We start from the raw sequence: 144179 nt of genomic DNA, 5'->3' as shown, positions 1-144179 counted from the left end.
CAAGACAACGCAGAGCACAGGACCAACAGCACCAGCCACCACCACCTCAACGTGGCCCCCACAGGCAATGCAGAAGGCAGGAAAGGGTCTTCAGGAACAGGACAACCCTCCATGGCTTCCGGGAACAGGACATCATCCAGAGGCATAGACTCAACTGGGAAGCCATACAGCAGCTGCAGTGCAAAATTGAGCTACAAATAACATCTAGCCTGCAGACACCACACAATATACCACCGGTGACCAAGCTGCTAGCTATCCTACATATGTTGGCAAGTGGCTCCTTCCAAACGATGGGTGCCGTGGTCGCTGTGGTATTACAGCCCTCATTCTCCGCCTTCCAGCCCAAGGTCTTAGAGGCCATCATCTCCCTCACACCCCAATACATCAGCTTCCCCAACTGCCAGCGGAAGCAGCAGGAGATAAAGCAGGGGTTTTATCAAATCCATGGCTTCCAGCATCTGCTTGGTGCAATTGACTGCACCCATGTTCGGATAGTGCCCCTGCAGCAACAGAGCATCTATTCCCGAACTAAAAGTATACACACTCCATCAATGTACAGGCCATAGTTGACCACCAGGGATTGTTCACCAACATCTTGACCAAGTATCCTGAGAGTGTACATGATTTCTTCATATTCCGCCACAACACGATCAATCAGCACTTCCAGGATGGGCAATATGGCAATGGCCTTCTTGTCGTTAAGTCCATAAACCTAGCAATTTACACACAACACAGCAACCCTCTGGGACACACAAAACATACACCACTATATTGACACGAGAGCAGATGACACAGGTAGTTATGTTGTACACCCTGACACAATGGGATGCACACATATGGACAAATGACTGCTGCCACAAACATTAGGTGCCACTCTTGAGCTACAAGGGACCAATGTCAAAGCACAAAGTGACAATGATATGGCCTGCACTGGAAGTACAACTTGGAAAATGAACCATTTACAATTACATTAGGCCACATAGTCAATTTAATACCCTCCCAAGCAGAATGTAGTGTGGAAGGGGTGTGCAATGTGTGTTGCTGCAGGTCTAACACCATAAGACCCATATCATGATGATGCTGACTCACATGTAGGTGACACGGAAATACTGAGGCAGTCCCAACATCATACATCACTCCTGGGTTGACATTGCCAGGTAGCAATAAGGAAGTGGACTGTGCTATGAACACATATTGATGTGCCACTGATGCAAACTGCACAATGCTGCACACACTGAAAGAGCCAATTGTGTACCAAAATAACATATGTACAGGGAGATGGCCCTTCCTGCACAAATACATCTACCTCCACAAGGCAGGTAGCCAGGTTACCTGGAGCAAGTTTGGTAGTGTAGGTGCAAGGTTGCACATGATCCACTGGCTTAGGGAACAACAAAGGTTTGCCTAGAACCAAGTCACACATGGGACAATTGTGCATTGTCAATATTAAACACCTTAGTGATGCCAACTTATGGAGATGTGTTGTGCATTGTCACCAAGCCAAATCAAAGGGCCTCACTGTTGCATTTGATCTGCAATGACATACGTCTAATTGGATGGGATGTCAAGACTATGTAGTGCAACGATGTTACCACCACATCAGAATCTATTGTGTATGTGGAAGTATAATGTCCCCTCCAGTGAAAGCACACTAAAACATGTAGGACACTACACAACACATGGTACATACATACTGATCAGCAGTTTGGAAACTAAGGCGGTTATTCCGACCCTGGCGGTCGGTGTTAAAGCGGCGGCCAACCAGCCAACAGGCAGGCGGTAATAAAAATGGGATTCTGACCCTGGCGGGAACCGCCAGCAAAGGCCGCCACTTTAACACTCCGACCGCCACGGCGGGAAAAACAAACAGCGTGGCGGTCACCGCCAACAGACAGGCGGGAGACAATGTACCGCCCACCCTATCACGACCCACCAATCAGCCACCTTTTCCGGGGCGGGCCCCCCACCGATAAAAACACGGCGGAAACAGACTACGAACGGGAAAACGCTCACCTATACACACTCCACGAGGAATCTGGACAGCATGGAACCCGAGTTAAACATCCTACCAGCCATTGTCTTCCTGCTCCTCTACCAGGAGCACGAACGCCGGCGCAGAAGACAACGGTGAGTACTGCACCTACGACACAGGGGAGGGGGGAGGAGAAAAGGTTACGGGCACACACACACGCGACACACCCACCCCCACCCTCACCCCCCAATCCCTACACACCAAAGCAGAGCAACAAGTCAGAGTGACACCCCCAAACCCCCCAAAATAATGCAAAGACAAAATAAAATGTTCATTAAAATTGAAGTATATTAAAGCATATTTGAACTTAAGTGAAATATGAAATTTATCAAATAAATATATTACAACATGAACAATATATACATAGTCCAAAAGTCCGGCACATATTGGCTACATTCCATTGTTCGTGGGCCAATGTGCATAAACACATGGGCAAAGCCCACACACGAGACCCGATTCCATTGGAGAGAACACTGCTGGGGCATCAGATAATAAAAACACAGGCACCTCAGGGGGAAGGGAAGGGGGGGCACCTCAGCCACATGAGTCCACGACGCCAGATCCACGAGGGGCCTCCATGCCCACTGTACCATCCTGGGGAGTGCAAAGCCACAGTCTCTCAAGTCTCTACAGTGGGTGGATTGACCATTGTACCATCCTGGGGAGTGCAAAGCCACAGTTTTCCAAGTCTCTACATTGGGTGGATTGCCCACTGTACCATCCGGGGGAGTGCAAAGCCACAGTCCATCAGGTGGATTACAGACTCCACTGGTTATGGAGGAGGCATGTTGGCCAGAGTGCTTCGTGAAGCCCTGCCCGACACAGATCCGGCCCTGCCAATGGGCCAGCGGTGCGTGAGATGAAGGGCCCAGCGGAGCGGTGCAGAGACGGCGGTGGCCAGCGGAGCGGTGCTTGAGATGAAGGGCCCAGCGGAGCGGTGCAGAGACTGCGGTGCCCTGCGGAGTGGTGCTTGAGATGAAGGGCCCAGCGGAGCGGTGCGTGAGATGAAGGGCCAAGCGGAGCGGTGCTTGAGATGAAGGGCCAAGCGGAGCGGTGCAGAGACGGCGGTGCCCAGCGGAGCGGTGCTTGAGATGAAGGGCCCAGCGGAGCGGTGCAGAGACGGCGGTGCCCAGCGGAGCGGTGCTTGAGATGATGGGCCCAGCGGAGCGGTGCTTGAGTTGAAGGGCCCAGCGGAGCGGTGCTTGTCACGGCGGGGCCCAGTTCAGCGGTGCTCCTCACGGCGGGGCCCAGCGGAGAGGTTCTTGTCACGGCGGGGCCCTGTTCAGCGGTGCTCCTCACGGCGGGGCCCTGTTCAGCGGTGCTTGTCTCGGCGGGGCCCTGTTCAGCGGTGCCTCTCACCGCGGGGCCCTGTTCAGCAGTGCTTGTCACGGCGGGGCCCTGTTCAGCGGTGCTCCTCATGGCGGGGCCCTGTTCAGTGGTTCTTGTCACGGCGGGGCCCTGTTCAGCGGTGCCTCTCACCGCGGGACCCTGTTCAGCGGTGCTTGTCACGGCGGGGCCCTGTTCAGCGGTGCTCCTCACGGCGGGGCCCTGTTCAGCGGTGCTTGTCTCGGCGGGGCCCTGTTCAGCGGTGCCTCTCATGGCGGGGCCCTGTTCAGCGGTGCTCCTCACGGCGGGGCCCTGTTCAGCGGTGCTTGTCTTGTGTTCCTAGGGAACCAGATCTGGCCAATAATTCCCGCTCAGTCGCCATCCGACCTTTCGCTTGCGGGGCCCTCCTGTGCTGGAGTCCTGGGCCCGTGGGTGTCCTCCGTCACACCCCAAATGGGGCTGGTGGGGCCCTCCTGGGCAGCTCGCCTGCTGCCGGACTTGTCCGCCCTGCTGCCCTTGCCCTCCTTGGCAGAAACTCTGGGGCCCTTGCCTCCCTTTGTGGATGGGCCAGGTGACGGTGCAAGGGTGGTGTCCTTGGGGGCAGCCGTCTCAGGCCTGTTGCGCCGGCCCTTCCCTTTTTTGTTTTTTTTTCCCAGGGGGTGGGCTGGCTGTCCCCTTGCTGCTGGCCGATGTCCCTGCCCTAGGAGCTGGTGGACTCCAATAGCCCTGAACGATGGTCCTAGTAGGTGCAGGGCTTGTGGTGGCTGAGGTGCTGATTGGAGTCTTATGAGATGGAGGGGGTGGGTCAGTTGTTGGAAAGAGGTCAAGGTTGGAAAGGAAAATCAATTTAGAAAGACAGGGACGGGTAGTTGTAGTGGGTATGGGAGTGGAGGAAGAGGATGTGGTTGTAGGAGAGTGAAGTCTGGTGTCTTTGGGTGCAGGTGCTTGTGCTGGAGGCTGTCGTGAGGTAGATGGCTGTTGGGTGGGTGGCTGCCTGCGTTTGTGTGGTTTGGAAGATGGGGTGACAGACACACTGGGAGAGGACACAGGGGACGTGTAAATGGCGGTTGGGGTGGTGACTGCACGTGTGCGGACTGTTCTAGTGGGTGTGGTGGTGATGGACGTACTGGCTAATGGTGGTGTGCATGCAGGTGTGAGTGGAGACGTCACAGGGAGGGAGGAGGGAGACGAGGAGGAGGTGGACACAGAGGAGGCAATGGCTGTTGGCATGTCTGCATGTGGATGGTGCTTGGGTGAATGCTTGTTTGATCTGTGGTGCTTATGTCTGGATGAGCTGCCCTTGGGTGTTGAGGTGTGTGCAGGCTGGTCTGTAGGTGTGTCTGGGATAGGCAGAGGAACAAGGGAGTGGGACTGGGTTGAGGAAGTTGGAGGGGGGAGGCTAGACACAGGGACAATTGCTGCCGTCAGTGCTGAGGCCAGAGCGTTGAACGATCGCTGATGGGCAGCCTGACCCGAATGAATGCCCTCCAGGTATGCATTGCTCCGATGCACCTCCCTTTCTACCCCCTGGATGGCATTAAAAAGGGTAGACTGCCCAACAATGAGCGTCTGGAGGAGGTCAATGATCTCCGCACTGAGGGCAGCAGGGGTAACTGGGGCAGGACCTGAGGTGCCAGGGGCGAAGGAGATGCCCAGCTTCCTGGCCGAGCGGGCACGGGGCGAAAGCTGAGGGGCTGCTGGGAGGGCGGAGCTGGTGCGCTGGGTGGCGGCTGTACCTGTTGTTGCGGTGGGCACGGATGTTGCCGCCACCACAAGGGAGCTCCCTTCCGAGGACGTGTCGGTGTCGCTGACGTCTCCACGGGTCCCCGTTGTGGAGCTCCACTCGCCCTCCGTCTCACTGGTGTACTCGGAGTCGGTTGTATGGCCCTCCGGGGCCAGGTGAGATGCAGCTCCCTCGTGCGCCGATGCCACTTCTCCTCCGCCTGATGATGCTAATGCACGCATGAACAGGAAAACCAAAAAAAAGGGGGGGAGAAGAAAGAAAGACATGTTGAGTGCATGCATTGGCGGCACTGTTGGCGGAGAGGACAGACACAGAAGCCCCCTGCACTACACCGCGCACTCGGGGTACACTACTCAATTATTGTGACTTGGCCTACAAGTCTATGGACAACAAATGCACACATAGGTGAGGCCGGACCATGGATAGCTGTACTTAGAACCCTACAGAGGTGGGGGGCGGGGGCACAGGGCCATGCCAAACGGAGGGACCTAGCCTACAGAAACCGCCCTGGCCTAGAGATAGCCACAGCCCTCCTACCCCACCCAGACACCTCCACTGGGCGCTAATATAGCAGAATGTGCTGATACTCACCCCCTTGTGTCTGCTGTGATGTCCTCACGCGCCCATCCAAATCGGGGTAGGCCACCGCCAGGATCCGGGACATCAGGGGGGTCAATTGCCGTGTGGCACCCCTCCTAGGTTGGGAGGCCATCCCCAGCAGAGCCTCAGCGGTCTTTCTGCTCCCGCAGCGGATGTCCTCCCACCTCTTGCGGCAGTGGGTGCCCCGTCTGTTGTGGACCCCCAGAGCCCGGACGTCCTTGGCGATGGCACGCCAAATGTCGATCTTCTGATGGGCGCTGACCTATGTGACATGTACAGGGTGGAAAAAGAAATATCATCACTTTTCTGCTTGGTCGATGTGAGTGGCCCCCCCTCCCCAACCTTGCCATGTGGCACATGCTCTCATCTGTCGTGCATTGCACTCCTCATTCGCTCCCCTCCCCACCATCTTACATCCACCCCACTCAACACAGGCATAGCCCATACTACGTGCTCCCTGTGTACTCACCTGTTGGTCTGGAGGACCGTAGAGTAGCGCATACTGGGGGAGGACCCCATCAACAAGTTTCTCCGATTCATCAGAAGTGAAGGCAGGGGCCCTTTCCCCAGTCGCAGCAGCCATTGTATCTTCCAGACCGAGGTCACAGCAGCACTTGCAGTATAGGTCCTCTCCTGTGGATGATCAGGTCTTGAGTGATTAAGCAGTTCGAAAATGGCGGTCACGCCCGCGGCGGTGCGTACCGCGGCGGTGCGTACCGCGACCGCCGGCGCACATCGTCATTGGCTCCTGAGACCCATAGGGTTCAATGTTAACCAATGCTGCTTTGCGCCGCGGTCTTCGACCGCCTACCCCCACGGTGTGCCACGCCAGCGCATTGACCTCACATCCCATTGTCACACTTCACAGGTCAGGCAGCCGCCATTTCAAGGGCCCACATGGCTTAATTTCTACTGCGTCACACAGGCCTAGGCCTTGCATTGCCACTCATACAAGCCATTCAATGCATAGCGAATCGTGTACTGTGCAAGCTGTGGTTACGTACCTGTGGGTTGCTTGACTCTGTGCTCCATGTTGTCCTTCCTAGGCACCGTCCGCTGGGACTTGCGAGGAGATGGAGGAATCCTCCTGTGTACAGACCGCTGGTGGACCTGTCGACAATGGAAGAAAGACATGTCATTCTGACATACAGGCTTGACCGAGCCACTATCCAGGAACTGTGTGCCCAGCTGGAGCCTGACCTGATGTCCCCCATTCGCCAACCCACAGGGATTCCCCCTCTGGTGCAGGTTCTGTCAGTACTCCATTTTTTGGCAAGTGGATCATTCCAAACAACAGTGGCCATATCATCTGGGATGTCTCAGCCTATGTTTTCTAAGGTTTTGTCCAGAGTGTTGTCTGCCCTGATGAAATACATGCGGAGCTACATTGTTTTCTCTGAGGTGGGCGATTTGGCTACAGTGAAGGGTGATTTCTATGCCCTTGGCCATATCCCCAACATCATTGGTGCCATTGATGGGACCCATGTGGCTTTGGTTCCCCCCAGTGGAAGTGAGCAGGTGTACAGGAACAGAAAAAGTTATCATTCGATGAATGTCCAGGTGGTCTGTTTGGCTGACCAGTACATCTCCCATGTAAATGCCAAGTTCCCTGGGTCAGTGCATGATGCGTACATCATGCGAAATAGCAGCATCCCTTATGTGATGGAACAGCTACAGAGACACCATGTGTGGCTAATAGGTGACTCTGGTTACCCCAACCTGTTGTGGCTACTTACCCCAGTGAGGAATCCCAGGACAAGGGCAGAGGAACGCTACAATGAGGCCCATGGGCGAACTAGAAGGATTATAGAAAGAACCTTCGGCCTCCTGAAGGCCAGGTTTAGGTGCCTGCATATGACAGGTGGATCCCTAATGTACTCATCAAAGAAGGTGTGCCATATCATCGTGGCCTGCTGTATGCTTCACAACCTGGCTTTGCAACTCCAGGTGCCTTTCCTGCAGGAGGATGGTCCAGATGGTGGTGTTGTAGCAGCTGTGGAGCCTGTGGAGAGTGAAGAGGAGGAAGACGACGGGTACGACACAGACAACAGGGACTCAGTGATAGAACAGTATTTTCAGTAGCACACAGGTACGAATCAACCACGCCATTTTACATTTACTTAAAGTCTCCTGCCTCTCTACTGTCTGAGTTCCCCCCCAGTTCCTGTTAACTGAGTTGTGACTTTCCCTTAAGTTTTCAGAGCTGTGGGCCCCACTGCGTGACCTCTGCTTTGTTTGCCCATGGACTACAGCTGTGTGACAGTGGTATTTTGTCATCACAATGTAACTGAACATTTTTGCACCATTATGTCTAATACATTTGTTCAAAATACAAGCAGACTCCAGATTTTTTAAGTGCAATAAGTGATTTAATTAAAGTGCTACATTTAGGAACATGATTGTAAAACGGTGATGGGTGATGGTGGAGTAATGTCCATGGCAGAGTCCAGTTCTCAGTCTCACAGGTGCATTGTCCATATGCCTGTGGAAGGATGGAGCAGGGGCAGTTCAAGGTTGGACAGGGTGACAATGTGGGACAGTGGGATGACATCAGGGGGTATCGTTTGCTGGCGGGGGTCTTGGCATCCTACTCTGTCTTCTTGTGAGATCTCAGGTTCCGCTTGCGGGGTGGTTCTTCTTCTGCAGGAGGTGGGGTTCTGGTGGCCTGTCGTTGTGTGGGGGCCTCCTGTCCACTAGCGCCGGCAGAGGTGGAAGGCTGTTCCTGGTCCAGGCTAGTGACAGGGGCCCTTTGTGGTGCCACATGGTCCCGCAATGTGGTGACTATCTGGTTAAGGGCCACGACGATGGTCCCCATTGCGGAACTAATGTTCCTCAGTTCCTCTCTGAACCCCATGAACTGTTCGTCCTGCAGTACCTGGATCTCCTGGAACCTGGCCAGTACCGTAGCCATCATCTCCTGGGAGTGGTGGTATGCTCCCGTGATGGAGGAGAGGGCCTCTTGGAGAGTCGGTTCCCTGGGCCTGTCCCCCCCCTGTCGCACAGCAGCCCTCCCAGTTCCCCTGTTTCCCTGGGCCTCTGTCCCCTGGACGGTGTGCCCACTACCACTGCCCCCAGGTCCCTGTTGTTGTTGGGCTGGTGGGTCAACCTGGGTGCCCTGTAGTGGTGGACACACCGCTGATTGACGTGTCCTGGAGACAGAGGCATGGGCCCGCTGGGTGGGAGCTGTGCTGGTGTTCCTAGAGGGGGTTAGGTCAGGTGTAGCCTGTGGCTGTCTGTGGGGAACCGACTGTCCCGAGGTCCCCGATGTTCCGGGCTGGTCATCTGGGTCCAGGGAGACAGAGCTGCTGTCGTCACTGGGGGCCTCTTCTGGGGGTGGGATGGACATCTCTGGACCCTCCGTGGCGGTCTGGTGGCGTTCGGGTCCTGCAGGGGTATAAGAGTATGGTTATTGCTTCTGTGTGTGGCATTTCGTGTAATGGGTGTGTGGCCATGTACCCCAGTGCTGGCATTCCCTTGTGGGGGCTTTTGTGACGGTGGCTTGTGGGGGTGATGGGTGTGTGCAGTGGGCATGCTTTGGGGATGGGTGTCCATGCTTTGGGGACGCATGCAGGGCTAGGTATTGGGATGGGTGGGATATGATGGTGAGGCATTTGCAAGGAGTTGGTGTGATGGGGGTGGGGGTGAGGGTGGGGGTATGATTTGGCATGCAGGTGGGGTGGGGGGAATGAAGTAGTGGAGATTTGCCTTACCAGAGTCCATTCCTCCGCCTACTCCTGCGAGGCCCTCAGGATGCAGGATGTGCAAGACTTCCTCCTCCCATGCTGTGAATTCTGGGGGAGTAGGTGGGGGTCCGCCGCCAGTCCGCTGTACCGCGATGTTGTGCCTTGATACCATGGAACGCACCTTCCCCCGTAGGTCGTTCCACCGCTTCCTGATGTCGTCCCGATTGTGTGGATGCTGTCCCATAGCATTGACCCTGTCCACTATTCTGCTCCATAGCTCCATCTTCCTGGCAATGGTGGTGTGCTGCACCTGTGCCCCGAAGAGCTGGGGCTCTACACAAACTATTTCCTCCACCATGACCCTGAGTTCTGCGTCAGAGAACCTGGGGTGTCTTTGGGGTGCCATAGGATGGTGTGGATGAGGTGAGGGGTGGTGTATGTGTTGTAGAGTGTGGTGAGTGTGGTGGTGTATGGTGTTTTGTGCGTGGAAATTGTGTGGGTGATGTTGTGATTTGCCTCTGTGTGATGGTCTACTCTATGCTGTGCTGTCTCTCTCTGTCCTTCTGTCGCAATTGTGGTCGTAAGGGTTTGTGGGTGATGTGGGTGTGTGTTTTATATTTAATTGGGTGTGTGGGAGTGGTGTGTGTATGTGTCTCAGGTGTGTATAATTTGATTTGTCCAATGTGGTAGTGTTTTGTAAAGGAGTGTGTATTTTGAGCGAGGCGGTGTGTACCGCCAATGGAATACCGCCGTTGAAAGACCGCTGCGGGGATTTGTGGGTCGGAATGGTATGGGCGTATTTCTGTTGGCGTGACGGTGGAGGTTTGGTCATCGCCAGTTTCCCGCTGACCTTTGGTGTGGCGGACTTTTGTTGGTGTCGGGTTTTTGGCGGTTTGCCAGTTGCGGGTCAGAATGACCGTGGCGGTTTACCGCGACCGCGGCGGTGTTATGGCGGTCTTCTGACCGGCGGTAAGCGCCTTTTACCGCCGAGGTCGGAATGACCCCCTAAATCTTATGACACAAGCACAAGTTGTCAAGTCAAATAACCCACTGCAGATAAAACCTCACAGAATCCCAGGATCTCACACAATACCACAAACACATATGAGTCACAGACGACACAAGATATCAACTGCAGTGCTACATGACATTCCTGTTGCAAGCAACAACAAAATACTCACTCCCATTATCTTTTGCAGCAGAACAGGGTTACGGGATCCAGCCATGGATCATGACCCCATTCCCCAACCCAAGCACAGCAGCAGAGAGTGCCTATAATGAGGCACACTGGAGGACATGTGCCATTGTAGAAAGGACCTTTGCATCCTGAAGTCCAGATTCAGGTGCCTGGACATCACAGGAGGCAACCTCCTATATGTCCTACACATTGTTTGCAAAATCATACTTACATGTGCTATCCTGCACAACATTTGTGTGAGGAGGAACATCCCCCTATATGAGCCAGAGCAAGAACTGCATGTGGAGGAGGCGGATGGTGCCAGGGAAAATGCGGGGGAACACCAAAACATAGCTGCAGGAATGCTCCACAGATAGCAAATTGCTCAAAACGTTTTCAACCAATAGTCACACTACACACCTTGCTAGGATATGTAATTAAACACCTTACTTGATCACACAATCCTGCCCTGGTTTCTTCTTTCTCTATCACATGTTCTTTAGGAATGTGAGTATTACCTCAGGGCGCATGTTACAAAGACAAATCTGACTACTTCTGATGCAACATCACATGTGATGCGTATGATTGTACAGCAAACACCATACACATATATAAAATACTAATCTTTTGAATTTCACGTATGAAGGACAAAATCAATGGTCCACAGCATAGGACACACATCTATGTTGCAACATGGTTTACTGTAGCACATGACACACAACTATGACATTTCCAATCATAAGCTAAATAAGCGCCCCATACATGAGGCAGTGGATGTGAAATATCAGTGGAAACAGGAATGTATGAACAGATCCCTGACATTAGTAAGTATGAGGGGGGCATCATTTATGAAAATAAATAGCATGAGTGTCCCAGGTATGACAGGCAGTGTTCACAACACATGCCCTGCACAGTCCATCCCTGGAGATAAGTCCTGCCACTACCATGTGCTAAGTCTCTGCCCCCCCATCTTGAGGGGGCGCTATAAATGGACTATCTGTACACTGGGAATCGTCATTAACACTCACCCTGAGTCCCTTTCTGACTCCTGTTTGTTTCTCTTTTCCATATGGCATGCTATAGAAGAACTACATTAGTTTGCATGGACTTCAGGTCCCATAATGCACTACCTGGTAGTCGGTAAGACCTGTAATCTTCTCTCCATTGCTTCCTATCGGGAAAGGGGAAAAGTCTGGTTCTCCCTTTATACTGGATTCTCTCCTCCAGGACTTGTGAGAGCCTGAAGCTGCACACATCTATGACCTCTCTTGTGCAGCCCAGCCATGTGACCTTGTCCTGGCATTGCTGCTGCCTGGATCTGCTTAGAAACTGCCATTCCCTGAAGCTCCTCATCGTCCTTTGTGTTGTAGACCCATTGTTGGATTGAGTTACAGTCCTGATTCAGCCTGAACCTGCTCTCTGTTTACCCAGTCAGAGTCTGCTCCCTGTTTCTCAGCCTTGTTCATGTTTGTTTCTGCCAGAGCCTGCTTTCTGTTTCCCAGACCTGTTCCAGCCTTTGTGTCAACCTGAGCCTGTTCCCTGTGCCTGGCTTTTCCTCCTAGTTGGTTCCCTCGCATTCTGTTTCCTCCTGGGTTATCGTGTCTGGTAAGTGTCCTATCAGTCCTCACCTGCATAGAAGTGTTTTCCTTTATATTTGGGCTGGCACCTGGTTTCCAAGAGGCAAATCCAGCCCCCATCCTTTGTATATTGTTGCATGTAGTCATTAGTGCCTAACAGTGACAGTGTGCTATGGCTGTATTCCAGGAATTGCCACTGTGTCTCCAGCCGGACCCATAAGGGCTAGTCTTGTGTATGTAAGTACAATCCTTGTTTGTGCCCTAAGGGTCCAGACACAGAGGGGGTCATTCTGACCTCGGCGGTAAAAGCCGCTTACCGTCGGTCAGAAGACTGCCACAATACCGCCGCGGCCGCGGTCAGCCGCCACGGTCATTCTGACCCACAACTGCCAAACCTCCAAAAATCCGACCTCCATTGCAGTCCGCCACATCAGCGGCCCGCGATAAACTGGAGATGACCAAACCTCCACCGCCACGCCAACAGAAATACGCCCATGCCATTACGATCCACAAATCCACGCGGCGGTCTTTCAAACGCGGTAGTCTATTGGCGGTACACACCGCCGCGGTCAAAATACCCACACCTTTACAAAACACTACCACATTGGACAATTTGAAATACACACACCTGATACACATACAAACAACACTCCCACACATCCAATACAATATAAAACACACACCCACATCACCCACAAACCCCCACTACCAAAAATCAGAGACGAAGGAGAGAGAGACACATCAGAGAATAGAGAGCCAGACACACAGAGGCACACTACAACATCACACACACCACATAGTAGCACAAAGCACCACACACCAACACACTCATCACCACATACACCACCCCACACCTCATCCACACCACCCCATGGCACCACAAAGACACCCACGCTTTACGGACCAAGAACTCAGGGTGATGGTGGAGGAAATCCTAAGAGTGGAACCCCAGCTCTTCGGCTCACAGGTGCAGCACACCACCATAGCAAGGAAGGCGGAGCTATGGCAGCGGATCGTGGACAGGGTCAACGCGGTGGGACAGCATCCCAGAAATAGGGACGACATCCGCAAACGATGGAACGACCTACGGGGGAAGGTGCGCTCGATGGTGTCGCGACACAACATCGCGGTGCAGAAGACTGGCGGAGGACCCCCACCCACCCCACCAGAATTCACAGCATGGGAGCAAGAAGTAATAAACATCCTGCATCCTGAGGGCCTCGCTGGAGTACACGGAGGAATGGACTCTGGTAAGTCCTATCTCATATACTTCATCCCCCCCACCCCACCAGCATGCCAACCCACACCCCGACCCTCACCCCCAACCCACCATCACACATCATCCCTGAGAATGTATCCCTAGCACAACCCACCCAACCCCTCACCAACCCTTGCATGCCACCACAAACATTGGACACCCATTACCTAAGCATGACCACTGCACATACCCATCCCCCCCACAAACCACCCTCACAACACCACCCACAAGGGAATGCCTGCACTGGGGGACAAGGGCACCCATAATTCACACGCTTTTTCACACACAGAAACAATAACCATACTCTCTCACCCCATGCAGGACCCGAACGCCATTACACCGGTCAGGAGGGTCCTCAAATGTCCATCCCACCCCCGGAACAGGCCCCCAGTGAGGACAGCAGCTCTGGCGACCTGGAACCTTATGACCAGCCCGGACCATCGGGGACCTCTGGGCAGTGGGTTCCCCAAACACAGACACAGGCCACAGCAGACCCAAACCCCCCTGGGAACAACAGCACAGCTCCCACCCAGCGGGCCCATGTCTCTGTCTCTAGGACAGGTCAAGCAGCGGTGTGTCTGCCACTACAGGGCACCCAGGCTAACCCAACACCCCAACAACAACAGGGACCTGGGGGCAGTGGTAGTGGGCACACCGTCCAGGGGACAGAGGCCCAGGCAAACAGGGCAACTCGGAGGGCTGCCGTGCGACAGGTGGGGGAGGAGAGGCCCAGGGAACCCACTCTCCAAGAGGCCCTCACTACCATCATGGGAGCATACCACCACTCCCAAGAGACGATGGCGACGGTACTGGCCAGGTTCACCGAGATACAGGCACAGCAGGAAGAACGCTACGTGGGGTTCAGCAACCAACTCACCACCATCGCTACCGCCATGGGGAGCATGGTCCAGGCCCTCAACAGGATAGAAGACACGTTGCGGGACCATGTGGTACCACACAGGGCCACTGTCACTACCCAGGAACAGCCTACCACCTCCGCCGGCGCTAGTGGACAGGAGGCCCACACACAACGACAGGCCACAAGAACCCCACCTCCTGCTGAAGAACAACCACCCCGCAAGAGGAGCCTAAGACCCCCAAAAAAACCAGAGTAGCATGCCAAGACCACAGCCAGCATGAGATACCCCCAGAAGTCATCCCACTGTCCCACATTGCCACCCTGTCCAAACTCAAACAGCCCCTGCTCCATCCTTCCACAGGCATATGGACAATAGACCTGTCAGACTGAGAACTGGACTCTGCCATGGACATCACTCCACCCCCACCCATCACCGTCATCATATAATGTACCATTATCTAAGCACACAAAATAAAACAATTATTGCACAGAAAAGCATTTGGAGTCATGCTGTATTCTCAAAAAATCGAACAACACATAACAGTTCACAATATGTGATGTCAGTTAGTGATGACAACATACCAATGTCAATACGCTGTAGTACATGGCCAAACCAAGCAGAAGTCGGGCTATGAGTCATTAAGCACTGAGAAGGGAAGGGAAAAAGAATATGTTATTTAAAAGAGCTGGGGGGAAATACATAAAGTTGAGATGCATGAGGCTGTAAGTAACTGGGAAATGGCGTGGCTGAACCTTACCTGTGTGCTACTGAAAATACTGTTGTATGACAGCTTCCCTGTTGTCTGTTTCCTCACCGTCGTCTTCCTCCTCTTCACTCTCCACAGGCTCCACGGCTTCTACGACACCACCATCTGGACCATCCTCCTGCAGGAAAGGCACCTGGCGTCGCAAAGCCAGGTTGTGAAGCATACAGCAGGCCACCATGATGTGGCACACCTTCTTTGGTGAGTACATTAGGGATCCACCTGTCATATGCAGGCACCTAAACCTGGCCTTCAGGAGGCCGAAGGTCCTTTCAATGACCCTCCTAGTACGCCCATGGGCCTCATTGTACCGTTCCTCTGCCCTGGTCCTGGGATTCCTCACTGGGGTCAATAGCCACGGCAGGTTGGGGTAACCAGAGTCACCGATTAGCCACACACGCTGTCTCTGTAGCTGTTCCATCACATAGGGGACGCTGCTATTACGCATAACATACGCGTCATGCACTGACCCAGGGAACTTGGCATTTACATGGGAGATGGACTGGTCTGCCAAACAGACAACCTGCACATTGATAGAATGGTAATTCTTCCTATTTCTGTACACCTGTTCATCGTCATTTGGGGGCACTAATGCCACATGGGTCCCATCAATGGCACCAATGATGTTGGGGATATGTCCAAGGGCATAGAAATCACCCTTCACTGTGGCCAAATCACCCTCTTCTGGGAATATGATGTAGCTCCTCATGAGTTTCATCAGGGCAGACAACACTCTGGACAGAATCTTTGAAAACATAGGCTGAGACATTCCAGATGACATGGCCACTGTTGTCTGGAATGAGCCACTTGCAAAGAAATGGAGGACTGATAGAACCTGCACTAGAGGGGGAATTCCTGTGGGTTGGCGGATGGGTGACATCAGGTCTGGCTCCAGCTGGGCACACAGTTCATGTATAGTGGCTCGGTCAAGTCGGTATCGGAGTATTATATGGCGTTCTTCCATTGTCGACAGGTCAACCAGCGGCCGGTACACGGGAGGATTCCTCCTTCTCCTTGCAAGTCCCTGCGGACGGTGCCTAGGAAGGACAACATGGAGCACTGAGTCAATCAACTCACAGGTACGTACAACACAGCTTGCACAGTACACGAATATGTTTTGACTGCTATGTTTGTATGTGTGCAAATGCAAGGCCTAGGCCTGTGTGACACAGTAGAATTTAAGCCATGTGGGCCCTTGAAATGGCGGCTGCCTGACCTCTAAACTGGGACAATGTAATGTGAGGTCAATGCGCTGGCGTGGCACACCGTGGCGGTAGGCGGTCGAAGACCGCTGTACGAAGTCGCATTGGTTAACATTGAACCCTATGGGATTCAGGAGCCAATGACGATGTGCGCCGGCGGTCGCGGTACGCACCGCCGCGGTACGCACCGCCGCGGGCGTGACCGCCATTTTCTATCTGCTTAATCACTTGAGACCTGATCATCCACAGGAGAGGACCTATACTGCAAGTGCTGCTGTGAACTCGGTCTGGAAGTGACAATGGCTGCTGCGACTGGGGAAAGGGCCCCTGCCTTCACGTCTGAAGAGTTGGAGAAACTCGTGGACGGGGTCCTCCCCCAGTATGCGCTACTCTACGGTCCTCCAGACCAACAGGTGAGTACACTGAGTGCACATTGAATGGGTAATGCCTGTGTGGAGTGGGGTGGCTGTCAGTTGGTGGGGTGGGGAGAAAATGAGGAATGCAACGCACGACTGATGAGAGTATGGGCCACATGGCAAGGGTGGGGAGGGGGGGCATGTACTCCAAACATGCAGAAATGTGACGTTTTCTCTTTCCCACCCTGTACATGTCAAACAGGTGAGCGCCCATCAGAAAATCGATATTTGGCGTGCCATCGCCAAGGAAGTCCGGGCCCTGGGGGTCTACACCAGACGGGGCACCCACTGTCGGAAGAGGTGGGAGGACATCCGCCGCGGAACCCGAAAGACCGCCGAGTCACTGCTGGGGATGGCCTCCCGACCTAGGAGGGGTGCCAGTCGTACCCTGACCCCCCTGATGTCCCGGATCCTGGCGGTGGCCTACCCTGATTTGGATGGGCGCTTGAGGAGATCACAGCAGACACAAGGGGGTGAGTATCAGCACATTCTCCTATCTATACGCGCAGTGGAGGCGTCTGGGTGGGGGAGGAGGGCTGTGGGTGACAGTAGGCCAGGGCGCTTTCTGTAGTGTAGTCCCCTCCCTTAGACATGGCCCTGTGCCCCCGCCCACCACCTCTGTAGGGTGCCAAGTGCAGCTATCCATGGTCCAACATCACCCATGAGCGCGTCTGTTGTCCCTCGACCTGTTGGCCTAGTCAGAAGTACAGAGTAGAGTACCCCAAGTTCCCGGCTTAGTGCATGAGGCACCTGTGTCTGTCCTCTCCGCCAAGGCTATTGACAAGGCATGCACTCAACTTTGTTTTCTTTCTCCCCCCACCCTTATTCTTTGTTTCTTGTGCATTAGCATCATCAGGCGGAGGAGAATTGGCGTCGGAGCACGAGGGAGCTGCAGGTCACCAGGCCCCGGTGGGCACTGACACAGACACCGAGGGCACCAGTGATGCGGAGGGCGAGGGGAGCACCACAACGGGGGCCGGTGGAGACACCAGCGACACGGACACGTCCTCGTTTGGGAGCTCCCTAGCGGGGGCGGCAACATCTGTGCCCCCAGCAACAACAGGTACAGCCGCCACCCAGCGCACCAGCACCGCCCTCTCAGCAGCCCCTCAGTCTTCGCTCCGTGCCCGTTCGCCCAGGAAGGCGCGCGTCTCCTTCGCCCCAGGCACCTCAGCCCCTGCCTCTGTTACCCCTGCTGCCCTCAGTGCGGAGCTCATTGACCTCGTGAGGACGCTCATTGTTGGGCAGACTACCCTTTTGAATGCCATCCAGGGGGTGCAAAGGGAGGTGCAACAGAGCAATGCCTACCTGGAGGGCATTCATTCGGGTCAGGCTGCCCATCAACGAGCTTTCACTTCTCTGGCCTCAGCACTGACGGCAGCCATTGTCCCTGTCTCCAGTCTCCCTCTTCTAGCTGCCTCCAGCCTTTCTCTGTCTCCTGTTCCTCAGCCTATCCCATCCACACCATCTGACCAGCCTGCACACACCTCAACACCCAAGGCCAGCTCATCCAAACATTAGCACCACAGAACACACAAGCATTCACCCAAGCAACACCCAGTTGCAGACATACCAACAGTCACTACCACCTCTGTGTCCCCCTCCTCCTCGTCTCCCTCCTCCCTCCCTGTGACGTCTACACTCACACCTGCATGCACACCAACATCAGCCAGTTCTTCCATCACCAGCACACCCTCCACTACAGTCCTCACACGTGCAGTCACCACCCCCACTGCCATGTACACGTCCCCTGTGTGCTCTCCCACTGTGTCTGTCACCCCCTCTTCCAAGACACATAAACGCAGGCAGACACCCAAACAACAGCCAACCACCTCACGACAGCCTACGTCTCAGTCACCTGCACCCAAGGAGAGCACACCTGACTCTCCTACAACCACATCCTCTTCCTCCACTTCTATCTCCACTATTCCTACCCTTTACCCTGGTCCAAAGAAATATTACCTCTCAAATGTTGACCTCTTTCCCTCCCCTGACCCACCCCCTCCATCTGGGAAAAGTCCCAAAAGCACCTCAGCCACCACCAGCCCAGCTTCCAAGGTACAAGTGGTGCATGGAATATGGAGTCCACCCTTTGGCGGCAGTGACACTTCACTGAGCAGCAAGGGGACTGGCAGCCCCCCCCCAGGCAAGAGGACCCGGAAAGTGAAGGGCCGCCGTGAGCGGACTGAGACGGCTGCCCCCAAGGAGGTGACTCAGGCCACTTCACCTGCCACAACAGCCAGGGGAGGCAAGGGCCCGAGAGCCCCATCTAAGGAGCGGAAGGTTAGCAGGGCGGAGAGGCCAGCCAGCAGGAGCGCGGAGCAGGAGGGCCCCACACGCCCCATCCCGGCTGCAAGGGACGACACCAAAGGGCCCAGGACTCCGTCTCCGAAGGGGCCTGACACTACACGTTCGGAGGGCGAGTGAGAAGGTTGTCCAGGCCAGGTCTGACTCCCTACACTGACTGGAAGATCACCGCTGAAGAGGGCCCCGCCGTGAAGACAAGCACCGCTGAACAGGGCCCCGCCGTGCAGAAGAGCACCGCTGAAGAGGGCCCCGCCGTGAAGACAAGCACCGCTGAACAGGGCCCCGCCGTGCAGAAGAGCACCGCTGAAGAGGACCCGCCGTGAAGACAAGCACCGCTGAACAGGGCCCCGCCGTGCAGAAGAGCACCGCTGAAGAGGGCCCCGCCGTGAAGACAAGCACCGCTGAACAGGGCCCCGCCGTCTCAAGCACCGCTCCGCTGGGCCCTTCCTGTCGAGCACCGCTCCGCTGGGCCCTTCTTGTCAAGCACCGCTCCGCTGGGCCCCGCCGTCTCAAGCACCGCTCCGCTGGGCCCTTCCTGTCAAGCACCGCTCCGCTGGGCCCCGCCGTCTCAAGCACCGCTGGGCCCTTCCTGTCAAGCACCGCTCCGCTGGGCCCCGCCGTCTCAAGCACCGCTCCGCTGGGCCCCGGCGTCTCAAGCACCGCTCCACTGGGCCCTTCCTGTCAAGCACCGCTCCGCTGGGCCCCGCCGTCTCAAGCACCGCTCCGCTGGGCCCTTCCTGTCAGGCACTGTTCAGGGTTCACTGTGCCCACCATGCATCCTCCTTGTCCAGTGGGGACATTTATCCACCTGATGGACTGTGGCTTTGCACTCCCCAGGATGGCACAGTGGGCAAGCCGCCCACTGTAGGGACTTGAGAGACTGTGGCTTTGCACTCCCCAGGATGGCACAGTGGGCAATCCACCCACTGTAGGGACTTGAGAGACTGTGGCTTTGCACACCCCAGGATGGCACAGTGGGAAATCCACCCACTGTAGGGACTTGAGAGACTGTGGCTTTGCACTCCCCAGGATGGCACAGTGGGCAACCCACCCACTGTAGAGACTTGAGAGACTGTGGCTTTGCACTCCCCAGGGTGGCACAGTGGGCAAGCCACCCACTGTAGAGACTTGAGAGACTGTGGCTTTGCACTCCCCAGGATGGCACAGTGGGCAACCCACCCACTGTAGAGACTTGAGAGACTGTGGCTTTGCACTCCCCAGGATGGCACAGTGGGCATGGTGGGCCCATCGTGGATCTGGCGTCGTGGACTCATGTGGCTGTGGTGGCCCCCCCCTTCCCTTCCCGCTGAGGTGCCTGTAGTTTTGTCACCAGATGCCCCTGCAGTGTTCTCTCCAAAGGACTCAGGTCTCCTGTGTGGGCTTTGCCCTTGTTTCGCTACACTTTGGCCCACGGACATGATGGATTCGTAAGATGTGCAGGACTACTTGCTTCAGTTATCCACTGCTGTGTAAATAATTTGTTTATCAGAAGAAAGTTTTGATGGTTGATAATACTTTTCTGAGACTATTTTGTTCATAAATATTTATTCTCAATTTGGTTATGTGATTGTATTTTTTACGGGTGTTTGGGTGGTGTCACTGTGACTTGTTGCTCTGCATTGGTGTGTACATCTTGGGGGGGGTGGGGGTCGCATATGTGTGTGCCCGTAACCTTTCCTCCTCCCCCCCTCCCGTGTGTCGTAGGTGCAGTACTCACCGTTGACGTCTGCGGCGGAGTTCGTACTCGTGGTAGATGAGCAGGTAGACGAGAGCAGGTATGATGTTCAATTCGGGTTCCATGCTGTCCTCCGTCCTCGTGGTGTGCGTAGAGGTGAGCGTTTTCCTGTTCGTAGTCTGTTTCCGCCGTGTTTTTATCGGCGGTGCTCCCGCCCCGGAAAAGGTGGCGGATTGGTGAGTTGTGATAGGGTGGGCGGTACATTGTCTGCTGCCTGCCTGTTGGCGGTGACCGCCGCGCTGTTTGTTTGTCCCGCCGTGGCGGTCGGAGTGTTAAGTTGGCGGTCTCTGTTGGCGGTTCCCGCCAGGGTCAGAATTCCATTTTTCGGACCGCCAGCCTGTTGGCGGGTTGGCCGCCGCTTTATCACCGACCGCCAGGGTCAGAATCACCCCCAGAATCACTTCTGCTGCCTCCTTTATATGCGGCTTGCGTGTTGACTATCTGTAAGATCAATCTGCACAGAGGCACTGACGTTCCTTGCTGCTGTGGAAAGTTTTGAGCCCTACGCTGTGTACAATCTCAGTGATAAGCCCTGTGTGTTTGTCCATTACTGACCTGTTCCATATTTGTTCACACTAAGGTTGCTCTGCCTTCACAGTACTGTTTTCTGTACCTTACTATAACTGGCCATTCCCCTTGTATGCCTTTAGCTGCTCTTCTGCTTTGGTTCACTACTTCCTTGCAAGATACTCTGTGAACTCAAGGGGCAGCCCTAACAGACTCCTGACTAGACCCAAATGAAACCGTAACACCATGGAGCCCAATCCTGACAGAGGGTACACATGCCCATACACTTGAACTGGACACTTCTGTGGAATGCACATCTGAAAATATGTAAACGCATGCAGCCAGGGCAGCAGATCCACCACAGCAACATAAGTAGCATAGGTGATTCTTCTGAGTCAAACATGTTATGGGTGGAATGAAGGCACAGTATATTAAATACTGTACGTACCAAACATCTACACATGACCAACATAAGGGCCAAGATAAGGGTAGTTCACACATATCCGACATAGCACTCATCAGCCATCCTCAATCATCCCTGAGTTTTGTTGTCATGTGAAATGTAATGTCCCCAAAGCCAAATAACTACACACATCAAATGGGTCAACACATATTACAAACACATATCATCACTGTTGTAGATCATCATTCATACATGAGCATTACGTCCAATGCATGCCGTTCCTTCAGAAACACACATATTGTTGTTACAGATCATTCACACACAAAACCCACAGTTGTATGCTCTACTACATGTGACCAACCACCATATCACACACTTTAGGCCATACCCTCATATCTTCATCTTGATACAGGGTGCATGCATGTTAAATATTTGAAAATCATGCAATCACAGTTTGAGCAAGATTTTTGACACAAATGCATTGAAAAATCATGCAAACGCTAACTAGCCGTACATGGGGCCTTAGCGTTAATTCTTCCTGCGCACCACATGCATGCAGATATCCATTGAAATTGAAGTTTTCAGGTAATGTGTGGTATTTTGCCACACACGTAGGCTATGCGTTGAAAATATTCACGCAAGCATCGTATGCGTCAAAAAAATACACACGACGGAAAACGGGCCGCAAAGGGGACAGTAAGTAATGTCATTGGAAATCCTGTTTACAGGCATGTTACAGTGGGTGTACTTTCACTTTCACTTTATAGTCTGTGCTTTTTCTTGACTGTGTGGCTGTGTCTCGGCGTTGCTGCTGTCTGGATTGCGTTTCTTTTATCTTGTGTCTCTCTTGTGTCTTTTGTGTATTCTGTTTGTTTATTGTACCTTTATATGTGCTTTTGTGTAGTTTAGTGTCTTTTGGATTGTATTCATACTGTCATGTGTCTGTTTGTGGGTTAGATTAGTTGGGTTAGTTGGGGTTCTCAGGTTTGGGCTGTAAGTTTCCTTTTTTTACATTTGTTTTCCTTCCTTTTTACACTTTTTTTGTTTGGCTTTGTTGTGTAAGGACATGTCTGGAAGGGTGAGGCTGACCTGCATGGTTGAGGAGTAGCTTGGAGGCTTAGTATGGCTGGTGTGCCACTTTCTGCTAATGATGCTGGAAATGGGTGGGCATGTAATACAGGGATATCCCCCAGAGGCAAGGCGGCTGTGGTGGGGCAAGGTGCTCTACCACCTCAAATTAGTATTCCACACAAGCAGGAATGAGCACCAGCTGAAGCGTCAATGTGATGACCAGGTGGCCAGAAAGCAGGATCTGCTGGACCACCTGGGTGTGGTAATCAGTGGCCCTGCTGGTGAGTATCACATTGACAAATGTGTACAACAGAATGCTCCTAAGTGACAGTAGCAGATGTCTTGATGTGCTGCATGCTATGTTTCTGGCCATGTTGAATGCAAGCAGAACAAACTGCCCCAGTACTGAGATGTAGTCCACATGTCTATACATGTTAACAATGCAGTCCTGAGGTTTTTTGAGTCATGTACGACAATCACTTAGGGCCACATGTACCAAGCTATTTTTAATTGTCACAAACTGCCTAGTTTTCAGATTTTGTGTGTTTACGTCAAGAAAAAATGTTTATTCCAATGCATATCCACAATTTTGCCATTCTGCGGTCACATTGTCGAATCACAAAACAGGGTTTGCAATTGGCATTTAGGAAGGGGCATTCCATTTCTATTAGCGAGTCGCAGTCTGCTGATTGATTGTTTGGTGACCCTGAATGTTGGCACTAAACAATTGCAGTTACCACCACTTTCAAGTTGGATCCCTTCCCCTTTGTGAATGCTTGCCCAAAAATTGTGTCAGAGCAGGCAGTGCTCCCAGGGACCAGTGGCTGCTTAAAAAAATATTAAAGTCATAATATTGGTTTTTGAAATGCTTTCTTTTTACCCTTGATGAAATAAGGCTGCATTTAAAAAAAGAAATTGCATCTCTATTTGAAAGCAGTCACAGACATGGTGGTCTGCTGAGCCCAGCAGGCCAGCATCCCTGTGAATACCGCCATTCCCAAGGGGTTTGCAAAATGAGACCTACCTCATTAAAATTCATGAGGTAGGTCATTTGCTACCCCATTGGTGGTTTGCAAACAGTGTCATTGACAGTGTTGTACCTGACATCACCCTTCTCGCAAATTGTGAGTTGCTAAGTCTCGCAATGTGTCACTCATAAAACCTGATCTTCGTACATTTGACCCTTACTCGCACATTTCAGGTGCAATGACAACACCTGTTCCTATGCATTCTGTCAATGATGATCAGGTAAGACACTGTCAGCATAACACATTTCACTGTCTCAGGACAGCAAAGTGGGCAATCCATGTTTAGACCTACATTGTCATCATTACACACACGTGATCCCTATCATTATGTTGGCAAAGGGGGCATACATGGCTTAGGGGACACTGCCAATGAGGCATTAGTTGCCCACATACAACTGTGCCACATCTGTTATGGACCACTGAATGCATGATAATTGCAGACTGAAAATTTAGCCACATGTCCATCACACAGTAACTCAGTGTCCCTTGATGCACAAGCCACAATACCTGAGTCATTAGTAATGCAGTGCACCAGGGAAGTGCCATTGAAATTATCACCCAAATACAAATCATGACATGGGGTACCATCTGAAATGGATCAGCCACAAATGGTTGTAGTCATCTTTAGCACCACATGATTGTTAGGCCCAGTGCATGTGTGCAGATGTGTGTCTATCACTCACTGGAGTGCCAGTGTCAATGTGAGTTTGCAGTGGTATGTCTGTTGGAGTGTCTACATGCAGGATCACCAGCTCACTTATATAAAACGTTACACACTGTGACATGTTGTCCACATGTTTGTACAGTGATCTGCCATTAAGCATATATTTCCTTTCCATGTCTTACAGGTGGACCTGCCCCTGATATAGCATCGCGAAAGTGGCTCGATTTCAGGACCCGGACGTATCCAGTGAGTTTGATAATGTCTGTCCTGTGTAGTGATTGCAGCTGTTGTGTGAGTGACTCTTGTGTGTTGCACTCATTGCAAGATATGATGAGCCGGCACGTGATCTGATATATTACTTGACTGGATGTTGACATAGTGTTCCGTGCAAGGGTTAGATATTCACAGGCAGAGAGTCATATCTTGCGCAATAGACAGCAGCGTGTGAACAAGGTGATTAGTAGCCACATGTAGGCCCACATGTGACTTGGAAGTGCTCCCGTGTCAGTATATTGTCACTGGGTCATACCCTCATTCTCGCAAGACAGTGATGCAACAAAATTGTGCATCCTTGTTATGTAATGTACATGTAGGACTGTATAGGTAATTGTCCCCCAGCATCTAGCCCCATAAGTTGTACTTCATTTACGTGACACTGATGTGGTATGCAGTAGGTGTGCATGCAGGTCAAGGCCAGACGTGTGCTGGCATCAATGTGGGTGTTTTGGCAATTGTGTTGTCAGATCAGGTGTTGATCATTGTCCACAACTGGACACATGGCTATAGATGTGAATGACCTTATTCCTAGGTGTCAGCCCTCCTCACATGTGTTCCACTCACTAAACCCATGTACAAGCCTTCGTGGTTGTCCTTGACAGTTGTGATGATGTATTGCATGCCCATCCCCCCTGAGGCCCAGGGGTAGGGGAACAACATATATGTAGGTAGATATGATGCTCACAGTATAGATGACAATCATTTCATTCAAGCATGCATGTGTCCCAAACAACACTGACCCCTTATGATTTGCAACTGCATACCATCCTGCCAATTACATCTACAAATCACTGTTCTTGGGTGCCTTGAAGTTGACTCAGATGATAAAGATTAGAAGTTCTGGCACATGTGAAGTAATTGGTGCCTTTGCATTGTGACACATTGCACTACATCAGTGCACAGATTACTTTATTTGGTCCAACTCTTGTGCTTTGCTTTGGTGTAAAAGACATGATGGGTAGGTAGCGTTGCCATTAAATTCGTCAGGGACATTGTATCATCTGGACTGTGATTTGGACTGCATGTGCAAATTGAGGCAGAGTGTTAGATTATCATCTGTACATGAATCGCACAGTGATGACACTGATGGTTGCCTGTCTCATTTTTACAGCTACCAACATTGATCTTGCAGAGAGGAGGGCTTTCCAGAAGCAGGCAGTGAGATACAGACACATCTTGGATGTCGAGTCTGGGTACCGAAGGATGGCAAGACGCTATCAGAGAGAGAGAGCCACAGGAGAATGGCGGGCTTTCAGCTAAGGGGGACCGTCATTGGCCACAAAGGTTGTAGCCACCACCACAACTATACCCAGTACCACAGAGGCCACTGTTACTTCAGCCCCACCTGCTGCACCGTTAACTTCGGCACCACCAACCACCACACCGGCTGCCCCTTCAACGTCTACAACACAGACTACCACACCTGCTCCACCTTCAACGTCTGCAACACAGACCACCACACCTGCTACAATGGACATGGCCGCAATTGCTGAGCTCCGGAAGGACACGAGGAAAGTGATTAAAAAGCTTCACACAATACAGAGGCATGTGGACAAAAATACCCAGAGGCTCAAGGCAAATAAAAAGACACTGTGAACACTTGCCTCTCCTCACCCCTAGTTCAGTCCCCTCCCCTCCTCATTCTTCATCCTGTTTTGTAGTGGGTTTAAGGGGTTTAGTGATAAGTTAGAGTAGGGTAGTAGTTTCGATAGGATAAGTAGGGTGGGGGGGTTTAATATTATTACATGTTAGTTGTGGTTAATGTTGGGGATTTTGTGTATTTAAAAAAACAATACACACACACATATATATCTATATATATATATATATATATATATATATATATATATATATATATATATATATATATATATATATATATATATATATTTGTTTAGTATTAGGTAGTATATGTTTAGGTTAGTATATGTTGTCCTACATGTGTCTCGTCAGATAAGGGGGGTGGGGGCATATGTTAAGAGTGTGTTGTTAAATGTGATAAGTACGCTTAACAGAGAGTAGTTAGGGCAAGTTGTGGATAATGTATAGTTAGGATTGATTAGGTAAGTATAGTTGTGTTACATAGTTTTAAGTTCTGTTTTGTACATAGTTAATAAGGATTTAGGTACTCCCTTACTTCATGTGTCATATGCTTGGGGCTCAGGGTCTTTGCATGAGTGTACAGTGCCAATTGTCTGTTGGCCTGTGTATTCCGTACTGCATCCACATCCCTCTCTTGACATGTTAATTCCCACTTCCAACTGAGCTGTCACATTGGCAGCTACAACAAATATGAATCTCAATGCATCTGCCATCCATTGTACCCACCACTCAACATGACTATGGTTCCCATGTATTGGCAGGTAGGTGTGCTTTTTAAGCTGTAATAGTTTTACATACTGTGTCGTGATGTTGGGCACTGTGGGACGTCTGCCTGCAGCTTGAAGTTCATGTCAACACTGCTAAACTGAGTAGTGCCAATTTCAGATGAGGTAAAGCATACAAATTTCACACATATGTGTTTTACTTGTACTCGTAGCTGACATTATTGGCCAAACACTCATTCACAGCCATTCTTGCTGTATGTTGCGGGTGAGGCATGTATGTTTTAAAGCAAATGTCACGTACACAATAACTTGTTTGTAGGGGATCTGACCAGCATTGACTTTCATCTTGTAGATACCTTGGCCCTGATTTATACTTATTTAGCGCTTCATTTGCATAATTTGTTGATGCAAAAGCAGCGCAAACGTACAAAATACAATGATATTTTGTACGTTAATCGCCGCTTTTGCGTAAAAAATGACGCAAATAAAGCACAAAAATAAATAAAAATCAGGGCCATTGTGCGTAGATATCTGCCCACATTATTTCTGCTGTCTGGTATTGACACTCTGTAACCATAGACATCTTACGTGCATCACATATCTCCAGCAAAGTAGATGTGTCACATTACACAGAGACAAAGTAGGTGTGTAGGCGCTGTTTATTTAAAAGTGCTGTAGTGCAATATTTACATAGTCTAGGTCTGTGACCCCATTAGTGTAAAGCATTATATTGTGACGCAACACAATTGCAAGGTTGAGGGACATGTCATTGGACATGCTGAGACGAAGTGTTGTTCAGTGCAGAGGAACATGAATTGCCAATGGAGTAGTGAGAGACAATTGCAGTCCATTGTGGAAAGGTTAACAGTGTGTCGGTGAAGAGTGCAGGTCACCAACTGTAGCAACACTGGCATGTTATCAAGCACAGGACGAAGGGAAATCAGGTCCTATGTGCCATGGGCTGGTGTTACTGGGTACTCTTACGGGTGAAGATGATCTGTTCCACATCTTCATCCTCTGATGTGTGTGTCCTCTCTTCTGCCCTTGATGGTGGTGCTGGTGGGTTTGAGGTGGCAACACACACTTCAGTGGCTGGAGACGTGGAAACCAAATTCCCGGCAGGTGCCATCTGTGGAACTACATATGGCATAACTGCAGCAAGGAGGAGCTGCTGATTTTTGAGTATGGCAGCAACATCCCTGTAGTAGGCAGCCATGTCTGCCCTGAGGGAGGCCAGTTCCCGGTGCATGGAGTCCAGCTTGTTGTCATGCAGGTAGCAGCAAGATTGGGAGGGCAGGTGTTCTGGCAACTCTCTCACAGCAGTGGTTAGGTACCTCACACACTGTTGTAATCTTTGCAGTAGGGATTGTGTGACTTGTGTGGCTGCTGACTGTTCTGCGGACGTCATCATGCACATGCGCATCCCCTCAAGGCTGGCTACCATAGATTGAATCCCCACCCACACCTCCTTGGCTAGCTCCCACTGTGCTCCCACTACTGTATTCTCAAAGGTATTCCTTGTGTCAACAGAGTCCTCAGCTGTGTTTGAGCTGGCAGGTTGTACTATTGGGGTGGTGGGTGGGTCCTCTTGGATGGCTGCTACATGTATGCTTCTCCTTTTGAGTGGAGGTGGTGTCTGGAGGGCTCCCAGGACATCTTGGAGGGTTTCCTGGCTGATGGTTGTCAGCTGGTCATCCAGGTCATGAGGGTTGTCCAGGACAGACAGATCCACAGAAGAGCCACTGTCCTCTGCAATGAGATATTGTACAATTAGTGTGTCTGTGTTGTGCCAATTGTAATGTGACATCACTGACTTCCTATTGGTGGTAAATTGTCATGTTGGTTCCCATGCATTGTTCCTGTCATTAATGTTTGCAGTCTCTCAGCCCGAATCCCCACTTGCATGTCACATGTAGTGTGGGCAGTTTGGGCAATTGTCTGCGTCACATCTTCTAGGTGTAGGTTCTGTGCAAAATGTGGCTTGCTACCTTCTTGTCCACGTCAACCCTCCCTCTGCTTCCATTTGCATGGTGAGGCCTTGCAATTATTGTTGATGCCACAGCAGCACACATAACAACATGGCCCTGTCTCAGTCTATCATTTTTCACATACACCTATGTGGTGCTGAGAACCAGCACCACACCATGTATGGCATTTCCATGAGACAATATAGGTGTTACCATTAGCAGTTTCTCATGTTGATGTTTGCGTATGTGTGCTACATTGAATTGCACTGATGGGCTTGGCAGAGTTCCATTTCCTTTTTTGACTGTATGGGTGTGTTTGCCTTCCTACACACATATGTCCTCCCCCTCAATGCAGTTGTCTTAGCACTATGACACCTGAGATGTTGCGTGGTGGCATTGCAGCTATTGTGACACAGGCACAGGGGTAAACCCAAGGAATGGGCAGCATGGGTATGAATTTACTACTGTGTACATCATTATGTATGTGACAGTGCCTGATGGTTATTGAGTCTATGGACATGAGCAGTTGACAGGAGTTGCACTTGGATAGGGATTGATGGAGATTGATCACATAGTCATACTGAATATTCATTTTTAGTGTGTTTGTGCCATGGGCACCTAACTGCCATTTCCTATTTGACCAGCGCACACAGCACAGATAGTGGTGGCAACTGTTGTCATTGGTAAATGCTGCTTCAGCCAATGGCTGGGCATTGTCCTCTAGTTTACATTCTGACAATACCAGCTGGTCCTGTGACACCAGACCAGTTTTACATTCTACCCTACACTCCTGCTCTGCTTCAGCATTTCCAGTATTCTTGGCATGGCGGTGTACCCCCATGCAAAGGTTGTTGGTGTTGTGTTGTGCTGTGCCCCAGGATGCCCCTGCACAACCCATGCAACTGGCATGGGCAGTGCAGGGAGTTCCGTGCCCCTTTGCCCTTTCCACTGATTTTCAGGGCTGACATGCATTGTATAGTAGATATGTGCCTCCCCCTTCTTGCACTTGACATTTAGGCATTTTGGTCCCCCATGCAGCTTACCCTGCATATGTGTTGTTTCCTGGTAGTCTGCGTTGTCCTGCGATACCAGTGACGATTTCCTCCAAGATGACTGCTGTAACAATCTCCTCCATCTTGTCCAAGTCCTCTTGCTGTGCTGGACTCCCACCTCCGGTCTGCAGTGCTGCCTTCCTGTTCCTTTACATTTTTTCCTTTGTCCTGCACTTGCAGTCATGCCAGTGTTTCTTGCACTCAGTGACAGTTCTCCTGACCTCTGCCACACTGTTAATCTTGTCTACAATCTGTTGCCAAATTGCCTCTCTCCTCCCAATTGGCAATTTAGAGGTGATGAAGAGTTGATGCTGGTGCCCCATCACCTCTCTCACCAGAATTTCATGCTCTTCTGCGCTAAAGCGACATTTCATTTTTTTCTTGACTCTCCCATGGGTCTTGTCTGTGTCCTCCTGGCTGGTTCCTGGTTGTCTGGGGTCTCCCTGGGATCTTTCCTGGCTTCTGGGAGCCAGTTTGGGGCTCCTTAGCACTGTTTGCTCTGATGATATTGCGTGGAAAAATGGAGCATATCTGTTTTGCGACGTTTTTCCATTTCGCAAACCGAATTAGAGTAATTTTTCCTGCGTTAACGTTGTTTTGCCTTAAGACAAGGCACAATGGTTAGTGTCAGGAAAAATCACTCTAACCTATTCCTAGCGCCACCCAGCGTCAAAGTATAAATTTGCTGCATAGGTGGCATTAAGAAATGACACTAGTCAATGCTAAAATTCTTGATGCAAAACTGCATTAGTGTATTTTTGCATCAAAATGTGTAAATCTGGCCTTTAGTGTCACTGCCACCTGAGAGCTTTAAGATGGCCCCAAAGAAAGTTGCTTCCAAGAAAGTGGTCAGTGAGAAGAAACAGCTTTCCACCAGTGGCGTGCCGACTGTAACCATTTTAGGCAGAATTGTGCCTGCCACACCGGCCTCCAGTGAGGAACCTGGGAACACCACTCCTGCATCTATACCACCACCCCAACCTAAGCCCAAGACCATTCTGTCAGTGAGGAAACCATTGAAATCATGGTGACACTGACAAGCAGTGGTGTTGAATTTGATTTGTCCCTTTCGCAAAGTAGTACCTAATCATTTCAGGAAACAGAGCACAGTGGGCAGCAGCTGTAGTCAGCAATGCTAGATCTTCCCGAAATTGGAGCTGAAATATAGATCGAGCTTCATGCCAAGCAAGAACCTCCATTTTTAGAATCAATGGCTCCCTGATCTCCAGCAAGAAAAAGGAAGGGTACTACTCCCCCATCTTCTCCAAGCACTGTAGTACTCCCCCATCTTCTCCAAGCACATTTTCTGATGAAGATGATAGGGACTTGGAGTGGACACCAGAAGAGTATGGGAGACGCCAGGAGAGGCAAGGGAAAAGAAAGGTTTTTGAAAGCCTTACAATAATGGAAGGGGACGATAGTGCGAAGAATGATGGCGATGAGACACTCATTATGGAACCTGCAGACAAGTACAACATTGCTATCTAAACTGATCCGATGGGATGCAGGCACCACTGCCAGCTCCCATATTTATAAGCCACCAGCAGAGACCTGTACTGACCCGTACCTCAGTAGATGTATTCATTGCAGAGAGGCAAACAACACAACCACCCACCTCCATTTTTTCTTAAGGCGTTGGCAGTTGCCCAGTAAGAAAGTACTTCTCCCCAGTTTGGGACATTTTTATGATTAGCAAACAGGAGGAGAACATTGCGATATGCTCCATTTGCCACGTGAATGTTTGTCGTGGTAAGCCTGGTTTACATTACTGTACTGGAGGCCAGACCACCATGTGAAAAAATATCACGCACCTAAAATAATTGCTGAGCACGGTTGTGGTTGTGAAGGTGAGGAGAGCTGGAAAACATCAGCTACAATGGGTCAAATCACAGTAGAAGGTGAGGAAGAAGAGAGTGACCTTATCATCCAAAACAGCCCTGCTCCTAGCAGTGTGCCAGCATCACTTGCCTTAGCTAACTCACAATGGCACAGGATGACTCAGAGTCAGAGGGAGACACCACAGCAGATGATGGCTGCACCATGACACACATTGAGTCTACCACGCAGTAGGCAGTGTACCAGGCAGTAGCCATGTTCACCATGGAGAAATAACATGCAGCTGCATTTTGGATGAATTTATTAGCAAGGTGTCACAATGGGTGCTACCCAGAGGTCTCCTAACTGCATCACATGGTTGTGCAAGACTCTCTCAAAAAAGAAAACATAGGCCCTCATTGCAACCCTGGTGGTCGGTGTTAAAGGGGCGGTAATACCGCCAACAGGCCGGCGGGGAAAAAAATTGAATGACGACCATGGCAGAAACCGGCAACATAGACAGCCACTTTAACACGCAGACCGCCAAGGCGGTAGAAACAAACACCGCAGCGGTAACCGCCAACAGACAGACGGAAGACAAAGTACCACCCACTGTATTTCAACACGCCTATCCGCCACCTTTTCCGGGGCAGAACCAATGCTAACAAAAGCACGGCAGAAACAGTACACAGAAGGGAAAACAGTCACCTCTCGACACCCAACAAGGAACCAGGACGCCATGGAGCCCGAACTACAGGTGTTACCAATGCTGCTCCTCCTCCTGCTCTATCAGGAGCAGGACAGACGCTGTCGACGACCACGGTGAGTACTGCACCTACAACACAGGGGAGGGTGGGAGGGAAAAGAGAGTGACACACACACGCAACACGCAATACCCCCACCCCCACCCTCACCCTCACCCACAACACCATACACACAAATACATGCAGCAACATTACATATACACCCCATCACCCCCTGGAAGAACGCAAGGACAAAAGGAAATTATTGTAACCAGTGTAATCATAAAAAATCTGATAGTCAAAAATCAAAATTCAGTATATACAAATATGTACACCAACTACACAAGTCCGGATAGTGTACCAATCATTGTCCGTAGACCACTGGTCCCAAAATGTCTGGGCGAAGCCCACACTAGATACCTGACTGGAAACGGAGGGAACACTGCTGGGGCATCAGACCGAAAATATACAGGCACCTCAGGGGGAAGGGGAGAGGGGGCACCGCAGCCAGATGAACGCACAATGCCACTGCTGCACGATTGGGCTCCATGCCCATTGCTGTATCCTGGGGAGTGCAAAGCCACAGTCTCTCCAGTGGGTGGTTTGCCCACTGTTTTATCCTGGGGAGTGCAAAGCCACAGTCTCTCAAGTCTCTCCAGTTGGTGGTTTGCCCACTGCTTTATCCTGGGGAGTGCAAAGCCACAGTCTCTCAAGTGGATGTCATTCTCCACTGGTTCTGGAGGGGGCCTGGTGCCCCGAGTGCTTCATCCTGCCAAGGACTGGGGAAGCGGATGCTTTTCTCCACTGGTTCTGGAGGGGACCTGGTGCCCAGAGTGCTTCATCCTGCCAAGGATAGTGTGAGTGGATGCCTTCTTCCACTGGTTCAGGAGGGGGCCTGGTGCACAGAGTGCTTCATCCTGCCAAGGATAGGGTGAGTGGATGCCTTCTTCTACTGGTTCTGGGGGGGGGCTGCTGCCCAGAGTGCTTCATCCTGCCAAGGATAGGGTGAGTGGATGCCTTCTTCCACTGGTTCTGGAGTGGGCCTGGTGCCCAGAGTGCTTCATCCTGCCAAGGATAGGGTGAGTGGATGCCTTCTTCCACTGGTTCTGGAGGGGGCATGGCGCCCAGAGTGCTCCACGTGCAGTGTAGCTGCTACAATTCCCTCACCTGGGTGTGTGTGCCATGAGATTGCCGAGGTACGGGTAGCCTGATACGCCATGGAGGCAGCGACATACCCCACACTGCTGCGGCTTCGCCTTCCACCTGCAGGTGCAAACAGTGATGGAAGTCATGCCTCATGGAAGCTGCCCAGGGTCCAGGAACTCTCCTCCAGCCTCGGACGACTTACCACTGGGGATGGTAGCCATGTCAGCGGAGGTGCCACTGTCCGAGCACGTCGCGGTGCTGCCGGCGGTGCTTGCGGCGGTGTCTGTGGCGGCAGTGCTGGCGGTGGTGCATGGGTCAGCACCTGCTGAGGGACACAGCAGTATGTCTCCTGCAGCCTCGGATGGCTGCCCACTGGGGAAGAGGCTGGGGACTGTCGCTGAGGCTGTAGACGTGCCGGTGGCTGTGCAGGTAGCTGTGCAGGTGGCGGTACAGGTGGCGGTGTAGATGGCGGTGCAGGTGGCGGTTGTGGTGGCGGGGCAGCTAGCGGTGTTCGCCGTCGTACAGGTTGGTGTTGTCGTGGACAGAAGGTGTGACACTGGTCCCTCGGTCAGTGCCACGGTGCCCTCTGTTGACCTGCTCTTCTGCTTTTGTCCCTTCCCCACCTTTGATGGTGCCGCAATTGTCTTGCCACTATCCCCTCTTGGTTTTGCTGAGCCCTTGGTGGCTGGTAGTTTCAACTTCTCCCTCCGGGATGTGGGCATCATCATCATCATCAGCTTTATTCGATCAATTGACCATGAAAGCAACAAAGAACAATAAATAGTAAATAAAACAAATAATCACATTTAAATACAGCATCTATAATTAGTATGAAAACATTGAAACATGTAATAAAATCAAATTTACACATAAAAATCTAAAAGATCTTATCTAAGTCGGTTGTATGGGACCTTGTATTACTTTTAAGAAACGGCGACGTATGTGCCATGCAGCCACTAACAACTTGCTTACTGCAAGAATTACATCAATTGAATTATGACTTTTTAGATCTCTCAAAACTAATCACCTTACAGTCTACCGTTCTTCAAATCTGTATCCCATACTGTTCACTGTCCAAACGTCTGCGCATGATATTATATAGTCAGACTTGTTCGGGATGCCCCTTTGTAGTTTTAATATATCAGGCGTATCCTGTGTTGTGCTTCAAGGACAGCGTGTACGCTGTATTTCGTCTAAACGTTTGGAGAGATCAGAAAGCTCTGAGAAAGTCAAGGGGTATTTCCCAGACGAAACATGTGTTGACTGGACTGGAACATAAGGAATTATGATGAAGGAGCTGTATGTAGAATAAAGAAGACTTTGAGTCAGAAAATGGAGTTTATGCGAATTATAGACTTTAAATATTCAATATTGGATTCAGTAAATATTTGATTTAGACGTGTGCTATTGATAGATTATACACACAAGGTAAAGCCTTCAGGCCAATAACAACCATAGAGAACAACCCACCCATGCACAATATGTCACACACAGAAACAATAACACTGCATTTACATCCCCACAGGTATCCCAGCCAATGTCACTAGAGAAGAGAAGAGAAGAGAAGAGGTACCAGCAACATCCAGTCCTCCCACAGAAGAGGCCCACGGTGATGACAGAGACTCTGCTCGCCTAGATCTGGATGTCCAACCTGGCCCATCAGGGACCTCCGGACAATGGGTTACCAAGGCACAGTCACACACCACCACAGAGCCTCCCCCCTCAGGAAACACCACCACAGCACCCACCCAGTGTGCCCATACCTCTGTCTCCAGGACACTTCAATCAGCAGTGTGTCTGTAGGAAAGTACCATCTTGCCTGGCATGTTACCCCTATATTTCACTGTATATATGATGTTTTAGTCTATGTGTCACTGGGACCCTGCCAGGCAGGGCCCCAGTGCTCATAAGTATGTGCCCTTTATGTGTTCCCTGTGTGATGCCTAACTGTCTCACTGAGGCTCTGCTAACCAGAACCTCAGTTGTTATGCTCTCTCTGCTTTCCAAATTTGTCACTAAGAGGCTAGTGACTAAATTTACCAATTCACATTGGCATACTGGTACACCCATATAATTCCCTAGTATATGGTACTGAGGTACCCAGGAAATTGGGGTTCCAGGAGATCCCTATGGGCTGCAGTATTTCTTTTGCCACCCATAGGGAGCCCTGACAATTCTTACACAGGCCTGCCAGTGCAGCCTGAGTGAAATAACACCCACGTTATTTCACAGCCATTTACCACTGCACTTAAGTAACTTATAAGTCACCTATATGTCTAACCTTCACCTGGTGAAGCTTGGGTGCAAAGTTACTTAGTGTGTGGGCACCGTGGCACATCGTTCAGGGCAAATTCCGCGGACTTTGTGAGTGCGGGGACACCATTACACGCGTGCACTGTACATAGGTCACTTCCTATGTACAGCGTCACAATGATAACTCCGAACATGGCCATGTAACATGTCTAAGATCATGGAATTGTCATGCTAATGCCATTCTGGCATTGGGGGGACAATTCCATGATCCCCCGCGTCTCTAGCACAGAACCCGGGTACTGCCAAACTGCCTTTCCGGGGTCTTCACTGCAGCTGCTGCTGCTGCCAACCCCTCGAACAGGTTTCTGCCCTCCTGGGGTCCAGGCAGCCCTGGCCCAGGAAGGCAGAACAAAGGACTTCCTCTGAGAGAGGGTGTAACACCCTCTCCCTTTGGAAATAGGTGTGAAGGCTGGGGAGGAGTAGCCTCCCCCAGCCTCTGGAAATGCTTTGATGGGCACAGATGTTGCCCATCTCTGCATAAGCCAGTCTACACCGGTTCAGGGATCCCCCAGCCCTGCTCTGGCGCGAAACTGGACAAAGGAAAGGGGAGTGAACACTCACCTGACCTGCACCTTCCAGGGCAGGTGCCCAGAGCTCCTCCAGTGTGTCCCAGACCTCTGCCATCTTGGAAACAGAGGTGTTTGTGGCACACTGGACTGCTCTGAGTGGCCAGTGCCAGCAGGTGACGTCAGAGGCTCCTTCTGATAGGCTCTTACCTCTCTTGGTAGCTGTTAGAAATTGGGTTTTTGGTTGGCAGTCAGGTTACCCCCTGTCCAAGCAAAAGCCTTCACTCTAGTCAGTGGTAAGTCACACACAATCCAAGATTATCCTGTGCCCACCCTCTGGTAGCTTGGCACGAGCAGTCAGGCTTAACTTAGAAGGAAATGTGTAAAGTATTTGTGCAATAAATCATACAATACCACCATATAGCACCACAAAAATACACCACGACAGTGTTTAGAAAAATATAGAATATTTATCAGGATAATTGTAGGTCAAAAGAATAAAGTTGCAATGGGAAATTGTAGAGATATCACTGAAAAGTGATATAAAGTGTCTTAAGTCTTTAGAATATAAACAAAGGCGGTGATTCTAAGCGGCATTCTGGCTTTCCCGCTGTGCTGGCGGGCGACCGCCAAAAGGCCGCCCGCCAGCACAGCGGGAAAGACCCAGCAACGATGAAGCCGGCTCCGAATGGAGCCGGCGGAGTTGCTGGAGTGCGACTGGTGCAGTAGTACCCATCGCGAATTTCAGTGTCTGCTAGGCAGACACTGAAATTCCTTTTGGGGCCCTCTTACGGGGGCCCCTGCAGTGCCCATGCCATTGGCATGGGCACTGCAGGGGCCCCCAGGGGCCCCGCGGCATCCCCTACCGCCATCCTGTTCCTGGCGGGAGACCCGCCAGGAACAGGATGGCGGTAGGGGGTGTCAGAATCCCAATGGCGGCGGAGCGCGTCAAAATTTTCGGCGCACGGAGAGTCCAAGTGAAAAAGAGAAGTCTTTTTGGTCCTGAGACTTCAGGGAACAGGAGGCAAGCTCTATCCAAGCCCTTGGAGAGCACTTTCACAGCCAGACAAGAGTTCAGCAAGGCAGCAGGCCAACAGCAAGGCAGCAGTCCTTTGTAGAAAGCAGACAGGTGAGTCCTTTGAGCAGCCAGGCAGTTCTTCTTGGCAGGATGTAGTTTCTGGTTCAGGTTTCTTTTCCAGCAAGTGTCTCATGAGGTAGGGCAGAGGCCCTGTTTTATACCCAAATGTGCCTTTGAAGTGGGGGAGACTTCAAACAGTGGCTAAGAAGTGCACCAGGTCCCCTTTCAGTTCAATCCTGTCTGCCAGGGTCCCAGTAGGGGGTGTGGCAGTCCTTTGTGTGAGAGCAGGCCCTCCACCCTCCCAGCCCAGGAAGACCCATTCAAAATGCAGATGTATGCAAGTGAGGCTGAGGACCCTGTGTTTGGGGTGTGTCTGAGTGGATGTACAAGGAGCTGTCAACTAAGCCCAGCCAGACGTGGATTGTAAGGCACAGAAAGATTTAAGTGCAAAGAAATGCTCACTTTCTAAAAGTGGCATTTCTAGAATAGTAATGTTAAATCCAACTTCACCAGTCAGCAGGATTTTATATTACCATTCTGGCCATACTAAATATGACCTTCCTACTCCTTTCAGATCAGCAGCTACCACTTCAATACTGTATGAGGGCAGCCCCAATGTTAACCTATGAAGGGAGCAGGCCTCACAGTACTGCAAAAACAAATTTAGGAGTTTTACACTACCAGGACAGGTAAACTACACAGGTACATGTCCTGCCTTTCACCCACACAGCACCCTGCTCTAGGGGTTACCTTTGGCACACATTAGAGGTGACTTATATGTGGAGAAAGGGGAGGTTTAGGCTTGGCAAGTACTTTTACATGCCAAGTCGAGGTGACAGTGAAACTGTACACACAGGCCTTGCAATGGCAGGCCTAAGACAAGGAAAAGGGGCTACTTAAGTGGGTGGCACAACCAGTGCTGCAGGCCCACTAGTAGCATTTAACCTACCAGCCCTATGCACAGGGAGTGCACCTTACTAGGGACTTATAAGTAAATTAATAGTCCAATCAGGTATGATTCCAAGTTACCATGTTTTAAGGGAGAGAGCATATGCACTTTAGCACTGGTTAGCAGTGGTAAAGTGCGCAGAGTCTAAAAGCCAGCAAAAACAGTGTCCAAAAAGTGGAGGAAGGCAGGCAAAAAGTTAGGGGTGACTACCCTAAGGCTGTCAGGTCTAACAGTAGCCAATCCTCCTTCCTAGGTAGCCAAACCTCCTTTTCTGGCTATTTAGGGTCTCTGCTTTGGGAATCTCACCAGATAACGAATGCAAGAGCTCACCAGAGTTCCTCTTCATCTCACTCTTCACCTTCTGCCAAAGGATCGACCGCTGACTGCTCAGGACGCCTGCAAAACCGCAACAAAGTAGCAAGACAACTACTAGCAACCTTGTATCGCTTCATCCTGCCGGCTTTCTCGACTGTTTCCAGGTGGTGCATACTCTGGGGGTAGCCTGCCTCCTCTCTGCACCAGGAGCTCTGAAGAAATCTCCCTTGGGTCGACGGAATCTTCCCCCTGCAACCGCAGGCAACAAAAGACTGCATCACCGGTCCTCTGGGTCCCCTCTCAGCATGACGAGCGTGGTCCCTGGAACTCAGCAACTCTATCCAAGTGACTCCCACAGTCCAGTGACTCTTCAGTCCAGGTTTGGTGGAGGTAAGTCCTTGCCTCCCTACGCTAGACTGCATTGCTGGGTACCGCGTGATTTGCAGCTGCTCTGGCTCCTGTGCACTCTTCCAGGATTCCCTTCGTGCACAGCCAAGCCTGGGTCCCCGACACTCTAACCTGCAGTGCACAACCTTCTGAGTTGTCCTCCGGTGTCGTGGGACTCCCTTTTCTGACTTCGGGTGGACTCCGGTTCACTTTTCTTCTAAGTGCCTGTTCAGGTACTTCTGTGGGTGCTGCCTGCTTCTGTGAGGGCTCCCTGACTTGCTGGGTGCCCCCTTCTGTCTCCTCATCCAAGCAGCGACATCCTGGTCCCTCCTGGGTCACAGCAGCATCCAAAAACCCTAACGGCGACCCTTGCAGCTAGCAAGGCTTTTTTGCAGTCTTTCTGTGTGGGAACACCTCTGCAAGCTTCTTCACAACGTGGGACATCCATCCTCCAAAGGGGAAGTTCCTAGTCCTCTTTGTTCTTGCAGAACACTAAGCTTCTTCCAACAGGTGGCAGCTTCCTTGCACCCTCAGCTGGCATTTCTTGGGCTCCTGCCCACTCTCGACACTGTCACGGCTCTTGGACTTGGTCCCCTTGTCTTACAGGTACTCAGGTCTGGAAATCCACTGTTGTTGCATTGCTGGTATTTGTTCTCCTTGCAGACTCCCCCTATCACGACTTCTGTGCTCTCTGGGGGTAGTAGGTGCACTTTACACCTACCTTTCAGGGTCTTGGGGTGGGCTATTTTTCTAACCCTCACTGTTTTCTTACAGTCCCAGCGACCCTCTACAAGCTCACATAGGTTTGGGGTCCATTCGTGGTTCACATTCCACTTTTGGAGTATATGGTTTGTGTTGCCCCAGTACCTATGTGCTCCTATTGCAATCTACTGTAACTTTACATTACTTGCATTACTTCCTTTTGCTAGTATCTGCATAATTTTGGTTTGTGTACATATATCTTGTGTATATTTCTCATCCTCATACTAAGGGTACTCACTGAGATACTTTTGGCATATTGTTTAAAAATAAAGCACCTTTATTTTTAGTATATCTGTGTATTGTGTTTTCTTATGATATTGTGCATATGACACCAGTGGTATAGTAGGAGCTTTACACGTTTCCTAGTTTAACCTAAGCTGCTTTGCCATAGCTACCTTCTATCAGCCTAAGCTGCTAGAAACACCTCTTCTACACTAATAAGGGATAACTGGACCTGGCACAGGGTGTAAGTACCTCTGGTACCCACTAAAAGACAGGCCAGCCTCCTACAGTCTCCACCACTACAGGGACCCCAGGGCACACCACATACCCAAGACAATCATGGACCTGTGGTCAGTGGGCACACAGTTCAGGGGACAGAGGCACAGGACAACAGGGAAGCTGGGAGGACTGCTTTGCGACAGGGGGAGGACAGGCCCAGGGAACCGACTCTCCAGGAGGCACTCACTGAGATCCTGGGAGCATACCAACATTCCCAGGATACACTGGGCTAGATCCTGGACAACATGCAGGAGAACAGGTGGCTGCAGGAGGGAGAGTACCAGGGGATCAGGGAGGACTTGAAGTCCATTACCACCACCCTGGTCTCCATTGCAGGGGTGCTGGCAGACATGGCCAACATTATGAGGGAGGCAGTGTCACACCAGCGGGCCCCTGCCACTACCAGACTACTAAACAGCCCTCCGCCTCCACTGCCACTAGTAGACAGGAGGCCCCGCCACAGGACCAACAGGGCACCAGCACCCCTCCCCCTGAAGAAGGAGAACCACCCCCAAACATTCCCTGCGTTCCAGGGAGAAGCCAGAGGCTATTGCCAAGACCCCCGCCAGGAAATGAGAGTCTGCTGATTGTCACCCTTGTGTCCCACTATGTCACCCGGTCCACCTTGAATTGCCATTGCTCTCCTTCCTATGCCCCCTTGGACAATGCACCTGTGCTACAAATAGACTGGAACTGTACCCAGGACATTCCTCCATCATCACCCCAACCTCTTGCACTTCTCCCATTTCTTCATAGCACTGCAATGAACACACTTTGAAAAAACTACAAGTATGGACTAAGTCAAATGATTTAAGTATGTATTCGTTTAACAAGGTTCAAACATTGCAATTCAAGTAAGTACAGTAATGTTTACATTGAAAAGACCTGTAATTAGCTGCAGTGAACACACCAGGAGCGATAGTGGGTCACCAACATCTGCAAAAAGAGTTGCCAAAGGGTACAGTGAGTGGCCATAGAAGTGGGAAATCACAGCCTGCCAATGACAATGTGAAACAAAAAATTGACAATGAAATGTGAAGTTACACTGTCTTACTTGTGTGTCATTGGAAGTAGTGTCTAATCACTGCAGTTCTGTTGTCCTCATCCTCATCCTCTGCCTCCTCATCTTCACTGTGCACAGGGTCCACTGCTGTCACACGCCCATCTCCAGCCTCATCCTCTTGCAGAAAAGGCACATGGCGTCTCAAGGCAAGATTATGCAACATGCAGCATGCCACAATTATCTGGCAGATCTTCTTGGGTGAGTAGCACAGGGATCCACCAGTCAGATGGAGGCACCGAAACCTGGCCTTCAGGAGGCCAAATGCACGTTCAATGATCCTTCTTGTTCTCCCATGTGCCTCATTGTAACGTTCCTCAGCCTTGTCCTGGGATTCCTCACAGGGGTCAGTAGCCATGATAGGTTGGGGTAACCTGAGTCACCTGCAAATATCGATGGACAACTGTTAGTCACACACTATCCCTTATGGCCCATACCATATCCATACACCAACATCTACTGAGTGGTAACCAGGGCTCACCTATTAGCTACACCCTGTGCCTCTGTAGTTGGGCCAACACATTTGGGATGCTTCTATTCCTCAGGATAAAGGCATCATGCACCGACCCAGGATACTTAGCATTGACATGGGAGATGTACTGGTCCGCCAAGCACACCATCTGCACATTCATCGAGTGAAAACCTTTTCGATTTCTGAAGACCTGTTCATTTTTCTGGGAGGTAGACAAATGCAATATGTGTTCCATCAATCGCCCCAATTATGTTGGGGATATGTCCCATTGCATAGAAGGCAGCCTTCACCATGGGAAAATCCTCCACCTGGAGGAAAACAATGTAGTTTCACATGTGTTTAATCAGAGCAGCCAACACTCTTGTCAGCACTATTGAGAACATTGGCTGTGACATTCCTGCTGCCAAGCCCACTGTCACTTGGAAAGAACCAGTTGCCAAGAAATGGAGTACAGATAGGACTTGCACAAGAGGGGGAATCCCAGTGGGGTGACAGATAGCAGATATCATGTCAGACTCGAGTTGGGCACACAGCTCCGTGATTGTGGCCCTGTCAAGTCTGTAGGTGAGGATAATGCACCTGTCCTCCATTGTTGCCAAGTACACCAAGGGTCTGTACACGGGGGATGTCTCATCTTCTATTCATCCTCAGCGGTTGCAATCTATGGGGCAAAAGAGTGAGGAGCTGGTCATAAACTGTACATTGTAGCCACTATAGCTCAATGCATGATGTGAATTTAAAATGTCTTAGTGGCGTATGTCCTGTATGTACAATTGTGTCTGTGACGCAGTTATGATCCATGCACTGCGCCCCCGAAATGGCGTCTGCCTGTCCTGTATGGAGGGACAGTTGGAAGTGAGGTAATTCCGCTGACGTTGAGTGCCGTTGCGAGAGGTGGTCGGGATCCACCGTGCAACGCCTCATTGGACAATATTGGTCACTATGGGGTACAGTGGCCAATGGTGATATACGCCGGTGGTGACGGTATGCACCGCCGCGGACGTCACTGCCATTCTCTATCTGTTCACTCACTTGCTACCTGACCTTCAACAGAAGAGGACCTACACTGCATGTGCTGTTGTAACCTGTGTCTGGAACCTACCATGGCCCCTGTGAATGGGGAAAGGGCCCCTATCTTCACCTCGGTGGAGTTGGAGAGACTAGTGGATGGGGTCCTACCCCAGTACAGACTGCTGTATGGGCCTCCAGACCAACATATGAGTACATTGTGAGCACAATGCATGGGGTATGAATGCATGGAGTGCTGTGTGTAAAGGCCTGTGAGGGGGTGGGTGGTTGGTGGATGGGCCATGGGCAACATGCAGCATGTATGCTGGGCCATGTCTGTGCAGAAGGGGATGGGAATGGCTAAGGTGGGCCATGAGTGTAACAGCCAGGTTTGTCTAACAAATACCCTTCCCTGTGTATATTTCCTCTGCAGGTCAGTGCCCATCAAAAGAAGGGTATATGGTGTGCCATCGCCGAGGACATGCGGACCCTGGGGGTCTACAGGAGGCGGAGCACCCACTGTCAGAAACAGGGGGAGGACCTGAGATGCTGGGCACGGAAGACGGCAGAGGTCCAGCTGGGGATGGCCTCCCAACGAGGAAGGGGTGCCTGTCGAACCCTGACCCCCCTGATGACCCGCATACTGTGGGTGGCCTATCGGGAGCTGGATGGGCATTTGAGTGCATCACAGCAGCCACAAGGGGTTGAGTACAGTGCCCATCATTACAACTTACGCATGTTAGGGTGGCATCCGGGTGGGAGATGTGTGTCTGTAGGTGCCCCTAGGCCAGGCCTGACACTGCAGAATAGGTCCCATGTTGTGCAGGGATCTGATGTGAAATTCCTCCAACCTAGCTAGTAGGCATCCACTACTGGGTGGGGCTGTGTGGGTCCCAGGTATGCTGCAGTTGACGGTATGTGTCCCTCCCCATGCCCTGGTGTCTAGTATTGTTACTGGTAGTGCATTGCGTAGTGCGTAGGGCTGTTCCCTGTGTGTGAGGGTGCTGTGTAAGCCAACGGTGGTATTGGTGCAGCCATTGACCCAGTGTATCTTTTGTCTCTTCCCCCTCTTTTTGTTTTTTCATCCTGTCCTTATGTGCAGTAGCATCATCTGGCATAGGAGCAGAGGCACCAGCGACGGAGGGAGCTGCATACCACATGGCCCTGGAGGCCGAATCCATCGACCGTGAGGGTACCAGTGGGATGGAGGGTGAGGGGATCACCACAGCGGAGACAGAAGGGGACAGTTCTGACAGTGATACCTCTTCCTAAGGAAGCTCCCTGCTGGTGGCGGACAGCTCTGTGGCCATCCAAGTACTGGTACAGCAGCCACCTTCCGTAACCAGGACCACCCTACCAGCAGCCCCTCAGCGAGTTTCCTGTGCCCGCTCACCCAGGAGGGTGGGCATCTCCTTCACCCCAGGCACCTCAGGCCCTGCCTCAGTTAGCTCTGCTGCCCTGAGTGAGGAGGCAATTGACCTCCTGCGATCCATCTTTGTTGGGCAGTCAACCATAGTGAATGCCATCCAGGGCCTGGCATGGCATTTGCAACATACAAATGCATTCCTCGAGGGCATTCACTCTGGGGTGGCGGCCCAACATAGATGATTCCAGGCTCTAGCCTCCACCCTGATAGCAGCCATTGTCACTGTCTCTAGCCTCCCCCTCCAACTTCCTCTACCCAGTCCCATTCCCCTGAACCCCAACCTAGCCCAAGCACACAATCAGACCAGCATGCACCCAAGACAACAAACAGGAGTGGCTCAAGCAAACACAGGCACCACACATCATCCCACAAGCACTCACACAAACACCATCTAGAAGCAGACACACGAACATCCACTGCCTCCACTGTGTTCCTCTCCTCCTCATCGTCCACCTCCCTCCCAGTAGCGTCTCCACTCACACCTGCATGCACTACACCCTCATCCACTACCTCCATCACCATTACGCCTATCAGAACACACACGTCACTGGCAGTCACCACCCCAACAGCTGTGCACACTTTTCCTGTGTCCTCTCCCAATGTGTCTTTGCCCCCTTCTCCCAGAGTACATAAACGCAAGCACTCAGACACCCAACAGCCATCCACCTCACAACAGCATCCAGCCCATGCAACTGCACCCAAACACTGCAGACAGATACCTTCTACAACCACTCCCTCTTCCTCCCCTCCCAGACCTTCTCCCTCTTCCCGCCCCTATGTCCCTAAGAAGCTTTTTCTCTCCACCACTAAGCTCTTCCCTACCCCTCCACCCATCCTTCACATCTGGCCAGGTTGGCTAAAACCCAGGCAAGCACCAGTCTGTGCCCCCTCCTCCCAAAGTACACAAACGCAAGCACTCAGACACCCAACAGCCATCCACCTCACAACAGCATCCAGCCCATGCAACTGCACCCAAACACAGCAGACAGATACCTTCTACAACCACTCCATCTTCCTCCCCTTCCAGACCTTCTCCCTCTTCCCGCCCTTATGTCCCTAAGAAGCTTTTCCTCTCCACCACTGACCTCTTCCCTACCCCTCCCCCCTTCCTTCACGTCTGGCCAGTGTGGCCCAGACAAGCACCTCAGCCACCCAGTCCATGGGCCCAGTAGTGTCCACAGCAACTTTGGGAAAGGATCCCAGGCACCAGGCAGCCACACGGAAAGGGTGACTGCCCCAAGTGCTGCCAGGAAGGGCAAGAGCCCTCCCCAGCTGCTGCCATGAAGGTCAAGGTGCCACCCCCAGCTGCTGCCAGGAACGGCAAGGAGCAATCCCCAGCTGTTGCCAGGAAGGACAAGGAGCAGTCCACAGCTGCTGCCAGAAATTACAAGGGGCTGCACCAGCAGTCAGAAAGGACAAGGGGCCTGGTGCTGGGACTCAGTTGGAGCCCCCACCACCAACTATGGTGGTGCAGCCGTCCGAGGCTGCAGGGTATTGTCAGGAGCCTCCCCCACCACCACCACCAGCAACAGCAGCTTCACCAGTGGCAGCCGTCTGAGGCTGCAGCGGATAGGCTGGAGCCTCCCTCACCACCAGCAGCAGCATCAGCAGCACTACCACTGAGCAGGCGTCACCACCGGCGGACAGTCTGTAGTCCTGTGTCCAAGGGCTGTTGTGCGGCCTACCCCCTGCAAATCCTGTGGGTATGACACCCAGCTAAGCGACTGTGGCCTTGTACTCCCCAAGATCTGCATCACGGGGCTTGATGCCCCTCCAGAACCAGTGGGGAAAACAGCCACTCACCCCATCCTCCCCAGGATGAATCACAGGACACCATGCCCCCTCCAGAACCAGTGGGTATGGCACCCACTCACCCTATCCTCCCCAGGATGCAGATCACAGGGCATGATGCCCCCTCCAGAACCAGTGGTAAAGACACCCACTTGAGAGACTGTGGCCTTGCACTCCCCAGGACCAAGCAGTGGGCAAATCACCCAATTGAAAGACTGTGACCTTGCACTCCCCAGGACAAAGCAGTGGGCAAATCACCCACTTGAGAGACTGTGGCCTTGCAATCCCCAGGACCAAGCACAGTGCATGTTGCCCCCTCCAGAGCATGTGAGTAAGTCACTCACTTGAGAGACTGTGGTCTTGCACTCCCCAGGACAGCACACAGGGCATGTTGCCCCCTCCAGGACCAGTGGTGTTGTTCCATCTGACGGCTGAGGTGCCCCCCGTTCCCCATTTCCCCTGAGGTGCCTGCCTATTTTCAAACTGATGCCCCTGCAGTGGTCTCTCCACGTTGTTGCAGGAGTCAAGTAGGGCCTTGGACTTTGTAATGTGGCCCTGTGGCCCACAAACATTGAGGACTGGGCAGTGTCCCTTGATTTGTACAGATGTATATACTTTTAGATTGGATTTATGTATTTCTACTTCATTATATTATTACACTCACTTTCATCTATTCCTGTGGTCCTTGCATTCTTCCTGGGGGTACAGGGTAAATATGTTATGTTACTGCATCCGCTTGTGTGTATGGTGTTGGGTGTGGGGGTTTTGCGTGTGTGTGTCACTCTCTTTTTCCTCCCCCCTCCCCTGTGTGCTAGGTGGCTGTACTCACCATGGTCGTCTTCGCTGTCGTTGGTGTTCATGGTGGAGTAGGACGTAGAAAATCATGGGGAAGATCTGCAGTTCAGGCTCCATGGGGGTGTGGTTCTTCTTTGAGTCTCCAATGGTGAGTCATTTCTCTTTTGTGCAGTGTTTCTGCCAAGCTTTTGATGTTATTGGAACCGCCCCACAAAAGGTGGCAGATTGGCCTGTCATAATACAATGGGCAGAACATTGGCTTCCGTCTTGCTGTTGGTGGCTACCGCCGTGGTGCCTGTTGATTCCGCCCCGGCGGACGGTGTGGTAAAGTGGCTGTCTGTCCGAGCTCCTTCCGCCATAGTCATAATTTGGTGGTATTTACCACCAGCCTGTTGGCTGTATTACCGGCGCTTTATCACTGACTGCCAGGTTTGTAATGAGGGCCATAGTCAGCATCATACTGACCACCTGCAGACAAATCTGCAATAATTTCAGCCATTCTTTTAAATTCCAGAAGCAGCTGTGGATTATTCAGTGTGGTAACAGAATACTAGTTAAAGCCCTGATAGAGGGGTGCCATCAGATTGGAACATAACCTATGAACTGCTGCAATGTCTGTTTGAGTAGTACAGACAGATGAATGAATATGTCATTCTAAGAAGGGATGCAATTGGGAAAGCTATACCGATGGATGCAGATAGGTGGAGCCTAGTCAAGTGCGGGATGTTAGCAAGGAATATAGTACGATGGACAAAGCTGTCCTGTTGTTCTATCTGCTATAAGAACAGCTGAAGAAGGTGTCGGAAATGTAGGCACTCAGAGGTGTGAACGAAAACCCAGAAGTTTATGCCTTAGTTGAGAGCTCAATCTTTCCCTTGGCTTGTAATGGAAGGCTACAAAATGGCATTATCTCATCCAAAGAGTACATATGTGCCACTTTGCCTTTCCACATTACAAAAAAATCTTCCCACTTTTATACCTTTTTCTGAATTGGATGTTTCAAAATTCAAGATGTGGATGGTTCAGCAAGCCAGAGAACTGGAAGAACAATGCGTCCCGCTCTGCAGTTTTGGGGTGCTGCCTTCAAGTTCCAGAGAAGTCATTCTTGTCTCACAGCAGCCAAAACCGACAACAAGAACACTGGCAACAACAGCATCAGAAGAATTGGACCCAACCTGTCTATTGGATTGGTTTCAAGTGGCAGGTCCTAACTCCAGTGCAAAAGCAATCACAGGAGAGGTTGAGCGATTGGCAGTACAAATGACAGTTCAGAGGATGTTCCAGGATTATGTGGATGACCCAAAAGAGGTGTTTGTAGATCAAAACCCATTGGTGTATTGGTATGGGAAGATGTGCCAATGGCCAGAGCGGGGCAGGCTGACAATAAAGTACCTGTCTTATCCAGTTGCTGGTGTGTTTGCTGAATGTGTTTTCAGTGCATCTGACACAGTTGTAAGAGTGAGAAGGACCAGTCTTTCACCTCAAAATGTCAAGAAATTCACCATGATCAAATGAAGCAGTATTTTATATCAACTATTTACACCAGTCCTGAAACACCGCAGGAGGGCGAAGAGGATGGTTGGTTAGAATCAAGTATGGTTGTTGAACAACTTCTGGGTGCACCACCTGAGTTTGAGGACCAACTCTACTTCTCGGACTGAGTATGCAGTGCCTTAATAGAACTTTTACATTATTTCTCGCTGAACTTCTTTCTTTAATTGCAAAAAAAAAATTGCTAATGAAACATAATGTTTGTGTCGGATTTTTGCTGACACACCATTTTCTGTCACATACATGGCCGAATTGGAGTTGGCCCATGTGCAGAGAAGAAGCCCACACATTCCCTTTAGGACATTGGAGATGATGCCTGCTTTCCTCATATGCCATTGACTTTTTTTGCATTACCTAGCAGGGCTACCCCAGAATATCATTGTTTAAAAGACTTCCAGTGCCAACGCCAAATTCCAATGTGTTGCTACCAACAAAGAGGAGATAATATTTTGTTCAACCACCATGCTTGGATTGGAAGAGGTAACTACTAACTATGGCACCAATGAGTGTTTGACATATTGAGTGATTGTGTGTGATGGTTGATGATGTATGTGGTGGCTGACAGTGATAGAGGGAGTTTAACAAATTTGTAAACTTGTTTATGATGAGTTGTAATGTTTGTGGGCTACAGGCTGGCAATACAATCTGCTGTATTAACGACCGAGGCGGTAACGCCACGGTCGCACCGCCGGGACCGCCGGTTTCCCACCATGGTTGTCCCGGCAGTTTTAATCAGCACTGATTACGACTCCCCTTCCCGCCAGCCTGCCCATGGCACTTGGCATGGGCAGGGCAGGAACCCCCAGGCACAGCCCCACCCTGCTTTTCACTGTCTGCTCAGCAGACAGTGAAAAGCACGATGGGTGGAGCTGCACCCGTCTCACGGCCGCAACACCGCCGGCTTCATTAGGAGCCGGCTCCAATGTTACGGCCGACATCCCTGCTGGGCCGGAGGGCGGAAACTCTGAATAGGCAGCCGCAGTGCGGTCCAACCATGGCGGGCGGCCTCTGCTGCCCGCCAAGGTTGTACTGAGGGCCATAGCATCCTGACTGCTATAAGGGGTGGGGGAAAAGATGCACTGCACTACAGGCAAAGGATTGGGCTATATAGATTCTATTTGGCATGTTCATCACAGAGTATCTCTTACACCAAACTTCAAATCAAATTGGACACATACTAGTCCCACTTTCCTCACTGGCCTCACGCACACTACACATTTTTTCCAAAAAAATTATTCGCTGGCCAGTAAGGAAAGGAAACTTGACTTAATGTACTGCAGGGAAAGGCAGAGGGATTAGACTGGTAGGTAGAGCTTTTGCTACAGAATAGAGAGGTGTCACTGATCATTAATTCATCATGTGCCTAAGGTTTGGCTTACTCAGTCACTGTACAGACGAAAGTCTGAAGGGAAAAATCTGAACAAATGTAAAATAAATCTGTTATGGAAAGCCATGAGATATATTTTGGAAACACTTCACATGGCCATACAAATGTGGCAAATGCCAAGAATGGAATTTTTAATTTGATTGGTAGGCTGGGTCAGATGAACTTAAGACAGAATAAAGTAGTAAAGTACTAAGAGGTGACTGGGTGGGCAGAGGGAAGCACACCTTGAGTGTTCAGTTTGCAATGCATTGAAAAATGTATAAATGCCATATTACCTGAAGCAGACACTCATTGCTCTGCAAACACTGCAGTCACAAACTGAACCATACTCTATGTCTTTGGTCATGGGTGGTGAAATGCCATGGGCAGGGAGGGTGTTGATGAATGATGGTGGGTGGGATACATATGTGCCTTGCTTAATAAATACAGTGAGTCGAGGGAATAGAAGACAAAGTAAGATTCCCCCCACCTTGAACCGTAGCTTTGATAACCATAAAACAAAATAAGTGAAGTGGGTGAACAGAATGCCCCTCTCCAGAAAAGCTCCCCTGTTTATTCATCTATGCAATTTTTCAATCATCCTTTCATTTTTCTAACTTATAACTATATTCACACATAGTCACCATGACTTAAGCATTACTTTGACTCATCCAGTCTTTGACCAACATTTATAATCCATTATTCATCCATTCAGTATTCACAATCCACCCTTTCTTTCAATCATCCTTTCACCCATTCATTCATTTAAACAATACTGACCCACGCATCTTTCCATCCACACACACATCATTTCCTTACACTCAATTCATCCACCCTTTCTTTTAACTTTCGGTTCTTTCCTGTTTCCATCAAGCTATGATTTTTAGCGTCCATCATGTGTGCTTTCGCTGAGTTGCAGAGAGAAGAGGCCATAACCCAAACACAGCTGTAGCTGGTAACCTAGAGGGCTCATGATCACAATGACACCCTTGTAGCTGGTGATTATAAAAATAATTGTCAATAAACAAGGAGTGTGACTTACCACTGCCAATCCCTGCTACCGCTTCTCCTCTTGCTCCATCTTCTCCTGCAGCACCACTTTAGCCACTGCTGCAGGCGGTTAGTTTGGCTAGAAAAAAACATTATATAGTTTGAGGACGCCAGGTACACCTCTGCTTAATTTTTTAAGCAAACAAATGCAACTGCAACACATTACTACAGTTCGGTTAGCACTGCAGTATCTTCTATCAAAAATATCACTCTGGGCATTTTGCTGGTTCACAGTGTTAGAAAAGCCAGGTAGTCAAGTCAAATAAATGCTTTTGATAATGGAGGGGCAGAGCTATAGCCTATAATGATAATGACTCAAAATCATTGAAGCACAATGAAGGGGTGAAATAGAATGGTCAATGAAAGACAGAAAAAAAAAGATAATGCAGGAGTTGGAGAAGAAAGACAACAGTATCACAAAATGAGGCCAAAGTAAAAGTAGTATATTAGTGGACAGAGGTGTAGGAGGCTGGCCTGGCTTATAGTGGGTACCTGATGGTATTTACACCTTGTGCCAGGTCCAGTTATCCCTTATAAGTAAATTAGTAGTGTTCTAGCAGCTTATGCTGATAGAGGTGGCTATAGCAGAGTAGCTGAGGCTGAACTAGGAGACATGCAAATCTCCTACTATGCCACTTATATCATATAGCACTGTATCACAAGAAAACACAATACTCAAAGTTACTAAAAATAAAGGTACTTTATTTTAGTGACAAAATGCCAAAAGTATCTCTGAGGATATACTCCCTTAGGAGGTAAGTAAAATACACAAAATATACACACAAACCAAAATCAGGTAAGTAAAACACTTGGAAAAGTAGTGCAAACACTGTAGAACACAATATAATGTAATAGGAGACAATAGGCCCATGGGCAACACAAACCATATACTCCAGACGGATTCCTGGTCCTGAGGACCTGCAAAGGAAGGGGACCAAGTCCAAGAGTCATGCAAGTGTCCAGGTGGGGCAGGAGCCCACTAAACCCCAGATGAAGGTGCAAAAGGGCTGCCGCCGGGTGAAAGAAGCCAAAGATTCTGCAACAACGGAAGGTGCCAGGAACTTCTCCTCTGGTCAGAAGATGTCTCACAAAGGATTTCCTCTCCCTTTGGAAATAGGTGTTAAGGGCCTGAGAGGAGTAGCCTCTCCTGGCCTCTGGGAATGCTTTGAAGGGCACAGATGGTGCCCTCCTTGCATAAACCAGTCTGCACTGGTTCAGGGATCCCCCAACCCCTGCTCTGGCATGAAACTGGACAAAGGAAAGGGGAGGGACCACTCCCCTGTTCATCACCATCCCAGGGGTGATGCCCACAGCTCCTCCAGTGTGTCCCAGACCTCTTCCATCTTGAATGCAGAGGTGTGGGGGCACAATGGAGGACTCTGAGTGGCCAGTACCAGCAGGTGACGTCAGAGGTGATAGGTGCTTACCTGGCTAGGTGGCCAATCCTCCTCTGAGGGCTATTTCGGTTCTCTCCTGTGGGTTTCTCGTCAGATAACGAATGCAAGAGCTCATCAGAGTTCCTCTGCATCTTCCTCTTCGACTTCTGCCAAGGATCGACCGCTGACTGCTCCAGGACGCCTGCAAAACCACAACAAAGTAGCAAGAAGACTAAGAGCAAAATTGTAGTGCCTAATCTTGCTGGCTTTCTCGACTGTTTCCTGGTGGTGCATGCTCTGAGGTCTGTCTGCCTTCACCCTGCACTGGAAGCCAAGAAGAAATTTCCTGTGGGTCGACGGAAACTTATCCCTGCTAACGCAGGCACCAAACTTCTGCATCACCAGTCCTCTGGGTCCCGTCTCATCTTGATAAGCGTGGTCACTGGAACACAGGAGCTGGATCCAAGAAATCCCACCAGTCCAGTGGTCCATGTGTCCAAATTTGGTGGAGGTAAGTCCTTGCCTCCCCACGCCAGACAGTAAACCTGTGTACTGTTTGATCTGCAGCTTCTAGGGCTTCTGTGCACTTTTGCAAGGAATCCTTCGTGCACAGCCGAGGTTCCCAGCACTCTGTCCTGCATTGCTCAACTTGCTGAGTTGACCATCGGCTTTGTGGGACTTTCCTTTGTAATGTTGAGACAACCACCGTGCTCAGTTTTCTTGAACCCCTGTTCAAGTGCTTCTGCAGGTGCTGCCTGCTTCTGAGTGGGCTCTTTGTGCTGCTGAGCGCCCCCTCTGTCTCCTCCTCCAAGGGGCGACCTCCTGGTCCTTCCTGGGCCCAAGCAGCACCCATTTTCTTCAACCACAACCTTTGCAGCTAGCAAGGCTTGTTTGCAGACTTTCTGTGTGGAAACAACTCTGCATCCTCCAGCATGCCGTGCAACATCTTCTGTGCAAAGAAGAAGTTCCTGGCATCTTCCGTTGTTGCAGAATCTTCAGCTTCTTCCACCCAGAGGCAGCCGTTTTGCACCTTCATCCGAGGTTTAGTGGGCTCCTGTCCCCCCGGACACTTTTGTGACTCTTAGGCTTGGTCCTCTTCCTTTGTACGTCCTCAGGTCCAAGAATCCGTCTTCAGTGCTTTGCAGTCAGTTGTTGTCTTTGTAGAATCTCCTATCACAACTTTAGTCTGTTTCTGAGGAAGTAGGGTCAATTACTCCTACTTTTTAGGGTCTTGGGGTCCCATAGTGTTTTCTTACACTCCCAGTGACCCTCTACACACTACACTAGGCCTGGGGTTCCTAAGTGGTTCGCATTCCACTTTCTTAGTATATGGTTTGTGTTGCCCCTAGGCCTATTGCATCCTATTATATTCTACTGTGTGTGCACTACTTTTCTAACTGTTTAGTTACCTGATTTTGGTTTGTCTGTATATTTTGTGTATTTTACTTACCTCTTAAGGGAGTATATCCTCTGAGATATTTTTGGTACATTGTCACTAAAATAAATTCCTTTATTTTTAGTAACTCTGAGTATTGTGATTCTTATGATATAGTGCTATATGATATAAGTGGTATTGTAGGAGCTTTGCATGTCTCCTAGTTCAGCCTAAGCTGCTCTGCTATAGCTACCTCTATCATCCTAAGCTGCTAGAACATGTTTTGCAATTCCATCTGGGGTTTAGTGGGCTCCTGCCCCCCCCGGACTCTTTTGTGCCTCTTTGACTTGGTCCCCTTCCTTTGTAAGTCCTCAGGTCCAGGAATCCGTCTTCAGTGCTTTGCAGTCAGTTGTTGTCTTTGCAGAATCTCCTATCACGACTTTAGTCTGTTTCTGAAGAAGTAGGGTAAATTTACTCCTACTTTTCAGGGTCTTGCGTGGCGTATTTTGGACACCCTTAGTGTTTTCTTACACTCCCAGTGACCCTCTACACACTACACTAGGTCTGGGGCCCCTAAGTGGTTCGCATTCCACTTTGTTAGTATATGGTTTGTGTTGCCCCTAGGCCTATTGCATCCTATTGTATTCTACTGTTTGTGCACTACTTTTCTAACTCTTTACTTACCTGATTTTGGTTTGTTTGTATATTTTGTGTATTTTACTTACCTCTTAAGGGAGTATATCCTCTGAGATATTTTTGGCACATTGTCACTAAAATAAAGTACCTTTATTTTTAGTAACTCTGAGTATTGTGAAACTTATGATATAGTGCTATATGATATAAGTGGTGTAGTAGGAGCTTTGCATGTCTCCTAGTTCAGCCTAAGCTGCTCTGCTATAGCTACCTCTATCAGCCTAAGCTGCTAGAACACTACAAATCTACTAATAAGGGATAACTGGACCTGGCACAAAGTGTAAGTACCATCAGGTACCCACTATAAGCCAGGCCAGCCTCCTACACAATGTCCTTGCACACGATAGGCCAGGGCTGCAGCACTTGGTGGCACTGCCACCCATAAGGCAGGAGGCTGTTGCCGCTGGCTGCTTTGGAAGGGCCTGGTGCCTCCGCTCCCCTGCTCGCCACCCTGCTCTGTCATTTGCTGACCTGGGTGGGGTAAACAAAATGAAAAGAAACAGGGGAATAAGGAAGAAATGAAGAAAGGACGGAAGGAAGGAAATAAGGAAGTAAAGGGAAAAATCATTAACAAAAATGCAAAAAGTCACTTAAACATGAAAAATGTATTAAAAAATATATAATGCATTGACACAAAAACACACAGTAATACAATAAATAAACAAGAGGTGTAGAATAATTAAGGGGATGGATGATTGGGAGATTCAAACTATGCCCAGGACCATGAACAGAGTAAGAAAAACAAGATGGCTGTGCCCATGGGAACCGCCTGGTGCCTTTCGGTACAATTTTGAATGTGGGAACACAGTTCATGTTGCGTTTGACATAAAATGTAATGCAAACCAGCATGAGGGGGTACTATGCCCACCTGCGGATCTCCAAATAGTAAGATGGAGTTTTTGGGCTACTTTGCAGAGTTCCTCATAGCTCGACTTTGTGCACTCCACCCAGACCTATTAAAATCAAAGAATAAAGTAAAACATGCTATGAATACAGGGGCGACTCCTCCATAAGGGTGGAGGAGTGTTGTCCCCCGGCCAGCAGTTGCAGCTGCAAAGCCTTTCAATGAAAACAGTAATAAACTATGTTTATTATCGTTTTCTTTGAAAGGGGCGGCACCACGGGGTGACATGCACTCAGGAGGAGTGTACAGCACTACCCCTCACTGTGTATGTATGTTTAGCCAGCCGTCTCCGGCCAGCCAAACATGCATGCCCACAGGGCTCTCTCCAGCCCAGGAACACAGTTGCTGGGCTGGGAAGAGCCTGCATAAGCTCCGAGTCTGTATGCCCTTATCCTGCTCTGAACAGCCTCAGGATTGGCTGAAGGCCAGGCTGGAAGCCTGTGCCTGCACCAAGAAGACAGAGGAGCAGAGAGAAGTGGTGCGACAGAGAGAAGGTGAGTTAAAAAAAAAAAATAATAATAGGGTGTGAATTGGTGTGGTTATCACCGTCGGACTTGAGGCAATCATGTTTGGGTTTGGTGTGTGCACTACCAATATAAAAGAAGATTGCTGTGCACCTCACCAATGTAACACGCACTTAAATACAATCAACGATATGGAAGAATATACTGTGAATAGGTGAGCATATCACCATTGAAGTCAAGGTATTCACACACCAGATATCTACAAAACTGCCATAATCACTGATGTTGTGTATGCCATGAAAATACTATCCTCCACAAATGAAATAATTGTCAATACCACTACATTATGGGTGCTCTTCAAACCAATCCAATACTGGGTGAAAAATCACAGGAGATATGGAAAGCAGTACTCACTCCCAGACAACTTGAATAAATATTCAGGTGCGTTAGTCAACTCAAAGCGGCTGGAGAAAGATAACCAGAATGCAACACAAAATGGCAACCACATCTGACGCCAATGCATGCAATGTAAGCAGGCTAGAGTCACAGCCTACAAAGAGGAAACACTGGCTAGAAAAATACCTGAACTGTCTGTAGTCAGTCACGCACCAATAGCAAATGATTTAATATGTATTTGCCTCCTCCACTTTTGTAATTTGGTAGCTATAAAACCCCACTCACAAAACTCCAATGGTTGTGGACAGTGTAGGAGGCTGGACTGGCTTGTAGTGAGTACCAAGGGGTACTTGCACCTTGCACCAGGCCCAGTTATCCCTTATTAGTGTATAGGGTGTCTAGCAGCTTAGGCTGATAGATAATGGTAGCTTAGCAGAGCAGCTTAGGCTGAACTAGGAGACGTGTGAAGCTACTACAGTACCACCTAGTGTCATATGCACAATATCATAAGAAAACACAATACACAGTTATACTAAAAATAAAGGTACTTTATTTTTATGACAATATGCCAAAGTATCTTAGAGTGTACCCTCAGTGAGAGGATAGGAAATATACACAAGATATATATACACAATAACAAAAATATGCAGTATAGTCTTAGAAAACAGTGCAAACAATGTATAGTTACAATAGGATGCAATGGGGAAACATAGGGATAGGGGCAACACAAACCATATACTCCAAAAGTGGAATGCGAACCACGAATGGACCCCAAACCTATGTGACCTTGTAGAGGGTCGCTGGGACTATTAGAAAATAGTGAGAGTTAGAAAAATAACCCTCCCCAAGACCCTGAAAAGTGAGTGCAAAGTGCACTAAAGTTCCCCTAAGGACAAAGTAGTCATGTTAGAGGAATAATGCAGGAAAGACACAAACCAGCAATGCAACAACTGTGGATTTCCAATCTAGGGTACCTGTGGAACAAGGGGACCAAGTCCAAAAGTCACAAGCAAGTCGGAGATGGGCAGATGCCCAGGAAATGCCAGCTGCGGGTGCAAAGAAGCTTTGACTGGACAGAAGAAGCTGAGGTTTCTGCAGGAACAAAAAGGACTAGAGACTTCCCTTTTGGTGGACGGATCCCGCTCGCCGTGGAGAGTCGTGCAGAAGTGTTTTCCCGCCGAAAGAACGCCAACAAGACTTGCTAGCTGCAAATTGTGCGTTTAGCGTTTTTGGACGCTGCTGGGGCCCAGGAGGGATCAGGAGGTCGCAAATTGGACCTGAAGAGAGAGGGGACGTCAAGCAAGACAAAGAGCCCTCACTGAAGCAGGTAGCACCCGGAGAAGTGCCAGAAACAGGCACTACAAGGATGCGTGAAACGGTGCTCGCCGAAGTTGCACAAAGGAGTCCCACGTCGCCGGAGACCAACTTAGAAAGTCGTGCAATGCAGGTTAGAGGGCCATGGACCCAGGCTTGGCTGTGCAGAAAGGATTTCCGCCGGAAGTGCCCAGGGCCGGAGTAGCTGCAAAGTCGCGGTTCCCAGCAATGCAGCCCAGCGAGGTGAGGCAAGGACTTACCTCCACCAAACTTGGGCTGAAGAGTCACTGGACTGTGGGGGTCACTTGAACAGAGTCGCTGGATTCGAGGGACCTCGCTCGTCGTGCTGAGAGGAGACCCAAGGGACCGGTAATGCAGCTTTTTGGTGCCTGCGGTTGCAGGGGGAAGATTCCGTCGACCCACGGGAGATTTCTTCGGAGCTTCTGGTGCAGAGAGGAGGCAGACTACCCCCACAGCATGCACAAGCAGGAAAACAGTCGAGAAGGCGGCAGGATCAGCGTTACAGAGTTGCAGTAGTCGTCTTTGCTACTATGTTGCAGGTTTGCAGGCTTCCAGCGCGGTCAGCGGTCGATTCCTTATCAGAAGGTGAAGAGAGAGATGCAGAGGAACTCGGCTGAGCTCATGCATTCGTTATCTAAAGTTTCCCCAGAGACAGAGACCCTAAATAGCCAGAAAAGAGGGTTTGGCTACCTAGGAGAGAGGATAGGCTAGCAACACCTGAAGGAGCTTATCACAAGGAGTCTCTGACGTCACCTGGTGGCACTGGCCACTCAGAGCAGTCCAGTGTGCCAGCAGCACCTCTGTTTCCAAGATGGCAGAGGTCTGGAGCACACTGGAGGAGCTCTGGACACCTCCCAGGGGAGGTGCAGGTCAGGGGAGTGGTCACTCCCCTTTCCTTTGTCCAGTTTCGCGCCAGAGCAGGGGCTAAGGGGTCCCTGAACCGGTGTAGACTGGCTTATGCAGAATTGGGCACATCTGTGCCCAACAAAGCATTTCCAGAGGCTGGGGGAGGCTACTCCTCCCCTGCCTTCACACCATTTTCCAAAGGGAGAGGGTGTCACACCCTCTCTCAGAGGAAGTTCTTTGTTCTGCCATCCTGGGCCAGGCCTGGCTGGACCCCAGGAGGGCAGCTGCCTGTCTGAGGGGTTGGCAGCAGCAGCAGCTGCAGTGAAACCCCAGGAAGGGCAGTTTGGCAGTACCAGGGTCTGTGCTACAGACCACTGGGATCATGGGATTGTGCCAACTATGCCAGGATGGCATAGAGGGGGCAATTCCATGATCATAGACATGTTACATGGCCATATTCGGAGTTACCATTGTGAAGCTACATATAGGTAGTGACCTATATGTAGTGCACGCGTGTAATGGTGTCCCCGCACTCACAAAGTTCAGGGAATTGGCTCTGAACAATGTGGGGGCACCTTGGCTAGTGCCAGGGTGCCCTCACACTAAGTAACTTTGCACCTAACCTTTACCAGGTAAAGGTTAGACATATAGGTGACTTATAAGTTACTTAAGTGCAGTGTAAAATGGCTGTGAAATAACATGGACGTTATTTCACTCAGGCTGCAGTGGCAGGCCTGTGTAAGATTTGTCAGAGCTCCCTATGGGTGGCAAAAGAAATGCTGCAGCCCATAGGGATCTCCTGGAACCCCAATACCCTGGGTACCTCAGTACCATATACTAGGGAATTATAAGGGTGTTCCAGTAAGCCAATGTAAATTGGTAAAAATGGTCACTAGCCTGTTAGTGACAATTTGGAAAGAAATGAGAGAGCATAACCACTGAGGTTCTGATTAGCAGAGCCTCAGTGAGACAGTTAGTCACTACACAGGTAACACATTCAGGCACACTTATGAGCACTGGGGCCCTGGGTTACCAGGGTCCCAGTGACACATACAACTAAAACAACATATATACAGTGAAAAATGGGGGTAACATGCCAGGCAAGATGGTACTTTCCTACACAACCCCCCCCCAAACGAAGGACAATAAGACTAGCCATGACCTGATGAGTCTTCATTGTCTAAGTGGAAATATCTGGAGAGTCCATCTGCATTGGAGTGGCTACTCCCAGGTCTATGTTCCACTGTATAGTCCATTCCCTGTAGGGATATGGACCACCTCAACAATTTAGGATTTTCACCTTTCATTTGTTTTAGCCAAAGTAGAGGTTTGTGGTCTGTCTGAACAATGAAGTGAGTGCCAAACAGGTATGGCCTCAACTTCTTCAGTGCCCAGACCACAGCAAAGGCCTCCCTCTCAATGGCAGACCAACGCTTTTCTCTAGGGGTCAACCTCCTACTAATAAAAGCAACAGGTTGATCCTGGCCCTCAGAATTAAGTTGTGATAGGACTGCCCCTACTCCTAATTCAGATGCATCAGTTTGGACATAGAATTTTTTAGAGTAACAAGGGCTTTTCAGGACAGGTGCAGAGCACATGGCCTGCTTCAGCTCCTCAAAAGCTTTCTGACAGTTTGCTGTCCATAATACCTTTTTAGGCATTTTCTTGGATGTGAGGTCATTAAGAGGGGCTGCAATGGAGCCATAGTTCTTAATGAACCTCCTGTAATACCCAGTGAGGCCTAGGAAGGCTCTCACCTGAGTCTGAGTGGTAGGGGGAACCCAGTCAATAATTGTTTGGATTTTCCCCTGAAGTGGTGCAATCTGTTCCCCACCAAGAAGGTGTCCCAGATAAACCACCTTCCCCTGCCCTATCTGGCACTTTGAAGCCTTGATAGTGAGGCCTGCCTTTTGCAGGGCCTCCAAAACTTTCCATAGGTGGACCAGGTGATCATCCCAGCTGTAGCTAAAGACAGCTATATCGTCCAAATATGCTGCACTGAAAGCTTCCAGCCCTTGCAGGACTGTGTTCACCAGCCTCTGAAAAGTGGCAGGTGCATTTTTCAAACCAAAAGGCATTACAGTAAACTGGTAATGTCCTCCAATGGTAGAAAATGCAGTCTTAGATTTAGCATCTTCTGATAATTTGATCTGCCAATACCCTGCAGTCAAATCAAAAGTGCTTAGATACTTGGCAGATGCCAGTGTATCTATAAGCTCATCTGCCCTGGGTATAGGGTGAGCATCAGTTTTGGTTACCAAGTTGAGACTTCTATAGTCTACACAAAACCGCATTTCTTTCTTTCCATCTTTAGAATTGGGTTTTGGTACCAGTACCACAGGAGAAGCCCATGGACTGTCAGAGTGCTCAACCACTCCTAGTTCCAACATTTTCTGAACTTCTTGCTTTATGCAGTCCCTGACATGGTCAGGCTGCCTATAGATCTTACTTTTGACAGGTAAACTGTCTCCAGTATCTATAGTGTGCTCACACCAAGAAGTGGTGCCTGGCACAGTAGAGAAGAGTTCTGAAAATTGTCCTAGGAGATTTATGCAATGGTCTTTCTGCTCAGCAGTAAGACAATCTGCCAAAACTACACCTTCCACAAGAGCATCTTGTTCTGTGGAAGAGAAGAGATCAGGTAGAGGATCACTGTCTTCTTCCTGTCCCTCATCAGTTGCCATGAGCAGGGTGAGATCAGCCCTGTCATAGTAGGGTTTCAGGCGGTTGACATGGAGCACCCTAAGGGGACTCCTGGCAGTGCCTAAGTCAACTAAATAGGTGACTTGGCAGATGCCAGTATATCTATGAGCTCATCTGCCCTGGGTATAGGGTGAGCATCAGTCCTCTTCAGTGGAGGAGAATAGATCAAGGAGTGGGTCACTCTCTTCTTCCTGTCCTTCATCTGTTGCCATGAGCAGGGTGAGATCAGCCGTGTCATAGTAGGGTTTTAGGCGGTTGACATGAATCACCCTAAGGGGACTCCTGGCAGTGCCCAGGTCTACCAGATAGGTAACCTCACCCTTCTTTTCAACAATTGTGTGGGGACCACTCCATTTATCTTGGAGTGCTCTTGGGGCCACAGGCTCCAAGACCCACACTTTCTGCCCTGGTTGGTACTGAGCCAAAACAGCCTTCTGATCATGCCATTGCTTCTGGAGCTCTTGGCTGGCCTGAAGGTTTTTACTGGCCTTTTTCATGTACTCAGCCATCCTTGATCTGAGGCCAAGTACATAATCCACAATATCCTGCTTAGGAGCTTTTAAAGGTTGTTCCCAACCCTCCTTTACAAGTGTGAGTGGACCCCTAACAGGGTGTCCAAAAAGAAGTTCAAAGGGGCTGAAGCCCACTCCTTTCTGGGGTACCTCTCTGTAGGCAAAAAGGAGGCATGGTAGAAGGATATCCCATCTCCTGCGGAGTTTTTCAGGGAGTCCCATAATCATGCCTTTGAGAGTTTTATTAAATCTCTCCACCAGTCCATTTGTTTGTGGATGATAGGGTGTTGTGAACTTGTACGTTACACCACACTCCTTCCACATGGCCTTTAAGTATGCAGAGATGAAATTGCTTCCTCTGTCTGATACTACTTCCTTTGGGAAGCCCACCCTGGAAAATATTCCCAGGAGGGCCTTTGCCACTGCAGGAGCTGTAGTGGTCCTTAAAGGAATTGCTTCAGGATATCTTGTGGCATGGTGCACTACCACCAAGATAAACCTATTGCCTGAAGCAGTAGGAGGGTCAAGGGGGCCAACTATGTCAACCGCTACCCTTTCAAAGGGAACCCCAACCACAGGCAGTGGGATAAGGGGTGCCTTTGGAGTGCCACCTGTCTTGCCACTGGCTTGACAGGTTTCACAGGACTTACAAAATTCCTTTGTGTCCTCAGACATCCTAGGCCAATGAAACAATGGAACCAATCTGTCCCAAGTTTTCATTTGACCCAGGTGCCCAGCTAGGGGAATGTCATGTGCCAGTGTTAGGAGGAACTTTCTGTACTCCTGAGGAATCACTAATCTCCTGGCAGCTCCAGGTTTAGGATCCCTATGCTCAGTGTACAAGAGGTTGTCCTCCCAGTAAACTCTGTGAGAGTCACTGACATCCCCATTAGCCTGTTTGACAGCTTGCTGTCTGAGACCCTCTAATGTGGGACAGGTTTGCTGTGCCACACTCAGCTCCTCTCTTCACCCAAAAGCTCAGCAGTGTCTGCTTCCAGCTCCTCTGGTGTAGGTTCTGCACAGGGAGGGAATTCTTCTTCCTCAGAATTAGAATCCACTGCAGAGGGAGGGATAGTAGGAAGTGGTTTGCTTCTACTAGCCCTAGCTTTAGGGAGCACTTGGTCCATTGTTCCAGGATCCAAGCTTCCCTGTCCTTTTTGCTTTTTGGCCTGAGCCCTTGTCAAAGCAAAAATATGCCCTGGGATGCCCAGCATTGCTGCATGGGCCTCCAACTCCACATCTGACCAAGCTGATGTCTCCAAATCATTCCCTAATAGACAGTCTACAGGTAAATCTGAAGCTACCACAACTTTCTTTGGACCAGTTACCCCGCCCCCAGTTGAGATTTACAACAGCCATGTGGTGGCTTTGTGTTATGTTGTGAGCATCGGTTACTTGGTACTGGTGTCCAAGTATGTGTTGTTCAGGGTGCACCAGTTTCTCAATCACCATTGTGACACTGGCACCTGTGTCCCTGTAGGCCTGGACCTCAACACCATTTATTAGGGTTAGTTGCTTGTACTTCTCCAAGTTATGGGGGCAAGCAACCAAAGTGGCTAAATCAATAGCCCCTTCAGAGACTAAAGTAGCCTCTGTGGTCTCCCTAATCAGACCAACCCCAACTAAATTACCAAAAGTGAGCCCAGCTACTCCCTTGGATTGGCTATTAGTAGGTTTGCTCCCACCACCACTGCTATTAGTAGGGACACTAGGTGTAGCAGTAGGGGTTGTAGTGGTAGGAGCTGTGGTGCCTTTCTTTGGACAACTGGGATCTGTTGTCCAATGGCCTTTTATTTTACATAAATAGCACCATGGTTTCTTTTCCTTGTTCTGATTAAAGGAGGATTTGGACCCACCACCCCCACCAGAGTGTTTTTGTGGGCCTGATGAAGACTCATTTTTAGATTTGTCCCCACCCTTGTCAGAAGACTTACCATCCTTCTTTTTGTTGCCATCTTTGTCACCCCCTGTATGAACTTTTCTGTTCACTCTTGTTCTGACCCATTTGTCTGCCTTCTTTCCCAATTCTTGGGGAGAGGTCAGATCAGAGTCCACCAAGTACTGGTGCAACAAATCAGACACACAATTATTAAGAATATGCTCTCTCAGGATTAAGTTATACAGGCTGTCATAATCAGTAACTTTACTGCCATGTCACCACCCCTCCAAGGCCTTCACTGAATGGTCAATGAAATCAACCCAGTCTTGTGAAGACTCCTTTTTGGTCTCTCTGAACTTTATCCTGTACTGTTCAGTGGTTAAGCCATAACCATCCAGGAGTGCATTCTTAAGAACTTGGAAATTATTAGCATCATTTTCTTTGACAGTAAGGAGCCTATCCCTACCTTTTCCACTAAATGATAGCCATAGGATAGCAGCCCACTGCCTTTGAGGGACATCCTGTACAACACAGGCCCTCTCAAGTGCAGCAAACCACTTGTTAATGTCATCCCCCTCCTTATAAGGGGGAACTATCTTGTGCAGATTCCTGGAATCATGCTCTTTTGCAGGATGACTATGTGGAATACTGCTGCTGCCACCATGGGTATCTAAACCCAACTTCTGTCTTTCCTTCTCTAATTCAAAAGACTGTCTATCCAAATCCAGCTGTTGCTTTTTAAGCTTCAGTCTGGTTTGTTCCACCCTCAACTTATTGAGTTCCCTCTCTAACATTCTGTCATCAGGGTTGGTGGGAGGGACATTTCTAGAAACAGAGCTATGATGGGAATGAACAGAAGGAGACCTGTCCCTTACAGAAGCCAACCTAACAGCTTGGTTTACAGAAACATTACTACCAGTAGGGTGAGAATAAATGCTTTTGCTATGATGTGAGACAACACTATTTATTTGGTGTGGCTCATCATCATTACCATCTATGCTAGATTGTCTAGTAATGGGCAGGCTAGGAAGTTTCTTTCCTGAATCTTTTCCTGGGGGAGTCCCTGAATCAGATTGGGAACTATTAGGTACTTTTTCAACAGATGGGGCACCTATGGCCTTATCCTGTTCTCTAAGCATATTAAGTAACAGTTCCAAGGAAGGATTTTTCCCTACACTCAAACCTCTCTCTATACAGAGACTCCTTGCTCTTTTCCAGCTAAGGTTGTCATATGCAAGTTTGGACAGATCAACACTTTGGCCTGTGCCAGACATTTTTAGAGAGAGTTAAAGTGATAGAAAAAGAAAAAAAAGTTTTCAGAACTTTTTGGAAAGACAGAAAAAAACTTTTTTAACTTTTAAGAACTTTTTGAAAGTTTAGGAGTACTTTTCAGCACTTAGAAAAGAGTGAAAAGAGGAAATGCAAAACTTTTTGGCTATGTGTATATACACTGACCTTGTTTTGTATATTTTTCTCTTATGAAAAGTACAATGACAAGAGTGGTAAGTAGTCTCAAGCACTTATCCCACCACTGCACAACCAATGTAGGAGGCTGGACTGGCTTGTAGTGAGTACCAAGGGGTACTTGCACCTTGCACCAGGCCCAGTTATCCCTTATTAGTGTATAGGGTGTCTAGCAGCTTAGGCTGATAGATAATGGTAGCTTAGCAGAGCAGCTTAGGCTGAACTAGGAGACGTGTGAAGCTACTACAGTACCACCTAGTGTCATATGCACAATATCATAAGAAAACACAATACACAGTTATACTAAAAATAAAGGTACTTTATTTTTATGACAATATGCCAAAGTATCTTAGAGTGTACCCTCAGTGAGAGGATAGGAAATATACACAAGATATATATACACAATAGCAAAAATATGCAGTATAGTCTTAGAAAACAGTGCAAACAATGTATAGTTACAATAGGATGCAATGGGGAAACATAGGGATAGGGGCAACACAAACCATATACTCCAAAAGTGGAATGCGAACCACGAATGGACCCCAAACCTATGTGACCTTGTAGAGGGTCGCTGGGACTATTAGAAAATAGTGAGAGTTAGAAAAATAACCCTCCCCAAGACCCTGAAAAGTGAGTGCAAAGTGCACTAAAGTTCCCCTAAGGACAAAGTAGTCGTGTTAGAGGAATAATGCAGGAAAGACACAAACCAGCAATGCAACAACTGTGGATTTCCAATCTAGGGTACCTGTGGAACAAGGGGACCAAGTCCAAAAGTCACAAGCAAGTCGGAGATGGGCAGATGCCCAGGAAATGCCAGCTGCGGGTGCAAAGAAGCTTCGACTGGACAGAAGAAGCTGAGGTTTCTGCAGGAACGAAAAGGACTAGAGACTTCCCCTTTGGTGGACGGATCCCACTCGCCCTGGAGATTCGTGCAGAAGTGTTTTCCCGCCGAAAGAACGCCAACAAGCCTTGCTAGCTGCAAATCGTGCGTTTGACATTTTTGGACGCTGCTGGAGCCCAGGAGGGACCAGGAGGTCGCAAATTAGACCTGAAGAGAGAGGGGACGTCGAGCAAGACAAAGAGCCCTCACTGAAGCAGGTAGCACCCGGAGAAGTGCCAGAAACAGGCACTACAAGGATGCATGAAACGGTGCTCGCCGAAGTTGCACAAAGGAGTCCCACGTCGCCGGAGACCAACTTAGAAAGTCGTGCAATGCAGGTTAGAGGGCCGTGGACCCAGGCTTGGCTGTGCACAAAGGATTTCCGCCGGAAGTGCACAGGGGCCGGAGTAGCTGCAAAGTCGCGGTTCCCAGCAATGCAGCCCAGCGAGGTGAGGCAAGGACTTACCTCCACCAAACTTGGGCTGAAGAGTCACTGGACTGTGGGGGTCACTTGGACAGAGTCGCTGGATTCGAGGGACCTCGCTCGTTGTGCTGAGAGGAGACCCAAGGGACCGGTAATGCAGCTTTTTGGTGCCTGCGGTTGCAGGGGGAAGATTCCGTCGACCCACGGGAGATTTCTTCGGAGCTTCTGGTGCAGAGAGGAGGCAGACTACCCCCACAGCATGCACAAGCAGGAAAACAGTCGAGAAGGCGGCAGGATCAGCGTTACAGAGTTGCAGTAGTCGTCTTTGCTACTATGTTGCAGGTTTGCAGGCTTCCAGCGCGGTCAGCGGTCGATTCCTTATCAGAAGGTGAAGAGAGAGATGCAGAGGAACTCGGCTGAGCTCATGCATTCGTTATCTAAAGTTTCCCCAGAGACAGAGACCCTAAATAGCCAGAAAAGAGGGTTTGGCTACCTAGGAGAGAGGATAGGCTAGCAACACCTGAAGGAGCCTATCACAAGGAGTCTCTGACGTCACCTGGTGGCACTGGCCACTCAGAGCAGTCCAGTGTGCCAGCAGCACCTGTGTTTCCAAGATGGCAGAGGTCTGGAGCACACTGGAGGAGCTCTGGACACCTCCCAGGGGAGGTGCAGGTCAGGGGAGTAGTCACTCCCCTTTCCTTTGTCCAGTTTTGCGCCAGAGCAGGGGCTAAGGGGTCCCTGAACCGGTGTAGACTGGCTTATGCAGAATTGGGCACATTTTTGCCCAACAAAGCATTTCCAGAGGCTGGGGGAGGCTACTCCTCCCCTGCCTTCACACCATTTTCCAAAGGAAGAGGGTGTCACACCCTCTCTCAGAGGAAGTTCTTTGTTCTGCCATCCTGGGCCAGGCCTGGCTGGACCCCAGGAGGGCAGCTGCCTGTCTGAGGGGTTGGCAGCAGCAGCAGCTGCAGTGAAACCCCAGGAAGGGCAGTTTGGCAGTACCAGGGTCTGTGCTACAGACCACTGGGATCATGGGATTGTGCCAACTATGCCTGGCAGGGTCCCAGTGACACATAGGCCCTCATTCTGACCTTGGCGGGCGGCGGAGGCCGCCCGCCAAAGTCCCGCCGTCAGGTTACCTTTCCGCGGTCGAAAGACCGCGGCGGTAATTCTGACTTTCCCGCTGGGCTGGCGGGCGGTCGCCTTCAGACCGCCAGCCAGCCCAGCGGGAAAGAGGCTTCCACGATGAAGCCGGCTCGGAATCGAGCCGGCGGAGTGGAAGCTGTGCGACGGGTGCAGTTGCACCCGTCGCGTATTTCACTGTCTGCGCAGCAGACAGTGAAATACATGTAGGGGCCCTCTTACGGGGGCCCCTGCAATGCCCATGCCAGTGGCATGGGCACTGCAGGGGCCCCCAGGGGCCCCGCGACCCCCCCTACCGCCATCCGGATCTCGGCGGTCCGACCGCCGGGATCTGGATGGCGGTAGGGGGGGTCGGAATCCCCGCGGCGGTGCAGCAAGCTGCGCCGCCGCGGAGGATTCAATGGGGCCGCGGTACACTGGCGGGACCCCGCCAGTGGTGCCGGTCCGACCGCGGCTTTACCGCCGCGGTCGGAATCCCCATTGGAGCACCGCCGGCCTGTCGGCGGTGCTCCCGCGGTCCTCCGCCCTGGCGGTCAAAGACCGCCAGGGTCAGAATGACCACCATAGACTAAAACAACATATATATAGTGAAATATGGGGGTAACATGCCAGGCAAGATGGTACTTTCCTACACAACCCCCCCCCCCTAAACGAAGGACAATAAGACTAGCCATGACCTGATGAGTCTTCATTGTCTAAGTGGAAATATCTGGAGAGTCCATCTGCATTGGAGTGGGTACTCCCAGGTCTATGTTCCACTGTATAGTCCATTCCCTGTAGGGATATGGACCACCTCAACAATTTAGGGTTTTCACCTTTCATTTGTTTTACCCAAAGTAGAGGTCTGTGGTCTGTCTGAACAATGAAGTGAGTGCCAAACAGGTATGGACTCAACTTATTCAGTGCCCAGACCACAGCAAAGGCCTCCCTCTCTATGGCAGACCAACGCTTTTCTCTAGGCGTCAACCTTCTGCTGATAAAAGCAACTGGTTGATCCTGGCCCTCAGAATTCAGTTGTGATGAGACTGCCCCTACCCCAAATTCAGATGCATCAGTTTGAACAATGAATTTCTTGGAGTAACATGGACTATTTAGGACAGGTGCAGTGCACGTATCCTATTTGAGCTCCTCAAAAGCTTTCTGACAGCTAGCTGTCCACAATACCTTTTTAGGCATCTTTTTACCTAAAGTGGGGCTGCTATGGAGCCATAGTTTTTAATGAATCTCCTGTAATATCCAGTGAGGCCTAAGAAGGCTCTCACTTGGGTCTGTGTTGTAAGGGGGACCCAATCCATGATTGTCTGGATTTTCCCCTGTAGTGGTGCAATCTGTTCTCCACTTACCAGGTGTCCCAGATATACCACCTTTCCCTGCGCTATCTGGCACTTTGAGGACTTGATAGTGAGGCCTGCCTTTTGCAGGGCCTCCAAAACTTTCCAAAGGTGGACCAGGTGCTCATCCCAGGTGGATCATCAAGATATGCTGCACTAAAAGCCTCCAACCCTTGCAGGACTGTGTTCACCAACCTCTGAAAAGTGGCAGGTGCATTCTTCAAACCAAAGGGCATCACTGTAAATTGGTACTGCCCTTCTATAGTTGAAAATGCAGTTTTAGGTTTAGCATCCTCAGCCAAATTGATCTGCCAATACCCTGCAGTCAAATCAAAGGTGCTTAGATACTTGGCAGATGCCAGTATATCTATGAGCTCATCTGCCCTGGGTATAGGGTGAGCATCAGTCCTCTTCAGTGGAGGAGAATAGATCAAGGAGTGGGTCACTCTCTTCTTCCTGTCCTTCATCTGTTGCCATGAGCAGGGTGAGATCAGCCCTGTCATAGTAGGGTTTTAGGCGGTTGACATGAATCACCCTAAGGGGACTCCTGGCAGTGCCCAGGTCTACCAGATAGGTAACCTCACCCTTTTTCTCAACAATTAGATGGGGTCCACTCCATTTGTCCTGGAGTGCCCTTGGGGCCACAGACTCCAATGCCCACACCTTCTGTCCTGGTTGGTACTGAATCAGAACAGCCTTTTGGTCATGCCATTGCTTCTGGAGCTCTTGGCTGGCCTGAAGGTTTTTACTGGCCTTTTTCATGTTCTCAGCCATTCTGGATCTTAGGCCAAGTACATAGTCCACTATGTCCTGTTTGGGAGCTTTTAAAGGTTGTTCCCAACCCTCCTTCACAAATGTTAGTGGACCTCTTACAGGGTGCCCAAAGAGGAGTTCAAAGGGGCTGAAGCCCACTCCTTTCTGGGGTACCGCCCTGTAAGCAAAAAGGAGGCAATGTAACAGGACATCCCATCTCCTCCTGAGTTTTTCAGGGAGTCCCATTATCATACCTTTGAGAGTTTTATTAAACCTCTCTATCAGTCCATTAGTCTGTGGATGATAAGGAGTGCTGAATTTGTATGTTACACCACATTCCTTCCACATAGCTTTCAAGTATGCAGACATAAAGTTGCTGTAGTGGTCCTTAGAGGAATTGCTTCAGGATATCTTGTGGTATGGTCCACAACCACCAAGATAAACCTATTGCCTGAACCAGTAGGAGGGTCAAGGGGGCCAACTATGTCAACCCCTACCCTTTCAAAGGGCACCCCAACCACAGGTAGTGGAATAAGGGGAGCCTTTGGTGTGCCACCAGTCTTGCCACTGGCTTGGCAGGTCACACAAGACTTGCAAAAATCTTTAGTGTCCTCTGACATCCTAGGCCAGTGAAACAGGGGGACAAGCCTTTCCCATGTTTTGATCTGGCCCAAATGCCCAGCCAAAGGAATGTCATGTGCCAGAGTTAGGAGAACTCTCTGTACTGCAGGGGAATGACCAATCTCCTGGCTGCTCCAGGTTTTGGGTCCCTTGCCTCTGTGTACAAGAGGTTGTCCTCCCAGTAAACTCTATGTGAGTCACTGACATCCCCATTTTGCTGCTTGACAGCTTGCTGTCTGAGACCCTCTAATGTGGGACAGGATTGCTGTGCCACACTCTGCTCTTCCCTGGCAGGCCCCCCTCCACCCAAAAGCTCAGCAGTGTCTGCTGCCAGCTCATCTGGTGAAGGTTCTGCACCGGGAGGAAATTCTTCTTCTTCAGAAGGAGAATCATCTGTAGAGGGAGGGATAGTGGGTAGGGATTTACCCTTGCTACCCCTAGCTTTAGGGAGCACTTGGTCCATTGTTCTAGGATCGAAGTTACACTGTCCTTTTTGCTTTTTGGCCTGAGCCCTTGTCTAAGCAAAAATATGCCCAGGAATGCCCAGCATTCCTGCATGAGCCTCCAACTCCAATTCTGCCTAAACTGATGTCTCTAAACCATTCCCTAGTAGACAGTCTACAGGTAAATCTGAGGCAACCACAACTTTCTTTGGACCGGTAACCACCCCCCCAGTTGAGATTCACAACAGCCATGGGGTGGCTAAGAGTGTTGTTATGAGCGTCTGTCACTTGGTACTGCTGACCAAGTAGGTGTTGTTCAGGGTGCACCAGTTTCTCTATTACCATGGTAAGACTGGCACCTGTGTCCCTGTAGGCCTGAACCTCAACACCATTTATTAGGGGAAGTTTCTTGTACTTATCCATATTAAGGGGACAAGCAACCAAGGTGGCCAAATCATTGGCACCTTCAGAGACCAACACAGCCTCTGTGGTCTCCCTAACAAGACCAACCCCAACTAAATTACCAAAAGTGAGCCCAGCTACTCCCTTGGATTGGCTATTAGTAGGTTTGCTCCTAACACCACTGCTACTACTAGGGGCACTAGAGTTTACAGTAAGGATTGTGGTAGTGGTTTGGTGTTTTTCTTTGGACAACTGGCATCAGTTGTCCAATGGCCTTTGACTTTACACAAATAACACCAAGGCTTTTTTACTTGATTATTGGAAGAGGATTTGGACCCACCACCCCCACCAGAGGATTTTTGTGGGCCTGATGAAGACTCAGTTTTACTTTTATCCCCACCCTTGTCAGAAGACTTACTAGCCTTCTTCTTGCCATCCTTTTCACCCCCTGTATGAACGTTTCTGTTCACTCTTGTTCTGACCCATTTGTCTGCCTTCTTTCCAAATTCTTGGGGAGAGGTCAGATCTGAGTCCACTAGATATTGGTGTAACAAGTCAGACACACAGTTATTCAGAATATGCTCTCTCAGAATAAGATTATACAGGCTTTCATAGTCAGAAACTCTACTGCCATGTAACCACCCTTCCAAGGCCTTCACTGAACAGTCAACAAAGTCTATCCAATCTTGTGAGGACTCTTTTCTGGTGTCTCTGAACTTAATCCTGTATTGTTCAGTGGTTAAGCCAAATCCATCCAAGAGTGCATCCTTCAAAACTGCAAAATTGTTAGCAGCACTTTCTCTAACAGTAAGGAGCCTATCCCTACCCTTTCCATTGAAAGATAGCCACAAAAAGCAGCCCACTGCCTTTGAGGGACCCCCTGTACCATACAGGCCCTCTCAAGTGCAGCAAACCACTTGTTGATGTCATACCCCTCTTTGTAAGGGGGGACTATCTTGTGCAGATTCCTGGAATCATGCTCTCTAATCGGATTACTATCAGGAATACTGCTGCTGTCACCATGGGGTCCAAACCCCAACCTCTGTCTCTCCTTCTCCAGGTCTACGAATTCCCTATCTAAGGCCAGCTGTTGCTGTTTAAGCTTCAGTCTGGTCTCTTTCAACTTTTTGAATTCCCTTTCTAACATGTTGTCTTCAGGGTGGGTGGGCTGGGAATGCTTGGACACAGAAGATAAATTGGAAACAACATAAGGAGATCTGTCCCTAACTGACTGAACCCTAATAACCTGGCCTCCAGGAATGAAGACACCCCTGCTATGATGGGAGCCTCCATTACTACCAGCATTACTAGGTGGCCTGCTAAGGGGCAGATTTGGAACAGAACCCTCCCCACCTCCCTCAAGGAAAGGAGATCCCCTGCTTGGCAGGGTCCTAGTGACACATAAACTAAAACAACATATATACAGTGAAATATGGGGGTAACATGGCATGCAAGATGGTACTTTCCTACAACATTAAATCATGCAGGGTTCGATTGAATTAGCTGCAACCACCACCAAATGTTTGTAGTAATGAAGACAGATCACACCATACTAAAGACTACATGAGTTTATTTCCTTGAAGTAGATACTTGTCAGTGGAGTACAGCCATAAAGGACCTTTTGCAATGTTCTTCAGTTCAACTATTCCTTTTTTAAGCATTTCAAAGGCTCATCCTGTACATCATTCGTAGATAGAATTTCCAATACTAAAAGTTTTATGAACAAGCACAGGCAAATAACACTGAGCAAGTACTGCAGGGTAGTTCATAAATATTGTCACTATTAAATATATCCCTTTTTGCGGCGCTCCAGTGATGCAATGCCCTGAGCCATATTTACAAGGCATTAAGGAACTTTTTGTGGCTTAATACTGCCTTGTATCTATAGGCCACCCAACACAAATTTCTGCGTCAAAGGGGCATGTAATGGGTTTTGCTGTGGGTGTACCCACACAAAACCCATTGCTTTTTGACACTGCCCCAGATTTACAAGGACACCTAAATCTGAGGCAGCTCCAAAATCTAATGCAACTCTGGGGAGATGCTAGAGTGGCACACCGAGGAGAAATAATTTAATTTCTCCTCCTTTTTTGCTCTTTCTGTGTGTTCTGAATTCAGCAGCACACATGGAAGGAGCAAATCATTATAAGTGATTGCTTTTTGTTCAGGAAGGTGTCCCTTTCTGCACAAAAACAATCACCCGAGCAACAGAGGCACCCTTGAACAATGGCGCAAGGGTGCCTGCATTGGCACTAGGCAGCTAATTTAGGGCGACGTAGGGGAGGACGCAGGGATGTGTCATCTAGTTGTAAATACAGCATATTCCTGAGTTCTGGAAATGATGCAGCTCGGCGGAGCAAGATTGCTTGCGGCACCCTGCTGCTCCATTTCTTTGTAAATATGCCCCTTCATTCCTTTGAATGAACATATTTCTTCCAGGTTTAAAAGCACATTGGTTTAAGCCCCCTTTTCACTAAATGGGCTACACAGCTCTACACTAACCCCATGATCAGACCATGAATATACTTTTTTTTTGCTTCAAGCCATTATGGCCCTCATTACAACCCTGGCGGTCAAGGTCCGTCAGGGCTGTTTTGGAGTTTGTACCGCCAACAGGCTGGTGGTACAAACTCGGGCATTACGACTGCGGCGGAAACGCCATGAAAAGTCTGGCGGAAAGGGGAGTCGCGGGGCCCCTGGGGGCCCCTGCACAGCCCACGCCACTGGCATAGGCAGTGCAGGGGCCCCCTGCCACGGCCCCAAGGAGCTTTTCACTGTCTGCATAGCAGACAGTGAAAAGCGCGACGGATGCAACTGCACCCGCCGCACCGCCGCAACACCGCCGGCTCCATTTGGAGCCGGCTCCCATGTTGCGGCCCAGCAGGGATCTCCAAATAGACCCCACGGGAGTGCAACCGCATTGGCGTCCGCCCAGCGGTTTCAACTTGGCGGGCGGCGCTTGCCGCCCACCAATGTTGAAATGAGGGCCTATATGTGTTAATTGTCTGAGAAAACTGGTAATGTTTTCATAATTCCACTTGACCCAATTTTTACTGTTAAAGTTTATCAACATTTTCAGTATCTTTCTATCAATTGTGGGAGTATAATTTACACCGGAATCCCTCATAAGGTCATTGTTGAAGTCAAAAATAGTACAAATTGTCAATGTTTGTCTCATTACCCATGATAAATACCATTATGCCAATGCCGGTACCAATACCATCCAAACTCTATTTCATCACAAACAATGATATTCTATTCAATAATCTATCCATTAAAAAGTTGTGTCAAATACCTTTCCTTTAATTTTGAGAGGTCATATTGAAGAATAGCTTTCGACTTCTTGCCCTCAGCCTTTGTTTAATTGAAAATGTACTGACATTCACATTTGCATTGCAAATTCACAAGTTACATTAAGAGCAGCAGTTCTTCTGTGAACATTTACAATATTTCCAAAGGAAATGTATATTGAAGAATAAAAAATAATAACCAAACTGCAACCAAACCCCCCTCCCATCTCACCCCACCTGGGTAATATTTAGAAGTCTGGTAGCTGCATGAGAATAAACACATGCATACTTCGATATAGTACTGTAAGTGCTACAAGCAGCATTGCCCTACAGATTACAACCTAGTTCTCTGCCAGCATTTTCATGGCAGTAACACTGCCATGAAAAGGCTGGCAGAGAACAGGTGCAGAAGGACACAGTAGGTCCCTGCACTGCCCATGCACTAGGCATGGGCAATGCAGGGCCCACCTGCTTAGCACCATCTCAATGTTCAGTGACTGCTTTGCAGGTAGTAAACATTGCAAGGGTGCTGGTGCACCCTGCTGGCGACAGCATTGCTGCTGGCTCAATTACAAGCCAGAGACAATGCTGTAGCCTGTTTCCACTAGACCAGCAGGCGGAAACCTAGCATGAAACATTTTAGGAGATTTTTCCAAAACATCGATCTGTCCTCCTCAGCAAGCCAATTTTGATGCAGCGTTGTTGGATTATTTTTCTGCGGGTCATGGTCAAATTCTGGAAGTCTAGGGCTCCGGAGGTTTTCAGCGGGAGGAACCTGAAAGTCAGAAATGGTCATGGTTGATGGTGACTGTCTTGACTCTCGAAATCGGTTCGGTCCACATATGAAGCTTTTTCCCAAAGCTACTCCAAACTTCTGGATCTTCTTCCACAAGTACTTTTTGGATCCTCAACATTTCCACAAACTTATTCCAAGGTTCTAGAAGCTCTGAGTTGCTCCTTGGTGATTGGGACTGTAATTCCTAGAATGCACAAGTTCAAACTCCTTAAATGGCCACTGGACACTAGACAGCTGGGCTGCGTCTGCAGGTCTTGATGCAGGGGACTCTGGTAAGCTTCTTTGTACCTGTTGCTGAAAAAAACTAATGTTACAGGGATATTATAGTTAGGAAATAAATTGGAAAGCCCTTAGAAATTCACTGAAAAAAACAAAGGTTACATGGACGTTATAGTTATGTTCTGAATTTACTCATACAAAACCGTAGTAATTCAGTATTTATAGGTACATTAGCTAACTATAACTGGCACTCCCATAATGCACTGGTTATGACCTCACATATTACATCACTCATGACATGATCAGTGACATCACTGATGACATCACTGCTTCAGGGAAGCGGGGTGGCTGCAGGCCCCCCACTTAAAAGAAAAAGAACCCCAGGGAGGTGGTGGTCCCTGGGGCAGCAAGAGGGGCTAGGAGTCCCCCTCCCTCCCTGTTTATTTTTTTTAAAAAGCCCCAGGGAGTTGGTCCACCCGGGGCATTAGATTAATGAAGTGCAGGAGCCTGTGTTTCATTTTTTGTGATTTTGCAAGCAGATTCACGGATCCACCATGTCTCCGCTTGCAAAATCAACAAAAAAATGCTTTTTAGCCATAGGGAGGTGCTTTTGGGAGCCCAGCACCAGAGCTAAGGGGTCATGGTGTTCGGACCCTGGCCCCTTTTGTTTTTTATTTTACTTTTTTGGGGGGGAAGCTGAGTCCCAAGTTGGCTGACAACTCTTCAACAGCTTCTCTTGTTGAAGTGTTATCAGCCAATCAGATTTCAGCAAGAGATTGTTAGGGGTAGCTAATCCTTTGCATCCCTAGATCTACACAATAGGATTTTCTTTACTTTCTCAAAAACGACTGAACAGAATTACACCAAAACAACAAAAGCACTCTCTATGGACCAGGACCTACCTCCCAACCAAATTTTGTGTGATTCCGTTCAGTAGTTTTTGCGCTACCGCTCTTCGAAATCCCTCTATAACAATGAATGGGGAAAATGTGTTTTGGTATCCCCTTTTTTCTCTGACCCCCCTGGACAGATTACCCCAAACCTTTCCAGACAGCAGCTGATGGAACTGGCATTGTTTTTTGGAAAGTTTCATAAAGATTTGTCAAGCGGTGCCAAAGATACAGGCAATTAAAAAAAACACTTTTTATATAGAAACGTAATCCTACCTATAACTACATAGTGGCAACCACCACTAGGTTTTATATATATATATAGACCCAGTCAAATGTGCCATGCCAAAATGCACCAGCCATGATTAGTTTTATGTTTGTTGTGCCAAAATACATATTTGATTTGAAAGCCAAACTGTTTCTGTTGGACAATTCCCTGGTGGTGCCGCAGGTTGTAAAGGGAAACCGAGTAGTGGAGTGTGTCTGGGTATGTGACTAGGTGTGAGAGTGTCTTTCTGTGTAAGTGAGTGGGTGTGAGTGTTTGGGTGTGTGAGCTGAGTGTAAGAGTGTCTGGGTGTGTGAGTAGGAGTGAGTGTCTGGGTGTGTGGGTGCATGTAAGAGTATCTGTGTGGGTGTCACAGTGGGAGTAACAGTGTCTGCCTGTGAAGGTGGGTGTGAGGGTGTCTGTCTGGATGTCACAGTAGCTCTGTCTGGGGGTCACAGTGGGTGTGAGTGCGTCTTTACAGGTGTCAAAGTGGGTGTTTCTGTTTAGTTGTGAGAGTTGGTGTGAAAGAGTCTGCATATCAGAGTGGATGTGATAGTGTCTCGGTGTGTGATTGGGTGTGAGAGTATCTGTGGGTGTCACAGAGATTATGAGAGTGTCTCTATGGGTGTCAGAGTGATTGTGAGTGTCCAGGGTGCACGAGTAGGTGTTACAGTGTCTGTGTGAGTGCATGTCAGAGTGTCTGTCTGGGTACCACAGTGAGTATGAGTGTCTGGCAGGGTGTGCAAGTGGGTGTGAAAGTGTCTGCATGTCACAGTGGTTGTAATACTGTTTCATTACTATACTTTAATCCAACCACCACTGCGCTTGGAATTTGGCTGTGCGCTGCAGTCAATTCCCCTAACGACTAAACTCCAAGCTGCACACAGCCCTTTGGATGTGCGTGGCGGGTGTTGACTGTGGCCTGTCTCTCTAGTTGTGAGAACAGTTGTGACAGAGTGTATTTGGGTTTGAGAGTGGGTGAATCAGTGCCTCAGTAGGTCTGTGAGTGGGAGTGCCAGTGGCTGTGTGGGTATGTGAGGAGGTGTGTGAAGGTTTCAGAGGATCTGTGAGTGGGTGCCTGAAGGTCTGAGTCTGGCTGTGAGTGGGTGCTCAAGGGTCTGAGTGGGTCTATGAGTGGGTACATGACTGAGTGGGTCTTTGAGATGGTGTGTAAGGGTCTGAGTGGCTGTGTAAGTGAGAGAAAAAGACTGAAAGACCATAGAGAAAGATAGTGAAAGGGAGAAATAGGTATTTTAGGCAATGATGAATGATATACTTACAATGAGATATTTCTGGACAAATTGAAAAGAAAAATGTATTTGTCAATTAAAAAAAATAAGATTACCTTTTATTAGTAACCTCAAAATTGTTGTGTTGCCAATTAATGAAAGTAGAGAAAGTGAAAACACACACACACATACACTCACACCTATGCTAGAAGCCTCAACTTTCAGTTTGAGGGTTTGTGACATTAACCACTATGCCACACTTTTTTTGTTTTAACTCATTGCATGGAGAGACCATTGCAATGACATCTCTCTCTCTTCCAATCCATTATGGGAGAGAGTAAAAGGACTGCAAGGGGAGCCTCACGGCCCAAGCAGTCCTAGCCAGCTCCCCAATTCCTGTGGGAGCCTGCATTGCTCCCCCAAGCAGGGGGCTGCTTTTAATAGCAGCTCCCTCCTTGTGAGAGCAATCTTTTCATATGTCTTCCCTGTATGCATATTTGCATGCAGGCACAACAGTTGAAAAATGTTCTTTCTGACAGCAGGAGCTGTTTAACTGCTCCCAATATCTGAAAGTGGACTATGTTTGCTTTTGGTAGGTGGGAGCTGTCAACTCCCACCAAGCAAAAGCAAACAGCTATGTCCTGGTGGTGGGCACTCTGAGGCATAGCAAGAGCTGGCCCTGGGGGGTTGCGGTTCCCAGGGCCATCAGTGGGCCCACAAGGGGGCTCACATGGCCCCCCTCAAATAAGCACAGCCCCAGGGAGGTGGTAGTCCCTGTGGCTGCGGGGGGCTGCACGGCCCCCTGCATGATATTTGTTGTATGCCCCAAGGAGGTGGCCAGGGGCATACGGCCCCCCAGCATTGAGGGCTCTGAAATGGACTCCCTTCCCTCATTTAATATAGCCTCAGTTAGGTGGTGGTCATTGAGGCTGTGAGAAGGTTGTGTGACCCCCGCATTGTTCGTCTTCAATGCCCTGAGGAGGTGTGCATCCACGGGTTAGCTGAGTGCCTCACAAACATATAACGTTTTTTAGCCCCGAGGAGGTGGTGGTCCCCAGGGCCATCAGTGACCCCATGAGGGGGGCCACATGACCCACCTCCAACAAGCATAGCCCCAGGGAGGTGGTGGTCCCTGGGGCTGTGGGTGCGTGTGCGCCCCCCAGCATTACATTTCATAAAAGCCCCAGAGAGGTAGGTGGTGGTCCCTGGGGCAGTGAGGGGCTGTGAGACCCCTGCTTGATATGTGTTGTAAGCCCAAGGGAGTTGGCAATCCCTGGGGCTGAGTAGGGGCCACATGGCCCCCCAGCTTGGGGGGCTCTAGCCCCGGGGACGTGGTGGTCCTCAGGGCTGTAGGGTCCTTTACAAATATCAAAGTGCCGGGTCTTGGCTCACCTGGGGGCTTAGGTATTAAAAAGCGTATCAGCCTGTGCATCATTTTTTAAAAAAAAGGTTTTGCTATGGATTAGCAAGCCCCATTGTGATTTCATAGCAAAAGTGTTTTAAAAAGTGATTTTTTTGGCCCTGAGGTGGTCCCTCTGGGACCCCAGCACTAGAGCTAAAGGGTCAGGGTGTCCCTACCCTGGTCCCATTTCTATTTTTTAAATGTTTTTTTTTCTGGGACTCATCTGAAGCCGAGTCCCAACATGGCTGCCAACACTTCCTTGTTGTTATGCTGGATGCCAATCAGATCTCAGCACAAGATCAGAAGGTGTTGCAAATCCTTTGTGTCCCTATATATTTAAATTTAGACTGTTATCAATTTCTCTGAAACTACTGAACAAATTTAAACCAAATAACAGAATGGCCTCTTTCTGAGCCAAGAGCAACTTGTCTGCCAAATTTTGTGTGATTCCGTCCAGTGGTGTTGGCGCTATCGCTGTTAAAAATCCCTATGGACAAAATGAATTGGGAAAACACGTTTGGGACCCCCCCTTTTTGTCTGCCCCAGCTTGACGGATCACTCTGAAACTTTCCAGACAACAGCGGAAGTGAGCATGAAAGTTTTTGGAAAAGTTCAAGAAGATTCATCAACCAGCACCAACGATATAGGCAAATCAAAAAACACTTTTTTCTATGGAAACTAGGGGCCTGATTATGACCTTGGTGGAGGGGATTGCTCCATCCCAATTGTGATGGATATCCCATCTGCTGTGCTACAAGTTCCATAGGATATGATGGAACTTGTAATATGGTGGGTGGGATATCCATCACATTTTGGACAGGGTAATCCCTTCCACCAAGGTCATAATCAGGCCCTCAGTCCTAACTATAACTTCCTAGCCACCAAGATATATTTACACATACATACTACTTATGTATATTATTTTCTGTATTCACAAACATAACTGTATTGTACACCGGTTATTAATAGTGTGCATATTAATTATTCACAAATAATGTAAGTATATATAAATATAATTAATATATTTATATCTAATATAGTCAATTTGTTAATGTATTATATAATGTAAATTACATGTATTACATTGATTGCATACTGTGTGTATGAATAGAAAGATAGATAAACAGACCGACAGATGGATAGGTAGAGAGATAGATAGATAAATAGATAGATAGATAGATAGATAGATAGATAGATAGATAGATAGATAGATAGATAGATAGATAGATAGATAGATAACTTTTTGTATAGATATATATCTTTGAAGCAATGATTGTGGCCAGTAGACACATGTGCAGTCTGGTGCAAAGTCAAAAGGAACATTTAATTTATGACTGTGGTACCATGTTCATGCAAGAGGTTTTTTAATATTAGTGTGTGCCACTCTCTTAAAAAAAGTGTGCTTGCATCCACTGTCTTTGTTTCGAAAAGAGTGCTGGCATGCTGTAATAATAATATCTCAGGGTTTATCAATACAGTGCTAAGTGCACCATTGGCCTGGGCCCGAAGGTATCACAATTTTATGCAGGGCAGCCAGACTTCTTGATGCTCGGCTTCAAAGGGAGAGGGCAGGCATTTATTTATTAAGATGTCTCATTTCTGCTCTCTCCCTGTGCTGCCAATCCAAGTGCTGCCTAGTGTGCCAATGCTGGCACACTTACGTAATGAGTGTGCATGTAGGAACTAAGTCAGGAATATCAGAGGGGAGTGGAAAGCAAGTCAATGATACTACCAGGATTCTGTTTCAGTTTGAACTAGTCATGTGCTCGCTTGAGCTGATTTTAGGCATGAGTGTAAACTCATCTCTTCACTCCCTCTGACAATGGTAGTATTTCAGACGTGTTGTGCAACTAGCGTTGTTCTCTGTGGCTTTATGTAGCTTATAGTCCCAATCTTCTGGATGTGCAGTATGCAAAGGGGGCTAATTTGGCTAATTAAAAGTGGGTGGAGAAACAAAGATCATTGTCTGGTATGCATGAATTGTTCAAAATGTTATTGTCTTAGCTTCAGGATTATGAAACAAGGAATACACTGTCTGATTTAAAAAGTAAAATTCTGTGCCTATTAAAATGTTTTTGTATGGAGTACCACCATTATTGTTTTTTATCTTCTTTCCTAAGCACCCAAGGGCAAGTGGGTTTCTGGGCCTGCTGCCCCCAGTGCTGTGGACATTGTGATCAGTAACACCACCATCACCAGTGCCACAACAGCGGCAGATGGTTCTACTGCCCCCTGTATATCATTTTTATTCCCCACTTCTAAAATTATGCCCTTTTATATATTTACTAGTTTTTTCGTCATATTGGATATTGTTTGTTATCTGTGCATTTCCTTGTCGTTTGTCTATATGTCCTGTTTCCGCAGCTGACTTTCTCCTGTCTGTACTTTTCTTCTGCTCCATTTATTCATAAGCTTCACCTCACTTCTCTTTTACATGTCTTGTTTTGTAGTACTAAGAAGGGATAAGATTTTTAGCAACGTAAAGAGTATTGCACAGCAAGGCCCTAGTAGTACTTTAGTGACCAAACGTGTTGGTAGTTTTCTTGATCAAACAGTCAAAAAGTACAGAAGCAGAAATAGAGTTGTACACTTTTTGCTTGGGGAGGGGGTGGACTGTTGTGGCTGGAGAGGGTGGGCCCTAGTAAAAACAAATGGGCTTTACTTTTTTTCTTAGTCATCGTTATCTGTTTTTTCATTGCTAGTGGGTGGAAAATAGCATTGTTGAGTGTGCTGTTGACACAGCAGTGCAACACGGAATTGCCCTCTGTAATTGTCACATGTTATACATCAACTTTTCACCCTAGACATTCCCTACTTGAAGTTCCTTGCCATGTATGTATTCATCAGTAGGTTACTTCCATTTTCTGTCAGTCCAGTAATTAATTATACCTTACCAACATAGTGCCACTGCCTGGGAACAGAACTGTGGTTCATTTAGTTCTTTTTTACTTAATGAGGTTTTGAAGCACCCAGTCACCAATCAATGATACAGTATATTAGTTAGTGTGGTAGCTGCCTTTTCATTCCCTCTATAACTCTTTGACCAGTAAGGGGTCTACCAACATACACAAAACTATAACATCATTATCTCTCCCACTAAAGGACAACTTCACTGTGAAGTCATCATCTAGTTATTCAAGTTCTTACCTGAATTGATTAAGTGAGGGTACCTCTCGTAATCTTCCAAGATTTTATTGCAGAGTTTCCCAAAGGGGCCTTCTGGTGGTGGTATTACTGATCTTGTGCTAACAGGGAAGACATCACAATGGTCACTTCCACCTATTCCAAATGAGGTTAGCTCCAACTGTTGGATTAATGAGAAAGAATGTTCATTGCAGGCAACTAGACCGAAAGAAAACAGAGATTTTGTGGGGTATCAAAGACTGAAACCAAAGACCAGACTACCATGACAAAAAACTATGATTACAGAAACTAGCAGTATTAACTTCTAAGCAATCCGGGTTCTAATTTATAAAAAAGAATAAAACTAATAAAACTAAACATATAAAATCCTCAAATCAGTACTCAGGAGGAGAAGGTTTAGTTACTCCAAGTTGTAAATATTGTGTCAGTAACTCCTCGGAGGTCCTGATTGCAAATCATCAAAACCAATCATTGAAATCAAGTTTAAACTGAGTTGAACAACACTCTCACTGTCTGCCACCACATGAATCATTATCATTCATACTCACTCAATATATATCACTCATTGGCGCAATATGTACCTGTTCCAATCAAAGTTTGGTGGTATACATTTGTCAATTGCATCTCCTGATTTTCCATGGAAGCCACACAATGGCTTGTAAAATAATAATCATTACTGGGGCAGCCCAGCCAGGTAGGGAATGAAGAAAGAAGGACAGGGATGGGACGTTGCCAGGCATTGTTGTCATGTCCTTAAAGCAAATCTGGAGGCTTCTTCTATGCACATGGGACCAACTCCAATCCAGCCTTACATGTGAATAGAAGGTGAGGCTGCAAAAGTCAAACACCAAGTATATGCATTTTCCTCCAGTTACATCGATTTCTTTTTTTTCAAAGCAGTTCAACAGTAATGTGAAATTTGGATCTATTGCAGCCTGTTCAGTCAGGGAAGAAGAGTTCATCCTCAAACTCAGGGGGTTTGCCCAGAAGTTGGTCAGCTAGCGCACATGAACCTGACCAATATCCCTCATCCTTCTCCCGTGCTGTGATAGAAACAGTGCAATTTTGTGGTATGAAGTGTTGATTTATTTTACTCATGGTCAATCGCTCCATGTTTTGAGGTGAGGGACTGGTCCTTCTGAATTTGACAACTGTGTCAGCTGTACTGAACACATGATCAGCAGACACGTCTACTAAGCAATCCGGATACTTTATCGCTAGCCTGCTGGGCTCTGGCTATTGGCACATCTTCCCATACCAATAGACCGATAGTTTTTGATACAGATAGACCTCTTTTGTGTCATACAGATAGTTACGGACCATCCCCTGATTTATCATTGGTGCTTCCACTTGTTCAACCTCTGTTGTCTTCACCTCTGCACTTTACTTAACCCTGCAACTTGAGAACAACCCATTGCAGAGGTTAGATCTGATTCTTCTATTTCTGGTGTTTTCCTAGTGTAATTGGTGTTGGTATTGTTGCTGGTGTTGCTGGTGTTGGCTCCTATTAGACCTTCTTCCAATGACTTTATCTTCCAGCCATTCTCCTTTCAGATCTCTCACTTGCTGAACAGTCCATATCTGATATAAAAGCATTCCTTTCTGAAACAGGAATGAAAGGAGCCAGTATTTCATGGGCTGTAGATCCAGTATTGCGACACAGATGTACTCTTTTGGAGGCTCAATCTCTCTTTGCAGCCTTGGATTAACAGTCAAATGAAGTTTTAAGCTCTAAACCACTCATACACTTCTTTGTTTATACCAGCGATCCTTTGCAACACCTTCTTTAACTGACCCTGTAGCAGATGCAACAACTGGATTGCTTGGCTCATCGCACTGTGCATCTTGCTGACTTCCCATGTGAAAATCTCAAAAGGAAGTAGCATTTGTGTCAGGCATTTGACTAGGCCCCATTTGTCCGTACCCATAGTGATACTTTTCCCAGTTTCATCCCCTCCTCTTTGAAAGACATAGTCGGTAGTTTGTGACTGTTCTGTACTGCTTAAACAGATGTTGCAGCATGTAGTAGGTTGAGTTCCAACATGTTAGCACCTCCTGTATGAGGGCTTTAACCAGTACTGTATTAGCACACTGAATAATCCTCAAATGCTTCTAGGCTTTAAAAGAATTACTGAAATGATTGCAGATCCTTTTGCAGCTGGCTAGTATGTTGCTGACTATGTCTTCGTCTTTGAGAAGTCCTTCACAATTAAGTTGATGCAATGTGCCAAACATAGGACCCAAAAATATCCACCACCTGCCATGGTCTTGACTACATTACTACCATTGTTTATGGCAGCAAATCTAACTCTGATACATGTGGGTTGCAGCCATTCAAAACATTGAAGAGTTCCTCCTCAAACTCAGGGGGTTTGCCCAGAAGTTGGTCAGCTAGCGCACATGAACCTGACCAATCTCCCTCATCCTTCTCCCGTGCTGTGATAGAAACAGTGCAATTTTGTGGTATGAAGTGTTGATTTATTTTAATCATGGTCAATCGCTCCATGTTTTGAGGTGAGGGACTGGTCCTTCTGAATTTGACAACTGTGTCAACTGTACTGAACACATGATCAGCAGACACAATGTCTACTAGGCAATCCGGATACTTTATCGCTAGCCTGCTGGGATCTGGCTATTGGCACATCTTCCCATACCAATAGACCGATAGTTTTTGATACAGATAGACCTCTTTTGTGTGATACAGATAGTTACGGACCATCCCCTGATTTATCATTGGTGCTGCCACTTGTTCAACCTCTTTTGTCTTCACCTCTGCACTTTACTTAACCCTGCAACTTGAGAAAAACCCATTGCAGAGGTTAGATCTGATTCTTCTATTTTTGGTGTTGTCCTAGTGTTATTGTTGTTAGTATTGTTGCTGGTGTTGCTGGTGTTGGCTCCTATGAGACCTTCTTCCAATGACTTTATCTTCCAGCCATTCTCCTTTCAGATCTCTCACTTGCTGAACAGTCCATATCTGATATAAAAGCATTCCTTTCTGAAACAGGAATGAAAGTAGCCAGTATTTCTTGGGCTGTAGATCAAGTATTGCGACACAGATGTACTCTTTTGGAGGCACAATCTCTCTTTGCAGCCTTGGATTAACAGTCAAATGAAGTTTTAAGCTCTAAACCACTCATACACTTCTTTGTTTATACCAGCGATCCTTTGCAACACCTTCTTTAACTGACCCTGTAGCAGATGCAACAACTGGATTGCTTGGCTCATCGCACTGTGCATCTTGCTGACTTCCCATGTGAAAATCTCAAAAGGAAGTAGCATTTGTGTCAGGCATTTGACTAGGCCCCATTTGTCCGTACCCATAGTGATACTTTTCCCAGTTTCATCCCCTCCTCTTTGAAAGACATAGTCGGTAGTTTGTGACTGTTCTGTACTGCTTAAACAGATGTTGCAGCATGTAGTAGGTTGAGTTCCAACATGTTAGCACCTCCTGTATGAGGGCTTTAACCAGTACTGTATTAGCACACTGAATAATCCTCAAATGCTTCTAGGCTTTAAAAGAATTACTGAAATGATTGCAGATCCTTTTGCAAGTGGCTAGTATGTTGCTGACTATGTCTTTGTCATAGGACCCTAAAATATCCACCATCTGCCATGGTCTTGACTACATTACTACCATTGTTTATGGCAGCAAATCTAATTCTGATACATGTGGGTTGCAGCCATTCAAAACATTTGCTGTGAAAGTCCTCCAAGATGTTTGCAGATGTATTGGATTTCTCCATGGTGAACATCACTACTGTTGCATGCTGCCGAACACCTTCAAGCATTTCTTGAATGGTGAGGCCTGAGGTTAGCTATTGCCTAACCCCCCAAAAACAGATCCAGTGTGCTGTGTTCTACATGTATTCAGTTCCTTTTACACCTGGTCCACATGTCTGTCCATGAAGTGGTAAGTGTGAACAGCAGTCAGCTGCAAAGCTTGTCCAACCAACTGCAGCACAATGTGATGGAGAGCTGGAACAGCAACTCTGGCAAAAAGGTTCATCTGGGAACCGTTCATTTCAGGCAGATGTCTGCCACAAATTTCTAAAATCCCACTCCTTCCACAAAAGAAAAAGGGAGGAAGTCCAGCACTAACAATTTACCCAGCTTCCCATTGTACAACCATGCCATTGGGCAGTTGCATTTGTAGGGCCCCTCCTGCCTAAACAAGCCCGTAATAGAAGCTTGTATTGCTTTATTTTGTGGTGCTACTGATGCAAGTGACTTCTGAAGACAACCAGGAGCTGGTAGACTCAATGTGCTTCTTGAAGGAATTAACACAATGTGCGGTGGACCTTGCATCTCAGTCTTGTGTCATTTGTAGGTTGCTGACGCAGGTGGTGTTGGAACACTGCAGGGGACAGGGTCGCTTTCTGTAAAGCTGTCATCCCTTCTTAATCATTTCCTCCTATCACTATCATCATACCTGATTCCCCTCTCCCATCACCACCATCACCTCTAGCTACATTTTTAAGGTGTTTTTTCAAATGGGTCATTGGCCTGTAGTACCACAGTGTGAACCAGGCTTTCCTTGATGAACACTTGTGTGGCAAATGGAGCATATTGCAATTGGTTTCCTCCTGCTTGCTAATTGTGAAGAAGTCCCAAACTCGGGAGGAGAAAAATTTTTGTGTGCCTTTGCCAATGCCTGAAGAACTCGAGGTAGGTGGTTATGTTGGTTGCCTCTCTACAGTGCTTACTTCAACTGAAGTAGTGGTGAATGCAGGTCTCAGCGGGAGCCTTACAAATATGGAAAATGGTGGTGGTGGTGGTGAAACCAGTGCCACAACCCTCTGAGTAAATTGAGTAGGAGGGGAATCTTGGTGTCCTCTGAGCTGCCTTTCATAGTGACAATCACATGCTTGTCCTCATCACCATCCCTTTCCATAATTCTAAGGCTTTCAGGAGCTTTCTTTTTCCCATGCCTCTTGTGGTGAATCTCAGCCTCGACCGGGTTCCAGTCCTTGTCCAGCTCATCAGAAGAGGGGCTTGGAGAAGATGTTCTAGTATCCTTTCTTTTTCTTGCTGAACACTGGGAAGCCAATAGTTGAAGAGCTACATCTTGCTCAACAGGAAACTCAACCTCCTGTTCTGTTCCTACTTCAGGAAGAACTGTTGGTCGCCACGGCTCCAGTTGTCCACTTTGCTCAGTTTCCAGCAACAATTGGATACTAGACATTCTTTCAGTGGCCATGATTCCAGTGGCTGCCTCACTGAGCGATATGGCCTTGGGCTTAGGTTGTGGTGGTTCTGTTGATGCAGGAGTTATACTCCCTTCTTGTTGCCCATATGATTTCCGGGAGGCACATCACGTTTCCTGAAAAAGCTGGAGGGTGGCATCTTCAAGCTCTGGCAGTTGCCACCTAGCTGTACAAGCAGAAGCAGGCAGAGGAGAATTCAGGTGCTGTGGTATCACTGTGTACTGGCTTTTTGTCCAGCAGTACTATAGGTGATGTCTCTTGTGCACCTCAGCAAACAAACAAGAAAAACATACTGTAAAATGTAGCAGTTTTACAGTTTGAATTATTCATACAGACAATAGTGAGGTTATCCCAAATAATTAACAATCCAAACCATATAATAATATTTCAATTAGGATAAAATCAACATACAGATTTAAAAGTTAACTTTATGTGCCTCTAAAGAGAGACACCTTTAGCAGGCAGGTTGGTGAAAGGAAAAATCGAATAATCCTTAAATACAGTGAATACTGGTGTGCGCCTATGGTCTAAGAGCCCTATGGCAGCCAGGGTTGCAGGGAAAATTTTTATAATCATCAATAGAAGTGAATGCCAGTGTGTGCCTATGGCCTAAGTGAGCTAAGATAGGTAGTGGATGAATGGAAAACTGGAATAGTAAGCCTTAAAACAAGTTAATGCTGCTGTGCTGAGACCTACGGTAGGCAGTTGGTGCAAGGAAAAACTGAATAATAATTAATTAAAAAAAAGTAAATGCTACTGTGTTTTTATGGCCTGAGAGACCTATAGCAGACAGGGGCTGTAGGGAAAAAAAATAGAATAATCCTTAAGAAAATGAATGCTGGTGCGTTCTTAAGGTCTAAGACTCAGACCTATAGCAGGCTGAGGGTGCAGGGAAAAATGAATAATCCTTAAAAAAGTGAATGCCAGTGTGCTTATGGCCTATAAGGCCTATGGCAGGTAGTGGGTGCAGGGACAAATGAAATAATCCTTTAAAAAGTGAATTCTGGTGTTCACCTATGACCTAAGTCCTATGGTAGGCTAGGGGTGCAAGGTAAAATGGAATAATCCTTAAAAAGATGAATGCTGGTCTGCACCTATAGCATAAATTACCTATGGCAGGTAGGCGGTGCAAGGAAAAATCAAATAATATAAAAATGTAAACGCAGCTGTGCCACTAGAACTATGAGAAATCATTTGGGAGGCTAGGAGGTGAAGTGAGAAATGGAAGAAATACATATAAAATATAAAAATTGTACATACGTACTACAATGAATCTCAAGCACATTGAACTGATATCAGAGTAAAAAGTTCAAAAAATGAACTAAATCAAAAAGACATAACCGTCTTCTATCATGTCCCTAGAAAATGGCTTTGAAAACTAGAAAAAAGGATTTAGCACACTGGCTGGCTACACAAAATGACCACTGGTCAGCTGTTCAAACATCTACAAGCGAGGAGGCAGGAGGGAGGGGTCACTCAGCTGGGAGGTGGGAGGATGGGAATACATGTTGCTGGGAGGGAGCATGGCTACCTGGGCAGCAGCAGCAGGGGAGGTGTGGTGATTGGAGAAAAGGAGGAAAAACAGGCAAAAAGAGTAAAAAGAGAGAAAGAAAGGCAAAAGAGCAAAAAGGCAGAAAGAGGGTGCAGAAAAAGCTGAAGGTAGCAGAGAAAGAGAGAGAGAGAAAGAAGGCAACCACTAGGCCTCCTGGGATGACGCACAGGCGGGAGCCTTTGGGTGGAGGAGGGCCTTGAACACACCAAGCCAGACAGGTTCAGAGGGTGAAAGGCAACAGCAGCAACAGGTGAAGCTGTCTGGGGGGAGAGATGCTAACGCTGACCTGAGGAGTGTGGCACAATGGTTAGAGTGTCAGACCCTGATGCAGAGATCTGGCCTGGGACCAGGATTCAATTCCCGCCTCAGCTGGTCTTGGGTTCAATTCTCTTGCCTCAGTGCCTAATCTAATTAATGGGTCCCACTTTGTAACTCTGGGCAATAGCTTGCTTAATCTCCACAACGGCCCTGCCAGCGCTTGGATGCCTGGCTTCACCCTGGGGGTTGGACAAGGGCGGGTGCCTCACAGGGAAAAGCCAGGAGGGGTTCCACAGCAGTATGCGTACAGCGCCTTGAGACCCTAATGGGTGAGTAGTGCTCTATATAAGTGCAAAGGTCTTCTTAATGATCACCCATCTGCACTGGTACCACACCCCATGCCATGGTCTCTAGTTCCCATGCCATCCACAGATACAAGACCAGCACCCTGCATTTGCAAAAAGAATAAGTGATGGAAGGAATGCTGAACAATGTCAAACATTCACCCCCAGTACAGAGATCTGGGCCCAAATCCATTGTATTTTTGCTGCCCATGCTGTTCCAGTTTGGACCCAGCCATATGCAAATCAGTCTTGACCCTGTTCCCCATGGGGACAGTCCAGCCCGAACTGCCAGGCCAGGTCTTCCATGGACTGGAAACAAGCATCCCGGGACCGGTTTCGGGGTTTCACCCCTCATCAGCCAGGCTAGCTTGAATCCAGTGGCATGGGAAGCACAGGACCCACATCTGGGCATACCCTTCTCACTTAGGGCGGCAAATGCAAAAAGAATAAGTGATCGACAGAATGCTGAACAATGTCAAACATTCACCCCCAGTACAGAGATCTGAGCCTAAATCCATTGTTTTTTTTCTGCCCATGCCGTTCCAGTTTGGACCCAGCCAGATGTAAATCAGTCTTGACCCTGTTCCCCATGGGAACAGTCTAGCCTGAACTGCCAGGCCAGGTCTTCCTTGGACTGGAAACAAGCATCCTGGGACCGGTTTTGGGGTTGCACCCCTCATTCAACACTCCGTTCATCATTTTATTTTGTTTTGTGATGTTGCTTTTTGTGCCCTAAGTGGCAGGGGTATGCCCAGACGTGGGTCCCTTGCTCGCTGCGCCACTGGATTCAAGCTAGCCTGGCGGATGAAGGGTGATACCTAGCAGCCACGAATGGCATCTGCCCCCTACTTGACTGCGGCGAGACAGCTGCCCTCATCCTCCTTCACCCCTCTGCTGCCTTCGACCTCCTCTCCCACACCACCTTGTGCACCAGACTACACAACGCTGACACCTGCGGCAAAGCCCTGGAGTGGATCTGCTCCTTCCTCATCGGCCAAACACAGAGAGTTAGGTTCCCACCTTTCACCTTCACACTGATGGAAACCAGGTTCAGAGTTCCCTAAGGCTCCTCCCTGAGCCCCACCCTCTTTAATGTCTGCATGACCCCGTTTGTGGACACCATCAGACACCACGGGCTCAACATCGTCTCATACGTGGACGACACACAGCTCATTCTTTCCCTCACTGACGAACCAACAACATCCAAAAATAACTTTCACAACGGAATGGAGGCAGCTTTCAACTAGATGAGGGACAGCTGCCTCAAGTTCAACTCGGACAATGTGAAGATCCTCATCCTGGGCTCCACCACTACCTCCTAGGATGGCTCCTTGTGGCCCAGTACCCTTGGAACTGCCCCACCTCCGAATGAGCACACACCTAACCTCTGCGTCATTCTTGACTCATCACTGTGCATGGCCCCCAAAGTCAACACCATCTCCTCATGCTTCCACACTCTTCACCTGCTCCAAAAGATCTCCAAATGGATCCCCATCGACGCAAGAAGATCAGTCACCCATACACTCGCCAGCAGGAAACTCGACTACGGCAACGCACTCTATGCCAGAATCAACAAGACTCCAGAGAATACAGAATGCCGCTGCCAGACTGATCCTGGACATCTTCTGCCACAGATAAATCGCCCCTTACCTAAGGGCCCTTCAATGGTTCCCTGACAACAAACACATCACTTTCAAATTCTTGACCCACGCATACAAGGCCCTCCACAACATCAGACCTGCCTACCTCAAGAACCACCTCTCCTTCTACACTCCCTCTATGCTACTCCACTCGGCTCAACTGGCCCATGCAATCATCCCCAGGATATGGAAGAACAGGGCTGGAGAAAAATCTTCTCCTACCTCGCCGCTTAGACCTTGAGCACGATGCTGACCACCTCAGGCAGTCCCTATTTCTGGCTCCGTTTAGGAGGGACCTCATAACCTGGCTCTTCAACTGACCTGTACTCCCCAGCTAGCGCCTTGAGACCCCCTGGGAGAAAAGTTGCACTATATAAATGATGATTGATTTATTGATTGATTGAGAAACACTTGTTTCACATACCAAATTACTATTACTTGCTGGATGGCCGGTGGGCAGACTAGGCCACATGGCAAAATAAATGAATAGTGCAAATGCAATAAATATGTAGAAAATGTACTTAATGGTGCAATTTTTTCCCTTGTGAAAGCTGAAAAATGAAATGCAAAAAAAACGAAGCCCCTACTGCAACTCCAAGCCACCCACCACAGTCAAGTAATTTTTTTTTTATAAAAGTGCAAATATGTACTGGTGCACACCCTCTATCAAACATCACCCTTATTCAAAAGTTGTTTAACTTAATTGTGTCACAAAAGCAAAGTCCCTACAATCCAATAGTGCATATGCACCAGGAAGTGCAGACAAGGAGAGTAATCCTTTCACCTTGAAATCCAAAGGAACAATGACTAGGACATGGACAAAACACTGGGAGGAGCCTTCTGGACAGGATGAGGAAGTTGGAGTCTCTGTTGCACTTATTTCCCGTTAAAAAAGTAAATTAAAAAAATGCTTGTGACACTGAAACAACAACCTGAACCATCCATTCAAGCAGAATATTCACTCAAAAATGTATTTTCAAGATGATTTAGCTTCCTCTCAAGTACTCCACTCGAGAAACAGTTGTGGCCACTCAGAATTGTGGCAGTCGCAAAATGTCTCCAGAAGACTCTTTAACAACAGGAAATCACACTAGCAGGAAACAAATATCACCTCCTCTAACAAGCATGCTTTACAAAGCCTTGTGTTGTTCTCATGAACAGCACGAGGCTTTAACAGCAGAATAATTTTGGCACATGCCAATTGGTGGAATTTGGCAGGGAGTCCATGTTAAACATGTAATGCAGAGTTACCGAATTCCGCCATTTCCACAAGCAGAATTGTAATTTCGACCAGGCCAAGTCCAGACGATTGGTGTAGTCTGGTGGTAGTTTAGTTAAGTAGGCCTTTTAAATATATTCTTTCTGAGCAGGAGGCTTTTTGCTTTATTCATATTGTAATATAACTTTATGAATAATTCCTCTAATTTATCTGTTTTTTTCGCATAAGGGTACTGCCCTATGAACATAAGACTCTAATATATGTTTTTTCCATTTTATCCCACAGCAGATTACCAAGGCAGAGGCCTATTTTATCATTTGTTTCAGATGACTGCCATTTGAGGTGAAGTAGGGGGAGTTCAGCATTGTTAGTCACTATAGCCATAAATCTAAATGAATAACTATTGGGACATGTTCTGCGATCTAAATCTGCCCTATTCTTGATTTCATTACTAATTGTGCAAGGGTATTTCTGACAAGAAGATTGCCAATATACAACTGTGACCTGTGAACATGAGAGATATAGGTATAGTCACAGTCTCCCATGTGTTGTTCCCATCACAAATACTGCAGAACTACAGAGTGTAGTGAAGGAGAATATGTACTCACGTTAAAATCAGTGCAGGCAGGGTGACATAGCATATGGCAGAATACTGTATATGATTCACAAAAATGTATACTTTTCCTTTAACTCATGGTCATTTGTTCTTCTAAAGCCAGAATGTCAAACTTATTAAACAACCTATGAAACTACAAACTAAAACAAAAACACAATGGTGTGATTAGCACTGTGCTGTCAATGAAGATAGCAAGAGGCAGAGTAACTACTTTTCTGTAATTTTCACAAACTGTATTTAGCCCTAAAGTCCATTGTCCATGACGGATGGTTTAACAGACTGAATTTGTCCATAATTTTAGCTTTTTTAGCGAAAGGAAAAAAGTTAATTCCAACAATTGAGATTCACCAGCTGGAGTGGAAGGGAGGGAGTCGTTTGTGCTGTGATCCAAAAGAAGGGACAGACTGTTAAGAAAGATGCCTACTTGCCAGGGTACCTGCTTCCTAAAAGAAATGCAATTTGTGCAATTGGTAAATTTGAAAATGTAAAGCTGCATAGGAGTCGATATCAGTTTTAATTGATGGAATAACTTAAAGCATCATGATAGCAAAGATATTTTATTTTTGAGAGGTACTGTAAGGGTGCTCCAAGCTGAGCTGTGGAGTGCTGCTTTTAATGGCAAGTTATTAAAATGTTTGCACTAGGTTTAATCTGCATGTTGCTGAAATCTGTTCTTTGGGAGCACTTTTTATTTTTCAACTGAAATGTATACACACATTTTGTGACAGCCTACATTATACTGTGTTTAATGCACTTTCAAAACAATGACTTACAAATTCACAGTGTTTTCCGGAACCTAGTAGCACAAAAAATACATGTCACTTTTCCCTGCTGCACCAAACAGGATTTAGTTTTATGGGCCTCTGCTTGCACATACAGAAATATGTAGAGATCTTAGTAAACAATAGAGGGTTCATAACATAAAACAGTGCATTACACACTGATTAATTTAACTTTCATTTATTTTCTTCTTTCGAAGTGTGTGTGTTTTTTTTAATGTAGTTACTTAATGGTAAAAGATCAACAAAATGGTTACAGGAAATTTCGTTCTTTTTAGCCTCTTCTTTGATTCCACCTCCACGTTCACTGACCCTGTCCGCACTGCAGCATGTGTATGGGTATTAATGCACTTTGATTGTTGCATTGAATAGCTGTGTAATGTCTGAAACCCAGTGATATTAGCATACAGCGTCTTGCCTTCCCTTACATTCATTATGTTCCTTTTTCGTTAGATATTGTATTGCCACGTAGGCTCTCATTAGTCTAATGAGACTACTGGATTTGGGCGGCAGAATCACTTGCACTGTTGGGGACTGAGTCTGGACCCACTACAGGTGACACCTGTCAGCCTAATACGGGTTTTGCTCCAGTTAACTAGCAGTGCCTCATCTCCACCCAAGAGCCGGGATGATTGGGCAGCTGAGCGTATGACACAATTGATTCCTCAGGGAAATCGTGGTCACTCAGATCGCAACCGTTTCTCTCAGTTAGATTAGTCTCACATATACAAGGATAATCAGAAGCAGAATAAAATTCAATAAGCTTTTATCGAAGTAACTGCATCTTAGATAATAAAGCATGCACTTCATTAACTAGGATGATGAAGCATGACAGGATTAAAATTGTGACGAGGAGAGTAAAGCATAAACATAACACTACCTTATTTTCACTAGAATCATTGAAATAATTCCTACCTAGGCTATGTTAGAGCACAGCATGTTAAGCTCTAGTTCTACCCTCAGGCTCCCCTGGGAATACATCATTCCTCGTACCTGAGCAAGAGGCCTGTAGTCTACATAAGCAGCTGTTGCAAAGCACTCAGCAATCAGCATACAGTCATGATCATCTGGCTGGAATCTCCCTCTAAAGTACCTGGGTCAAAGTAGTGTTTTTATAATAAACCAGCTGATGTTCCAAGAAAGGATGCATATGTAAGAGTGCGAATGTTTCTATGAACACTAGAGACAAAGCGTTACCACATTGCTGGCAACCTATCTTACTGCAGACTTGAGAAAAGCACAGAGTGAAGGAAATGTCTTGTTTAAGAACGCAGTGCTGGCCTAGGAAAAGAACAGCTAGATAGAGAAAATAAATCAAGACCGCAAATGTGGCTATTGTTTAAATAATAAACAAAGCTGAATAAAATATGTCCAGGTTAAAGTGCACAGTGGCAGGCCTAGTTCACTAAAATAACATGTATGAAGCTATAACTAAAATGGCAGAGTAGCCTGCGATCTGTATTTATATAGCACAGTGTACTAGTTATCCATCACAATTGTACAAAAAATGCTGTCTTCTTGAGTGAGAAATTGGGATGTTGGCTCACTGGAGTGTGAGCCCTGATAAAGCAACAGCTGCAATCCCTTGCAGGGTGAACCACATAACGTCACTTAATTAACTTGTGCTTAAACCTGGGTAACTTGGCACAGAAAGCAGCCAGGCTTAACTTATAGGCAATGTGTAAAGCATTTATTCAGTACACAAACAATAAAAAAGTGAAAACACAACACAAGAAAAGTCATACAAATAAGAAAAACCAGTAGAACTGAGTTTTGAAGTTTTAGAGTTTAAAATGAAATCTAGCACCTATAAGATCAAAGTGCCAATGGCAGACATCTAATAGTGTGAGAGTTAAGGCAGACTGCAATGAAGAACGGTTTAGATACCAGAAGTGGATTGAGCCGGGTCCACACTTACATTTTGACCTAAAATGTTTTAGAAGAAGAATGTCTGAGAAGTTAGAAGTTCAGCGGGGGAATGCTGTAAGAGTGCCAGAGCAGGGAGCATCACCGTTAGATTGCAGTGGAGCAAAGCTGTGGTAAAGATTTTTATCTTTTTACTTAGCTGACAAATTAGTCGTTGAAATCTCCAGCAATGGTTATCATTACAATTCCAAACATTATATATCTACTGTAGGAGGCTGGCCTGGTTTGTAGTGGGTACCTAAGGTACTTACACCTTATACTAGGTCCAGTTATCCCTTATTAGTGAAATTTAGGCAGTGTCTAGAAGCCAGGCTGTCTAGAGGTAGCTGTGGGCAGAGCAGCCAAGGCTGAACTAGAAGACATGCAAAGCTTTTGCAATATCACAGTAGTCATGTAGTACTTACACACAAGAAAAGACAATACTCAGTGTTACCAAAAGGTACTTAATTTTAGTGACACAAGGCCAAAAATAGCTTAGAGGCTATACTCCCTTGGGAGGTAAGTAATAGACACAACATATACACTAGTAACCAAAATCAGGTAAGTAAACAGTCCTAAAATAGTGCAAGTAGTGAAAATCACCATAGGTTACAATGGGCCTAGGGGAAACACAAACCATATACTAAAATAGTGGAATGCGAATGCCGGTTTCCCACCTAGGCAAGAGTAGTGTGTAGAGGGGCGCTAGGAGTGTAAGAAAACACCAAGGGTAAGTCAAGTAACCCACCCCAGAGCCCAGGAAAGCAGGACTAAAGTACAGCATTTCCTCAGAACACACTAGAAGTCGTGATAAAGAATAATACAAAAACCAAGCAAGACTTGCAAGACAGCAACCATGGATTCCTGGACCTGAAGACCTGCGGAGAGAGGAGACCATGTTCAAGAACCGCTGAAGAGTCCAGGGGTAACAGGAGCCCCTGCTAATCCGGATGAAGGTGCAAAAGTGGATTTTCCGGTTAGAAGAAAAAGTCAGAAATGCCCAAAAGAAGACAGCTGCTGGTTCCTGCTTGGGGCCAGAGATGTGCCACGTCGAGTAAAAGAATGCAGGCTGGTTTTCATCGTTAGATTCTGCCAACAAGCCTTGGCTCACACAAAAGACGTGTTTAGCAGGAGAAGGCGCTACCTGGACCCAGGAGAGACCTGCGGGTCTCAACTGAAACTGAGGAGACAGAGGGGGCTGTCAGCTCTTTAGAGAGCCCCCAGAAGACCAGCCACCACCCACAGGAGTCCCAGGACATGGGGACAAAGGAGTTGCAAATTGCAGTTGTCGCAGCACTACACAAAGGAATCCCACACCGCCGGAGAACAACTCAGGTCGCTGAGCGTTGTAGGATAGAATGCTGGGGACCTGGGCTGTGCTGTGCATGAAGGATTCCTTAGAGAAGTGCACAGAAGCCCTAGGAGCTACAAAACACACCGTGCACAGGGGTACTGCCTGGCTCGGGGAGGCAAGCTCTTCTTTCCACTAAATTTGGACATTGGGACTTTTAGACAGTCTGGGTCACTTCAGTCCACCACCTGTGTTCCAGGATCCACGCTCATCATCAGGAGAGGGGACCCAGATACCGGTTGTCACTGCAGAGAGGTGCCTGCTGAAGCAGGAAAGTTACTCCACCTCCACAGGAGATTCCTTCGGCCCTTCTGGTGCAGGATGAAGACAGGCAGTCCTCAGAGTGTGTACAACATGAAAACTGTTGCAGTTGCTTACAGGAGCTGGAGTTACAGAGTTGCAGTAGCCTTCTTGGATACTTGTTGCAGTGGTAGAGTTCCTGGAGCAGTTCTGCGGTTGATCCGATGGTAGAAGGTGAAGCAGAGGTTGATGGAATCTTGCAAAACCGAGGAAACACCCAGAAGAGAGACCCCAAATAGCCCTGAGAGGGGGATTAGTCACCTAACCAGTTAAGCACCTATCAGGTGGGGTCTCTGACATCAGCTGCTGGCACTGGCCACTCAGATGCTCCCAGAGTTCCCTGACCATCCTGAAAAAAAAAAAAGATGGCAGAACCTAGGGACACTCTGGAGGAGCTCTGGTGGGCACCACTCCTGGGGTGGTGATGGACAGGGGAGCAGTCACTCCTCTTTCCTTTGTCCAGTTTCACGCCAGAGAAGGGGAGAAGGGGTCCCTGGAACTGAGCTGCTCAGACCCCAGGAGAACCCTGTCTTTGAGGTGGCAGCAGCTGTAGTTGCAGTGCAAACCTCAGAGAGCTGGTTTGGCAGTACTGGGGGTCCATAGTGGAGCCCCCAGGATGCATGGAATTGGCTCCCCAATACCAGATCTGGAATGGAGGGAAAATTCCATGATCTTAGACACTTTACAAGGCCATATTCGGAGTTACCATTGTGAAGCTACATATAGGTTTGACCTATATGTAGGGCACGCATGTAATGGCATCTTCGCAAGTCCCGGTAAATGGCCCTGAGCTTTGTGGGGGCACCTTTGCTAGTGCAAGGGTGCCCTCACATTTAGTAACTTTGCACCTAACCTTCAGCAAGTGAAGGTTAGACATATAGGTGACTTATAAGTTACTTAAGTGCAGTGAAAATGGCTGTGAAACAATGTGTGCGTTATTTCACGCAGGCTGAAGTGGCAGTCCTGTGAAAGGGTTTGTCCGAGCTCCGTATAGGTGGCAAAAGAAATGCTGAAGCCCATAAGGATCTCCTGGACCCCCAATGCCCTGGGTACCTAGGTACCATGTACTAGGGACTTATAGGGGGTGTCCAGTGTGTCAATTGAAATTGGTATATGAAGTCACTAGCCTAAAGTGACAAATTTAAAAGCAGAGAGAGCATAAGCACTGAGGTTCTGATTAACAGCGCCCCAGTGACACAGTCAAGCACTACTGACAACACATACATTAGGCCACAAACTATGAGCACTGGGGTCCTGGCTAGCAGGATCCCAGTGAGACATGCAAAACATACTGACATATAGGTTTTTATCTATGAGCACTGGGGTCCTGGCTAGCAGGATCCCAGTGACACAGTAAAAACACACTGATACACACTCATACACAGGCCAAAAGGGGGGGGTAACCATGCTAGAAAGAGGTTACTTTCTCACACCTAGTGATCAGGGCATCCTTCATGATAGGATAAGTGAGCCCCAGTGGATCTCCTAAGGATGTCAGAGTATCCCTTCCCTCTACCTCGAAGATTTTCAACAGATCCGCCCCCCCCAATGAGCTTCAGGGACCAGATTCATATTTAGAGAGGACTCATATCCCTTAAACCACAACAGTATGTCATCCTCCCTCTTGTAATCCTTCACAAGGTCCTTAGGAATGTGCACCTTCCTCTCAGGCTGCACTGTGCTGTTGATGCTACCATCCCTATTAGACTGGCTCCTCTGATCCAGCTCTCTCAAGCTGAGCTCATGAACCAGCAGTAACATTTTCTCTTCCATGGCAATCCTCATGTTCTCCAACTGTAACTGGTGAGCCCTCTCTGTCTGTCTGTCCTGTAACTCCTCAGGAGTCAGACCCTTGGATGACCGACTGCTACCTGCCCTGGAGACCCTCTCCCTGGACATAATAGGCCCACCCACTATACCATTGTGAATACTCTGCATCTCTTCCTTCTGCTCACCCTCATCCTCATCTTCTCTGTGCCCCTCAGCTTCCTTGGCTGTCACCCTGGCCCTCAGTGCCTTTTGCAGCTTCTCCTTCCTGTTTGAACTCTTAATGGGACAGGCAAGATCCTTACAGAACTGTTTTAATTGGGCAACTGTGTATCTCTCCAGTTTCCCTAAATCAAAAGCAGCTTCAGCTCATGCATCTCCAGATTGAGACTGATGAAGAGTCAAAAGTGCAAAGTTCCAAAGGCAGTGAAACAAGTTCCCAAATGGAGTTCAAAAGGCAATCAAGAATTACCACAAAAATGGAAGTAGGGAAAAAAACAAAAAAGAGAAAAAGCAAAAACCACGAAGACAAGTAGGGTGTGGTCACGTAATGGTCTGCACTGAAAACAGTAGTGTACACCTAATCACTGTATGTCAAATACAAATACAAGGCCAATCCCAACCGCTGATCACCAATGTTAGAAATGAGGTCTTTGGTTGGCAGTCAGGTTATCCCCTGTCCAAGCAAGGACCCTCACTCTATTCAGGGTAAAGGAGAATCAACTTCAGTTAGCCCCTGCTCACTCCCTTGATAGCTAGGCACGAGCAGGCAGGCTTAACTTCAAAACCAAGGTGTAGAGTATCTCTACCAACACACACAGTAACTCAGTGGAAATACTACAAAATGACACAACACAGGTTTAGATAAATAGATAATATTTATCTAAACAAACCAAGACCAAAACGACACAAGTCTACACACACAAGTCAAGTTATGAACTGAAAAAGCAAGAGAGTCTTAAATCCTTAAGAAAACCGTGAGAAGGTTGTTAGCATACAAAAGCATCTGGTGAGCTTACAAATAAAGCTGCATGGGCGAGCATGCATCAAAAAGGTCAGCGATGCGTCGATTTCTCATTCACAAACAAGAGCGTGCGTCGTTCCTCCTCTTGTCGTGTCAGCGTGCTTTCTTTCTTCCCTCCCGCAAGGGAGCAATAATTCGATCCGGGTGGGCACCTCTGGTCCAGGCAGGCTTTGCGTTGATTTTCCGCACCCAGCAATGTTGTGTTGAAATCCGTTTGCACGGTGTCAGGAAACCACGCTACGTGGGGGCTTGCATCATTAACAGCAGCTGCTGGGGGTGTTGCGAGTCATTTCTCTAGCCAAGTAGCGTTGATCTCCCAGCTGTGATGGGCACCACTTGGCAGGCAGGACTCTCAGCAGAAAGCCCAAGTGCTGGCAGAGAGTAGTCTTTGCTGTCCCTGAGACTTCAACAACAGGAGGCAGGCTCAGTTTCAAGCCCTGGGAGATTCTTCACCAGTGGGAAGTCACACAAAAGTCAGTCTTTGTCCTCTCTCAGGTAGAAGTAGCTACTGCAGGCCAACCCAGCAAAGCACATTCACGGGCAAAGGGGCAGTACTCCTCTTCCAGCTTCTCCAGCTCTTCTCCTTGACAGAGGTTCCTCTTGGTTTCAGAAGTAATCTGATTTTAAGGGGTTTTGGGTGCTCCTCTCATACCCCTTTCTGCCTTTGAAGTAGGCCTACTTCAAAGGAAAGTCTCTGTTGTTTCCAAGATCCTGCCTTGCCCAGGCCAGGCCCCAGACACACACCAGGGGGTTGGAGACTGCATTGTGTGAGGGCAGGCACAGCCCTTTCATGTGTAAGTGACCACTCCTCCTCTCCCCTCAGCCCAGATGACCCATCAGGATATGCAGGCTACACCCGAGCTCCCTTTGTGTCACTGTCTATAGGAGAGGTGCAAACAGCCTAGCTGTCAAACTGACCCAGACAGGGAATCTACAGACAAGCAGAGCCACAGAATGGTTTACGCAAGAAAATGCCTACTTTCTAAAAGTGGCATTTTCAAACACACAATCTAAAAACCAACTTCACTAAAAGATGTATTTTTAAGTTGTGAGTTCAGAGACCCCAAACTCCACATGTCTATCTGCTCCTAAAGGGAATCTGTGCTTTAATCTTTAAAGGCAGCCCCATATTAAACTTAGAGAGAGATAAGCCTTGCAACAGTGAAAACCGAATTTGGCAGAATTTCACTGTTAGGACATTTAAAACACATTAGTACATGTCCCACCTTCAACATACATTGTACCCTGCCCATGGGGCTACCTAGGGCCTACCTTAGGGGTGCCTTACATGTATAAAAAGGGATGGTTTAGGCCTGGCAAGTGGGTACACTTGCCAAGTCGAATTGGTAGTTTAAAACTGTACTCACAGACACTGCAGTGGCAGGCTTGAGCCATGTTTACAGGGCTATTATTATGTGTGGCACAATGAGTGCTGCAGGCCCACTTGTAGCATTTGATTTACAGGCCCTGGGCACCTCTAGTGCACTTTACTAGGGACTTACCAGTAAATCAAATATGCCAATCATGGATAAGCCAATGTACACATATACTTTATACAGGCAACACTTACACTTTAGCACTAGTCAGCAGTGGTAAAGTGTCCAGAGCAAACCAACCAGCAAAAACAGAGTCCAGCACAGAGAAACAACCTGGGAAGTAGAGGCAAAAGGTTAGGGGAGACCATGCCAATTATGCCAAGTCTAACAAGCCCTGTCTAGATTTTGCCACACTGCCACGTTGTCAGCGAGCAAGAGGTGTCTTGCTGGGCAGAAGAGAACAGGACACTGCCTCCCCTCTGATCACTACGAAGTGGAAAACAATATTGTGTCCCACTTTATCATGTAGACAGATTGGATGAGGGTATGGCATGTATCTCAATATCCATCCTCCTCCTCTGCTGCCTAATAATAAAATCTGCATTTTGGTTCCACAGGTCTTTCAAAAATACTTGCATTAGTAGATCCATGTACAGGCGCAGGTAACTCTTTACTGCTAATGATATAGGAGGTCATCATCTGAATTTCCTGTGGCCATACCTCATAGACAAGGGGACATTATAACCCCTTTCTCGTCTCCAGATTTGTTCATCAATCCAGGTAGTGTAAGAGATCTCCATCGGGCCTCAAAGGCAGAGGTTTTTCCACCTTTCTTTCAGGGATGATGCATTTGCTGTCTCCTCTCTTTGTCACATTTCTCAATAGCATTGTGTTCTGATCTTTTGCTGGACTTGGCCCTTTCTGTGGGGGCATCCCCAAACTTTTTTCCTTCACTCTCCTGTGTACTGAACCAATTTTTGTTGTCTTTAAGGAGTCTGTGCACTTTCCCACTGTTATCTGTGCTAACATGCGTGCGCCCTCTCCTTAAAACATGGTAGAATTGGCTTACACCCAATTGGCATATTTAATTGACTTGAAAGTTCCCCAATAAGGTGGCACTACATGTGCCCAGAGCATGTAAATTAAATGCTACTAGTAGGCCTGCATCATTGGTTGTGCCACCCACTTAAGTAGCACTATAAAACATGTCTCAAGCATGCCATTGCAGCCTGGGTGTACAGTTTTAAACTGCCATGTTGAGTTGGCTAAATAATTATTTTGCCAGACCCAAACCTTCATTATTAATACATATACGTTACTACTATGTTAGGCCCTGGACAGCTCCAAAGGGAGGTCCAGTTTGTACACAATGGCATGTACCTTTTAGTTTCATATGTCCTGGTAGTGAAAAACCCATAAGTTCATTTTTTCACTACTGCAAAGTGTTAGGCCTTGCATTCATGGTGTGGTTTGCCCTGTCTTTTTTGCCTCAGCTTCCCATGTTTTGACTGTGTGCTGGACTCTGATTTTACTGTTTTGGTACCTTTGGCATTTTACCACTGCAGACCAGTGCTAAAGTGCAAGTGCTCCTGTGTAAATTATATTTGTAATTGCCTTTTCCACAAATGGCATATTTGATTTATTAGTAAGTCCCTAGTAAAGTGCACTAGAGGTGCCCAGGCCCTGTAAATCAAATGCTACCAGTGGGCCTGCAGTACTGGTTGTGCCACCCACATGAGTAGACCTGAAAACATGGCTCTTACCAGCCACTGCAGTGTGAGTGTGTGTAGTTTTAAACTGTCAATTTGACCTGGCAAGTGTACCTACTTGCCAGGCCCAAACCTTCCTTTTTTATACATGTAATGTACCCCTAAGAAAGGCCTTAGGTAGCCCCATAGGCAGGGTGCAGTGTATGTTAAAGGTAGGACATGCACTGATGTGTTTTACATGTCCTAACAGTGAAATACTGGGAAATTTGTTTTTCACTGTTGCAGGGCCTGTCTCTCCCGTACTTTAACATAGGGGCTGCTTTTACATATATTTTAAGTATAGTTTCTATTTGGGAGCAGATAGAAATTTGGAGTTTGGTGTCTCTGAACTCACAATTTAAAAATACATCTTTTGGTAAAGTTGTTTTTCAAATTGTTAGTTTGAAAATGCCACTTTTAGAAAGCGGGCGTTTTCTTGCTTAAACCATTCTGTTACTCTGCTTCTTTGTGGATTCCCTGTCTGGGTCAGACTGACAGTTGGGCTGTTTGTGAATCCCCTCTAGACAGTGAGACAAAGGGTGCTGGGGTGTAGCCTGCATATCCTGATGGGCCATCTGAGCTAGAGTGGAGGGAGGAGTGGTCACTTACAACTGAATGGTCTGTACCTTCCCTCACACAATGCAGTCTCCAATCCCCTGAAGTGTGTCTGGGGCCAGGCCTGGGCAAGGCAGGATCCTGTGAACAACAGAGACTTTCTTTCGAAGTTTGCCTATTTCAAAGGCAGAAAGGGATATACGTAGTGGACCCAAAACCCAAGCCTTTTAGATTACTTCTGGAATCAAGAGGAACCTCTTCCAAGGAGAAGAGCTGAAGAGCTGTAGGTAGAATAGTGCCCATTGGCCTGTGACTGTGCTTTGCTGGGGTGGCCTGCAGCTGCTGCTTCCGCCTGAAAGAGGACAAAGACTGGACTTTGTTGTGCATTCCTGCTTGAGAAGAATCTCAAAGGGCTTGAACTGAGCTTGCCTCCAGTTATGAAGTCTCAGGCCCATCTAAGACTTCCTCTGCCAGCACTTGACTCTCTGCTGAGACTCCTGCCCTGCCAAGTGGTTCCCTATTCAGTCCGTGGGCCCTTGAAAGTTGAAGTTGGCAGAACAAGGACTGAAATCCTCGCACAGAATGCAGTGCGGGGAAGTTTTCGAAGCACCATCTGCAACACAGCTGATTAACGATGCGCCACCTGCTTCGAGGCTGAAATCGACACTCCACCTGCATCGGGGCTGGAGAAACAAAGCAATACCCACTTGTGTCTGCTGATAATGATGCAAACCCCACGCAGCATGTGACCTGATTTCTCCTACATTGTCCTGGGGCACCAAAGTCATTGTGAACCTGGGTGGATCGATGGTGCCCTATCTGGAAATCAATGTATCGCTCTCTTGCAAAGGACAAAAACGATGCATCGCCTACCCGACAGGAGAAAAAACGATGCACGACCTCACTTGCGAGTGAGGAATCAACACATTGCTGTCTTTTTCGATGCTCACTCGCTCGTGTGGCTTTATTTTTTACGCAAGCCAGGTACTTTGTATAAAACCAACTTTTCCATTGTTTTCTATTGAGTTAGACTCTTATCTTTTGTTGTTGTTATGGTCTTATTTGATTTAGATAAATATTACTTATTTTTCTAAACTGGTGTGGTGTCCATTTTGAAATGTTTTCACTGTATTGCTGCATGTGTTGGTACAAATAATTTACACATCGCCTTCGAGATAAGCCTGACTGCTTGTGCCAAGGTAACAAGGGGGTGAGCAGGGGTTATCTGGAGTGTGTTCCCTCATGGCCCTGACTAGAGTTAGGGTCCCTGCTTAGACAGAGTGCAAACTAACTGCCAACCAGAGACTCCATTTCTAGCACAATTCCTACCTCTCCCATTAACTAACATTGGAGTTACCTTATTACATCCAAAAAGTGATAGGTTCCAAATGAGAGCAGGTAACCAGATCATGTTTGGTTTTGTGTCTTTGGAATTGTAATGACAAATCCTCTCTTATGGTAAAGTTGAATGTTAAATTAAGATTTTGAAAATGTCACTTTTAGAAAGTTGTCCTTTCCCTATCTCAGCAATTTAGGCCCAGGTTTATGTGCTTTGTGATGCAGTATATATCAAATATGGTGCATTCCTGTCCTTTACCTGCATGCTGGTGCCCTTTTGGATGCCTGGTGCCAATGCAGGCACCATTGCGCCATGGTGCAAGGATGCCTGCATTACATGCAGGATGGATTTTGTGGAGGAAGGGGCACAACTTGGCACAAAAACAAACCTGAGAGGCTTTATCTTCTTTTTATGTGAGCTGCAGAATGCAGCACACATAGAAAGAGGGAAAAATTAGGAGAAATAAAAAGATGTTTCTCTCTGTTAACACCTCACTTGAAGAGGCATAGGATTTTGGTGCATTCCCATGCTTGCCAGGGTTGGTAAATCTGGGACTGCATTAAAAACAATGGCAGTTGCATGGGAACCCTCATGCTACTCCCATGGAATGCCTCTCTAGTGCAGAGAAAGGCAAAGCTGCGGCTTGCGCTGCGTTACCTTACTCCATATTTTTGAAGTCATATGACTTAGTCATTTGCGCCACACATGTACCATGTTGTATGGTCCAAGCATGATGCAAACCCCTCATAAATGTGCCCCTTACTACCTGCAGCCCGTCTGGGTCACATGACTGGGTGTAGTTAGGCGTTGTGCATTCCCCCTAGACAATCATACACACAAGAGTGCTTAGGTGTCCCTAGATGGGCCATCTTGGACACGATGGGTGGACAGAGCTGGGCATAGTCATATTTGCACTTAAATAGGCTGTGTCCCGCCTCCTCACAAAAGGCTCCATACTCCCTTTAGTTAGTCCGGGACAGGGAAGGCATGATGTCTTTATAGTTCACAGCAAAACCTCTAGAAGCTTCTCTCACTTCAAAGGAAGGCCCTTGTATAAATGTTCGACCCCAGTACACTCCCAGACCTGTGGCTATGTTGTCAGGAAGAAGGATTGCGGTGCTGCTGAAAAGACTGCCACTCCACTGGACTGCTGCTCTGAAAGACTTCTGCACTGCTATGCTAACCTCTTTCCTAGGTGAGGAGGACTGGTCCTGCATCATTTGAACTGAACTGAGGACCCTAACATGACTCCAAGGGCTAGTTGACTGGCCTCCTGACTTGAGCCCCAGAGACAGAAGACTCAAACACCCTTGAACCCCCACACCTGGGCTCTGCAATCTGTGAGTCCTAACCTCAGTTGTGCCCAGTTCTGGACCCTTTGAAGGGGGCCTGAAGGTGCTCTCTCAGCCCATCTGTGGATCCTTCAGAACTGATATTAGCACTTGGTGATCTGTCAAATAGGCTCAGAACACAAAATTGAAGACGTATCTGCCATGTTTAAGAAATGGTGGACTTTATTGTCTTTTTCAAAGAAGGTTTCAAAAGGAAGCATCCCGTTATATCAGCTGCTTTCGCCCTTCAGTTTTTTCCATGATAGGATGGAATAGTTGCTGTTTTGGTACAATCTCCAAGGAGATATCAGCTATCAAGGACCAGGTGACAGAAGAACTCCAGGATAGTGATGTATCTTCGTTTGTGTGCTGGCTTCATTATTTCTTCTTTAAATGCGAATTGGTGAAGCCTGACAAGTATGCCAATGGGTCAGACAGTGGTTTCCTTGGTCCCAGTCTGTGTACGCTCCCTGCTCTGGGTGGGTAATCTGTCTCTTACAAGAGACCAGCACACAATTCTGCCAACAAGAGTATATCTGCTCCTTCCTGTAGACTTCTAATGTAGATTTTCTCCCCTGACAAATATTTTTTGATATTCGCCTGCATATATTCCTCCATCTTCTCCAGTCTCTCGAGTTCTCATTGCATATTTTAACTGTTGGAGTGGTTATTTTCCAGCTTGCTTTCTTGCTCCAGTTAATCCATGCCCGTTCTCAAAGTGTCCAATTTAGAGCTCAGATGATCTTTTAAGACCTGTAAATACTTCTCTAGTTCAGTCTTCAACTGTTCTTTACATTCTATTCTCAGGATGGCTAGAGTATTCAATAGTTCTGGTTTTGTGAGCGCCATTTTTCTTGGAATTCTCACTTGTTGGGGGTGCATAATCTGACAAAGTATTGCAGATGATGCAGTAAAAAGATCTCACTAGGCTCTCCTGGAAGGCTTGCGTCAGTGGCATTTGTTCATCATAACATATTTGCTGATTGACCCTATAAGTGTTTATTGATAACATCACTGAGATTGCTCAAGCAACAAATTACAATCCACACGGGTGGCATAATCCCTTCTTGAAGGGCATTGTGAACTACATATTGGACAAAGTAATTCCCTGTGTCCTCTCCACACTGTTGCTCCGTTGGGGGATATAATTCAGGGCTCTTTAGGGGTTGCTTGGGGGGCCGGGGTTTAGCTATGTTGAGAGGGGAAGGGAAGTGCATTAATGCCTTCCCCTCTTCCAAGTTCAGTATTTACTATCCCCTGAGGCATGTGCCTTGCTCACCAGGCAGCCATCAGCTTACCATGTCAGGCTGTTCTACACTGTCACCACCTGGTTTGCTCTAGGAGTCAAGGGTGAAGCATGATTATTGCTTGTCAAAGTTGCAGGGGAAAACTGACCTTCAGATTATCAGCCACTAATAGAACAAGATCTGGGTCACCGATTCCTCTGCCTCATAACACAAGGATGAGGGGTCCGCCAGATCCAGGATCTTCTTTCCGAAGCTCCTGATTGCCTCTCCTCACATGTGGTGAATCTCACTGATGAAACATTAGTAGCATATGGCTGCCATCTTGAAAGCAGGCTGCAGAACCTCCACCCATTAAAATCACCTGCCCAGGTGCTTACTGACCACCAAGTACAGCCTTGCGAGCCCTCAACAGCCTCCAGAATCTCAAGGTTGTGAGTTGCTCTGCTTGAACTCTGTAGTGCTGCAACATCAGCAGTGGTGGAAAAGTGAGCAAGAGTTGTATCCACTCAGACCACTATCATGACTCTGTGCCACCAAGCCTTTTTTAAATTGTGGCCAAAAGGGTCGCGGTTAGGGTTTTTGGATGCTGCTGTGGCCCAGAAGGGACCAGGATGTCGCCACTTGGATGAGGAGACAGAGTGGGTGCCCAGCAAGTCGGGGAGCCCTCACAGAAGCAGGCAGAACCCGCAGAAGTACCGGAACAGGCACTTAGAAGAGGAGTGAACTGGAGTCCACCCGAAGTCAGAAAAGGGAGTCCCACGACGCCGGAGGACAACTCAGAAGGTTGTGCACTGCAGGTTAGAGTGTCGGGGACCCAGGCTTGGCTATGCATGAAGGAAATCCTGGAAGAGTGCAAAGGAGCCAGAGCAGCTGCAAATCACGCGGTACCCAGCAATGTAGTCTAGCGTGGGGAGGCAAGGACTTACCTCCACCAAACTTGGACTGAAGAGTCACGGGACTGTGGGAGTCACTTGGACAGAGTTGCTGAGTTCCAGGGACCACGCTCGTTGTGCGGAGAGGGGACCCAGAGGACCGGTGATGCAGTCTTTTTTTGCCTGCGGTTGCAGGGGGACGATTCCGTCGACCAACAGGAGATTTCTGCAGAGCTCCTGGTGCAAGAAGGAGGCAGGCTACCCCCAGAGCATGCACCACCAGGAAACAGTCTAGAAAGCCGGCAGGATGAAGCGACACAAGGTTGCAGTAGTCGTCTTTGCTACTTTGTTGCGGTTTTGCAGGCGTCCTGAGCAGTCAGCGGTCAATCCTTTGGCAAAAGGTGAAGAGGGAGATGCAGAGAAACTCTGATGAGCTCTTGCATTCGGGATCTGAAGAATTCCCCAAAGCAGAGACCCTAAATAGCCAGAAAAGGAGGTTTGGCTACCTAGGAAGGAGGATAGGCTAGTAACACAGGTAAGAGCCTATCAGAAGGAATCTCTGACGTAGCCTGCTGGCCCTGGCCACTCAGAGCAGTCCAGTGTGCCAGCACACCTCTGAATCCAAGATGGCAGAGGTCTGGGGCACGCTGGAGGAGCTCTGGGCACCTCCCCTGGGAGGTGCAGGTCAGGGGAGTGGTCACTCCCCTTTCCTTTGCCCAGTTTCGCGCCAGATCAGGGCTGGGGGATCCCTGAACTGGTGTAGACTGGCTTATGCAAGGAGGGCACCATCTGTGCCCTTCAAAGTATTTCCAGAGGCTGGGGGAGGCTACTCCTCCCCAGCCCTGACACCTTTTTCCAAAGGGAGAGGGTGTAACACCCTCTCTCTGAGGAAGTCCTTTGTTCTGCCTTCCTGGGCCAGGCCTGGCTGGACCCTAGGAGGGCAGAAACCTGTCTGAGGGGTTGGCAGCAGCAGCAGCTGCAGTGAAACCCCGGGAAAGGCAGTTTGGCAGTACCCGGGTCTGTGCTAGAGACTCGGGGGATCATAGAATTGTCTCCCCAATGCCAGAATGGCATTGGGGTGACAATTCCATGATCTTAGTTATGTTACATGGCCATGTTCGGAGTTACCATTGTGACGCTGTACATAGGTAGTGACCTATGTATAGTGCACCCGTGAAATGGTGTCCCCGCACTCACAAAGTCTGGGGAATTTGCCCTGAACGATGTGGGGGCACCTTGGCTAGTGAAGGTTAGACATATAGCATTTATTGAGACAAGTATCACTGTGCTACTACGTGGCTTCCTTTTTCATATACCAATGATTACCAGACTTCCACCTCAATGGATGTATTACTTAAAAATAATTCGCTATTCGCCTAATATTAAATAAAAGGAAAGTGATGCTCGAGCTGTATATACATTTTTTAAAATGTTTTCGCATTTAAATTACACAGACTTGGCTTAGGGCCGGTGTAGTAAGTACCAGTTTTCATTACAGAAAGCATTTACATTATATGCCACTACGAGCTGGTTACAGGAGTATAGTCAGGCGTACAAAATGCAGTTGAGCAACTGAAACAATAAAGATTTAATGTACAAGACAAAGTAGACAAGTTGAATATACAAGTTGAAAACATATGTACAAAGTTTAGAGATTCATTGCAACAAATGTTACAGACAGGGTGTCAGGTCGGCTTCAATGTAAATTAAATGGGAGAGTGTGGGAGTCAGTCAAGGAGACTTGAGTAGAGATGGGAAGGGATTTGCGTTCATTTCTGAAAGTTGATACAGAGTGGACCAGTCTCAGATGATGATGTATTAAGTATGTTAGGAACTAGGTGGTTGGTGCTATGAATGATTATCTTTGACCAGTGAATAAGTGCATATCTGCATGTTAGGTAGGTTTATGGGAGAATATTGCATTATATATGAAACAAAAGGACTTTCATTATGTGATAGATTGGACTGTAGGCAAATGATGATTTCTGAGACTTCAGATAATTTGGCTTGCATTCCTCGGTAATTAGCAGGGCAGATATTGAATGAGAAGAGAGAGATTCAAGAAGGTTTGAAGTACCACAGCATTTATACCATCGATAAATGAAGTGTTAGTAATTACATCAACCAAACACAAAATCCAGACTTCCTCCAGCCTTTGTGCTAAAAGTCGAATGCTAAAAGATAGGATAAATAAACGTTGCCCACATTTATGAACTTGATAGTAAAATAAAAGTGATCCACGTTTGTAAAATAAGAAACTATTGGCTTTTTTAAGGAATGCTGTCTGGGTGGTCTCCGAGGGGTGGGGAACCATGTGTATTTAGGTTTGCTCTTGATACTGTGTCAGTAATATTAAAATATGCAGCAGTGAAATTTACTATGTTCCGGCCCCGTGATATAAAAATTGATCTATTTCTGTTCTTCTACTCACGAAGTGTAATTGGTTAATACACTTTTGGTTTATGGAATAAAGTATCAGTATCTACAGCTTGCACAGTGCTTCTTGCAGTGCTACTGCTACATAGTCTTTATTTAAAAACATATTTATTTAAAGACATTTACAACACCAACCACACAACCGAACCACCATACCAAAAAAGCGGCCCACACATAGCTACAAAACTGGCCCATACTATGACCTGTTAAACTGGACCATCTGGCAGAGGCAAGTGGCCCTTCAGACCAATATGATGCTGCTAAAGGGGATATTAAATGATAGACAAAAATGAAATCATTTCTAAGTGACTGCATTGTAAGAGCTTCCACGGGAAGGCAAAACCATCCTCCGGAATGTGTAGATGTGTTTCCAACTGTATTATAAGGTGAGGATAGGAGAAAAGCGAAACAGTTAAATGAGGGTGATATGCACTGGGAGCTGGCATCAGCAAATCAAATGGTAAATGCTCATGGCATATTCTGGCTGTCTTCCATAACACTGTAGTAAGCCAAATAACTATAGATTTGTAATTCTGTAGCTTCTGTTGGTGTTCAGCAGCTTTGAAGTTGGCACTAGGGCCCATGCTTATACTTTTTTAGCGCCACATTTGTGGCATTTTTTAATGCAGATGTGGCGCAAACCTACAAAATAAAGGGGCATATTTATACTCTGCTAGCGCCGGATTTGCGTCATTTTTATTTACGCAAATTCGGCGCATACCTAACACCATATTTATACTTTGGCGCCTGACCCCGCAAACGTCAACATTTCACAGTGTGCACCATTTTCTGGGTGCGTGAAACCACCCTGCGTTAATGACATGCAAGGTAGGCGTTCCCGTCCAAAAAATGACTTAAACACCTGTGCGCCCTATTTATTCAACTGCGTAAAAATCCCGCATGGCTGGGAGGGGGAGTCGAAAAATGATACACAGCTCGATTTGCGTCAAAAATTAACGCCTGGGTCAGGGCAGGTGTTAAAATGGGGAAAACACACCAGTACTTAAGGAAAACACACAGAAGCAATATCAGAGCTCCAAAAGGAAGACATGAAGGTGCTATTCATCCAGCATGCACGAAAACGCAGAGCACAGGACCAACAACAGCAACTTCCACCACACCAGCATGGACCCCGAAGGCAACCTAGAAGGCAGGATAGGATATTCCGGACCAGGACAACCCTTCTGGGCCTCAGAGAACATGACATCATCCCGAGGTACAGACTAAACTGGCAAGCCATACAGCAGCTGCTGCGCAACATTGAGCCACAGTTGGCACCCAGCTTGTAGACTCCCCACATCATTCCACCAGAGACCAAGCTGCTAGCTGTCCTTCACATGTTGGCAAGTGGCTCTTTTCAAACCACTGGTGCCCTGGTTGCGGGGGTCTCACAGCCCTCATTCTGTGCCTTCCTACCTAAGGTACTGGATGCCAGCATCTTCCTCACACCCGGCCACATCAGCTTCCCCAACACACAGCTGAAGCAGCAGGAGACCAAACAGGGCTTCTACCAAATCAACAGCTTCCCACATATGCTTGGTGCCATTGATTGGGCACATGTACGGATTGTGCCACCTGCTGCAACAGAGCATCTATACCGCAACAGGAAGCACACACACTCCATCAATGTGCAGGCCATTGTGGATCACTGGGGATTGATCACCAAAATCGTGGCAAAGTATCCTGGGAGTGTACATGATTCATTGATCTTTCGCCACTGCACCATCAATCAACACATCCAGGATGGACGATATGGAAATGGCCTACTTGTTGGTGAGTACAGAAACCTAGTTAGATACACACTGCACAGTAACCCTGTAGGACACACAACACATACATCACTACGTTGACACGTGGCCAGAAAGACACTGAGGTTGTAACACTGCTAGTCATGTTTGATATCCTGACCAAATGGGATACACAACAGATTCCACTCCAGAGCCATAAGGGACCAGTTTAAAACCACACAGTGACAATGACATGGCCTTAACTGGCAGTACAACTTGGAAGATGAATCTTACAATATCACATCAATAACACTAAATCACACACCCTTCCAAGCAATATGTACTGTGTAAGGGTTGTGTAATGTGTTTCGCTGCAGGTCAAACACCATGAGGCACATAGCATGATGATTCTGACTCTAATGAAGGTGACATGGAATCATTGAGGCAGTATCAACATCTCACATCACTCCTGGGGTGACATTGCCCGCTAGCAATAAGGAAGTGGACTGTGCTATGAAAACATATTGATGTGACATTATTGCAAAGTGCACATTGCTACACATACGGACTGAGACAATTATATATATATATATATACACAACAGATGTACAGGCATATGGACCTTCTGACACTTAAACCTTCACCCCCACAACCAATTTAGCCAACTTACCTGGACCAGGTTCAGTAGTGTAGGTACACGTTTGCACATGAGCCAACTCGGTGAGGGCACAAAATTAGGTTTGCATAGAACTTGTCCCACATGGGATATTTGTGCCTTGTCAATTGTCAACACTTCAGTGCTGCAAACTTATGGAAATGTGTTGTACATTGTCACCTAGCCAAATCAAAGGGCCTCACTGTTGTTTTTCACATGCTATTAAATATGTTGAATTGGATGGGATTTTCTGGCCACATAGTGCAACCGTGTTACCACCACTGTGAAATCGATTCTGTGTATGGAAGTATCATGTCACCTCCAGTGAAGGCACATGGACACTTCTTTCACATGACATAATGCATGGGAGATACACAATGTACTGTAAGTTTACAAATATACCGCTGATATCCAGTCAATCAGCCAAACACCAGTTTAGATAAATAAACAACCCAATGCTGATAGAACATCCTAGAAGCCTAGGATCCCACATAATAACACAAACACAGATGAGTCACAGACGACACAAAATAACAACTACCATGTGTAGGAAAGTACCATCTTGCCTGGCATGTTACCCCCATATTTCACTGTATATATGTTGTTTTAGTTGTATGTGTCACTGGGACCCTGCCAGCCAGGGCCCCAGTGCTCATAAGTGTGCCTGAATGTGTTACATGTGTTATGACTAACTGTCTTACTGAGGCTCTGCTAATCAGAACCTCAGTGGTTATGCTCTCTCATTTCTTTCAAATTGTCACTAACAGGCTAGTGACCAATTTTACCAATTTATATTGGCTTACTAGAACACCCTTATAATTCCCTAGTATATGGTACTGAGGTACCCAGGGTATTGGGGTTCCAGGAGATCCCTATGGGCTACAGCATTTCTTTTGCCACCCATAGGGAGCTCTGACAATTCTTACACAGACCTGCCACTGCAGCCTGAGTGAAATAACGTCCACGTTATTTCACAGCCATTTTACACTGCACTTAAGTAATTTAAAAGTCACCTATGTGTCTAACCTTTACCTGGTAAAGGTAAGGTGCAAAGTTACTTAGTGTGAGGGCACCCTGGCACTAGCCAAGGTGCCCCCACATTGTTCAGGGCCAATTCCCCAGACTTTGTGAGTGCGGGGACACCATTACACGCGTGCACTACATATATGTAGCTTCACCATGGTAACTCCGAATATGGCCATGTAACATGTCTATGATCATGGAATTGCCCCCTCTATGCCATCCTGGCATAGTTGGCACAATCCCATGATCCCAGTGGTCTGTAGCACAGATCCTGGTACTGCCAAACTGCCTTTCCCGGGGTTTCACTGCAGCTGCTGCTGCTGCTGCCAACCCCTCAGACAGGCTTCTGCCCTCCTGGGGTCCAGCCAGGCCTGGCCCAGGATGGCAGAACAAAGGACTTCCTCTGAGAGAGGGTGTTACACCCTCTCCCTTTGGAAAATGGTGTGAAGGCAGGGGAGGAGTGGCCTCCCCCAGCCTCTGGAAATGCTTTCATGGGCACACATGGTGCCCATTTCTGCATAAGCCAGTCTACACCGGTTCAGGGACCCCTTAGCCCTGCTCTGGCACAAAACTGGACAAAGGAAAGGGGAGTGACCACTCCCCTGACCTGTACCTTCCCTGGGAGGTGCCCAGAGCTCCTCCAGTGTGCTCCAGACCTCTGCCATCTTGGAAACAGAGGTGCTGCTGGCACACTGGACTGCTCTGAGTGGCCAGGGCCAGCAGGTGACGTCAGAGACTCCTTCTGATAGGCTCCTTCAGGTGTTGCTAGCCTATCTTCTCTCCTAAGTAGCCAAACCCTCTTTTCTGGCTATTTAGGGTCTCTGCTTTGTGGATTTCCTTAGATAACGAATGCAAGAGCTCATCCGAGTTCCTCTGCATCTCTCTCTTCACCTTCTGCCAAGGAATCGACTGCTGACCGCGCTGGAAGCCTGCAAAACTGCAACAAAGTAGCAAAGACGACTACTGCAACTCCTTAACGCTGATCCTGCCGCCTTCTCGACTGTTTTCCTGGTGGTGCATGCTGTGGGGGTAGTCTGCCTCCTCTCTGCACTAGAAGCTCCGAAGAAATCTCCTGTGGGTCGACGGAATCGTCCCCCTGCAACCGCAGGCACCAAAGAACTGCATCACTGGTACCTTGGGTCTCCTCTCAGCATGACGAGCGAGGTCCCTTGAATCCAGCAACTCTGTCCAAGTGACTCCCACAGTCCAGTGACTCTTCAGTCCAAGTTTGGTGGAGGTAAGTCCTTGCCTCCCCACGCCAGACTGCATTGCTGGGAACCGTGACTTTTGCAGCTACTCCGGCCTCCGTGCACTTCCGGTGGAAATCCTTTGTGCACATTCCAGCCTGGGTCCACGGCACTCTAACCTGCATTGCACGACCTCCTAAGTTGTCCTCCGGCGACGTGGGACTCCTTTGTGCAACTTCGGGTGAGCACCGCTTCACTCCACTTTGTAGTGCCTGTTCCGGCACTTCTGCGGGTGCTGCCTGCTTCTGAGAGGGCTCCTTGTCTTGGTCGACGCTCCCTATGTCCCCAGACGCAATTGGCGACATCCTGGTTCCTCCTGGGCCACAGCAGCATCCAAAAACCCTAACCGCACGATTTGCAGCTAGCAAGGCTTGTTGGCGGTTTTTCTTCAGGAAAATACTTCTGCACAACTCTCCACGGCGTGGGAGATCCATCCTCCAAAGGGGAAGTCTCTATCCCTTGTCGTTCCTGCAGAACCTTTGGCTTCTACTGTCCAGTAGCAGCTTCTTTTCACCCACAGCTGGCATTTCCTGGGCATCTGCCCATCTCCGACTTGCTTGTGACTTTTGGACTTGGTCCCCTTGTTCCACAGGTACCCACGTTTGGAAATCCATCGTTGTTGCATTGCTGATTTGTGTCTTTCCTGCAGAATTCCCCTATCACGACTTCTATGTCCTTTGGGGAACTTAAGTGCACTTTGCGCTCACTTTTCAGGGTCTTGGGGTGGGCTATTTTTCTAACCCTAACTGTTTTCTTACAGTCCCAGCGACCCTCTACAAGGTCACATAGGTTTGGGGTCCATTCGTGGTTTGCATTCCACTTTTGGAGTATATGGTTTGTGTTGCCCCTATCCCTATGTGTCCCCATTGCATCCTATTGTAACTATACATTGTTTGCACTGTTTACTAATACTATTACTGCATATTTTGGTATTGTGTACATATATCTTGTGTATATTTGCTATCCTCATACTGAGGGTACTCACTGAGATACTTTTGGCATATTGTCATAAAAATAAAGTACCTTTATTTTTAGTATATCTGTGTATTGTGTTTTCTTATGATATTGTGCATATGACACTAGTGGTACTGTAGGAGCTTCACTCGTCTCCTAGTTCAGCCTAAGCTGCTCTGCTAAGCTACCATTATCTATCAGCCTAAGCTGCTAGACACCCTATACACTAATAAGGGATACCTGGGCATGGTGCAAGGTGTAAGTACCCCTTGGTACTCACTACAAGCCAGTCCAGCCTCCTACACCATGCAAAGTTATAATCAAGGTGCAAGCAACATCCAAATATTTACACTCATTTTCTCTCTCAGCCGATCAGGGGTATGGGATCCAGCCATGGATCATGACCCCATTTGCAAACCCAAGCACTGCAGCAGAGCGTGCCTATAATGAGGCACATCGGAGGACACGCATCATAGTAGAGAGGACTTTTGGCATCCTGAAGTCAAGATTCAGATGCCTCAACATCACCGGAGGCAGCCTCCTATCTTCACCTGGATTTGTATGCAAGATCATTTTGACATGTGCCATCTTGCACAACATTTGTGTAAGGAGGAACATTCCCCTCTATGAACCAGACCCACAAATGCCTGAAGAGGAGGATGCTGTTCATCAACATGAGGGGGACCATCCAAACACTGATGCAGGATTGCGTAGGAGACAACACATTGTACAAAACTTCTTTTAACTCTACTCACCATCACCACTTTCTTCCCATATGCCATTAAACACCTTACTTCATCACTCAATCATGGTCTGGGTAAGCATTTATGCATCACATGATCCCTAGGAATCATAATCAGAGCTTAGCCTCATGGAGCATTGCAGAAATACAGATTGGGATACTGAAAAAGCCACATCACATTTGATGGGTATGAATGTACACCCAACATCACACACAGTGGAAATGACATATGTCCTGTCTATTTCACATGTGAAGGGCAAAATCAGAGGACTACATATCTGAGACACGTCCATGTTGCCAACATGGGCCATTGCAACACATGACACACAACTAAGACACCACAAATCATAATGTAAAATAAAGTGTATCCTACAGAAGTCAGTGGATGTGCTATAGCATTGGTAACAGGGATGTATGACCAGACCCTTGACAGCAGTAAGTGTGACATCAGCTATCTTTGCAAGAAACATGTGTGACAAGAAGTCCATCTAAGCTAAAAATTGATAGCACAAGTGCACCAGGTATGACAGGCATTGCTGACAAGACATGCCCTGCACAGTCCATCCCAGTTAATAAGTCCTGCCACTGCCATGTTTTCAGTCTCTCCCCACCCTTCTCTAGGGGGCCCTGTAAATGGACTATTTGTACCCTGATAACCTTCATCTACACACACCCAGACTCACATTCTGAATCCTGTATTCTTCCCTCTTCAGTATGGCATGCCATAGTCATAGTTCATCTGTCTGCATGGACTTCAGGTCCGATAAAGCACTGCCTGATAGTCGGTAGGACCTATAATCAGCTGTCCATTGCTTCCAATGTGAAAGGTACTGTTGGCCCTTTGAACTTGATTCTCACCTACAGGACTTCTGAGAGACTGAAGCTGCACACACCTGTGAGCACTTCCATGCAGACCAGCCATTTGAACCTGCACTGCCATTGCTTTTGCCTGGAACTGCTTAGAAGCTGCCATTTTCTGAATAGCCTTGCTGTGCATTGCCGTATAAATCACTTGTGTAACACAGGCCTTGGGGTATTGTGTATTGTTGCAGCCCACAGCACAAATACAGTTTTTAGTTCCCACTGTGTTGTTCCAGCTTTTCACAGTCAGAGTCTGCTCACTGTGTATTTGCCTTGTCCATTTTTGTTCCTGGCTGACCTTGCATCCTGTTAGCCTGACTGGTTCCTGTCTTTGCATTACCATAGAGGTTCTCTGTGGCTACATGTGTCTCATAGTTGCTTTCCATGCCCTCTCTTTCCTCCTGGGGTATTGTGTCTGGTAGGTCTGCAATGAATCCTCAAATGTATAGTATAGTTGAATCAGTATACTTATTGTATTATGGTCTGGGACATGTATTCAAATTGGCTAATGCAGCCCCCATCCCTTGTCTGGGTTTCATGTATTCATAAGTGACAAACAGTGACAGTGTACTATGGCTTTATGCATGGATTTGGTACAGTCCCTCCAGCACAACAAACAATGTTTGCTAATATGTTTGAAAGGACAAAACATGTTTGTGCCCTGACGGTCCACACACAGATTCACATTGTCCGCAACCTATTGATGGTGCTTGCGTGGTGACTAGCTGTGAGATTAATCAGCACAGAGGCACTGATGTTCCCTGTTGCAGTGGAAATTTTAGAGGCCACACTGTGTACAAATGTTGTGAACAAACCTGCCTGTTTCCTATTACTGATCCATAAAGTATTTAAGCACACCATGGTTGCCCTGTTGTCAGCTTTATAAAAGTTCTGCAGTGCCATAGCTGGACTATCCTTTGCATTTAGGTCAATTCTGATTTGAAGGATACTCTGTTAATGCAGGCAATGGCTCCACAGACTCATGACCAGCCCTGCACGTAACTGTGACAACATGAGGGCCAATACTGATACAGGTACACATGTCCACACACTTGAACTGGTCACCTTGTGCAATGAACCACTGGAAATATGTGAACACATGCAGCATGGTCTGATGGTCCTCCACTACCACAGGAGAAACATAGGTCATTTATATGACTCATACTGTGGTGTAAGATAACTTTTTTGGATTGGTATTGGGACTCTGTCACTAACACTGTACCTACCTAGCATGTTCAAATGCCTGACTCATGAATAGCATACAAACAAGTGACCAGGAAGTGGTATCCAACATTCCAGTACATGTGATGGCTTACCCCTGTAACATTGCCATTATCAACCGTCCTCCATCTATCCTGTGCATAGTTTGTCATGGGAGATGTTTTGTCCCCCAAGTCAGTGAAGTCCACACAGCATTAGACGCTACGGGTATGACAAACACATATCCTGACTGATGTACCACAATGAATGGCATCAGATGGTTATCCACATTTACAACACATGCATACAAGCACATTATGCAAAACACTTCTTGTGACGTTCACAGAGAGGCACAACAACATTTGAAATAGTCAATTCACAGACATATACACACAGGCCAGGAGTGAATGTAGCAGGTTGCGTGGCCTTGGGAATACCAATTTTTATTCCAAATGTTTGGGTTGCTGTTGCCTCAGTCAAGAGTGCTTACCGGCACAACAACATGAGTATTATGGTCTGCAGTAGTGTGGTCTGCCACATGTGCCCAAACACTGGAACACACACAGCAGGTCCTAACAGCCTATCTCTGTATAGTTACAGCTTTCATGTACGTTAAAAATGAGAAAAATGACACAAACACAGTTAAAGACAGATATTTTGATGCAAATGCGACAAAAATGACAAATTTTGCCGCATATGCGTTGAAAATGACGCTCACAGCCGTTATACTTACATTATCTCTAGAGGTAATTCAAACATTGCACCCCATGAAATTGGTTATCCATGAAAAATATATTGATCTTTAAATGCGGGGGAATGTTTGAGCATTTGCGTCAAAAAATGTTGACGCACGGCCCGTAAGCGTCATAAAAATGTCACACATCATAATAAAAACGAACCACATTTGAGACAGGAAGTGATGTAATAGGATATCCTGTTTATAGAAATGGTACAGTGGGTGTACTTTCACTTTCACTTTGCAGTCTGTGATTCTTCTAGACTGTGTGGCTGTGCTGAGAGTTTTATCTGTCCAAATTGTGCTTTTGTCTCCTGTGTGCCATTCCATTTGTCATCTGTTGTATTTGTAATTGTCTCAGTCAATCAGTGTAAGTGTGTATTTGTTAATTTTATTAGTCTGATTTTGTCTTTGTACTGTTGGGAGTGTGTCATAGGTATTGTTAGTTGGGGTATTGTTGGGCTGTTTGTGGGTTATTTAAGTTTCATTTTCCTCCCTCCTTTCCCTGTATTTTCCTCTTAACCCTTTCCTGTCCCTATTATTTCTATCATGGTGGGAAGGCCACATCTGGGGAGAATGGGTGAGGAGGAACTGGGGGCATTCATTTGGCTGGTATGCCACTTCCTCCCCCTGATGTTAGAGGCTGGTGGTAGGGCGATACAGGGGTATCACACGGAGGCGAGGAGGCTCAGGTAGTCCAAGGTGCTGTACCATCTGAAGAGAATATTCAAAAACAGACCACCAACTCAAGCATCGCTGGTCTGACCTTGTTGCTACAGAGCAAGTCCTGCTGGACCAACTGGGTGTGGTGATTGGTGGCCCTGTTGGTGAGTACAATTCAGACTAATGCGCACATTTAAATGCTCTGTAGTGACAGTAGCAGATTTGTTGACATGCTGCATTCAACGTTTGTGGGCATGTGGAATGCAAGTTAAATATACAGTGGCCCTGATTTATACAATATTTGCTACACGTTACCGTCATTTGTTGACGCAAAAGCTGCATAAAACTTCCAAAACACAACTTTATCTTGTCAATTAGTGCTGCTTTGATGTCAATAGATGAAGGCAATGTGGCTCAAAGATATGTTTTATTCATGGTCTGTGAGGGTAGCAGGAATGAGATGTATTTCACATACTGAAGCAAGGAATTAATGTAGTCCCGAATTATTTGAAATACATGTCTGAACTGTATTCATGGCCATACGTACAAAGTTCTTCCTAACCTCTGGTAATATCTTAGGCTGATACTTTGACTTGGTTTGTGCAACATTTAAATTAGAAATGGATGCCAAAGTAATGGACACGGGATAATATCTAAATGTTTGGTGCTACTTTCCATAGCTGTAGCATAAAGCATGAAGCAAATGCTACAAATTGAAGTACAAAAAAATATCTGGCCCTCTGTTCATTGTTCCTGTGTGTTTTAATTAGCCTTGGGCACAATTTGCTGGAACAGAGCTGATGGATTTGCCATCTGTGTCAATTTATAACCATGCAATTCTCATAAGTTAATGGGTCATCATGGGATACCTGAACTTGGTGAATGCATGGTCACAAAGTATTACTTGCATGATGTTGGGCAAGGGACCCCTGACCGCTTCCATCATACATATAAAGTGACAAAATAGTTTGCTAGTTTACGTTTGGTACACCCTGCTGATCTAGTGCAGCATATGTACAATAGTTAACTTCCCAGTATGAAGGCTATCACAGACATGGGTGTATGCTAAGATCAGCAGACCAGCATTCATTTCACTGCTGCAATTCACAAGGTGCATACAAATTGAGACCTACCTGATCAAGATTGCCACAGTAGGACATTTGCAAAACCATGTTTCAATTAGGGGACAATGTTAGTTCGTTGTATACCCGCAGATCACCCAACTTGGCAAATGTAGGATGATGAATGTGGCTAACTGTGATTTACAATACCCGATATAGGTACACAGGGCAATGAGTAACACATTTCAGGTGCAATGACTACACCTCTGCCCATGCATTCTGTCACGGATTATCAAAATAGACACTGCCAGCATATATTTCTTTGTTGTTTTGATTTAGATAAATGTTCAATCCATGTTTAATGTAAGATTGTCATAAAGTAACACACAGGATCCCTGCCGTGCAGTGGGCGCGCCGCTGGCGCGCCGAAGGCACGCCAAAGACAAGCCCGTCTGCGCCCGTCCGCGCCAAGACCGCACCCAGCGCCATTCCCCCTGGCCCTCTCAGACACACCTACACCCCCTTCACCCTCCACTCTCTCAACCCAGGCCCCCACCCCATGTGCACCCCATCTAGCCCCACAAACACTCATGACCCCTTCACCTGCCACACCTGTCATTTCTCCTGCTCCTCATCCCTCACACCACACACCAACCATAGCGACCCCACCTTCAACAAACACAACACCCCAACGCAAGACTCACCCGCTCTGCCCCCACCAACCAACCCCGCCGCACACCAGCCCACAACCAGAACATACCCCGCAACAACACCCTCACGCACCACATCAACGCACCCACCACAACCACCTCAACTGCCCGCTCCTCAACACCCGCTCCCTTCACAAACATGCCATAGAACTCTAGGACCTCATCACACTCACCTGAAAACGCCTTCCTCAGGGAAACCTGGACCAACCCCTCCTCAGAACCTGTCATAGCCATCGCCACCTCCAAGGGATACAAACTCCAACTCAAAGACCGCCTCAACAGGCCAGGTGGTGGCATCGCCATCCTACACAGGGACACCATCAAATTCACCACCAGCTCCCAAAACATTATCGACAACACAGAACACATGCACTTCCTAATCCACATTAACAACAACTCCACCCTCAGAGGTACACTAATCTACAGACCACCAGGACCACGCCCCGCCTTCTGCGACACCATCGCGACAGCATCAGCTCGCACGCCCTCACCTCCACAGACTACATCCTCCTCGGTGATTTAAACTTTCACCTACAAGACCACAACTCTACCTCCCTCATAGTCAACCTCACCAACCTCGGACTCAAACAACTGGTCACCGCACCCACCCACTCAGCAGGACACACGCTCAACGCAATTTTCACCACAAGCCAACACATAGCCTACACCCACACCACTGAGCTCCTCTGGACTGACCACCACTGCCTCCTCTTCTCCTTCACCAAACCCCCCACACACTACCACCAACACACCACACCCTACCGCATGTGGGACAAGATCCCCACAGAACGATTAAACTCCCAACTGGCCCATAACCCCCCCCACGCCAACGACCCCAACACAGGAGCACACAACCTCTCCAAATGGATCACCACCTGCGCAGATGCACTAGCCCCCCTCAGAAAATCGCCACCCACAACATCAAGAACGCCCCATGGTTCACCCCTGAACTCCACGACTCCAAGCACAAATGCCTCCAAGCTGAGAAAATATGGCGACTAGAACCTTCCACAACCAACTTCTCCACCCTCAAAACCACCATTCACACCCATCACCAACTCATACGCACCACCAAAAGAGATCACTACAAGATACGCCTTGACAACAACTCTCAAAACAGCAAAGAACTCTTCACCATCATTAATGAACTTGCCAAACCCAAAGCCAGCAACATAGACGCCGCACACACACAGCCCCTATGTGACGCCCTTTACAACCATTTCCTTCACAAAATCCTGGACATTCACAACAGCTTCATACCACACACACCCACCACACACACCCCTCACTCACCCAACCCAACCACCACTCTTGACCCCCCCACCACACTCTCCACCTGGACCACACACGAGGAAACTGAAAAAACCATGAACTCCATCCACTCCGGATCCCCCTCCGGCCCCTGCCCACATCGCATCTACAACAAAGCCAGCCCAACCATCGCCCCCATACTCTACAACTTAATCAACTCCTCTTTCGACTCCACCACCTACCCAGACCCCTGGAAGCATGCGGAAATCACTGCTCTCCTAAAAAAAACATAAAGCCGACCCGGAGATCCTCTACAACTACCGCCCCATCTCCCTCCTCCCTTTCCCTGCCAAGGTTGCAGAGAAATTAGTCAACGCCCGCCTATCCCACTTCCTCGAAGCAAATAACACTCTTGACCCCTCACAATCCGGGTTCCGCAAGAACCACAGCACGGAAACCGCCCTCATCGCATACACTGACGACATCAGGACCAAAGTCGAGAAAGGCAAGACCGTTGCACTCATCCTCCTAGACCTCTCCGCAGCCTTTGACACCGTCTGCCACCACACACTCTGCACACACCTCCACAACACAGGAATTTGTCACAAAGCCTTAGACTAGCTCACCTCCTTCCTCACCGACTGGACCCAGAGAGTCAGCCTTCCACCCTTCCACTCCAACACTATCAAGATCACCTGTGGAGTCCCCCAAGGGTCCTCCCTCAGCCCCACACTCTTCAACATCTACATGATCCCCCTAGCCAACATCCTCTGAGCACACGGATTCACTGTCCTCTCCTATGCAGATGACACCCAACTCATCCTCTCCCTCACCTGCAACCCTACCACCGCCAAAACCAACCTACACGCTGCTCTCCTCGACACCGCCAACTGGATGACCACTAACCACCTCAAGCTCAACTCAAACAAAACTGAGATTATCATCTTCGGCCCCAACAAAACCACATGGGACGCCTCCTGGTGGCCCACCGCCCTAGGCCCCGCACCCACCCCTGCAAACCACGCACGCACCCTCGGCATCATCCTGGACACAGCAAATCAATGCTCTAACCTCCTCCTGCTTCCGCACACTCTGCACTCTAAAAAAATCCTTCAAATGGATTCTCCCAGAAACCAGGAAGACAGTCACCCACGCACTCATCAGCAGCAGACTGGACTACGGTAATGCCCTCTACGCCGGCACCACACTCAAACTCAAATGCAAACTCCAGAGAATCCAGAACACAGCTGCACGCCTCGTCCTTGGCCTCCCCCGCCACAAACGAATCTCACCACACCTCAAATCCCTTCACTGGCTCCCCATAGAAAAGAGAATCACATTCAAGATCCTCATCCACACACACAAATCCCTTCACAGCACAGGCTCAACCTACCTCAACGAAAGAGTGAACTTCCACACTCCCACACGCAACCTCCGATCAGCCAACCTCGCCCTAGCCACACTCCCCCGCATCCAACGCACCACCACAGGAGGCAGGTCCTTCTCCTACCTCGCCCCCAAAACCTGGAACTCCCTCCACATCAACCTTCGCAATACCAAAGACCTCCTGCTCTCCAGAAAGAATCTAAAGACATGGTTGTTCGATCAGTGATCCTCCCTGCCCCCCCCCCGGATTTCCCGACCCCAGCGCCTTGAGACCGTCACGGGTGAGTAGCGCGCTCTACACATTTTTTGATTGATTGCCATCATGGTGTCATAGGGGGCATATCCGGCTCTGGGTACACTGGCAATGGGGCATATGTAACCTAAAGACAACATAAGCACACATATAGTGGACCATAGAAAGCATAATAAATCATGAGCTAAACTCAAATCACATGAGAATCACACAGTAACTGATTGTCCCTTGATGCGCAAGCCACAATACCTGTGTGACTGGTATAGCAGTGCATCAGGAATGTGGCTTTGCATGTCTCTCATAACAACACATGAAAAAATGGAGAACCCTCTATAAATGAATGTGCACCCAACTGATTAATCAGGTTTGTCACCACATGATTGTTAGGGCCACTGCATGCGTGCATATGTGTGTGTATCAGTCACTGGAGTGACAGGGTCAATACATGTTTGCGTTGGTATGTCTGTTGGGGTGTCTACACGCCTGAGGTGCTGGTCTATCATATATAATGTCACACACAGTGATTTTTTGTTCCAAGTGTCGTACAATGCGCAGACATTGAGCACATTTCACCCTTCTATGTTTTACAGGTGGACCAGCCCCCTACAGAATTGGAGAAGTGGCTCAATTTGCGGACACAGACATATCCAGTAAGTGTTGATATGTTAGATCAGTGTTGTGTTTGCAGTTGTTGTGTGATTTACTCCTGTGTGTTGGACACATAAGCAAGGTATGATGTGCTGACACATGATCTGATATGTGACTTGACTTTAGTTTGCCTTGTTTTTCCATATTTGAGTTGGACAATCAGTGGCGTAGAGTCATATTTTGGGAATCAACTGCTGCACTGTAGGCATCGGCAGGTGAACAGGGTGATATTTGTTGCTACATTTATTCTAATGAAAATGTTGGAGGTAGCCATTTTCATGATTTAGTCAGCAAGTCATACCCTGATTCACACAGAGCAGTGATGCAGAAGTCTTACCCACAGACTTGAGCCTCCCTGTTAACCAATGAACATGCAGGACTGTATGTTTGACTTCCTAGCAGCATCTAGCTCCACATGTTGTGCTACGTTTATGTGGCACTTGAGTAGAATGTCATAGGTGTGCATGCAGCTCAAGCCCAGATGGGTGCTTGCATCTATGTGCTTGTTTTTGGAAAGGTATTAGTGATAACAAATGATGTGGATAATGGCCCGCAATTAGGAACATAAATGTGGATGTGATTGTCCAATGTTTGTGTCTATCCTAGTTGGAAGCTCTCCTTACCTGTGGTTGACTGACTAAACCCATGGACAGCTGTCCACAGCTTCCTGGCTGTCCTTGATGTTTGAAAGTATGCGTTGCATGTCCATCAGCCCCTGAGGCACAGTGTTAGTGTTATGAAATATGTGTACCTAGGTACATTCATTTGTTCCGACCTAGGATACCCCCTCATGATTAGCAACTGCATACCATCCTGGCAATTCCTTTTTCAAATCACAGATGTGGCCCTTCATTGTTATCAAGAAGATAGTCATTAGTTGGCCTGTCACATGTGGACTAATTGCAGCATTTGTTATGTGACTAATGGCAGAACAATGATGCATAGATCATTTAAGTAGGTGCACACCTTTTTGAGCATTGCTGTGATGTTAGACAGGTGATGTGTAGGCTGCGTGGGCATGTACTTCCTCAGGGACAATCTATGATCTGTACTGTGATTTAGGCTGTTTAAGCTAATTTTGAGGAAGTGTTTGAATATCATCAGTAGATGTATCACACAGTGATGTGACTAATGTTTGGCTTTCTCCTTTTTAACAGCGGCCAATATGGATGCCAATCAGATCCGAGAATTCCAGAGGAGGGTGAAGCGTTACTGCCACATTCTAGATGTAAAGTCTGGGTTCCGTAACATGGCACGGCGTTCTCGCCATGAGACAGCCACAAGGGTCTGGAGGGCATTTGCCCCAGGGGGCCCATCTGTGTCCACAACAGCCGCCACCACCAGCACCACCACTCCATCCCAAGTGGCACAAAGGATGACAGCCACCATTGCTGGTCCCTCTACATCATCTGCTCCTGGACCACTAACAGCAGCTCCTGCACCTCCCCTTCCAAGCATGGCACCAGCACCAGCACCAGCACACCCATCCACTAGTGGCACATGGGCCATCCCTGCTGCAGTCATTGACAATGCGGAATTTATGAACATGCAACGTGACATGCAACGGATGTTGCGCAGGATGGACAAGCTGCAGCAGGACGTGTCCCGCAATAGCAGGAGACTGCGTGGGATGAAGAAGATCCTGCGGAGGGCAAATTTTTTACTGATGGACCCTCAGCCATGATTCCCTCCCCTCCTTCCTCTTTCCTGGTTCTTATATTTAGTGGGTTTAGGGGGCTTAGTGTTAGGTTAGAATAGGCTGTTAGTTTAGTTATTAAAAGTGGGTTGGGGTGGAGGGGATTATATTTTTACATGTATTTTATTTGTTGTTGGATGATGATGGGGTTTTTGTGTATTAAATCTCTCTCTCTCTCTCTCTCTCTCTCTATATATATATATATATATATATCTTTGATACAAATGCTCACAAATGAGCTCCAAACGGCCCAAGAGGGGTGGTGCAGCAAAACAAAACCGCAGAGCACTCCGGTTGATCTCCTTTCAACAGCAAAATTGTAAAACAGCAGCACTCTCAGGAAATCAAAAGGAAGTAAATTTATTTAAACACAACGCGTTTCGACTGACTAGCAGCCTTGATCATGTGAATGAGCCAACCTATCCATACACCAATATATACTCAGTGCATCTGCCATCCATTGCACCCACCACTCAAGGTGACTATGGTTCCCAATGAGTTGTTAAGTTTGGATGTGTGTTTTCAATCTGTCCTCGTCTGAGACCTGATTTGGAATCTTGGGCACTGTGGTACGTCTGCCTGCAGGCTGATGTTCATGTGAACCCTGATAAGGTGACTGATGGCATAATCTTATGTAGTATAGTATACATAACTCACATCTATCACTTCTTACGTTATACTGTCAGGTTACATATTTGTCCATACACTTGGAAACATCCATTCCTGCTGTATGGTGTGTGTGTGATGAAAGTTTATAGTCAGCTGTCACACGCATAAAGATTGTCTAGAATGAAAATTTGTACACATTAATTTTCTGCTTAAACATCCCTTGAAGCAGACCTTTTTTGTCCAACACAGCATTATACTGTTAGTTTTCTCCTTACTTCAGAAATAACCATCAGGAAGCACAGATGATGATACAATCCAGACCCCAGTGCATAGTTATCAGCCCACATTCTTTCAAGGCAGTTGTATTGACATTCTATGGCCATTGACATGTGACATACATCACTAATCTCCTACACAGTTGATGTGTCACATGACACAGAGACAAAATTGTTGTGTAAGTGCTATTTATTTTAAAGTGCTGCAGTGCAATATTTACATAGTCCAGGATTAGTGTGACACCTTCTATTGTGATACTACACAGGTGCAATGGGACATGTCATTGGACATGGTGGGGTGAAGTGTCAGACAGTGCAGAGGAACATGAATTGCCAATGAGGTAGTGAGTGACAATCACAGAGTATAGTGCCAAGGTAAACAGTGGGCTGGTGAACAGTGCATGTGAACAGATGTTGCAAGACTGGCATGTTAACAAGCAAAGGACCTAGGTTATAAGTGCCCATTTGGCATAGGCTTGTGCTACCGGGTACTCTTACAGGTGAAGGTGATTTGTTCCACGTCTTCATCTTCTGATGTGTGTGTTGTCTCCTCTGCCCTTGGTGGTGGTGGGTTTGTAGGGGCAACACACACTTCAGTGCTTGAAGACGTGGAGTCAGAAATCCCATTAGCTGCCAACTGTGGGGCAAATGTACTGCAAGTATGGGTGTGTCAACTAAAGGTGGGGTGTGTTCTGTATTTGCTTGTGTGTGTCTGTGTTATTTGGGTGTGTTGGAGGTATGTAGGAGGTAAGTGTTGTATCAGTGGTGCTTGCTGATGTGGAGGTAGTAGCAGTGGGTGTTGTGGATGTTCCTGTGGTAGTGACTACAGGTGTGGTTCTGTGTGATGTGTGAATGGATGTAAATAAGGGGGTGCATGTGAGTGTGATGTTGTCAATACTGGATGTGGTGGTTGTTGTATGTTGTGTGCATGTGTGTGTAGTGTCTGATGTGATGTGCCTGGATGTGATGGGAAGTAGTGTATGTAAGTGGACATTGTGTTGTCTGTGGTGGGTGTGGGTGTAATGCATGTGATGGTATCTGTGGTGCTGGTGCATGTACTGTCAGTGTGTTTGGATGTGTGCTTGTTTTTATCTTGTATTTCTGCCTGTGTGTGGATGTGCTGCATGTGTATGTATGGGTGCGTGAGTGGAATGGGTGCATGTGATTTGGACATGTGGGGAAATAGAGTATTGATATGAGGAAGGGGTGGTGGGAGTAACACTAGATGGGGGATGGGAGGCTGCACAGAGGGAAGAGGTCAGAGCCTGAAAGGATATCTGTAGGCCAGACATGATACTATGAATGCCTTGCCCCTGGATGGCATTCAGAATGGCAGTCTGACCCACATAGATGGACCTCAGGAGGTCAATAGCCTCTTCACTCTGTGCAGTGGGGGAAACAGGGATAGGAATTGAGGTGCCTGGAGCAAAGAAGACAGGCCCTCCCTGAGGAGATCAGGCCCGTCCAAATGAGTGGGGGATGTACCAAAGTCCTCCTTTTTGCCCTGGTCACCCCCACACTTTTTGGACAGATACTGGTGGTTACTGACTCTTGAATGTGCCCTGGGTACTGCTTACCAGTCCCAGGGCCAGTACTCTGTGTAAATGCAAATTTGGCTAATTATAATTGGCAATATTAACCTACCTATAAGTCCCTAGTATATGGTAGGGCGTGTAGGTTTAGGTAGACCAGAATAGGAAGTGCACTTATCGGTGCACTACTGAGGTTCCCAGTGTCATTTTACAGGCAGGCCTGCCTTGCTGGCTGCTTTTAAACTAAAGTTAAATGTAAATTTGACTTTGGAATTAAATGTACTTCCAAAGTCTTTAACTACCTTATTTTTACATATCAGTCACCCTTAAGGTGTTCCTTATGTGCCACCAGGGTTGGATGTCATGTAACTGTACACAGGGACCTTCTAAGTATAGTTTTGTAAGCCCTGGTGAGGTAAAACAGCCATATTCATGTTTCCCTCATTGTAGTGAAAGGCCTCCACAGGCTAGAATGGGGACACTTTAATTTAATTTATAAAGTCCCCTTAAGTATCAGATAAATCAAGTTTGGTATCAAATTAATTGTTATACTAAATCCCACAACTTACAACTGTTGGATCTAATAACTTATTCAGGTAAAGAGTTTTAAATTCTACCTAAAAAGTTGACAACTTCAGCCCTGTAGTGCTCTGCTCTGATTGGCCAGCCTCTGGCAGCCTGGCCAGACTGCCTTGATGAGGTGTGAAGTAGCCTAGGCTGAACACAAATAGATGTGCCTTGGGGAGGAGAACTTCCTTCAGCAGATGGAGAAGCAGAAAGTGGGAGGGCTGCCAATCTTGTCTTCAAAGGCAAGGAATGACATTTCGAGCGACCCAACAACTCCCTCACATCCTGCAAACCCAGACAAATAGGTGCCCCCTTGATCAGATTGGGAGAGGGCAGGAGAGGGATGGGATGTGGTTAGGATTTTTAGCCACACTAGTGAGCGGGCTCAGTCAGATGCAACTTCCAAAAATCAGTTTCAGCCATGATGGATTTTTGAGGAATGTTGTTCCCTGGACAGATTTTTGCCACACTTCCCATGAAGTCGTCATCACAGGGGGAAGGACCCTGCATCTGATTAGAGGACCAGGACCCCCTTTGTTTCTCACACAGGAGCAGGGATAAAGCTGCCAGAGTGGCACCCACACATCAGATCCCTACAAGACAGAACTACTGGAGAAGAAGCACTGCCCTGCTGGACCCCTGACCTGCACCTGGACACTGCACTCTGGAGGACTGCACCAGCTGCACACATTGGCTTCATCACAAGAAGGACTTTGCCTAGCTTCAATTGGTTCAAGGAGCGACTCCCTGTTTGCTGGTGAAAAATTGCTAACCAGAGTCCCCTGCACCACTCCTCAAGAAGCTGACCACTGACCAGTGGTCAATTTGGAGTTTGTGCCAGGTGCATTCTGGGAGTTGTAGTTTGCAACCTCAAGGAGCAACTCAGAGCTTCTGGAACCTTGGGCACCAAAAGAACCTTAAAAGAACATCTGGAAGAAGATCCATAAGTTTGGAAACATTTGGAGAGCTTTTGGAAAAAAACTCCATAAAGGGACCGACTCGCTGCGGTAAATCTACCCGGCTTGCCTCAACCGCGACGCGGCCTGACTTGTAAGTTCGTACCAGTGAAGAAAATCTCCAAAAAAGTGACTAAGGCCGAATGTAGAAAGTTGACCGGGACCTCACAGGCAGTGTATCTAAAGAGGGCTGCAAGGATGTCGGATCAAGATTAAGGTTTGCCCCGGTCAAGTGATTTTCATCTAAAAAAATTCTCTAAGTCCGAATGTAGAAATCTCCACTGAGGGATCCTGTGACGCGCAACTGAGGAAGAGTTCCAGGAGGTCGGACTGCACTGGCGAATTGGTCCTGAAGAAAATCTTCAAGAAAACGACTAAGTCTGAAGGTAAACATTTGACTGAAGCCTCCCGTGGGCTGTAGCCGAGCAGGGCTCCATCGCGGTCGGCCTTAAACTTTGACTTTGCCCCGGTCAAGGTGCGACTAGATGACCGGATTGGCGCTATTCGTTTTCAAGAGCTAAAAAGCATTAATTCTTTAAAAAATCATATTTCCGGTTCCCTTTATCTGATTTTATTCATTTTGGTGTCATTTTAAAGCTGGAAATATTTCCTATTATTATGAATTGGTTAGGGATTTTTAAACTGTTTCCTGTGTTTTATTTAATTATTGTTTTTTTGTACTTGAACGCTTTACGTTTTGTCTCCTAAGTTAAGCCTTGTCGATCGTTGCCAAGCTAACAAGGGTTGAGCTGGGGTTAATTTATTGAGACCTAACTGAACCTAGTGGGGGTTGATGGCCTATTGCTAAGTGGGGGTTGATCACCTATTGCTTGTGGGGGTTGATGGCCTGTTGCCAAGTGTAGGTACTTACCTGCATTTACCAATAACCCATTTTCCAACATTTTTGGTGCGCCTTGATGGAATCCTGTACTTGTATTCAGTATCAGATTGCAGTTTTAAGTAAAGCAAATTAAAAATCCTTTAAATTATCCTAATTTAAAAATTGTTTTGAATTTTTAATTTGGATTAATTTCTAGTATCACATTTTTGTGATTTTTCTTAATTCTTGTTTCCAATTTTTGGAAAAAGTTTTTGTTGACACAAAACTAGGGAACCATGGAACTTGATCTGACTAGCCTACCCACACTGACTTTAGCCCAGCTTAGGGTGTTGTGTACTGAGAGGGGGTTGACTGCATTCCCTAACCTCAGGAAGCATATCATGATTAAATCCCTGACAGCTTGGGCTGAGGCCCAAGAAGTAGGCATAGAGGAAGCTCCAGAGGGGGAACAAGAATGGGAGGATGCTAGCTCCAACCACTCAGGGGAGGGAGGGTATCTGAATCTAGGTAAGGAGGAGGAAGACTGGTCCTCACTGCACACAGTCACTATGGCCATACCCAAAGCTAGTTAGGGGAAGGGGGTCCCTCCAGAAGGAGAGAACCTGTCACGTAGGGAAAGAGAGCTGGAGGCCCAGCTAGCACTTATAGCTTTGGGGGAAGAAAATCTGGCCCTAGAAAAGAAAAAGTGGGTAAGGGAACAGAAAAGAGATGGTGACAGCGACAGAGAAGTTGAGATGTCCTTGGGTGTTTTTTTTTGCCCCAGATTACTAATAGGGGTGTTTCCTTCCTATGTAGAGGGGGATGACATGGACAAGTGGCTGGGGGCCTTTGAGAGGGCCCTCCAGATGAGGAGAGTTAAGCCTCAGTACTGGGGTTCACTCCTTTGGGAATTAGTCCCCAACTCTGGGAGGGATAGGCTTCTGACCTTCAGTGGGGAGGAGGTAGATTCATACCCCAGCGTGAAGTGATGCTTAACTAAAAAGTTTGGTGTGACCCCAGAGCATATAGGCTCAACTTTAGGGACCACCCAAAAGACTAGCACCCAGTCCTGGGTTGAGTTTGTGGACATCTCAGTTAAGGCACTACAGGGCTGGATACAGGGCAAAAAGGTAAGTACCTTTTAGGGGCTTTACAATTTGATTATGAGGGAGCATCTTCTAACCAATTGTGCTCATGAGATCCTCCACCAGTATCTAGTTGACTCTACGTTGACCAACCCTAGAGAGCTAGGGGAGGCAGCAAATGACTGGTTAAGAACTAGGGTTAACCAGAATCCCCAAAGGGGTGATCAGAAAAAGGGAGGAGATAGTTCTTCTTAGGGGAAGAACCAAGGGAAAGATGATAAAAAGTCCAAAGAGTCCTCACAAAATATCTCAAGGTGGGGGAGCCCGAGCCATGCCTCTTCTAAGGGGAAGGGGTACCAGGGGAAGCATTATGATCCTGTTAAGGCGGGAAAGGTTCAGGAGCTTGCTAAGGCTGGGAAGTGTTTTGAGTGTCTTCGGCCTGGACACAAAAGAGGGGATGCTGTCTGCTACAAAAGGCCCCACACTGGTGGGTAGTCCTATGATATTGTTTCGGTAGGTGTGGGGGTGGAAAATGTCTCAAGGTTGGGATCAGGGCACTCAGAGGACACCTTAGTGTCCTCAGGTGAGGTGGACATTGAAACCATGGCCACCTTACCTCCCAGCAGGGAGAGGTATAGGCAGAGGTCTAATGTCAATGGGACTGAGTTGGAGGCTCTGAGAGATACAAGAGCCAGTGTGACTATGGTCACAAAAAAGGTGGCTTCTCTAGAGCAGGTCATACCTGGCACATTGCACCAAGTGACACATGCAGACAGCAGAACCAAACCCCATTTCATGGCCATGGTGAGCCTGGAATTGGAAGGTGTGACTGGCCCTAAAAGGGTACTGATAGCTCCTTCCCTCCCTGTAGAGTGTCTGCTGGCAAATGATCTGGAAGCATCTGAGTGGTCAGAGGTGGAAAGAAGGGTCCATGCACAGATGCTGGACCTCCCTGAATGGGCAGACTGCCTACAGGCAAGAAGAAGGGGATGTTAGTGGGTCCCATAAGATTTATTGAGAGAATGGAGTTCTCTACACGGAGGCAAGGGGCCACAAGCCAGGGGCAACCAGGAGAGTGGTGTGTCCCCCAGAAGTATAGCAAATTCCTCCTAACTCTAAGCCATGATATTCCCTTAGCTAGACATTTGGGGCAGACCAAGACCTGGAACAGACCTGTCAACCTTTTTTATTGGCCTCATATGTCAGAAAAATTCAAGGAGTTTTGTAGCTCCTATGTCACGTGTCAGGCCAGTGGCAAGACAGGGGGCAAACCAAAGGCGCCCTTGATACCATTATCAGTGGTTAGGACTCCCTTTGAAAGAGGAGGGATTGACATTGTTGGTCCCCTAGACCCACCAACTGCCTCAGGCAATGGGTACATTTTGGTAGTTGTGGACCATGCCACCAGGTATCCAGTGGCAGTACTCCTCAAGACAGTCACTGCTCCCACATTGGCTAGGGCTTTGCTTGGTGTGTTTACCACTGTAGGATTCCCAAAGGAGGTGGTCTCAGATAGGGGCACAAATGTTATGCCAGCCTGTCTGAAAGCAACGTGGGATGAGTGTGCTGTTACCTATACATTTACCACTCCCTGTCATCCCTGAACAATGGTCTTGTGGCGAGATTTAACAAGACCTGAAGGGCATGATAATGGGTTTGTCTGACAAACTCAAGAGGAGATGGGGTGTTCTCCTCCCATGCCTGCGGTTTGCATACAGGGTCATGGCAATAAAAATAAGTTGGTTTCAGCCCCTTTTAGTTACTGTTTGGGCACAATTGTGTTTGGTGAGAGAGTTTTGGGAGAAGTACCACAGGTACTTACCCCTTACACCAGGTCCAGTTATCCCTTATTAGTGAAATGTAGGCAGTGTCTTGAAGCCAGGCTGTCTAGGGGTAGCTGTAGCTGAGCATCCAAAGCTTATCTAGGAGACATGCAAAGCTCATGCAATACCACTGTAGTCACACAGTACTTACACAAATGAAAGAAAATACTCAGTGTTACAAAAATAAAGGTACTTTATTTTGGTGACACAAATGCCAAAAATACCTTAGAGACTGTACTCCCTTAGAAGGTAAGTGATATACACAGTATATACATTAGAATGCAGAAATAGCTGTAGAAACAGTTAGAAAGCAGTGCAAATAGTGAAAATCACGATAGCAAAGGGCCTATGGAGAACACAAACCATATACTAAAATGGTGGAATGCAAAAGTCGGTATCCCACCTAGGCAAATGTAGTGTGTAGGGAGGCACTGGGAGTGTAAGAAAACACCAAAGGTAAGTACTAGAACCCACCCCAGAACCCAGGAAAGCAGGAGAAAATCACAGTAGGTTTCATAGATAGCAGATTTTGCAAGACCCAGAAGAAACTGCAAGACACCAACGATGCATTACTGGACCTGAAGACCTGTGGAGGAAGGAGGCCAAGTCTAAGAAGCACTGAAGAGTCCTGAGAGAACGGAAGCCTCTGCTAACCTGGATGAAGGTGCAAAGGAAGAAGCACCTGTGAAGAAGAACAGTCAGTACTGCACCCAAGAAGATGGATGTGGGTTCCTGGTTGGTGCAGATGATGTCCCACGCTGGATGAATGATTGCAATCTGTTTGCATCGATGGATTCCATCAACAAGCCTTGGCACATGCAAATCTTGTGGTTAGCAGAAAATGGTGCTGCCTGGGACCTGATGGCCTCTACCCAGGTGGGGGAGACAGAAGGGGCTCTCAGAAACTAAGAGAGCCCTCAGAAGACCAGGCAGCAAGCAGAGGAGTCCCACAGCATGGGGACAAAGAAGGTACAAAAGGAGGCCCATGCAGCACTACATAAAGGGATCCCACGCCGCCGGAGAACCACTCAGGAAGCTGTGCATCGCAGGAAGGAGTGCTGGGTGCCGGAGCCTTGCTGTGCATGAAGAACTTTGTGGAAAGTCGCACACAAGCCTTGGCAACTGCAAAAAACATGTGATGCATGGGGGTACTGTCTTGCATGAGAGGCAAGCTCTTACCTCCACCAAATTTGGAAAACTGGACCTTAGGACCATCACGACCACTTCAGCCTACCACCCGTGTTGCTGGATCCATGCACTTCGTCAGGAGAGGGCACCCACGCCACTGGTCGTCGCTGCTGAGGGGTGCCTGCTGAAGCAGGGAAGTGACTCCTTCACTTCAAGGGAGATTCCTTCATTCTTCTGGTGCAGGCTGACGACAGGCAGTCCTTGGAGGATGCTCGCCTTGGAAACTGTTGCAGTTGCTGGCAGGAGCTGAAGATACAATGTTGTAGAAGTCGTCTTTGCTTACTTGTTGCAGTTTGTAGAATTCCTGGAGGGTCCAGATGTACTTTCGTCGGCAGAAGGTGAAGTAAAGGATGCAGAGGATTCCTGCTAGAGTCTTGTAATTTGTATCTGAGGAAACACCCAGAGGAGAGACCCTAAATAACTCTGAAAGGGGGATTGGTCAACTACACAGGTAAGCACCTATCATGTGAGGGCTCTGACGTCCCCTGCTGGCACTGGCCACTCAAATGCTCCAAGAATACCTCACCACCTTGGAATCCAAGATGACAAAACCCAGGGATACTCTGGAGGAGCTCTGGGCACCACCCCTGGGGTGGGGATGGATAGGGCAGTGGTCACTCCCCTTTCCTTTGTCCAATTTTGTGCCAGAGCAGGGACTGGGGGTCCCTGAACTGGTGTAGACTGGAATATGCAAAGAGGGCACCATCTGTGTCTTTCAAAGCATTTCCAGAGGCTCAGGAAGGCTACCCCTCCCATGCCTGTAACACCTATCTCCAAAGGGAGAGGGTGTATCACCCCTCTCCCAAAGGAAATGCTTTGTCCTGCTTTACTGGGCTTGAGCTGCTTGAGCAACAGGAGGGCGCAAACTTGTCTGTGAGGTGGCAGCAGCTGAGGCTGCTTGGAAAACCTCTGAAGGCTGGTGTGGCAGTACTGGGGGTCCACTGTGGAGCCCCCAGAGTGCATGGAATTATGCAACCAACATTAGAATCAGCATTGGGTAATAATTCTAAGATGTTAGACACCTTACATAGCCATATTGGAAGTTACCTTTGTGAAGCTGGACATAGGTATTTACCTATGTCCAGTGCACACATAAAATGGCATCCCTGCAATCACAAAGTCCAGGAAAATGGTCCTGAACAATGTGGAGGCACCTCTGCTACTGGAGGGGTGCCCTCTGTAGGAAAGTACCATCTTGTCTGGCATGTTACCCCCACTTTCACTGTATGTATGTTTGTTTTTGCCCATGTGTCACTGGGATACTGCCAGGCAGGACCCCAGTGCTCATAATGTATGCCCTGTATGTGTTCCCTGTGTGGTGCTTAACTTTATCACTGAGGCTCTGCTAACCAGAACCTCAGTGTTTATGCTCTCTCTGCTTTCTAAAATTGTCAATGCAGGCTAGTGACTAATTTTACCAATTCTCATTGGCACACTGGTACACCCATATAATTCCCTAGTGTATGGTATTGAGGTACCCAGGGTATTGGGGTTCCAAGTGATCCCTATGGGCTGAAGCATTTCTTTTGCCACCCATAGGGAACTCTGACAATTCTTACACAGGCCTGCCAGTGCAGCCTGCGTGAAATAACGTCCACGTTATTTCACAGCCATTTACGACTGCACTTAGGTAAATTAAAAGTCACCTATATGTCTAACCTTCACCTGGTGAAAGTTGGGTGCAAAGTTACTTAGTGTGTGGGCACCCTGGCACTAGCCAAGGTGCCCCCACAACGTTCAGGGCAAATTCCCTGGACTTTGTGAGTGCGGGGACACCATTTACACGTGTGCACTATACATAGGTCACTACTTATGTATAACGTCACAATGGTAACTCCGAACATGGCCATGTAACATGTCTAAGATCATGAAATTGTCACACCAGGGACAATTCCATGATCCCCTGGGTCTCTAGCACAGAACCCGGGTACTGCCAAACTGCCTTTCCGGGGTCTTCACTGCAGCTGCTGCTGCTGCCAACCCCTCAGACAGGTTTATGCCCTCCTGGGGTCCAGGCAGCCCTGGCCCAGGAAGGCAGAACAAAGGATTTCCTCTGATAGAGGGTGTTACACCCTCTCCCTTTGGAAACAGGTGTGAAGGGCTGGGGAGGAGTAGCCTCCCCCACCCTTTCGAAATGCTTTGATGGGCACAGATGGTGCCCATCTCTGCATAAGCCAGTCTATACTGGCCAGTGCCAGCAGGTGATGTCAGAGACCCCTGCTGATAGGTGCTTACCTCTTTCAGTAGCCAAGCCTCCTTTCTAAGTAGCCAAACCTCCTTTTCTGGCTATTTAGGGTCTCTCCTCTGGGCTATTCCTCAGATAATGCATGCAAGAGCTCACCAGAGTTCCTCTGCACTTCCCTCTTTGACTTCTGCCAAGGATCGACCGCTGACTGCTCCAGGACGCCTGCAAAACTGCAAACAAAGTAGCAAGAAGACTACCAGCAACATTGTAGCGCCTAATCCTGCCGGCTTTCTCGACTGTTTCCAGGTGGTGCATGCTCTGGTGGTAGCCTGCCTTCACCCTGCACCAGAAGCTCCGAAGAAATCTCCCGTGGGTCGACGGAATCTTCCCCCTGCTAACGCAGGCACCAAAAGACTGCAACACTGGTCCTCTGGGTCCCCTCTCATCCTGACGAGCTTGGTCCCTGGAACACAGCAACACTGTCCAAGTGACTCCCACAGTCCAGTGACTCTTCAGTCCAAGTTTGCTGGAGGTAAGTCCTGGCCTCCCCACGCTAGACTGCAAAGCTGTGTATCGCGTGATTTGCAGCTGCTCCAGCTCCTGTGCACTCTTCCAGGATTTCCTTCATGCACAGCCAAGCCTCGGTCCCCGGCACTCCATCCTGCAGGGCACAACCTTCTGAGTTGTCCTCCGGAGTTGTGGGACTCCCTTTTGTGACTTTGCATGGACTCTGGTTCACTTTTGTTCTAAGTGCCTGTTGGGGTACTTATGCGGATGCTGCCTGCTTATGTGAGGGCTCCCTGAGTTGCTGGACGCCCCCTCTGTCTTCTCCTCCAAGTGGCAACATCCTGGTCCCTCCTGGACCATAGCAGCACCCAAAAACCTTTACCGCAGCCCTTGCAGCTAGCACGGTTTGTTTGCAGTCTTTCTGCATGTGAACACCTCAGCAAGCTTCAGCTCGACGTGGGGCATCCATCTTCCAAAGGAGAAGTCCCTAGTCCTCTACTTTCTTGCAGAACTCCAAGTTTCTTTCAACCAGTGGCAGCTTCCTTGCATCTTCAGCTGGCATTTCCTGGGCTCCTGCCCACTCTTGACACTGTCGCGACTATTGGACTTGGTCCCCTTGTCTTACAGGTACTCAGGTCTGGAAATCTGACCATTGCATTGATGGTGTTTGTTCTTCCTGCAGAATCCCCCTATCACGACTTCTGTGCTCTCTGGGGGTAGGAGGTGCACTTTACACCTACTTTTCAGGGTCTTGGGGTGGGGTATTTTTCTAACCCTCACTGTTTTCTTACTGTCCCAGCAACCCTCTACGAGCTCACATAGGTTTGGGGTCCATTCATGGTTCGCATTCCACTTTTGGAGTATATGGTTTGTGTTGCCGCTATACCTATGTGCTCCTATTGCAATCTATTGTAATTCTACACTGTTTGCATTACTTTTCTTGCTATTACTTACCTAATTTTGGTTTGTGTACATATAACTTGTGTATATATCTTATCCTCTTACTGAGGGTACTCACTGATATACTTTTGGCATATTGTCATAAAAATAAAGTACCTTTATTTTTAGTATATCTGTGTATTGTGTTTTCTTATGATATTGTGCATATGACATCAGTGGTATAGTAGGAGCTTTGCATGTCTCCTAGTTCAGCCTAAGCTGCTCTGCTATAGCTACCTTCTATCAGCCTAAGCTGCTAGAAACACCTCTTCTACACTAATAAGGGATAACTGGACCTGGTACAGAGTGTAAGTACCCCTTGGTACCCACTACAAGCCAGGCCAGCCTCCTACAACCACCCTGTGCACAAAGGAGGGCATTAGTAAGAGGTGGAATGACCTGAGGGGCAAGGTGCATTCTCTGGCCTTGAGGGAGCACATGGAGTCCCTGAAGACTGGCGGTGGTCCTCCCAGTGCCCCATTACAACTCTTTCCTTGGGAGGAGAAGGTCTTGACATCCTGCATCCTGAGGGCTTGATAGGAATAGCTTGGGGAGTGGAGTCTGGTAAGTTACAACACAAAAACTGTCAGAAATCTCCAATGGCCTGCATGCTCACAACTCACCCTTTGCCACTGTGTTCTTCATCTTTTACCCAACATGCAATGCCAAGAGTTGCAGAGATGTAAGTTTGTCAATGTGCATTGTCATTTAGAACATCACATGTACCATTCCCCATCACATGCCATATGTGGGAATGGGGTCTGTAAGTGTTTCAATGTCAAAATATCATTACAGGATCTGTGGTATTTGCCTGCCTGTAAATGTATGTGCCAACCTAACAGCAGTGTGGCAACAGATATGTAAGACTAAACTTTTGTCAAGTGTTTGGAAGTAAATAGAGTGACATGACTGCAACTACCAGGAGGCCCTCTTTTTGTAACAAAACCAACAGACCTCCCTGCACTTGTCCAAATACACATGTGTATCTTCCCTCAAATTATGAACCCTCCCCTGGGAGTTTAGCATTTGTGTAGTGTGAGGAGTCAGCAAGTGACATGACTACAACTACCAGGAGACCCTCTTTGTGTAACACAAATCAACAGGCCTCCCTGCACTTGTCCAAATACACCTGTGCATCATCTCTCAAATGATGTACCCTCCTGTGGCAGTTTAGCATGTGTGTAGTGTGGGAAGTCAGCAAGTGTCATGGCTACAACTAACAGGAGGCTTTCTTTTGGTAAAACAATCCTTTCTGCACTTGTCCAAATACACCTGTGTGTCACCACTAAAATGATGTACCCTTCCCTGTGAGTTTAGCATTTGTGCAGTGTGGCGAGCCAGTAAGTAACATGACTACACCTACCATGGGTCCCTCTTTCTTTCTATAACACAAACCAACTGGCCTCCCTGCACTTGTCCAAATGCACCTGTATGTCATCATTCAAATGATGTACCCTCCCCTGGGAGTTTAGCATTTGTGTAGTGTGGGGAGCCAGCAAGTAACATGACTAAAACTAACAGGAGGCCCTCGTTCTGTAACCCAAACCATCAGGCCTCCTTGCACATGTCCAAATACACCTGTGTGTCATCTCTCAAATGATGTACCCTCCCTTTGGGAGTTTAGCTTTTGTGCAGTGTAGAGTCAGCAAGTAACATTACAACTACCAGGAGGCCTTCTTTTGGCAAGACAAACCAACATGACTCCCTGCACCTGTCCAAATACACCTGTGTGTCATCTCTCAAATGATGTACCCTCCCCTGGGAGTGAGCAATCTACATACCATGCTCAACTCAGAGATGTGTCTATCTAACTAGATGACTCTAGTCCTGGTATTACAAAGAAAAACTATTGATAAAAGGAATGACACCTTAACAAGTTTGTACATTAAGGGGGTCATTCTGACCCTGGCGGCCGGTGACCGCCAGGGTCACCGACCACGGGAGCACCGGCAACAGGCTGGCGGTGCTCCCGAGGGCATTCTGACCGCGGCGGTTCAGCCGCAGCCAGAAAGGGTAAACCGGCGGTCTCCCGCCGGTTTACCACTGCCCTTGTGAATCCTCCATGGCTGCGGAGCGCGCTCCGCAGCCATGGGGATTCTGACACCCCCTACCGCCATCCTGTTCCTGGCGGGTCTCCCGCCAGGAACAGGATGGCGGTAGGGGGTGCCGCGGGGCCCGTGGGGGCCCCTGCAGTGCCCATGGCATGGGCACTGCAGGGGCCCCCGTACGAGGGCCCCGCAAAGTATTTCAGTGTCTGCTAAGCAGACACTGAAATACGCGACGGGTGCAACTGCACCCGTCGCACCCCTGCAACTACGCCGGCTCAATTCTGAGCCGGCGTCCTCGTTGCAGGGGCTTTCCTCTGGGCCGGCGGGCGCTCTTTTGGAGAGCGCCCGCCGGCCCAGAGGAAATGTCTGAATGGCCGCCGCGGTCTTTTGACCGCGGTGCGGTCATTCAGCGGCGGTACCTTGGCGGACGGCCTCCGCCGTCCGCCAAGGTCAAAATGACCCCCTAAGTGCTCCTAAGGCAATAAGCTGCTACATCAGATTGGTAGTAGCAGTTAGCACATTGACTCAGCACTGCTCATAAGATGCCTACAGCTACATATCCAACAAAGTTGTGTGTTTGCCTGTATCTCACACAACTAGGTCTTGGAATGGTCAAATACCTGTCTCCTCACCACTAATAGCTTAATGTTCCTTCCTTCCTCTAAAGTGAAACTGATCACAGCATCGAATGACCTGCTTCATGTAGGAGGCTGGCCTGGCTTATAGTGGTTACCTTGTGGTATTTACACCTTGTGCCAGGTCCAGTTATCCCTTATTAGTAGATTAGTAGTGTTCCAGCAGCTTAGGCTGATAGAGGTAGCTATAGCAAAGCAGCTTAGGCTGAACTAGGAGACATGCAAAGCTCCTACTATACCACTTATATCATGTAGCACTACATCACAAGAAAACACAATACTCAGAGTTACTAAAAATAAAGGTACTTTATTTTAATGACAATATGCCAAAAGTATCTCAGAGAATACCTTCACTTAGGAGGTAAGTAATATACACAAATTATATGTACACAAACCAAAAACCGGTAAGTAACAGTAAGAAAAGTAGTGCAAACAATGTAGAATCACAATAGGATGCTATAGGTAGACATGGGTCTAGGGGCAACACAAACCATATACTCCAAAAAGTGGAATGCGAATAACGAATGGACCCCAGACCTATAGGAGGTTGTAGAGGGACGCTGGGACTGTGAGAAAACAGTAAGGGTGTCCAAGATACCCCACCCCAAGACCCTGAAAAGTAGGTGTAAAGTTACCCTACTACCCCAGAAAGACAGAACAGTTGTGATAGGGGATTCTGCAAGAACCACAAGCACCAGCAAAACACTTAAGATGGATTCCTGGACCTGAGGATGTGTAAAGGAAGGGGACCAAGTCCAAGAGTCACGAAAGTGTCCAGGGGGGGCAGGAACCCACTAAACCCCGGATGAAGGTGCAAAGGGGCTGCTTCCGGTGGAAGAAGCCGAAGATTCTGCAACAATGTAAGGTGCCAGGAACTTCTCGTTTGGTCAGAAGATGTCCCACGGCGTGAAAAACCGCAATGAGCCTTGCTAGCTGCAAGAGTCGCAGTTGAAGATAATGGGTGCTGCCAGGGGCCAGGAAGGACCAGGAGATCGCCCCTTGTAGGAGGAGACAGATGGGCACTCAGCAACAGATAGAGCCCATGCAGAAGCAGACAACACCTGCAGAAGCACGTGAACGGGCATTCAAGAAATCTGAGCATGGCAGTCATCTCAGCACAACAAAAGAGGGTCCCACGCAGTCGGTGGTCAACTCAGCGAGTTGAGCAATGCAGGACGGAGTGCTGGGGACCTGAGCTGTGCT

Source organism: Pleurodeles waltl, chromosome 5, assembly GCF_031143425.1.
Source record: "Pleurodeles waltl isolate 20211129_DDA chromosome 5, aPleWal1.hap1.20221129, whole genome shotgun sequence".
In the NCBI taxonomy this organism is placed as follows: Eukaryota; Metazoa; Chordata; class Amphibia; order Caudata; family Salamandridae; genus Pleurodeles; species Pleurodeles waltl.
This window is presented reverse-complemented; position numbering follows the sequence as displayed.